This window comes from Stegodyphus dumicola, chromosome 3 (assembly GCF_044657685.1).
Source record: "Stegodyphus dumicola isolate Sdum_Otavi_A_Nest chromosome 3, ASM4465768v1".
NCBI classification, from domain to species: Eukaryota; Metazoa; Arthropoda; class Arachnida; order Araneae; family Eresidae; genus Stegodyphus; species Stegodyphus dumicola.
In genome coordinates, this window is record NC_140770.1 from 79,548,104 (window position 1) to 79,692,282 (window position 144,179).

The following is a 144,179-nucleotide window of genomic DNA, read 5'->3' on the forward strand; positions in this document are numbered from 1 at the left end:
TATACATTAAAGCTACCTTTTTCCCATTTATAAACAAGTAAGCCACATATATCTCACTCTCTTAAATTAATATTTTCCCAATGGCTACTTATGTAGAAACTGAATTTTGAATCATACTGAGCATTAGTTAATTCTTGTTAACAATAAATCTTCAAGGGGAGAAGAGGAATGCTGCTAAAATGCTTACACTGTTAAATATCAAAACTTAAATAACAATGCAAATATATTAAAATAGGTGTCAAGGATGAAAAAGTGCATTTTGTATAGTAAAAAAATTCATTATAATAATCCAACTAGCATTAAAAATTATTTTATTTACTTAAAAAGTTTCTGCAACATACATTTCCCTTCAGATTTTTATTGATTTTTTACATCATAATTTATTAGATTCTTTTCTATTAGCATTTTTAGGCAAATGTAAAAGAAAATATAAAAATTAATTTTCATATAAATCACATAACAAGGATAATCATTTTTCATAAAAATAAAGATAAAATGACTTAAATATATGTCAAACATACAATACCTCAAGCTAACACAATATGTGGTAATTTGAAACATTCCTAAATGATACCGGGGTACAACAGCCTACTTATTTTCCACTGTTAACTCCCAACATCAAAGCAAAAAATGTATCTATATCGAACAATATATATGACAACCCTTTTAAAATAAAATCTAATTATGTACACTCCGGTATCAACATGCTATAAGCTTTCTGAATGATCAACAAAACTTTTGAGATAAATATACATGCCAGTTCCATCATCAGTTAGTTAAAGATTGAATCCTTTGAATTGTATTTATTCAATCACCATAGCTAACAGCAGTGATGCTATGACATTGATCTAGACTTGTTGCCAAGAGTAGAAATATTAGATTCAAAATGGTACAGGTGCAATCAAAATGAGAACTGTCCTTCAGCACAGAAAGCCTATTAGGCAGGAATTAATACATACAAGTCTGCATTTCATTGATACATTCAGTCTGCATGCCTCATTTTGAACTCCAAAGAGCTTCCTTCTCTGGCAAATATCACTAAAGCAAATTATCAAGATTAGTAAATGCACATGACCCCAGTCCTGCTTTAGACATTAATTTTACAAGTTCCTGAGTATGTGCCATTGCCACTTCTAGAGGAGGCTGTCTTGGTAGATTTTGAGATTCTGAAAAGAAAAAAAAAAAAAAAAAAATTTTTTTTTTTTTTTTGACATAAAATTTAGGACAGAGTCATGCCAGTTGATATTAACAGTCAAAGTTAAATATATTTATAGTTTTATTTATTTCATCTGTTCATGCAGAATAATGAATAATATATGTTATATATTTGTTACATTACAACTGTGCAAAAATGAGCCCAAATTATCAGAAATATACAGCACATATTCCTGAAGGAAATGCATCATCAGATGAATCACTAATGAAATTTTGTGGTTATTTGCCTTAAAAACAATTAAATCTAAAAGAGAGAGAGATTCAGTATCAAGATTTATAAAATTATGCAAGATCAGCAATGGTTAGAAACGTGCCTTCAAAATTTATATCAGAAAGATAAATAATTAAAAATTCAATCAGCTTCACATCTGAAAATGTTTTAGAATTGGAAAAACCTATTTTCAACAAAGTATACATAACATATTTAGGCGATTGGTACACATCCCTATTATTTTCCAAATTAGTTTAACTGAAAATACACGCTGTTGGAAGCGTGAAAATACACGCTGACACAAACAAGGAAACATGCCAAAAGAATTAGTTACAAGATGAAAAAGGGAAACTTGACAAGTTCCTGTAACCAAATACTAGCCTTAAAGTGGACATATATATATATATGTCATCTACAAAACATGTTAATGCAAACATAACTGCTACTGAATAAGAACAAGTGATTTAAAAAAAAAAAAAAAAAAAAAAAAAAAAAAACCCCTCTGATATATAAGAAAGGAAACAAAATGTGTCTGATTATAATGAATACATACAGGAAGTCAAATGTGAAGACCAGATGCTTGTGTGCTTTCCAGTAATCAGATTATGCTCATCGGATTAGAGTAAAACACTTTTTTTATTTACACAATACAACATTCTTCAATAACTGCATATTGTATTGCAAAATATCCAAAAAGTCTATTCCTATAAATTTTTACTAGATAAAACAAAACAAACAAACTTTACTAACAGCTCCACATATTAAATAGCATATCTGAAGAAGACAATCTATAGCAAAAAGATGGAGAATGATGAATGGGATATGTCAAAGGAAGAATGCAAACAACATTCACATGCTTCTGCACCCACCCTACATGAAAAAAAATTCCACTAAAGTTTATAAAGTTTGTTGAAAATACAAAAACTACAGAACATTTACATATTACAGAACAGTTTAGAAATATTATATTAATATAAACTATGAAGTAAAAACTCTTACAATAAGAGAAAATCACATTCATAAATTATTTTTTATTTACTAAAGATTTTGTTTGTGAAATTAAAAATTAATAACTATAAATGTGTCACATTTAAAATTTTTCTCTGTAATATCATATCACCTTGGTAATGAAAAATAAATAGTTACTTCTTTTCACCTGACTGAAAAAGTATTCCAAAATAATGAACTTAAGAATATGTATGACATAAGTAAATTTCACAAAAATTTATGCCAAGTAAATCTATTTTATGATAGCAAAGTACACATTTGCTTACATCAGCGGTTCTCAACCTTTTGACTAATGTGTAACACCTAAACAAAAATTGAAAACCTTTAGTACCACTACTAGAAAGTACTACTACCACCACCAGAACAAAGCGCACATCGAGTAAATTTACAAGTGTTAGAGAAAAAAACTCAATCAGGATGTTGGGGTTTTAATTTTTGAGTTTAATAGTTAAAAATACTTTGCTTCTGCAAGTATTTTTTGAATTTAATAGGTAAAAATACTTGCAAAGAAAAACCACCTATTTTTCTTTTGTGTACCACCGGTTGAGAACCTCTGGCTTACATAATTATAGAACAATAAATATCTGACACTTTATATTGGACAAAATTTTAACAATTCAGCAAAAAAAAAAAAAAAAAAAAAAAAAAAAAAGAGAGACATATGCTTAGATTAGATCACTTAATACTATTCATCAATGTTAAATAATGTAGTTATTTTATCCGGGGGGGATTAAAAAATGCAACACAGTCAAAAGTCGTTAATTCGGACACCCATAATCCGGAATGATCTATAATCCGGACCTCAAAGCTAAAATCTTTCTGCGCATGCGCATAGGCGTTTTACTCGTGCGCATAAGACATTTACGACTGCGCAAGTGCAGAATACGTTTTCGCGTGCGCGTTTAATGTATAACAGACGCTATAAGCTAAAATTATCTAATTATCTATTTCAGTTAATGTTGATGATTGCGTTGTTCCTTAATCTTCGAATTGGATCCGGCTTATTATTTTTTGCAGACTGTAAGAGGAATTTTCTAAAAGTAAGCTTGAAGTTTTGATTATGTCAAATAGAATTTCCGATGCTGGAGCTTCCAAAGGATCTAGAAAACGAAAGTATGTTTCGATGTCCATCACACAAAAAACGAATTGCTACAAAAAATGGATAAAGGCATATTCTTTGTTTATCTAACCGTTCCGAAATCTGTTTATCAATTTCACGAAATCTGTTTATCAATTTCACACTGCTCTGCGCGGGGGGGGGGGGGGGGGGGGGACGTCGCCGCGTGCAGTGAACTGGAAGTTGATTTGTCAACACTATCGTTATCTTCAGAGCAGATGTTTTTATTTTATTCGGCTTATATTTCTTTACTAAATGTAGTATTTAATTTCGATGTACTCCGTCTTTGATATGATTTAAATCAAATTCCTCGTCATTATAAATACCACGAATACAAATCAAATAGTTTTCTGGTTGCAATTTTCTAATTTCGGCTATGCATAAGGTATGCTTTACGCATCCGCGCGTTGAAAGAAATGTTCAATAAAGTAAACAAATAAATATTAGGCTTCTTTTTTGGTAAATTTTGATACCCTTTAAATCATAATTGCTCATTATTTTATAAATTACGGTTTCATATTTTTAATTTTATAATTTCTGCATGCCATCTTACCAGATTTAAACTGATGATCTATAATCCGGAAAAATCGATAATCCAGAATCGCCGAAGTCCCGACGAGTCCGGATTAAAGACTTTTGACTGTACTTGCAAAAATTGCTTGCTTCTTTTTAGAGCTCAGGACTATGACTGGAAATGAATAAATCTCAGCTGACGCTTCTAAAATTTTAAAACTGATGAGGATTAAACATTATATGTACTTAAAATTAAAAATCAATGGTTTAAAAAAAACAAATTGCCCAAACAATTTTGTCAAAATTTTGCAGCCAAGGATTTACACTGACATTTCCAAAAGTGTACATCAAATACAAATCAGTATATGTTATACACTTTCTAAATTCAAAGACTCGCCAAATTATAACCAGGTTATCACTGTTGTAATCTTAAATCCTAATTCCCTTATACAAAATTCCTTCTTTAATGTTGTATCTGTTGTCCTGCAATACAATTTTTAGTTAATGGAAAAGAATAATTCAGCAATGATACTGCTTGTAAGTATAAATAAATTTAAAGAAAAGTAGGGTGATCTCTTAAAAGTCTAACCAATGTTTCCTGATGAAAAACTGTTAAATTCACTTCGCGAAAAACACATTTTAGTTCTTAAGTACGGGACTATGACTAGAAATGAATAACTTCAGCTGGCCACTTAAAATTTTAATGCACTGGAATTTATGAGGAATTATAATGAAGGATTAAAATGCATTGAAAGAATCTGAAGTTAACTGCAAAATCAATGTTTCAATAAATAATTAAATAAAGAAAATAAGGGAACCCACAGCAAGTGATATACATCATATGCTTGATTTTGATTAAATTGCTAAAAGCATTCAAAATTCCATTATAAAGTAAAAAATATATGTACAAGAAATGGTTTCAGATTTTTTAAATTTCTATCATAAGAATGAATGTCCACTGATTAAAGTCCACTCATATAACATGTACCATCTATAAACAAGGAATTGCCCCCTTCATTATGTATGGCTCTAGAGTCTGGGGTATATTGCTCAAGAAGAAGATAAATTATAGATATTTACGACGTGTTCAAAGGCGGATACTTCCGCGGGTCATATGTGGATATCGTACCGTAAGCTATGAGTCTGTTTATGCAATTTCTGGCTTTCCTCCAATTGACATTGCCATTCTTCATTCTATTGCTTATAAGGAAAATATTTCTGCTTCTATTGTCTCTCAGTATGATTGTATATTACCTCCATCTGATCTCCCTCATCCTTCAGAAAGAAATGCTGTTAATTTTATTCAGTTTAGCAATAAAGTCGTAGATGATTCGCCTGTAACTTGCTATACTGATGGCAGCAAAATTGATGGCAAGGTTGGTCTCACATTTGTTGTCTTCAAAAATGGTCTTGAATTTGAGCACTTTCAATTTAGAATCAGAGATGAATGTACCGTTTTCATAGCTGAACTTTTGTGCTTAAACTTCGCCGTCAAATGGGTCTCTAAACAAAACAGTGCTGTTTCAAACTATCTCATTTGTACTGATTCCCTTTCATCCTTGGAGATCTTAAAATGTATTTCTTCTTCTAATAATATCATTATCGAGATTCAAAAAGAACTGAAAAATCTAAAGGATAAAAATATTTCGGTTTCATTTTCATTTATTCGTGGTCATACAGGTGTTGTTGGGAACGAAAGAGCCGATTTCCTTGCTAAGACTGCGACTAAGCGGGAAATTGACACTTTTGTCAATATCCCTAATTCCTTCTATAAGAAGGTCATGTATGAAAGCATTGTGGAGTCGTGGAATCACGAATTCATTAATTCAAATAAAGGGAGTTTAACTAGAAGATTTTTCCCTTCTATTAAAATGAGATTGTCGTGTCATCATTTCTTCACAAATTATAAATTAACCCAGTTTCTTACTGGATATGGGAATTTTAAAAGTTATTTGAACAGATTTAAGTTGAGTCCTGAGTCTGTCTGTGACTGTGTCCTTGGCGGCGAGGAGAATGTAGAACATGTGCTTCTTCTATGTCCTAAATATGAGAACGAAAGAAAAGTCTTAAAACTGGGACTAAAAAATTTTAATATTAACTGGCCTCCAGAATTTTACCAATTTATTTCCGAGAGAAGTGCTTTTAGCACTTTTTGTCAATTCATTGTAAAACTGTGTAATCATCCTTAATTTTATTTCAATTTTCTCTTCTGTTTCTTACTTACTTCTGTAAGCCCCATGTGATACTATGTGGTACATGGGGAACTTGTGTGTTTCTAAAAAAAAAAAAAAAAAAAAAAACATGTACCACTATCTCTTTCAAAACTCTCTTGTGCAATTTGCCAATGCCCAGAGTGAAAATAAATATCCGCCGAATCTACACAAATGTAATAAAATTAAATAATAGGGAGGAAATTTAAAACTTTTTAAATTTAATTTATATTCTCAGAAAATACATAGAACATTCATTAACAGTGAGAAAAACCTATAAAATTAAATTGACAGACTTGCTACCCTAATAATAAACAATTTCTCTCTTTTAATACAGCATTTACTATTAACTGTAAATTAAAATAATAGCAAACAATAATTTACAAAAGAAGTTTTTACCCAGAATTGCACTATTAAGAGCAGCACAAACTGGCTCTCTTTGAACAGGATCTAATTGATAACCTACTGGACTAGCCCAAGGATCTGCATATGCCAAAAGACTAAAGGCATCCTACAATGGAATAAACATACATATACACATAAATAATGAAAAATGTCATCAATATAAATAAGAACACAGAATTAGATGCTTTTAAAACTGCACTATATTTTCTTTCCAAAAAAGGTGCAGAACAATAATTATTTTGATTGCTTTACTAAAAATAATTTTAAAAGTTTATAATTTAGTTATCATTGATACCATTTACAGTCGAATCCAATTAATTGGACCACAGGATAATCGGATCAGCTGCTTTTTTGGACCAAATCCTATGTACATAAGCCTAATATTATTCGCTTATTTGGACCAAAATTCTATTTAATCGAACCAAAAAATGTGACAGCAAATAAGAAACAGAAGCCACAAGTCGACCGCGTACAGCGGATGTACAGGTGGTCTGCGACACATGGGAGTATCTGTAGTTGCGGCTCCCCAGGAAAATGCTTTATCAAAGGTCAGGAATTCCTTAAAATGCATGAAAAAAGCAAAACTGATGGGAGGTGTGAACACGCACACCATTTTCTTTGACCTGCACCTCCGAGTTTCGAGGAAATGAACAACAGTGTCCTGCTCCACCTGAAAGGAATTCCCGCCTGTCAATCATGATTAAAGTTTACAAGAGAAAGCTATCATTTTATCACCTTTTTCGGGATGATTTTAGTGCCAAAGCTTGAATGCGAAACACCAAGGTTTCTTCAGATCACTTTAGTCAGTAAACTGTGTGCGTGTCTTGTCTTCCTTTCCAAAATGCCACAATGGGACTTGACGTTAGCTGAAAAAATTGGTTTTTTGGATAAAATCAAGCAACAACCATGAAACACAAGTCAGCATCGGAACCGGATTGGCAAAGACTATAATTTCACGCTTGATAAAACAAGAGAATGAGCTGTGAGAAGAATGGGCACATGTGAAGGACAAGGAGGAACTTCCAAAAAACGGAAGCGTGAAGGCAAGGACCCAGATATCGATGAGGTCCTTAATGAATGGTTTGCCATTGTTACATTTACATCGTTATTGATCTGTGCGAGTAAGCGGCCCAATGTTAAAATGCAAAGCAGAAGAATTCACTAAAAAGTTGGGCCATGATGACTTTAAAGCTACGGACGGTTGGTTGTCTCGATGGAAATCTAGACATGATAAAAAATTCAAGAATGCACATGGCGAGAAAGAAAGTGCTGATAGTGCAAATGCTGAAGAATGGAAATCAATAACACTGCCCGGGCTTCTTGAAAATTTTTCAACAGACGACATCTACAATGTTGATGAGACTGGGCTGTATTATCGTGCAACACCGGACGGCTCGTTAAGTTACAAACATGTTGCACTCTCTGGCTCCAAAAAAGCGATGGATCATGTAACTGTCTTGTGCTGCTCAAACATGTCAGGAACGGAAAAGAAAAAGCTGTTGGTTATGGGAAAAAGCACTAAGCCTCGCTGCTTTAAAGGACTTACGATGGAGAGTTTACCAGTTGCATATCGTGGGAACAAAAATACATGGATGACCTCTGAACTTTCTAAAGAATGGTGAAGGATTGGGACAGAGAGCTACAACGCCAGTTGAGAAAAGTACTGCTTCTTCTTAACAATTGTGCAGCACATCCTCATTTAGATTGCTTGATAAACGTCCAATTAGAATTTCTACCTCCCAGGACCACAGCTTTGGTCCAGCCAATGGACATGGGCATTATCAAAAATCTGAAGACCCTTTATCGTGCAAGGTTGGTTAATTACATCCTTGAAACAATTGAAGAAAGTTTGCTGACCTCATCGCCATAAGCCAGCGAAGTCAGTGCAGAGGTCAACATCTTACAAGCAGTTACATCTGTGGCCGACAGCTGGTGAAAAGTGAGCAGTGAGACAATTCAGAACTGTTTTTCTCACTGTGCCTTTAAGCACTTGGTTTTGGAGATGGATGTGGACATGCTCATTGGAAGTGAAAATGATGATTTACATGTAGAACTTCAACAGGTACAAAATTCCAAAGAATTTTTATCCAGTGACGAGCTTCAATGCTACGATGAAAATGAAGATTACGATGCTACAACCGTTGCTCAAGCTGCAGCAAAACACACGACAGCATCGAAAGATCGAGAAAGTGATGATGATGATGCCGCTAATAAGTTGGTGCAAGTGACAACATAGGATGCGAGGAAATGCATTGAAACTTTGCATTGGTATTTCATGCAGGAGGGAAATGAAGGCAGTCGCATTGCTGTGTTAGATATTTGTGGCGATTTCGTTCACATGCAATCAATCCGTCAAGAGAATGCGTCAGATCACATTATATAAGTTCTTCAAATGTTGGCTGGAACTTGGTAAGAAATTGTTTTTATTGCGCTTCGCTGGTTGAGTATCATGGAGATTGTTTCTTAGAATTTATTTCTAAATTAATTTCCTCAATGAAAAAAAGTTCGATTGTATTTCTTGTTTGTACACTGACTACCAATAAGTATTTGGACACCTATGCAAATGACGATATCTGTGGTCCTAGGGTACGTCATGGACTCCGCTGGTATATATCGTGTAGGAAACAGCATCGGCTTGAAGTCGCATGAAAGATGCCTCGCAGTTCGGAGCTCTCTGATTTCGAGAAAGGTATAATTATTGGGTATCACAAATGTGGCCGATTCTTAAGGGACATATCTAGCGATCTGAAGTACCCAAAATCGACAGTGGCCTATGTGATTAAGAAGTGGAAGATGAGGGGTGATTGTCGGAATGCCCTGAGTCGGCAGACCAACGAAACTGGGAGATAGAGACCGACGACTAATGTCCAGAGAAATTCGGAAGAACTGCACCCAACCGATGGCCCTCATCCGCGAGGAGTTTCAACAGGCATCCAGGAGTATTGTTTCAATGAATACCATCCGTAAGGAAGCACATCTGCTTGGTTTTCATGGTCGTGCTGCTGCCCATAAGCCTTTGATCACAAAGTCCAATGCTGCTCGGTTAATGTGGTGCAAAGCACATCGAAATGGGACCGTAGATCAGTGGAAACGGGTTCTTTGGAGTGACGAATCAAGGTTCACCCTTTACCGTTCGGATGGCAGGGTCTGGCGTCTACCTGGAGAACGTCTCCTGCCAGAATGCATTGTGCCAACAGTCAAGTTCGGCGGAGGTGGAATTATGGTCTGGGGGTGTTTCTCCTGGTATGGGCTGGGATCCTTGGTCCCCATTTATGGTAAGCTCAACTCTGATGCCTACTGCACTATTTTGGATGACAATATGCTTCCTACATTGTGGCAGTTTTACAGGTTGGACTCCTGTTACCTGAACCCTACTGAGAACCTCTGGGACGAGTTGCATCACCGAATTCAGGGGTGCACTACCCGTGCAAAATCAGTGAAGGAACTTCTATGTCTTCTTCACGCTGAGTGGAAGAAAATACCACTAGCTGTCATACAAACACTTGTGGATAGTATGCCCCGGAGGGTCCACGCTGCAATTACCTCTCGTGGAGGCTCTATCAACTATTGATTTTGCATAAAGTTAGTTTTTCTTTTCTATCACAGGTGTCCAAATACTTATTGGTAGTCAGTGTATATGTATGTTCACCATACGTGTGTACCGTACCATAAAGTTCATAATTACATTTTAGTACATGATTACATGTACATTTACTGTTTGCTACATACAGCACATCCCGCCTTACAACATAGGGCATGTTCGTGCAATCAGACCAGCCGGTTATTAGGACCAAAACGATCGCTTCCCGATGCGGTCTGATTAACTGAAATCGACTGTATTTTAAAGTAACCAGATATTCTACCTATTAAATTTCAACAGAGTAGAAACTTCTGTGCCTTTTTAAATTACTATTATACTATGACTTCACTTGAGTTAATTCAACATATGAAAAGAACAAAATGTCATCCCCCACCAAAAAAGGGGGTAATTCAATCTTTAAGTTTAGATATTTATTTTTCCAAATTGGCCATTCAAAGAGAAAAACAGCAAGAAATTATGTAACTACATCCAATAAATAAAAATACACAGAAAATAAGTAAACACCATACATGGGAATATGAAGGCATCAAAGATTACATTCTAACAATATTAACCTTTTACATGCCACACTACGATCCAGGAATAAAAGACATAACTAATTCATAAAACTCACATTAGAATACACAAAACAATAAAACAATAAAATTGCTGTAAAAAATTTCTAAGATTTGCTGGATGTTCCATTTTTGGAACATTGGCGCATAACACTCTTTTTTTTTTTTTTTTTTCACTTCATGAAAACAAAACAATGTATGATTAATCTTAGAATGTTATACAGTAATAATGTATCATTGAACAATTTGACGAGAAATCGCTAAAATTTAAGTACAACTCCATAAAAAATTTACATAATTTTTAATTATTATAATATTTTATAAGAAATGCAATGCAAAAAGTATAAAGAAACAATAAAAACAATTTTACACTTACACAAGCTTGAACAATATACATTACATGAATAAATGCGATAGTAGGCTTAAATGGGTTAAAAAATTACCAGTAAAAAGTATAAAATTTTATCCTTTAGAAGGCAAGTGGGATTTTAATCAGTAGCAGAAAAAATATAGAACATTCTAAAACACTTATTTTTGGTATCCTTTTTAACAGTTTCTCAAGTGTCCATGATACTGTTTGAAGCAGTGTACATAGAGCCTTTTTTTTTTTTTTTGCATTCAAAACACATGTTTGTAGTCAAAATCGTAAAAACAACCTTGTATTTAGCGTAGGTATAACGAAACACTCAATCGATTTCGAGGGCAGCTAAAGGTCCCTCCTCATCAGGAGAAAGAAATACCTAGAAAGAAGAAAATAAAGGAGAAGGAGTCACAGAAACACGTGGTCCTTATCAGCACTGCACGTGGTTACAACTAGATTTTTAATTAATAATGAATTCAAATAATGATAATGATTATTTGAAGTTCAGATTTTGAGCGTAAGGTGCATTTGCCCATCGCTCCCTATTTTAACTTCGCTAATTTTTTCATGCTTGATCAGATAGCCTGGCTCAGTAAAAGTAGGCGGCCAGTGCAACTCTGATTAAAAATCTAGTTATAACCACGTGCAGTGCTGATAAGGACCACGTGTTTCTGCGACTCCTTCTCCTTTATTTTCTTCTTTCTAGGTATTTCTTTCTCCTGATGAGGAGGGACCTTTAGCTGCCCTTGAAATCGATTGAGTGTTTCATTATACCTACACTAAATACAAGGTTGTTTTTATGATTTTGATTGTCACATTAGCGTGTTTCTCTTCTAGTCTACATGTTTGCAGTGTTTTATGGCACACTACATAACGCCCTTCTGATGATATAACCGTATAATGTGCACTTGATTTTCTTGCAGACATCAATTGATGGACACAGGGTCCAAGTATAATGCAAATTTTAGGTTTCGTATGAAGCAAATTGAAAATAATTTCTCTTCTAAAATCCACATAAGTCATTTCTAGTGTGGTGTTTTTGTGTAAATCAGTGTGTAAGATTGATGCAGCAACCACAACCACATTCAGTGCATTGATAAATAAGTGCCAGTACCATATTTTTGCTGCAAAATTTTTCCCGATAACTTCCAAGAAAGAAGTCAGCTCAACAGGTCTGCTCAACCATTCCTTCATTACATAATTTTATAATGTAAGGCTGGGGAACATTAACTTTTTTTGAGCTTGGACATATTGTTTTGCTCTACCTAATGGTTCATGAGTAATTAATAAAATAAAATAGGGGGAAAAAAAACTTCAGAAGCACACGTGGTCATTTTTACTAAAAGAAAAAAGCAGCTATCAAAGCTCAAAACAGGAAAATACAGCTGAAATCAATTACCCCCTTGGTGAGACAGATGAGACCCCCTCCAGTCTTCTCCCCTTCCTTCTCCAGAAATAAAAGACACATCATTAATGCCTCTCAAAAAGGGCACATTTATGACAAATGAGCACTGAATGTATTTAAATCTAATAAAGAAAAATATACGTGTGACATCACTGATTTTGTATATCGTTACATGCCAATGTTCTTTTTTCGGAACATTGCATTTGAATTTCTTTTATTAACTAATTATTGTCCTTTGGAAGTACAATGGGTAAATTTTTTGGGTGGATTTAAATTTTTAGAAATTTTATACAATTTTTTTAAGTACTGTAAAAATTGTTAAAAAGACAATGTTTTGAAATTTTTCTACGCTGAAATATTCACATTTGAAAAATAAATTTTATATCAAAAAATCAATCATACCTTCTACAGTAAACAATATTTTTTTTCAAACTCACAGATATGATAGTTTATTTTTTAAAATATATTAAACATGATGTTCCAAAAAAGGTACATTGGCATGCATAAAGTTAAACTGCTGCAATTAAATTTCTAAGTTTTGAGATGTAGAAAGCAAAAATTAAAATAAAGTATTCATGCATTGAATTACAACAGCGACAGCAGCGAAAATACATTAAAATAATAATAATAAATCTGAAAGGTTTCAGATTTTAAATTACGTCCAAAGGGACTTTTTTGACATTTTGTCTGTTACCTTTATATATATATCCCGTTCCCGATTCAAAATTCGACGGCTCATGTACCGTTGTTTTATCACAATGTGAGAAATATACATATATTTATGCATATTTTTCATTATTTAATTTCTTAAAATATAATGCAGGACTCTTAACATTTTGTGGCAACAGTTTGAAAAGTGAAATTGGCATTTATAGTGAACCGACGCAAAATGAAAACAATAGTCCTTCATTCGACTAAAAAAATATCTGAAGGGCTTCAGATTTTAAATTCCATCCAAAGGAGTATTTTTTTTTTAACGTTTTGTGTGTTACCTTTATTTATTAAATATCACGTTCTTTGTACTTAAATCATAAAATTCAGTTCAACAGCAATGTCGCAAAATACTTTTAAAATAAGTAGAATTTCTGATACACAGTTCCAGTTCCGCATGCTGGAAATAAATAGGTTCAACTGGATGGCATCATCAAAGTGCCTAAAAACATAAATTTTATTTCTAAAAGTTTTACATTTCTATAGAAATTTAGAACTTTTTGATTAAAAAAATAACTACATTCAGCTACCCATTTCTGTATATACACATCAAATGTAGCATAAAAGGTAGCTACGTGGGGAAAAATTGTCTTATAGAGGCAGTGGTATAAAATACACAATGGCCCTCAAAATTCAGTATTCCATTCTAAATTTTCTTAAGCCTCAAATTTGTGTTTTTCGGGTAAAGTTACAATTTATACAAAATTTTACCGCAGTTTAAATTCCTTTATATACCACCCCTAAAAGGGTTAAGACAACTTTCAGACTGATAGATGTTAAGTGCTTTTCATTATGCAAAGACAGTGTAATCACAAATATCCTTAACAAGCCTTATCGAGAACCAAACAAGGTTTCCACAACATGTGCAGTCAACCTTGCTAACTATATTACCCGTAGTAGCATATAAATGGAAAAGATAAAGAATTAATGACTTTCAAAAAGTAAATTCAGCGAAGTATTGCAAAACTGAGTGTTCTAGCCCAGAAAACATATCCTATATCATTTCATTATCTTCAGTTAGACCATATTGCAGCTAGTAATATGCGCAATTAAAAAAATCCAAAAATTACTTCTGTTTAAAGTGCTGATTTTTTTTATTAATCATGAAGTTAAAAAATAATTTAATGTTTATATTTACTACAAAATACTGAACATACCTGGAGCATTTTTTTATTTGCTGTATTAGTACCATAATCCCTCTTGAGTTGAACACTCATAGAATGCAATTCCCTACCAAAATTAAGCATCCTTTCTATTGCAGCTTGACTACCACCACAAACTTGTTTCCTATTTAGAGGTGCGTCAACATCTAGAAAATTATAAAATTAGTCAGCAAAATTTAAATTATCATGAATTATCTTAAACATATACAGACACTTTTTCATTAAAACACCTCAGCTACATCATTTCATCCATAAAGAGTTTAACATAGTTTTTAATGCTCGCATGAAAATTAAGCGTTTCATTTAATTAATAAAAAAGTCATTAGAGTTTATATAAAACTGATGGCCTGAGAGCTGAAATAGGATGACAAAAATTATAACAATTTTGAAGTTTAACATTCAAATATGAACTACTTGAATCAAAATTTTACTTGTAAAGCAAAATAAAGTTCATATAAAATTTTATATGAAAAGGGCTTCCTTTTAGGAAGCAGGCTTCCTTCTTATTTCTTGGCTGAATATTAGTTTGTTTTACATTAAATTTTTTTTTTATAACCATTTACTTTTATAATTGTTCTGCATGCTATGTAACTATTAGAAAAAGGTCTGCTTTCCAAAATATTCTTATAGCCTAAATTAAGCTTTTACAAGTATTTTCATACTTTGTATTGTTGATATTTTTAATTTGTATCACAAATTTTTTTGGCTTAGTGAAATGCAATTTTCTAACAAATGTTACCCTTTTCATGCTGGTTTGTTTTTCTTATAATTAAATTTTTTTTGATCAACTTCTAATGAGATTCAAACAACTGCATATGTGCTTTATTAAAAATAATTATTTTTTAGTTTCCATATTATTTGACAATTTCTGGTTATTATTCCGTTTTTGCTTATTCTAGAATAGAGTTTCTTAAACTGTGAGACGTGGGACCTGCAGCAAGGGTTGCTAAAAATTTTAGCAATTTTGATATTTCTTTTAACTTATTATAATAATTTTACAATTACCGAATATTTTCACATAATTAATCTTAAAATATATAAAGATAAGACAATACAAAGAAAAAGCGAAAATGTTTTGATACAATTTTTTTTATAACAGAAACATTTATTTTAACTTTAAAGTTAATGACCTAAAACTGTAATAGTATGATATATTACAAGTGAAGAAACAGAGTTTCACTCATGCGTGTCAGATTTGCGCAATGCTTATGGGGTCCCCACACCAAAAAGTTTAAGAAACCCTGTTCTAGAATATGTAATTGATAGTGCTTGTTTTAACTTCTTTCAGCAGCTTTTGCCAATCATGAAGTATAAAAAATTCTTATAATTTACTTTCTCTCTTTCTTTAATTTTAGTCCGAGATTTTCCTATCTCCTCCTGGAAATTGAAGACTCTGTTATCCTTTACTTTCTTGCATTATTGCTATTGGCTTCATGGGAGATCTAGGTTTCAAGCAGCAATCTAAAGCAGTTTACCTCTTTTTCAAGACAGTTCTTAAATAGTATACGTCATCATCACTGATTAGATTATCCACTCTGTTCATTTCAGCTTACTGAGATGTTGCTGCTTAGCTGCAATCATGTCTACTCTTTCATCAGTCTAATTTTCACTTTTTCAGAAGCTCCTAGGTAGGTGCAATTAGACATGGATCCTTTTTCCTTTATTATATAACTACAAGAATTCTTTTGCCATCTGGACTTACTTATGTTTCTGATTAATGAGGGCTAGCAGATCTTCGGTTGTAATATATAACATATGCTCAAATGAAAATGGGACAGCTAAATTTCTGTAATGACTTATTAGACTGAATACCTATATAATTGCAAATTGAAGAGTGGTACACAGTTAACATTATAGCTATTGACTTTGTTGGTCAAAAATACACAAGAATGCACTAGATGAAACATGCACTTGTAAATAAAGATCATCCTGTTCATGGTTGTGCAAACTATGAACTGTCTATACATCATAACTTAACTTATTGCAAATTTTTATGTTGAATAGTGTTAACACTTCCCTTGCTCAAAGACAACCTGTCCGCAATATCCCAAATAATTATTCAACAATTCTCCTTCACAAAGAAGTCCATTATAGCAAGACTCTTCAATGTTTGATCTAGCTGTGACGTGTCAACTGTACTCACATACACATTTACGAATATCACTCCTCTATTGGAAAACTGTACTACCTGCATAAATGCAACCTCATACACATGCTTCATAAATGCAATCCCATTCACATTCTTCATTCAACTGCTAATAATGGCTCCATTAACAACTTCAGCTGTAAAATTAGATTAGTGCAATGCTAAAGCTGTTTACAGGAATCTACTGCATGGCATTACTTACGACAGTTCAGTTTCACTGAATGATACACTGCCACTAACCACTTTAAACAAGATTTCTCCTGACACACACAGCTATTTACTGAAGAAACTGAAGTTCTACCATAAGCTATAATGCTATTATAAAGTCCAACTTTCATTTCAAGATCTTTAATAATCTTAATAAATATGTTTATTTGCTCATCTGCTCAGTCTTTATTTAAGCATAGATCATTTTTAAAAAAAAATTAAATTGTTAAAACAGCAAGTAAAATTAAATTAGCTCTATATGCGATGAAATTCATGTGTGTATGGCATGAGAGTGTTTGTTATATAAGGAATTCATTAGAATTATTTTTACATATGTACAAAAATTCGTAATAGTGTCCCATTCCCATCTTGGGCAGGAAGCCATACTTATAACTAAGAAAAATTAATAACTGAATAATACACGTAAAACTAAACAATTTTAATAAATAATATACAGCTGATAAGACACTAAATAAATATATACAATATGGGAACTATGTACTATGGTGATAGTAAGGGGCTAGCATGTTGTAATGAATGACTTTAGGCTTAGAATTACATGATTTATGGATTCGAACTATGATGTCATTCAACCTGTTTAAGGACTTGTAAAACTGCCCCTGGTGAGTTTAGAAGAAAGTCCTTTCTGTCTAATCAGATTCCATAGCCATATTTTATCACCTATGTTGAATCTATGCCCTATAGCTCTCTAGTCACATATGGTCTTCACCTTCTCTGTTGACAAGTTTACTTGGTCTCATCCAAAATTATGCAACACTTCAAAACCGTGCCTGGAGATTCTGAACGTACTCCTCATGCATATCCAGAAGGTGACCAAACAATAGATCACAAAGCAGACACAGATCAAAACCATCTAGGATGGGGAGTAGCCAGAAATCAGTGAGAGATTATATAAAAACCTCAGTGGCGCAACAGCCCTAGTGGGTAATGGCCTGCAGCACCCCATCTGCTTTCTTGACATTAGGCCCCAGGGGGCATCAGCATATGCACTGGGCAAGTGGTCAGCTTGTCGCAGGGCCCTTGGTATTTAGTTCCCAACCGAACTTAATACTCATTTTACCGAAAGGCTTTTCAAATAAAGTACTCAGGTATTTTTTAAAACATAACTTAAAAATTCTTTGATTCTCTTATTTCTGTCATGGTGACAGAGAGAGATGATATTCCATATAACCCTGAGTTTTGACAATGAAAAATATGGTTTTTGATAAAATGTGTGATAAAGAAATCACTAATATGCAGTAATAAAACAGAATAAACAAGAAAGCAACAGTAAATGTGAAGAAATAAAGACTATGACACTGCCAATCATACAAAACATTAATATATATATCCGTATAAATCAATAAGTTGCAGATTACAATGAGCACAAGAAACAGCCATGAATAGTTTCAAAAGGAATATTTTGCACTGGATCAGTAAATAATGTCATTGATCACTGAAGGTGTGTCAAGGCAGTGTAAATAGCTATTGTGCTGAATACACAGAGAAGCAGTGAGTTATGATGTATGTTTCATGCTGCTCGTTCAAAACCAGAGATAAGTTACTGTTGGATCGTACTACAGTCAAAAGTCGTTAATTCGGACACCCATAATCCGGACCTCAAAGCTAAAATCTTTCTGTGCATGCGCCGCGTTGACGCATGCGCATAGGCATTTTACGACTGCGCATATGCGTCTGCGCAAGCGTAGAATACGTTTTCGCGTGCGCGTTTAATTTATAACGGACGGTATAAACTAAAATTATCTAATTATCTATTTCAGTTAATGTTGATGATTACATTGTTCCTTAATCTTCTAAATGGATCCGGCTTATTATTTTTTGCAGACCGTAAGAGCAATTTTATAAAAGTAAGCTTGAACTTTCGATTATGTCAAACAGAATTTCCGATTCTGGAGCTCTCAAAGGATCTAGAAAACGAAAGTATGTTTCGATGTCCATCAAACAAAAAGCGAATTGCTACAAAAAATGGATATCCTTTGTTTATCTAACCGTTCCAAAATCTGTTTATCAATTTCACGCTGCTCTGCGTGGGGGGGGGGGTCGTCACCGCGCACAATGAACTGGAAGTTGTTCTGTCAGCACTATCGTTATCTTCAGGGCAGATGTTTTTATTTTATTCGGCTTATAATTCCTTACTAAATGTAGTATTTAATCTCATTTACTCCGTCTTTGATATGATTTAAATCAAATTCCTCGTCATTATAAACATCACGAATACAAATCAAATAGTTTTCTGGTTGCGATTTTCTAATTTCGGCTATGCGTAAGGTACGCTTTACGCAATCGCGCGTTGAAAGAAATGTTTAATAAAGTAAACAAATAAATATTAAGCTTCTTTTTTTGTAAATTTTGATACCCTTTAGATCATAATTGCTCATTATTTTATAAATTACGGTTTCATATTTTTAATTTTATAATTTCTGCATGCTATCTAACCAGATTTAAACTGATGATCTATAATCCGGAAAAATCGATAATCCGGAATCGCCGAAGTCCCAACGAGTCCGAATTAAAGACTTTTGACTGTACTACATAATATTGCAACTTTTTGTTGCAATTCATGAGAAATATCTAAGTCTACTGAGTTGCAGTATATCACTGCATCATAACATACAAAGCCTCATTAGGTACAACTTCTTTAACCACCATCATTTAGTCCCAACTTGAGCCTCCAAAAGATTTTCATTTGTTGGTCACCTAAAAGCTAACCTTGGCAGAGCATGTTTCAGAGATGTTGCAGACATTCAATAAGGCTGCACATAGTTGAAGCAGCAACCCAAAGACTTGGATGCAGCAAGTACTGGGATCCTCAAATACAGAGAGTCTCAATGTAAGTGGGAGTTATGCAGAAAAATATAATAAAAATATAAATAATGATAGCCCCACAAAGTATTTCATACATTTTAAACTTACTTATTTAATTGACCTATGTACACTGCGGGAAAAAAAGGGGGGACAATTCTATAGTTCCTGTTCTACTGGGCCGATTGAAGAAATTCAACTTGCATTTTCATGTGTCGGAAGCGCAACTTAGGATATGTATTAGATTTAACATTGTTCTACTATAGGTGTGCATGTGTGATTATGACAAAGCCTTGAGGGGTATCTGCCTAAGGGAAGGGACGCCTTCGTGGAGGACTTTCTAAGGGACACTGGCGCGCATACATGTTACACATGGGGAACGCCACGAAAATGCCCATGCAGCCAGCCCGTTCGCGGGATTCGAACCTCGAACCGAACTACCACTGTTCAGCGACTTTACCGCTTGGCTGCTGGTGGGCCGTTCTACTATAGGTATTTTGACACAATATTAGACTTTTTTTGAAATGACGTGCCCCTTTTTTTCCATATTTCTATTCTATGCCTGAAATTATGCCAAACTGCCAAGTTTTGTAAAAATCGCACGAGTCTTTTTTTAAAAAAAATACCTTTCAAAATTTTAGCTCCTCAATATTAATTGAATTTGATACATATTTATCAATCTCTCCTTTTTTATTAAACTTACTCGAGTCTTCCTTTCATATTTCGAAATTTAGTTTCATTCCAAATAAAATTCACCCATTTTTTATGATTTATTTTTAAAACTTGCATTTTAAAAATATTTTTCAAAATTTACCGAAAAATATTTTGAATTATAACCTATAAAAATTCTGCCATCATCTTAGAATGTATGGTTCCCATTAACAAACTATTTGCAATTCAATTCTGATGTAAAATACACTCATGTCTATAAATTAAGGATAATTCAGAATCACATGGAAATCAAACCTTCACCTGTAGAACTATCACACACATCTTCAAGAATAATATGCAAATTATAGGAAGCCATCAGATGGCACCGATCATACCTCACATTGATGACAGTGTAAGATAAGTCTATATAATAGTAGCAAAGAAATAAAATTGTTCACAAGCATTCTGTAAGCTGCTCAGTGCTACAACTGAGTATATAAGACACAGAGGATGCATGTGGATGATTTTTTACATGGTAGAATTATTATCCACCCGGAATGTGGGTGTTCTCAGATGGAAGTATTAGAGGAACTTGGAATAGTCCAAAATATCATCTCAAGGCTCTGACAATAATTCCAAAACGATGGAAATGTCAGTAGATGTTCCAGTACGAGTCACCTCCCCCCTCCAAGTTAGAATGCCAGTATATGGCAGCAACTGCCAAAAAAAGCAGACGGAGCACAGCATCAGACCCGTCTCATCAGCTATGTTTAGCCAAGGGTATGACAGTTTCAAGGCAAACAGAGAAAAGTCGTTTGGGACAGACTGGTCTATATGCTTGCAGGCCTTTCAGATGTGTTCTACTCACGGCAACTCACTGTCTCCAGCGGTCAGTAGGAAACATGCAATGTGGACGTCATCACAGTGGGTTTTTGTGATGTTTTCTGACAAGTTTAGGTTTAGCTTGCAGTGTGATCAGTCGGGACTTTCATATAGAGAACTCAAGGTACCCGCTACTACCAAAATAAAATACTAGAATGACACCATTTCGGTGATGCAGGATTGCTTGTCTGGGGTGGAATTATAACTGGGCTCCAGAACAGGTCTGCATGTTCAGATAAGTACCATGATAAGCCAAAGTTATTCAGACATCCTTCTAGAACAAGTACATTTGTTTAAGGCTGCTATGGGTACAGAATATGTGTTTATGGATGACAACATCTGGCTTTATCGTGCAAGCATTGTAAAGAAATGCCTTCAATCTCAAGATATCACCTGTATCGAAAGCCCAGCATTCTCACCTGACTTGAATCCGATAGAGCAAGGGTGGCCAACAAGTTGATCGCAAGGCTAATTCTGATCGATCGTCAATCGCTCGCACTTTCAATGACTGGAGTGGAATTCTGTGTACAAAAGATGTGTGAAGCGATTGTAGAAGATAAAACCTTTTAGCAATGTAATGCAGTCCGAGACTTTGCCGAGGTTATGAATTCCTAGAATTTTGACAGCTGGACACTGCGATCTCCGCCCATCCAGTACAATACATTTCAATTTATATTTTAAACTTGTCACCAGACGCAATACGTGAACGCAACTGTTAGGGCTTGACTCATCGAAGAACACAGTCAGTTAGCTCAAATATTTGGTAGTGCCATAAGGTAGCTTCTTTTGTATTAATAGTACAGTCAAAAGTCTTTAATCTGGACATCCATAATCCGGACCTCAAAGCTACAAACTTTCTGCGCATGCGTAAACACATAATGCATTTACACATGCTCATAATACCTTTACGCATGCACGTTTAACGTATAACGGACAGTATAAGCTAAGCTAAAATTATCTAATTCAGTTAATGTTGCAGATTGCATTGTTCCTTAATCTTCGAATTGGATCCGGCTTATTATTTTTTGCAGACAATTTTATAAAAGTAAGCTTGAACTTTCAATTATGTCAAATACAATTTCCGATTTTGGAGCTGCCAAAGGATCTACAAAGTGAAAGCATGTTTCGATGTCCATTAAACAAAAAGTGGAATTGCTGCAAAAAATGGATAAAGTGACAGAGAGGTGATTTGTTTCTCTAACCATTCCGATATCTGTTTATCAATTTCACGCTGCTATGCTGGGGGGGGGGAAGTCACGGCACGCATTGAACTGGAAGTTGATCTGTCAGCACTATCCTTATCTTTAGGGCAGACTTTTTTTTTTATTCAGCTTATAATTCATTACTAAATGCAGTATTTCATCTCGATGTACTCCGTCTTTGATATGATTTAAATCAAATTCCTCATCATTATAAATATCACGAATACACATCAAATAGTTTTCTAGTTGCAATTTTCTAATTTCGACTATGCGTAATGTATGGTTTACGCATGCGCGCATTAAAAGAAATGTTTAATAAAGTAAACAAATAATTATTAAGCCTTTTTTTGTAAATTTTGATACCCTTTAGATCACAATTGCTCTTTATTTCATAAATTATGATTTCAGATTTTTAATTGCATAATTTCGGCATGCCTTTTTACCAGATTTAAACTGATGATCTATAATCCGGGAAAACCAATAATCCAGAATCGCCAAAGTCCCGACGAGTCTGAATTAAAGACTTTTGACTGTATTATTATTAATCAACATTATTTATCCTCACTGACCACTTTAGGTTTCAATTTTTCTTCTGTTTAAAATGTAAGTACCTTTTCTTTGTTTTAAATCAAACTGCTTTTCTTACATATCTATTTACTTGATAAGTGAGCATTCTTGGGCAACAAATCTCTAAACTGCGGGTATTACACTGAGAGAAAAATAAGGGGCAGTATTACAAATATATTAGAAATAACAATAATTCTGCTTAAATTAAGATTTCAGTATTTAAACCGTAATAAATATATTGCAAATTTAACATACTTCTTGCAAATTTGAATATATCTTTATTAGATTTTAATACACTTTTATTGCTGTGTCCGATCACAGTATGCGGTATTGTTATCATTTCTCTCAACATAGCGGAGATAATAGCCGCAGTTCACGAGTTTTCAATTTTCTAGAAAAATATTTAATTCAATATTTATTCTTTAAATTGTCATATTTCTTTGCATTCTAGTACACCCATGATGAACATGAGTAGTAAACCGAAGAAATTGAAAACTTATCACTTCAATGAAGAATGGGAACTCGATTACTTTTTTAAAATGTTGAATGATAAATGTTGTTGTTTAATATGCCTTATCTCAGTAGCCATTGTTAAAAAGGGTAATCTGGAGAGACATTTTTTTAGCTTAACATAACAAGTATCAAACAGATTATTCACCAAATTCTGATCTGAGAAAACAAAGTTAGAGATAAATAAGACACACTAACATGCCGAACAAATACTAATTCAGAAGTCAAACAACAAAAACCAGCGTTATATTTTCAAAATTTTCACAGGACTAGTTTTGATAGTTTTACTGAACCACCATCCTCAGCTTCAAAACTGCAAATGAACAAGATAGGAAATAATGATTAGATTAGATAAGAAAGCCTGGACAAGAATAAGCGACACCATATGTTGATGAAACCAGAACTAAAACATAGATTTTTTTGAATGTGAAATGCCTCTTTGAATGATTTTGGCAGCAGAAAAATTGAAAGTGTGATTTTCGGACCAACAGTGTTGAGCAACAGAAGACTTCTGTGTTTCCTTTTTTCTAACATATGCCTCATGTTCCTTGATGCGAAATTTTAAGGCTCTCTTAGTCTGGCCAATATAAATTAAACCACACTCGTAAGGAACCCTATAAATACCGCAGGTATTCATATCCGGAATGGGGTCCTTGAGTAGGGAACTCGGAATTTTATTGATGGGAGAATAAACAACCCGAAAGTTAAATTTCTGCAAAATACGTGCAACTTTATAGCTAATTGATGGAAAGAAGGGAATGACAACAGAATTTTTATAATCTCCTAAAATAAGTGGAGGGTGCATTAAGATGTCTAGAAACCAGACTTCGCGAATTTCATTTGTCTTGCATTGAAATTGATGAGCTAATCTCTCTCACTCAACTCTGTTTGAAACAACACATTTTGTTTTCCACAATAAGTATTACAAGCGAACTGATTGATTAGCCTTGGGAAGCCCCCTCAGTCTCATACTGGCTGATATCTACATGCATTATTATGAATCAAAATTGTTTAAAACTTTAAACTTCCCGGCATGGTTCCGTTACGTAGACGATACTTTTACTCTATTTGAAGGTAATAAAGATGATTTAAATAAAGTTCTTTCAACAATGAATTCTATTGATCCTGCTATTCAGTTCACTTTTAAACTTGAGACTTGCAATTCTCTTCCGTTTCTCGACATTGTGGTCACACGTAACACATCCAACTTCAGTACTACGGTTTACCGTAAACCTTCATCTGTTTGCCTTCCACCACACTTTAAATCATGTCACCCAACTAAACAAAAGTTAGCTTCATTTTATTCCTATGTTTTCCGTGCTCTTCAAGTTTGCTCCTCCAAACTATCCCTTGATGAAGAACTACATTATTTAAAAGCAATAGCTATTGACAGGGGCTTTTCACCCAACATTATTAATCAAGCAGTTAAAAAATTCTCATCTCAACACACTAAAAGGCACACTCTTGTTTTAGGAGATTATAAAAATTCTGTTGTCATTCCCTTCTTTCCATCAATTAGTTATAAAGTTGCACATATTTTGCAGAAATTTAACTTTCGGGTTGTTTATTCTCCCATCAAAATAAAATTCCGAGTTCCATACTCAAGGACCCCATTCTGGATAAGAATTCCTGGGGTATTTATAGGATTCCTTGAAAGTGTGGTTTAATTTACATTGGCCAAATTAAGAGAGCCTTAAAATTTCCTGTCAAGGAACATGAGGCATATGTTAGAAAAACGAAACACAGAAGTCTTCTGTTGCTCAACATTGTTGGTCCGAAAATCACACTTTCAATTTTTCTGCTGCCAAAATTATTCAAAAAACATCTTCCATTGGAGAACTGAATTTTCTAGAGGCATTTCACATTAAAAAAAATCTTTCTGTTTTAGTTAACGATCCTAATTCCAATCCATCTTTGCCTTCGGTCTTTAAAGAAATTATGTTTAAGTTCTGGTTTTATCAACAGATGGCACCACTTGCTTATTCTTGTCCAGGCTTTCGTATTTAATCATTATTTCCTATCTTGTTAATTTGCGGTTTTGCAGCTGAGGATGGTGGTTCGGTAAAACCATCAAAACTAGTCCTGTGAAAATTTTGAAAATATAATGCTGATTTTTGTTGTTTGACTTTTGAAAGTTAGGGATCTTAAAACTCAATTAACAAATCAACAAAGTGTTTTTAAAGTCTCCTGCAATTCAAGATCTACAATTGTCTCGAACCCAGTGATGCAACGAATTGAAGGTTGAGTGGGAATGTAAAAGAGCAGTTATATAATTACATTAATAGCTGTTCTTTTTTTTTCCTTCAGTATGATGAATCGACAGATATATAAGGCGATACGACATAATTACTTGTTTTCGTTTATATGGTATGTAAAATTCTTATTTTACATCTAAAGAAGAGTTGTTGGGTATGATTTCTTTGAAGGAAAGAATTAGAGATGTAGACATATTCAAAGCCTTTAAATACTTGCTCATGATTTGAAAGTACCTTTTTTAAATTAAGTCTCAATAACAACGGATGGCACAGCTGCAATGATAGGTAGCATAAATGGATTTATAGCCCTATGTCAACAGGAAGATGAATTTCCTGTCTTTTTAAGCTATCACTGCATAATTCACCAGCAAGTGTTAGCAAGAGACTAAACACAAAAGAGGTAATGGACATAGCATTAGAATTCTTAACTCAGTTCGAGGAAGTTCCCTCAAACGGCGTCTCTTCCAACTGCAGCTCGATGAAGGCCAACCTGAATTATTACTACATACTGATGTCAGATGGCTAAGCAGAGGTAAATTTTTGCAGATTTATTGTTTGAAATTATAGATATTCTTCGCGAACAAGATGGCAGAGGTAAATTTTTGCAGTGATTTTGTGATTTATTGCCTGAAATTATAGATTTTCTTCACAAACAAGATGGAAATCGTGGAAACTTAAATAATGAAACTTGGCTTAGTGACTTAGCATTTCTTACTGATTTAACTTCAATACTAAGTCATTTAAATTTAGAATTACAATGTAAAATGAAAACAGTAATTGATATGATCAGCTCCATAGACGCATATAAAACACAATTTATTTTGCCTATAATAGAAGATCTGCAACAAAATAATATGAATCATTTTCCAAATATGGCGGATAATCTACAAAAACATAAAAATTTTAATTATAAGATCGACAAATGTGTCGCAGAAATCCAAAAAGTAACTGAAGATTCTGAGATAAGGTTCCAGGATTTTGAAAAATTACAGAAATTGTGGAATTCATATCTTTACTTTTTAAAAAAGATTCAAGTGTGAAACGCATTAACCAAAAAATTTCAGACACATTTCACATGGATCAAAAGGTATTAGAAAATGAAATTATAATTTTACAAGCCCGAAAATTTGAAGATTTTTGGAAATATGTCAACCGAGAAAAATATTCTAGTATCACCAAACGTAGTGAATGTAATATATCCATTCTTGTTTCGAATCTACATACCTATGCGAATCGAATTGGAATTTTCATACTTGAAACTAATGAAGACTAAACAATGTTTCTCACTGATTCACATACTGAAGCCTCATTATTACAGTAAAAAGTCCGAAATCCGGACGTTTATTATCCGGAATGATCTAAAATCCGGACCTCAAACCATTAACAAAGTTTTTCTTGTAAGCTTTATGCATGTGCATTTGATTCCCTTCCCCTCTGCGCGTAATAAAACATCCAAGTCCTGATTCTTAATTTCACATCGACACTAAATAAAATACCTTGTTATTTGAAGAAACAATCATTTTAGCATAAATTTGTATGATCAGTAATTAGGCTCCATTGCTGCGTATCTACTTGGCACTCATCTCAAACCGAAACATTCCACATAGATACACTGTTGATCTGACGCCAACCTGGCGACTAATTATTTATTGTACTTTCCTTTCATCACCGCATGTTTATCAAAACACGAAAAACTTGAAAAAAGACTCATGTAGTGATGCCTAAACAATTTTTTTATGTTAGTAATTGAATAATAAAGGTGTACAGTAACCTTTTATGCTGACATTACGCTTGAAGATGATTACAGATTTAAGTTAAATGCGCTAAAAATTGTTGACGAGGAAAAATTTACCAAAAATTTCTTTCTATATGCTAAAAATAGATTTTGTTGATGATACTCAGAGACTTAGATATTACATTTAGGGCTATTTGAATTAAGAATACCTGATTTATTATTCACATAAATCCAGAATCAGCACCAGGGCTCGTATGGCCACATCAAGTCGCAGAATTTAGGACCCACAGACACTACATCAGACGGTAAGTTATCTAGCATTGGCATTCAATAAGGCTTAAGTATATGTGGGAATTTATTTATTCAGAACTCTGATAAGCCTTAAACATGTACAAGAAATAAACAAAAGTATAATGAACAACTTGTCATTAGTTGGCAAGCTCATGGATGTATACCCAAATAGGTATAGTAAAGGATAGCTAAATTTGATAATGATAGCCACAAATTTCAAAGGTTTTCATATATTGCAAAACAAAGGTGAAATTTTCCAAATAACGGATTTTGTAAAGAAATGTGGAGAAGCGGTAATAAATAAAGATGACATAAAAGAAGTTTTTCATTGTGATGACAATGCTTCTCAATCATCAATCAATTAATGAATGGTGAAATCTAGATGGTTCTAGATCCACCGCTGCTGATAGTGAAGAAAGTGACAGAGAAGTTACTAAAACGAGAAAATTTTGATTGACAAGTTAGTCGGAATTCTCGAAACAGTTACAGGGCTTCAACAATGTAACTATTAATAAGATTATGTCTGTCTACAGAATTTGTGAGAAAGTATTAGCCTAAAAAATGAAGCAACTTAAACAACTTACATTGAAAGAAATGTTTAATAAAAGGTAAAAACAAATAAATATTAAGCTTTTTTTTTCTTTTTGTAAATTTTGATACCCTTTAGATCATAAATACTTCATTATTTCATAAATCACGATTTCATGTTTTTAATTTTATAATTTCTACGTGCCATCTTACTAGATTTAAATCGATGATCTAATATCCAGAAAAATCCCAAATCCGGAATCGCCAAAGTCCCGACGAGTCCAGATTTTGGACTTTGTACTGTATTATCTTTGTCAGGATCACCTAATTATGATTCATTGGTTAGGAACATGCAAACTCAGTCTTTCCATTGATGTTACAGCAACAAAGTAAATTCTAAATCTGTATTTATGTGTAGCTACTTTGAATTAGTAAATATTGTTAATAATTATCCATGTGCTTTTTTCTTCCTTTGACATGAATTTTTGGAATCTTTAATTGTCATTTTTTATGTAGAAACCTTAGATCTATATTTCAGTATGAGGTATGCTCAGAGAGCTTTTGATAGGCTAGCAAAAAGTAAGCTATGTTATTCTTTAATGATAAATTCTCCTGGTCCCCCAAAAATGCGAAAGTGAAATATTGAAATCAAATTATCAACCATATGGTGCATTTTTATAACAACTTTTTCATATTAACAAACACGGCTTATACACGGCAGTAGATAAAAAAAAGAAATTGCATTTTAAGTTAGTAAAAAATCTATCTAAAAAAGTGTAGGAAAATCAAATTTTTTAGGTACCGAATGTGTGGGATGCTGCTATTAAAAGTTGGGTATGGAAATTAATTTTCTTCATGAGCCTATACCTCGAAAACTTAATAAGCGATTTAAAAAATGGTTTTGAACGTATATTTTACTTATCTACCCATACCTCACTGGAATGCACCTTATACGGAGACACAGTGTATAAACATTGTATGTATTTTTACACCCTTCTTCCCTCTTAGATTACAAATATGACAAAAAGTCGATCGCGACATGTGTTTAAGATAAAAAGTAGACCTTATATATAAAAAAGTTGGCCACCCCTGTGATAGCGCACGTGTGGGAATGCTTGGCCGACAAATTGCAGCCCATCAAGTACCTCCTACATGTGTACCAGAACTTCGGAGAGTACTGCTTTGTGAGTGGAATAATCTTCCCCAATATCAGCTCGCTAATTTGATACTCAGTGGACATATATTAGCGGTGAATATTCTGGATTTACATTCTTTGGTTAACTTCAATTCTTAATTTGCTTACACTTTTATTTCAATCAGCAAAAATAACTTATCAAAACACAATGAAAAAAATAATTTGCACAGTATTTTTTTGTGGATAAACTTAGTATTGTTCCATATATTGATGTAAGACAAAATTAAATGCAAATATTTATAGAATTAAGCATTTCTTGTATCTTTATATAAAAATTTACAAATGTCTACAGTAGATTAACACAACTCAGATTAAACAAAATTTAATGCGATCAGTAAAAGATAATAATAAAGTAGAATTCAAATGAAATAAAATTTAGAAAGGATAATTATTCTGAAAATCATCAGAGGTGGAGGAATGGAATTTGCAATATAAGTTTCGCTAATTTCATTCATTGCTGGGAAACATTTTCCTTATTTATAGGCAAGAAATTAAGGTCTATAAAGAGAAGTGATGAAAAACTAGGAGAGAATATCCTGAATGGAAAGAAGGGGAGAAAGGGAAAAGATCACAGAAGCATTTATACTTGGAGATACATAATGATAATTGAATTCAAGACAAAAAATTTCTGGGCAAGAATTATAACTAAAGAAATTGAGTCCATGGTATCTAACTCTTCCAGAAATTATAAAATATTTATTTCTCCTCTTAAGCTAAGAAATTATACATAAAACTTTATAGCTTTCTAAAAAAATCTTAATTCAGAGCAGTAATTAGTCCACACTTATCAAACTCTAAAATGGCATATCAGATCAGACTAAAATGAAAGACCGAATAACTAAAAATTTTGATTCCCCCCCTTGAAATGATTATTCTAACCCTGTTTTCAATCTATCAGACCTGTCTAAATGAACAAAAAAAAAAAAAAAAAAAAAAAAAAAAAAGAGAGAGAGAGAGAGAGAGAGAGAGAGAGAAGGGAAAAATTAAAAAGGCAAGAGAAAATGTTGTCGTTAACAAAAATACAGAGATTAGGAGTTGTGTTTCATGCTCAGTTTTAGATGAAGGAGGATTTTCCTTGAATCACATTAACACATAAGATGCTTAAAAAGTGAGCTGAAGATCATTTGCTTTAATTTTCAGCTTGCACATGCATTTCAAACCAAAAGTTTTGAAGTGTAGAATTTTATGAAAACAATTTCAATATTTTGAGTATCACATATCCACAAAGTTTGAAATTTTATTATAGTCATGAATAAAAATTCTAATTAGCAAAACATTCATTATACTATAAAAAATTAAAAGGATCTGCAAAATTTGCAGATAGATAACATATTCACTGACTTCAGTTATTTTCAAGCCTATCACACCCATAGTTCCAAGATTACGTACTCACGGAGTCTCTGCAAAATAGAGTGAGAGAGTGAGTGAGAGATTATGGCGCAAAAACCAAAGATGATTATAGCACGCCAAACACGAGATGGGATGATTACAATTGATGATTTAAAATTCAATAAATAAACAAGTAGACAAATGTACCAAATCCAGAGGATGGAGTCATATAAAAACAAATTAAAAGCACATATTAAAATTCAAGACACAGTCTTCAAAACAAATTTGGTAATAAAAGCCAGTCTCTTTCAAATAATAAAACAAACCACAATTGACCTCTCTTCCGATTAAACGGTCGAGAGGCAAGTCACAGCTATTAAAATTTTTCTAGCGAAGCCTATTAAAACATGGACACTCAATTAAAATATGACGAACAGATAAACAAACATTACAGTTAAAACAAACAGGCTCATTTTCAGCTTTTAAAAGGTAGCTATGTGTCACTCTTGTGTGACCAATTCTGAGGCGAGTCAAAAGAACTTCCTCCTTACGATTTTTGGTTTAATTCCCAGTGCTCAATTCTAGGTTTTACATGTCTTAATTTATTTTGAAGCTGAACATCCCAAAGTTGCTGCCATTTTTTTCGGATCTTTTGTTTCACAACACAACAGATGTCTGCAAAAGGGATGAGACGACTGGACAGTTCAACAGCACATTTTGCTGTGATATCTGCCTACTCATTCCCTTTTATTCCCACATGCCCGGGAACCCAGCAGTACAGGATTTCATATCCACGATTTATTAAGTTTATATGTATTTTCAGAATATCCACTATTACTGGATTTTGAGTATTAGGAAAAGCTTCTATTGATTTAAGAGCACTATACGAATCTGTATAAATTATAAACTTTTTGTAGCAGAGCCTTGAGATGTATAAAAGACTATAATATATCGCAGTTATTTCGGATGTTAAGACAGAGAAAGCATTGTGCAAGCGTCTGCCCTCCATGTGGTCTTTAATTACAAATGCCATCCCCACATGATCTTTTGACTTGGACCCATCTGTATAAACTGGAAGATAACTGCTATATTTGTTCCTGTACTCAGCGAAGAGTTGTCTGTAAATAATCTCGTTAGTGCTTGCCTTCACATGATACTTAAAAACATCAAGAAGCTGAATCTGTGCATTTTCCCAAGGTGGGATTTCAAAATTTTGTACTGCTTAGGGGTGCATATCAGAGAGGGAAAGTTCCTCAATGACAGGGCGAACTCTTAAAAGAAATGTAGGAACACAAGATGGACGTGTTTCAAATAAAGCGTTACACACATCATCAAGTAAGCACAGCTTATTGGGATGTTCAGGTTGGGATAGAATATTAAAATATTGCAGAAGGGACAATTGTTCACGCCTCAGATAAAGTGATGGTTCATTACAGTCAACATACAGGCTCTGGACAGGAGAAGTCCTGAAAGCTCCTGAACAGATCCGTAGAGCTTGATGATGAACAGGATCCAGTTTTAACAATACTGATGACCAGGCGGATCCGTAAACAACTGAGCCATAGTCCAGTCTAGAGCGAATTAGAGCTCTGTAAATGCGAAGCATGGAGCAACGCTCTGCACCCCAGGAGGTGTTTCGCCAAGACTTTTAGAATATTTAAAACTTTGGTACACTTTTTTCTCAAGTTTAAGACATGAGGAAGGAAAGTCAATTTTCGGTCGAACATCACCCCTAAAAATTTTACTTCCGATGCAACTGGAATTACAGACCCATTGACGTATAATTCAGGCTCAGGATGCAGACCTCGCTTTTTACAAAAATGCACGCACACAGTCTTCTGTTTTGAAAACATAAATCCTTGTCTTTTTGCCCATTCCTGGATCCTGTTCAAAGCGATCTGGAGCTGCCTCTCTACATGTCTCATATCCGTACCCTGACAGCTAATTTGTAGATCATCAACATATAAAGATCCTGAAATGGTGGGAGGAAGTTCTTTTAATACAGAATTTATTTTTAGGCTGAACAGAGTTACACTAAGCACACAGCCTTGAGGCACACCCTCTTCCTGTTCAAAAATATCTGAAAAAACAGAGCCAATCCTTACTTGAAAAGTCCTAGTATTCAAGAAATTCTGAATGAAAATTGGTAGGTTGCCGCGCAAGCCACTCTCGTGAAGATCCCGAAGTATACCGTATCTCCATGCCTTATCATAAGCTTTCTCAATATCAAAGAATACCGAGACTAGGTGACTTCTTCTTACAAAAGCTTTTCGAATGGATGTCTCTAAGAGGAGCATATTATCTACTGTAATCCTCCCCTTTCGAAAACCACTTTGATAAGGCGATATAATATTATTTTTTTCCAAGAAGTAGACTAGGCGGCTGTTTACCATTTTTTCAAACAGCTTGCATAGGCAACTTGTAAGAGCAATTGGCCGATAGTTGGAGGGATTCCTTGGATCTTTCCCTGGCTTGGCAATAGGAATTACAACAGCTCTCTTCCATGCACTGGGAAAAGTATGCTCCTTCTACACTCTATTGTAAAGCGTGAGAAGGGCATTCAGTGACTTATAGGACAGATGCTTTAGCATATCGTAATTCACGCCATCGAGACCCGGAGACGACCTATGTGTCTGTAACAAAGCTCTCTTTAACTCTAGCACAGTAAAATCTCTATTATAAGGCTCAAATTTGGAAGAGTTGAAAGCGATGGGATTTTTCTCAGAGCGTCGCTTGATAGAAAGAAATGCAGGTGAGTAATTTCGGCTGGAAGAAACGGCAGCAAATGTCTCACCAATAGTATTAGCAATTTCTTCTATGGAGCTAATCACTCGGCCATCTTTTTCCAAAAAGGAAAGTGAGTGGTCTTTATATATGCCGCATGCTTTTCGAACTCTTTCCCAAACCCGCTTACTCGGCGTAGAGGATGTTATTGATGACACATATGAAATCCAGGAATCCCTCTGGCTCTGTCTTCTTACTTTTCGTGCATTTGCTTTGGCTCTTTTAAAGGCTATGAGGTTTCACAGGGTAGGATATCTACGAAAAATACCCCATGCTTTTTTCTGTTTTTTCAGTGCTTCATGACAGTTGCGATTCCACCATGGTTTCGTATATATAAGCATTTTTCCTGATGTTCTAGGAATCGAAAGCATAGCTGCCTGAATAATAGTATTAGTAACAGCTTCCACAGCGTCATCGATATGCACATCTTCTACCATTTCCTCTGTGAGCTCTGCAGAGGAAGAGAAGAGTTCCCAGTCTGCCCTGTCCAGTATAAACCGAGGGAGTCTCGACATGGGGTATGCTCCTCTTCGTGCAAGAGATACAAAAATGGGATAATGATCGCTGTTGTACAGGTCATTTCCGACACTAAAAGTGCAAAATGGCAACAGAGATGGTGAACAGATGGCAAGGTCGAGAGCGTGGAATGTCCTTGAAGGCTCATGGAAGTACGTATCCTGCCCATTATTTAGGAGACAAAGGCTATGATCTTCGATCATCTGCTCAATTTGTCTTCCTCGGCAATTTGTATCTTTACTACCTCAGAGCGGACTATGGCCGTTAAAATCACCTATTATGATGAAAGGCTCAGGCAGCTGCTCTAAAAGACCATTTAAATATTGCTGATCAATATGCTCATTTGGAGGCAAATACAGAGAAACGAGTGTAACAACAATATCAAAATTTGTTTGAATAGCGACAACTTGGAGGGATGTCGTCAAAGAAAGCACATTTGAGGGATAATCCAGTGAGTTGAGGAGACCTACACCTCCACTGGCACGCTCACCTGCAAGGTTATCTTTCCTGACGAAGGAAAACCTCCGAAGTTTTGCCTGTTGTTCTGGTTTTAGATTTGTTTCCTGTATTGCGAAGCATACAGGATGATAAGCATTAATTATGGCTTTGATGTCGAGCAAATTTCGGTGGAAACCGCGACAGTTCCATGAGACGAGGGTGGCCATTATGACTGGTTTTTGTTCTTTCTGTGCTCGTTTGGTTTTTCGTGGAAGTAGATGCCTGGGAACTTCTAGACCCTCTTCTACTTCCATACCGTCTGAATCCGCAGATTCAGAAATCATATCGTCAAGAGAGCTATTGCTAGGACTTCTATTTTTATTAATTATTTTGTGACTTTCAGTTTTAGGTTTACTTTGAATGACTGTTTCTTTTTTTTTTTGTATTAAATGAGTTGCATTTTCCGTTTTCTTGGTGGATGTGGTTGGTTGGGTTTTATTTGGTTTAGTCTGCGTGCCTATTGATGTTTGGGTGGCAATGCTACGTGTTGTTTTAACTGCACTGGCATAAGATTTGTTTGATTGGAGCTGTGCGCTTTGAACTAGTTTTCTGGCTTCAGCATACGAGATGTTCCTGGTAACTTTAAGAGTCTGTACTTCTTTTTCGGATTTCCATTTTGGGCAGAGGCGTGAAAATGCTGGGTGCTGACCCTTGCAATTTATACACGAAGGCGCAGCGGTACAATTTTCAGAATCGTGGCCAATCTGTGAGCATCGGGCGCATGTGAGGCTGCCACGACAAGACGTCTTAGAATGGCCGAAACGCTGGCATTGGAAGCATCGCATAGGGTTCGGAATATAAGGTCTGACAGGACAATTTAAATATCCGGCCTTAATATTCTTAGGCAGATCAGGCGTGTTGAAGGTAAGGATCACGTGTTTCGTATCGATCAACTTACCTTCCTTATGCATCTTGATCCGCCTAGCACCGCAGACATTTTGGTCGGATAGCTCGGAAGCGATCTCTTCTTCAGGAACGTACAAAAGGTCGAATTCCGATATTACGAAACGACAATAATTCAGTGTCTTATGTGCTGTGACAGTGACATTCGCTTGCCCAAGTTTAGTAATCTGAAGTAAAGAAGCAGACTGGGTGGCTGAGTTTGTATCAATAAGCAAGTCTCCGGAGCGGAGACGCTTTATGTTTCTCGGCTCACCAATACAAGACTGGATGTATTTATTTATTACGAAAGGAGACATCTTATGCATTTCGCCAGGACTAGAGATGACTAGGAAATGGGGACTATTGTGATGATTTTTTTTATTTGCATCTATCCGTAATTTTTTTGCAGAATTTTCAGAACTAGGTTGAGTGACTGGTTTAGTAGTAGACGTTTCAGAACTAGGTTGAATGATTCGTTTATTAGTAGACGTTTCCGAACTAGGTTGAGAGACTGGAGTGACTTGAGTAACTGGAGTGACCTCGAAATCTTTAATTAAATATATGTGTGAAGAAGCCATATTGAAGAGAAGAAAGATTCGGGTCCGACGGCCCCGCCCACCACGGAGCCCAACAAGGGAACACAGATTCCTGTGTTAGGGCTAGCCGGACCTATACGCAAACTGAAGCCCCACAGTCGGCTTTCCCGAAAGCAGGTACTCCCGAGAGCTTGACCCCAAGCCACTGACACAAGGACTAGTGATGACCAGCCGATTGACACCCGTGAGGACGACTAAGGTGCCTCCCGTTTAGCTGAAGCAGAGGCCAAAGCAGTGTGTTGGGGACAGTACCTCGCCCCTCAACTACCAGGACCCTCCTTTCCAGCGACACGGGTCTCCACGCACGGCAAACACGTGGGCAGTTTTCTTGCCACTCGAAAACTAGAAACAAGGTCTGTTCCAGCCTCTAGTGACGAGCCCCAAACTCCGTAGAGAGAAACCACAAGGGAGAAGGGAAGGGAAAAAGTTCCAATTAAGAGGAGAGGAGACGGAAAAGAGGATAGATCACTGAGGCTCCAGGATCGTGACACCCGTCTCACCAAGATGATCCCCTGAAGGGCTAGGGTACCTCGGGATTGCCACACCCGTACTCACAAAAGTGAGCCCCCTGAGGGCCTCTGCAAAATAGAAGGGTACACTTATGTGATAATAGCCTCGATAAAAAATGGAAACTGACGAGATTCAGCCTTGGTAAGAAACAGATGGTTATTGATAAACACAAACAATTCATTTAATGTCTCCACATATATGTGTGGTTTACATTTTTTATCTGCATGTAATTTATGTTTTCTCAGCTAGAGAACAGTTTTCTTTCATTTTAAAATATTTAATATGAGTACTATTTTCAATCTTGCATATAATGGGGATCAGCAAAATGGCAAAACAAAAAACACAGGGTTACAAGTGCCTATGACACACAATCCTACAAAGTAGGGTTTACGTTCAAACGTCATAGTGACCTTCAACAGTAAAGTATTATTATCAGCAATCGCTGAGGGCCTGTTCAAAATGAGTTTTGGAAATGCTTCTACATTTAAAAAAAAATTTAACTTGAATGCTCATAAAACATGATTATTACAAATTTCCTCTTCTATACAAATAAAATAATTTAAGAAACCTTTGCGAAATTTATGAATAAAAGTATAGAAACTTGATTTATAAACACGATATTTGCTGTACTTTTTAAAATCTTCTTCAAAAGTAAAAATTAATGTTATAAAATTTTCTACAACAGTTTGAGAAACTACTTTTTAGAACATATATGTCTATGATTAACATTTAAGACATTAAAGGTATTTGCCACACTTTTTAATACTTGTGCACCTATTGACAGATAATAAAAATAAGAGCAATATATACAAATCAGTCAGGTATACAAGACAACATCATTAACAAATATATATATAAAAACACTATCTCTTCAAAACATGCACAACTGTCTTGTCAAAATGACGATTTAATTCTTCTAGGCTAAAAAAAATGCAATTTGCTTTTAAATATGCCACTTCAATATGCAAAGTTTAAAAAAAAGTGTGCAATCCACAATGATTTACTTCTTTAAACTACGAATATTAAACCTCACTATTTTGAAGTGAAATTTATTATATGGATTTAACTTTTAACTAATTAATGAAGCATAATTGCTTTACACAACAGAATTGGTCAGTTTCCCATACACCGCATGTCCCAAAATGACAGTGCTATTCAAAATTTTAATTATTATACTTAATTTAGAATATCAATGATGCAAATATTAAAAAGGAATTAAACAGATGTACCTTGTATTAATAATATATGCATTTTTTTGTCGCACAAGAATATCTAAAGTTGAAATTTTGGAAAAATAGAATAACTAGGTCAGAAGTTAGATAGAAAAGGCTGGAAAAAAGGTGTTAACTTTCAGTTGCTCAAAAGAACATAACATTTACATGAAGAATTTAAAATTGTAAGCAAAGCATAATTATTCACTATAAACATGCCAGCAGAAATGAATTTGATATTCCCTCAAATACAATTAAAACTGTTTCCGCTCTTAAAATTGAAGTGATGCCTTCATGAATATTTTCTTCAAACATGATTTGATAGACTTAACTAGCCTTTCCCAGAAACTGCTCCACCAGACTGCCTTTTCCCCACTGAATTTCCACTCAATTACATTTATTACCACAATAATTTAAAACTTAACTTCTGTGTCCTTGATGGTATCCCATAGTTTTTGCAATTCCTTGTCTGCTCTTTTTAAGGTTTTTGCCTTGTCTGAATATATATCATTTGACATACTTCTCTTTTTGAAATAAATCTAAGGGACAGAAGAAAATTTTTTGCTGTTTGGGATAGACACTAGTTCCAGATGCACAGCTATTGTTACAATGCATGTAAACAGAGCAATATAAGCCTTCCCAATGAAAGAATTTACAATTGTAAGCAAAGCATAATTGTATATGAATATAAGAAGCTCATTAAACCATGGAAAAAAATATTTCACGAAAATTGAATAAGGTATTTCAAATGGATATTTGAATAAAATCTGCAAGACAGAAATTGATGCTAATGTGAAACGAGTATTCAATGTTTGTCTGAAGAAGGGGGGGGGGAACCCCTCACCTTGGAGCAAAACTTCCAATGCATTAAATATTCATGAGTGGAAGACCATCCGCATTTTCATTACACTTAAATGATGTAAGGAAGAAAATTAACAGTTGTCTAAAAAAGTATTCAAATTGGATGTATTTAAAGAGGAAAAGTTTCTATAAAATATAGAATAGTTTCAATTGCAATGAATAAGATTAGACGCCCCAGCATTAGATGGGGGACAAAATGATGAATTGTCACACTTAAATTATTGGACAATTTATGTGATTTTATTATACATCTGGTTTGTCATAACATAACACAATTTACCAAGATGAGATTTTTAAGATTCACATAGCTACAACCTTAACAGAATTATAAGGAATGTAATGATCGAATTTGATGGAATCTTCAGAAAAATTGACTAGTTAAATTGTCAGAATTATGTATGACTATTTATGTTTTTCTATATGCAAAAGTGAGCTTGGCAACAACAGCAGTGGTAACCATGGTTACAAAATTTTTTACCCGCATTAAAAAGCTTTCATAGGTTTCACAGTATCTTATTGTAAAGTTATTTTGAAATTTTTAACATTGCATTATAAAATGGAGTTCTGGTTGGTGACATATGAAATGAAATCTGCTGCATATATTACAGTTTTTCAATTTGCTGCATTTAGAAAATAAGGTCCCCTGTGTTTAAGTTTGCAATTTTCGAGTTTCAGTAGTTTTCAAGTTCAGTAAAGTCCGGCCAAGCTTTTCTCAACATGCACATTTTTATGTCATTATAGGTATCTTTAATTTGTAAATATAACTACTGTACACAGAATTGTATTAAATGTTCAAAAAGTTTTGAAATGTTAATTTCATTTTGTCACACTTGTCTACACATTCTATGTCGGAGCCTAGTGCAGTCGGGTGTGTAATAATAATATGTAGTGATAACAATATAGTTGTGAGTTTTGCTTACGACAACTGAAAACATGTCATCTTACTATACTAGTATAGTACATTGCTGAATAAGGTAAAAACCAAAATGTGAAATCTCAGGAATTGCTGCAAATCGCAAAATCCATCTAAAAATGATCAAGAACTGATCTACATTACAAACACAACATAACCAACCTCTATGAATCTTTTCCATCAAAATTAACTCATTAACAATCCTAAGGATTAATGTTGCTTGATATGTAATAACACAATCAACCCAAAAGGGCAGTCGACCACATAAGGCAGTTTCATCCTGTTGTCTGTTCTTCCCTTTCTTCCCTTTGAGCAAGATCAAAAATCATAGATCAAAGACATGTACAGTTACCATCCATCATGTACAGTTAGTTACCATCACTACTTTTCCTATCTTTTCTATGATGAATTCTATGCATTCGAATTAGAAGAAAATATTACATATCTGCAAAAGAAATAATTTTGTTCTCTTCATATTTATCATTACCTTTAATATTTTTGTTCCTTAAACTTTGCAATACACTAAATTGCAATGATTGGACATCCATTAAAAAGAAAACAGGATCACCCATACATCATATCATCTTTGGAGGGATATCATTTGCGAGTTTACTTATTCATCTAAAAGTTCCTCATTTTATTACTTCATTTGGATTTTATAACCTAGCTATTTGTTGTTTTCAAGATCTGTGGTTCAAGATAATTTATTTATGATAAAAAATCGCCAAACTGTTGTTAACGCCAATGCTGTCAAAAATAATTGTGGCAACCCTAACGCAAGAAAGAAAATATAATAGTAAATAACTATTTAAGATTGATGTTTTAATTTAGATGAAAGGTTAATTTCACATAATAATTTTTTATTATTACAATTTATATAAAAAAAAAGGCTAAAAATGATCGAATGGAAGCATCAGAGTAAATAACTATTTCAGATCATTATTATAATTTACATAAAAATTGCTAAACATAACTGAATGGATGCCTGCATCGCTATTTCGCTACCGAGTTATCGCGAAAGCATAATTTTATCTTGTTGGTTGTTCAAACATAATTTTCTATAATGAATGATGCCTTTTCTTTGAAAAAATTCTTGGTATAGTGCAGAATCGCCCACTTATTTGTTTGCTAGTTTTTACAAGGGTAAAAACAATTGGATTTTTTATCAATTTTCTTTTAAAGTGAAAATAGGTCGATGTGTACATAGATAAAGTCAAGGGTGTGCGCAGTGCCATTTTTGTGCAATTCTGGGATTTTTTTAAAGTAAAAATAGGTCAATGTGTACATGGATACCGAGTATGTGCAATTCTTAAAAACGCGTCAAGCAATGGGGGATTCTGCACTTTACCCAAAATTTGATTGCAGACATTTCGTCATGGGCAATTCCCAAATTGTTAAATCCATAGGATAACCAAAGAGGATTTAAAAATTAAATTAGTATTTCAATGGCATCTTAAGAAATACAAAACGATATAAACTTACGAAATCCAAAATCAGCCCGTACACTAGATTTGGCGCGCTGTTAAATGGCCGTGTTTGCTAGATTTGGCGCTTTTGCACATACATTTTCACTGAATTTTTTTTACGGTCCTTGAAACGGAATAGTACCCTTTGTTCTAACATAAGTATTCTGACACAGAATCAGACTTTTCCTGAAATAACATTCAAATTTTTTTCATATTTTGATTAATATCTAGGCATAATTTGAGTCGTACAAATTATGTAATTTTTGGTGAGAAATTTATGGAGAAATTAAAAAATTTATCTTGACGAATTTTTTTTCAGTGGCGCCAAGAATAATTCACTTGGCGAATTTCTTAATTGTAGCAACCTATTTTCCTTTCCTTTTTTTTCATTGCCCACAAGCAGGGAAAAAGTCATCATTCATACTACCAAATAATTTTTACAAAGTGTGTACACCACATTTTTGTTATTATTACTTATAATAAATATGCCAAATTTCAAAACGTGCTAAAATGTAAATTCATGTATACCTTAGGAAATTTTGAATACAAAAATCTAATTTTTTGCAGGTATGCTTAGAAATACAGCTACTTTAAGATGATGGCAAAATTTTATAGGTTATAATTAAAGTTTTTTTCGAAAAATTTATAAAAATTATTTAAAAACACAAATTTTAAAAATAAATCATAAAAATAGGCCAATTTCATTTGGAATGAACCTACATTTTGAAATATAAAAGGAAGAATTAAAATAAGTTTAGTAAAAAAGAGATATTAATAAATATATATCAAATTCAATTTACAATGAGGAGCTAAAATTTTGAGTTGTTTTAAAAACTATTTGAGCGATTTTTATAAAACTTGGCAATTTCACATAATTTGAGTCAGAGAATTAAAATATGGGAAAAAATTGTCATTTCAGAAAAAGTCTGATTTTGTTTCAAAATACCTACATTAGAACAATGCTACATATAAATGTAATACATATCCTAAGTCGCACTTTAGAGACATGAAAAACGCGAGTTGATTTTCATCAATCGGCCCAGTAGAACAGAAAATATAACCCCCCCTTTTTTGTGCTGTGTACATAGGAAAAGGGATGCGTTTCATAAATGAATAGTCAACATATGCACAATCAACTGCTGTTGTTCTTCAACTAGTACACCAGTATCTGTATAACTGACAAAAATTATTATATGTCTCCATATTTGGCAGATATTCTTGTTCAAAAGAAAACAGATATATATGGAACCCTTTCTTGTACTAGAAAGGACTTGCCACTAGGTTTTTTTCAAAAGGGGAAAAAAAGAAAAAAAAAAAGAAAGGGACAGTGCATTGCATATATCAGCGTGAAATTGTCATGGTGCTAAAGTGGAATAATAAGAAAATAGTAAATATGCTTAGTTCTTTTCATGATGTGTCCTTTGTATCAGTTTAATCAGGGACAGCAAAAGAAAAACTTGAAGAAGAATATAATGAAGCCAAAAGTGATTTATGATTATAACTTTACAATGAATGGTGTTGACAGCTGCGATCAGATGTCGTACTACCCTAATACCCGAAAACAACTTCGTAAATATTACAAAAATATATTCTTCTATATATTGGATCAAGCAATATGGAATTTGTATATAATATACAAAATAACAAAAAAAAAAAAAATCCCTTCTTGACTTTAAGTTAGCTGTGATCAAAGAAATCTTTGACAAATAATCTTCTGATATATACTCATCAGTACAGTCTAGTGATGATAGTATGAACTTTATTTGCTTTGTAGGGAGACATTTTGCAAGACACATACCACAAATCATATAAAAAAAAAAAGAACGCGGAAGGTTGTGTGTTGCTCCAAAAAAGACAACAATGGGAAAAAATTATGCGAAGAGACTCACATTTGGTGTGAAGATTGTAAATAAAAAGCAATATTATTAATCAATATACACTTGCTTTTTTCACCATTTATTCTAGTTCAGTATCCTCTTAATTAGCTTTGTACAATGCAACTTGCACTTTTCAGAAAAAAATGAAATATATGATTTTTGTTAGTGTAAACTCAACTTTTCTGTGATATTCTTTCCATCATATCAACAATACATTATCAGTACTGCTTACTATAATTTTGGCACTGCTAAATTAAATGCAGTTTGTAAGAGATGTCCACATACTTTTCTTAAATACAAAATACTATTTTGCTTAATTTTACAATAAAAAAGCTTGTTGTAATACAAAGGAGACAATCCTTTTGATTAATAGGTGGAATTATTCCCTATTATCATGCACATACATAATAATAATTTTTAAGGGGGGAGGAGTGAAAATCAAAGGCTAAAACTTCAATTTTAAAATTTAATCTACATTTGTTTAGCACTTTCTTTACAAAAATAAAACATATTGTAAGCATTACAATGCATAAAAGTATTTATAAATAAAAATCAAATATCTTACCCATATCACCACCAATTTTTTCATGATCGTTTTCTTCTTCACCATTACGATAAAGATTAGATGTTATAACAGTCCCATTAGTAGTGTATGGCAAAGTTCGAATAACTTCTGCATTATCATTCACTGTATCTAGATTTTCCATTTCAACATCAGCATCAGGATGAATGTAGTTCGTAGGTCCAGAAATTTCAGAGTTTCCATTCAACATTTCACCATTCATAACACGATTTGCAGTGTTCATTTCTTCTATAGATGATAATGTCACTGCTACATTATTATTTACATTATTATTTTCAACTGTCACTGGTATAGAAGGTTTGGGCGTAATGAACTGAGAAGATGCAGAATGAGGGCTATGACTCCGATTGGGAGAACTACCAGACACCACAGGAGAACTACATGTAGATAAAGTTGTTGCAGGTCTATGAAAGTACACACTAGGGTAGTTAGGACTCATACAAGGTGAACCGCTATGTGATCTTGGGCTCTTGGTGGGACGGACTTCACTGTCAGTTCCATTCACCATTTCAACAAACTGTCTACATTTCAACATAAACAATAAGTTTGGATTTTGTTCCAAAAGTCCAGGATAAAGATTTTGAGTTGTTTGAATTGCTTCGCCCATGCGTCCAGCCAGTACAAGTTTCTGAATCTCTGAAATAAACAACAGTATTAGTTTACAAATCTTTTAACTTAGTAGAAAAGATAAGATTAAGCAGTACTTTCTGATTATTCACATCCTCAATGAAAAATCACAATTCAGTGACAGCATTCTTGAACTCATTGGAGTCAATTTTTTGCAAAGTTCGCGTGAATAAGGAATCAGCTATTTTCAAAACGGTAGCATACTAAAAATTCCATACAAGAGCAGCCAATGAATAAAATTTTAAAAAACAAGAAAAACTGATAATAAAATATTTACTTTTTTCAAGAGATCCTTTGAGTTGTTGTTCTTACCACATACACAGTAAACTGTTTTAACTTAATGTTTCTTTCATTAACATATTGTTTTGCCTCATGAATACTTCATGACTTTTTGGCTGGGGTAAGGATAATCAAAAAGTACCAATTAAACTTTTGAATAATTCAAGGGACATACTCACTTAGACCACAAAGCTTTTATTACATTAACTGCATGATTTCTCATCCTTTAATTTAAATATCTGGGAATCAGGATTCCAGGTTATTAAAATATTAATAAGGAAAACAATGCACAAATAAAGAAAAAATCAAAAATGAAAATATCTTCATTTGTATCATAATATATAAACATTATTTATATAACAAAATATTGTCAGCAGTCAACAACAGGCACTGTAATAGTTAAATAAGAGATTAAAACATTATAATGTAATAATATTTCATGTGGTTACATTGCATTTTTTAATATACCATAAATATTCACTTTTATAGATGCATATAACGAAGACTGAAAAAGGAAACAATACATTAGAAACAAAAATACCAATATAATACGGTCTACCAAAAAATTCTACATATTTAAGAAAGGGGGGATATCTTTTTCATACCTTTAAGAATATTTACCATAAAATATAATTTCTGTTACTACTTATGACATTTTGCCAGTTTTATAATAATTTGCAGATATCATTTATGAAAAATGTCGTCCTCAGAGGTGAAGAACTCGAGTAGTGTTTCAGCTGACATTAGATTCAGTTTAAATTTTTTTTAATCCACAAAAAATTTTACAAGGAGAGAAACAAATGATAACTGGGGGTGTTAGGTACGGAGAGTATGGTGGATATGGCACAACTTCCCAACCTAGCTCTATAATTTTCTGACGAGTCACCAAAGCAGCATGTGATCTGGCATTATCACGATGCAGCATGATCTGCTTCCTATTGAACATCGCTAGCCTCTACTCTTTCACTGCTTTGTTTAAATCAAGTATTTGCTGATAACTCTCTGAATTGAGCTTTTTTTTAGGTTTCAAAAGCTTGCAATATATTGGTCCTTGGATGTCTCACCATATACAAAGCCTTCACTTATTAGGCTCAAACTTGATTTATAGTTACAGGGGACAGGTTGTCTGGGCTCACAGTATGCTCTTTTCCTAATGATGTTTTCATAGCTTTTCATCTCCAGTTATCATCCGGTCCAAAAAGGGTTTGTTTTTGTTCCGAGCAAGCAGAGTTGAGTACATGACAACACAATCATGACAATTTTTTTCACTTCGCTCATGAGGCACCCATCTGGATATTTATAGACCAATCCTAGTTTCCAAATATGGTCAAAAATGGTTTATTGAGCTGAATTAAGCTTTTCTGCAATCTATGATGTTGTATGAAAAGGATCTTGCTCTGTTATGGTCTTGACCACATCATCGATAAAAAAATGGCCATCCAAAGCATGGTTTTATCATTAAGCTGAAATCACCTACTTCAAATTCTTCGAACCATTTCCTGCCCTTTCTCTTTGAAACTGGATCTCCATCAAACACCATCGATAAAGTTTTAAGTGCTTCTGTAGCATTTCTTCCTTGATGGAATTCATACAAAATACAGTATCACAAATGAACTAAATCAGTAGCCATGTTTACACAATAGCATCTCACTTAATACTGACATGATATGGTTTTAAAGCAGATGTTTATAAATAAATGCAGTGATAAAGACAACCAGACATATTATGTCTCAAAATGAACACCTGCATTTCTGTTGAAACTTAAAATAACATAATCAAACAGAACATTCTAGAAAACCTTATAAATTATGCAGCAACTGTAGATCTTTGGCAAATGTTGTTAGAAATTCACAATACAGCATCATATAAAAACACACACATCACTTACTGAGAAACACTAATGCAACATCAGCATACCTTTGGCCATATGTAATATACTAAGTCTCTAGAATATACTTTTAAAGAGATTTTAGAAAATAATAACAGAAATGCTTCCATCAGGACATTAGATGTACACATTTCTGCACACGGAAATTAAGTACTTTTAAGGACGATTAATGAAAAAAAATTAAGGACCTATGAGCAAATGGGAACTCATAGGTCAATTCAATTAAAAATATTATTCTATGCTTGAATTTCACTTTTGTAATACCATCCTAAAAATAAAATAGATCCCCAAGTAGTATGCATTATTACTAAACATGAATTAATTAACAATTATTAATAAGTTCGAGAATAAATTAAACTTTAGGCAATTTATCAAGTAGCATTAAATATTTTACACTTATAATATTTGGACATATTTGTAAGAAGAAAAGTGATGACATTCACGTTTTACTAAAAGCTTTATGTCGATTTCTTTGTCTCATTTTGTCACATATTTGGTCAGTCCAGAGGTTTAGTAAATAGCAGGTATTACATTTTATGTCAAGCGGCATAGGTTAAAATAATATGTAAGATCATAATTAGCATGATTCATAACAAAAGACTGAATGTTATCACCGCTGCTGATTGTCCAGAGAGAGACATACTGATTCGAACAAACCTGAAAAGCCTGATGTAGGCACGGTTGGCAAGTGTTGAAAGTTCGTAGCTTCGTTTAGAGTTCAAGGGGTTGTAACCCAGTTAATGTACTTTAAGGTCCTAATAAACCATTAAAGCACCAGAGGTGATAAGTTGTTTTGTGTTATTTTAAATCTCAGTAGATGCAAAGAATAAGTTTTACTTCAATTTTTACATTTTTATATTTTATATTGTGACCACAGTGAGTATTAATGAAAGGCAATAACTCTCTTAATTATGTAGAAATAATTTTTAAGGGTAAGAAGTTAATTATAAATTATTAAATTAGGTAATTAGATAACCTTAGTCAATATGGATTTACATGGGCACTATTAAATTTTATTTTTTTAACAATATTTGTTAAAAAGCCCTATTTAAATCAAAATCTAATAAAATTACACAGTTTAAAGTATATGTAATTTATGACACAGATTCTTAAACAATATTAAGATAATTATGCATTAAAATCTACAGAACATTTATGCTTTGTAACAACAACAGTCAACAAAATATTTATCCGTCATTTTAATTGGAAGCCTTCAATGGGTAGTTTATATCGATTTCCTTCTCTTTAAGCATCTTTTCTAACAATTAGAGATTTGCCTCAATATGCAATTCAAAGCTCTTGCTAGTTTCTGCGTCTTTATCTTTCCAACCTCTCCACAATGTACCTATGAGCGTTTAATTGATCCGGTAAAAGTTAACTAGTCCAAAACTCCCGACAGGCGTGAAGCATACTATCGCTATGTCTGAAATTAACTACAATATCAGACAAAGGTTTAAATAAGCCTCTTATTTAAAAAGAGCTTAGAACATAGAGGCATGTTCTGAAGCTAACAAAATCAATTACAGCTCACGGTGATGTAATTAAACAAGAACAGCCAAATTCAAACTAATAATGTGGACTAATGGTCAAAGATTATACAATTTAATTTAATCTCGCTCAATAACTCTATCATATGAGGAAATAAAAATGAGTAGTTATAGTAAAGGCTGAAATCATACACAATTGGGTAATTTACATAATAATAACTGCACATATCTTTTTGAAGAATAATTTTCTTTATATATTCAGTTTCTTTCTTCAACACGTTTCCTTTTCATTTTAGAATTTTGGGATTTAATTAAGAATTTATGTTATTCTAAAAAACACTAAATACATTTAGAATATATAGAAAAAGTGGCTAATTTTATTTCTTTAGTAATATGAATATTCAGAAGAAATATGAAATATAGTCAAAAGTCTTTTAATCTGGACGTCCATAATTCGGAATGATCTATAATCCGGACCTGAAAGCTACAAACTTTCTCGCATGCACATAATACGTTTATGCATGCGCGTTTAATATATAACGGACGGTATAAGCTAAGCTAAAATTATCTATTTCAATTAATGTTGCAAATTGCATTGTTCTTTAATCTTCTAATTATTATCCGGCTTATTATTTTTTGCAGACCCTCAAGAGTAATTTTATAAAAGTAAGCTTGAACTTTCGATTATGTCAAAAAGAATTTCCAATTCTGGAGCTACCAAAGGATCTACAAAGCAAAATCATGTTTCGATGTCCATCAAACAAAAAGTGGAATTGCTGCAAAAAATGGATAAAGGCATATCCTTTCTACATCACGCAATGAACTGGAAGTTGATCAGTCAACACTATCCTTATCTTCAGAGCAGATGTTTTTATTTTATTCAGCTTATATTTCCTTACTAAATGCAGTATTTCATATCGATGTACTTTGATATGATTTAAATCAAATTCCTCGTCATTATAAATATCACGAATACACATCAAATAGTTTTCTGGTTGCAATTTTCTAATTTCGACTATGCATAATGTATGCTTTACACAAGCGTGTGTTGAAAGAAATCTTTAATAAAGTAAACAAATAAATATTAAACTTTTTTTTTTGTAAATTTTGATACCCTTTAGATCGTAATTGCTCTTTATTTCATAAATCACGGTTTCATATTTTTAATTTTATAATTTCTGCATGCCATCTTACCAGATTTAAACTGATGATCTATAATCCGGAAACGCCGAAGTCCCAACGAGTCTGGATTAAGGATTTTTGACTGTGTATATGGTAAAGGGCGGTTACAGAGCTGGTGTGGTAGAAGTTTTAGAATTTAGTGACAAATGGAACAACAAGAAAAGGCAAAACTTTTAGAATTTAGGATCCACAGAGATTGCATCAGGTGGGAAAATGCCTATGTGTATGACGCATTAAGACATATTAGATGAATCTTTTAAATTGTAAGTTTTCAATTTCTTTATTAATTAAAAATTTCCTTTCTATAATGCCCATGTGATAAGATTAGAAGCATTTTTGATATTTTCCATGCTTGTGTCTAGTGAAAAGTAAAGAAAATAAACATGTTAAGATTTTAGTATCATAAGTAAAACATTCAAATATTATGTTTTCATTGTTCTTCCAGATGTTCTCCAAAAAGTAAGAACTTCATTGCAAACTTTCTGAAAAATACATCCATTACGTGTTGATACAATGGAGACATTTTTCATTTTGTCACATATTTCTCGAATCTTCTAAAATCATGGGTATATTAAGGTTGCCTTCAAATCGTTCTAAACTTCCCATGTTGCAATGTCTAAAATACTAAAGAAAAATTATCTCTACGAATTCTGTAACTCCAAAAAGCCAGAAATATTTGGGGGGGGGGGAAAGGAGGTAAAAAGTGTAACATTAATTTTATAGAGAAAACTGATGCATTTTCTGAGATTTTTGAATATTCTGAGACAAGTACATGGGAAAAACGCTTACTATGAAAAAATTAAAAAGAAGACATTTTTAATTAATTATATGGCTAATTTTGCTTTTGCTAAGAGCTGTTTCGTAAATCACGAATTATAGCATTATACCTTGTTTATTTTTCAGATTCAAAATATTGTATAATAAATTGCCAAAATGAAACTTTATAATATGACAGCAAAAAATAAAAATGTTTTATTTTAATGTTATTTTTTAAATATAATTTCAATATGTTACCATTATTTTAATGAAATTTATCAATATTATGATGTTTTAAAAAAAAAATCGTCGAAAAATTTTCAGATCTCGGAATTCAAAATATTCTATAGAAACTGATGTTAAAATCACTAAAATGTTGATAAGTCGCCAAATTTTGAACCGTTTAATAAAAGAATTCACATCCCCAAAAGCAAAAACTTGTTTAAGAGCTCTTTATTAGAAAAAATGAATTTCAAAATGCTTATGTTTCACTTCTTGCTTAAAAACTCGAGTATCCCATCATTTATATTAGAAATAGTAACAAATTATAAGCCATGAACCATTCAAAAGGTAACTATATATGTCAATGAATCGCCAAAAATATTCCTCCAAAACGCTAATTCACACTCAAAATGGCAGTCATTAAAACAGAAATTCCGGATGATTAAAATTAAGGATTTTCTGCTGATTTTGGCCAAAATTAAGGACCGTAAGGCTGTGTTCAGACAGCGGCGTAAAGGGCATAGAGGTGTAGTCATAAGGGCATAAAATAGGGGAATTCCGTTCACACTTGCGAGAACGGGGTGTAAGCCGTGGCCAATGAGAGAAGGTAAATTTGCGCATGCGTGGATGTGTCTACAACTTTCCCGCACTGTCCTCCTGCTCGATTGGTTTCCCCGCTTTCGCTCTGCTTGTTTTGTGACAGCGAAATCTTCTGTAGAACGCCGCTTCATTTTAGCTTCGCTCTGATTGGTCGATGCTTATCCCAAACTCGGCGTAAAGTTCAGAACTTTGAACCCTATGCCACGAGCGCTAAACCAGATTTTGTGACGTTGCACAGATTGGTTGCCTTGGCAACAGAGCTCGGCTTTAACCACTTATGCCCTTTACGCCCCCATCTGAACGAAGCTTAAGAACCCTGTTCCATTCTGTTTCTAATACCAACCATCAACCTATACAGCAGCTTTAAAATCAAGAATGTGTCAGTATTTTTCAAACATTCCTAAGAAACTGATTAAGAATATTATATAAAATAGTATTCAATATGATTCTGAAAAACTATATTTAAATAAAAACAGAATTCTGTTTTAATAAATAATAACAGAATAGAAGCATTCTGTTTCTAATACCAACCATCAACTCTTGCTATACAGCAGCTTTAAAATCAAGAATGTGCCAGTATTTCTCAAACATTCCTTAGAAACTGATTAAGAATATTACATAAAACAGTATTCAATATGATTTGGAAAACTGTATTTAAATAAAAACAAATATGCATTTTTTAAATAAAAAGGACAAATTATCAATCCATAAAAACTAACATTTATGAAATCTGGTAGTAATATCATATCTCAAGTTTCATCACTAATAAATTTAACTATTCGGAAGACAGAAAGTATTTTCTGCGCTAAGTATCATCATTCAAGTTTCATCACTAATAAATTTAACTATTCGGAAGACAAAGTATTTTCTGTGCTAAGTATCATCATATCTACAAGATGAGCTAAGAAACTTCCCACATTTTAAAGGCTAATAAAACCGAATGTATTGTAGATCAAACTTGTTTACTCAAAAATATGAACAGTTTGTAATTACTTTATTCTGAAAATTATGTCAGCTAAATGCTGCCCTTTGTTATCATTACACATCTAAAAACTATTTGCATCACCCAACATGTCATGCTTGTGGAACAAATGCACAACCTCTAGATTGTTCTTTTGCGGTCATTAATAGTGTGGCCTTAATATGTGTAAATTTTAAATTTAAGGCAAATCCAAAGAATGGAATCATATCAGGTTAGTTCTGGAGAATGAGGCAGCCAAGCAACATCACTGAATAACGAGTTAAGTTTTCCAGGAAACAGATGTCTTAGCACTGCCATGATATTCCAGCGATGTGTACTGTAAAGCCATATTGTTGGAACTACACATTAAGATTATAAGTCCTAAGGTGAAGCTGAATGCTTAAGAATTTCTCAACAAGGCAAAGAAACAGTGGGTCATTAACATAACTGTTATACCCTCCTCTTAAATAAATAAAAATTTTAAAAATAAGGAGAATTAGAAACTTGCTGCATCACCCCCTTCCAAAAGGAGGTGGAATAGGAAACAGCATCTTTATGTAGAAGTGTTCCTCTGTCAAGGATGCTTTGGATGTAAACAAAACACATCTACTCTGTACCCTGGAGATCAAAGCTTGGAAGCATTGCTTCATCCGTACTACGGCGGGTTGGCACCTTTTATTCTTACCTCAATGGCTTTGAAGAAGGAAGCTGGATATTACTAAACTAAAACCAAAGAAATTAGGAATTATCTTCTTTTCCCACAATACTTAAGTTGGTTGAGGTGACATATTAAGCAAAGCATGATTTTTAATCAGCCATACTAAACATTTTCTAGTAAATAATCAGGATTTAAAATAATACAATCTTAACATATCTAAAAAGTAAATAAATAATCACAGATTGATTTAAACAGCTATAACAAGAAAAGCAATCATCAGAAAATACCATTCATTAAAAATAAATTAAATTTAAAAAATTATTTTTTGTAACTAACCCCACAGACGTTTTCAAGAGTAATATTATTTAAATTTCTCATATATTAGTTCTAAAATCCTCATATGCACAGAAATTTTGGACTTTGTCTTTTGTAGCGACTCTGGTGAGAATACAGTCAAAGTCGTTAATCCAGACTCGTCGGGACTTCGGCAATTCCAGATTATCAATTTTTCTGGATTATAGATCATCAGTTTAAATCTGGTAAGATGGCATGCAGAAATTACAAAATTAAAAATATGAAACTAATTTATGAAATAAAGAACAATTATGATCTAAAGGGTATCAAAGTTTACAAAAAGAAAAAGTTTAATATTTATTTGTTTACTTTATTAAACATTTCTTTCAATGTAAGTTGTTTAAGTTGCTTCGTTTCATGTGATATTACTTTCTCTTTAATTCTATTAAACAGACATAATTTCTTGTTTAGCTACAAAGTTCCGCTATTCAAGTCCTATAATTGCTGTATCGAGAATACCAACTAATTTGTCAATCGAAATTTTTTCGTTTTCAATAACCTCTGTTACTTTCTTCACTATCGGAAGCAAATTATAATGACGAGGAACTTGTTTTAAATCATATCAAAGACGGAGTACATCGAGATGAAATACTACATTTAGTAACGAATTATAAGCCAAATAAAATAAAAACACCTGCCCTGAAGGTAAAGATAGTGCTGACAGACCAACTTCCAATTCAGTGCGCGATGTACAAAGGATATGTCTTTATCCATTTTTTGCAGCAATTCCACTTTTTGTTTGATGGACATCGAAACATGATTTTGCTTTGTAGATCCTTTGGTAGCTCCAGAATTGGAATCTACCAAAGGATCTACAAAGACCCCGCCCCCGCAGAGCAGCGTGAAATTGATAAACAGATTTCGGATTTCGAAACATACTTTCACTTTAGATCCTTTACATATTAGCAAATATATATTGGAAATTCTATTTGATATAATCGAAAGTTCAAGCTTACTTTTATAAAATTGCTCTAACAGTCTGCAAAAAATAATAAGCCGGATCCAATTCGAAGATTAAGGAACAACACAATCTGCAACATTAACTGAATTAGATAATTTTAGCTTAGCTTATACCATCCGTTATACATTAAATGCGCATGTGTAAATGTTTTATGCGCATGCACATATTCGCAGCCGTAAAGGTCTTACGCGCACACGTAAACGCCTATGCGCATGCGTCAACGCGACACATGTGCAGAAAGTTTGTAGCTTTGAGGTATGGATTATAGATCATTCCGGATTATGGGTGTCCGAATTAACGACTTTTGACTGTATTTGTTTATTACTGCAATGGCGAGAAATAGATGGTTAATAATCCAACTTATTTTCTGTAATTGCACTTATGCTTACTAGTTCCACTCTTCCATCAATGGAAAAAGCTACAATTGTTGCTTGAGAAAAAATGAATTTTGTGGTATGTTTATATATGTAAACAAACTGATAACAAGATAATAATATATAATATATAATTTTCTGGTGTGTTTAACCATTTGACTGCTAGAAAGCAGCACCCTCGCACTGGGAGTTTCAGTGTGTCTTTGTTGCTCCGTGGGTGCGAATGTACGTAGTTTGACCTTGCGCGTACTTTGTAACACGAGTGCATTCTAAAATAACTAACTGCGTTGCGGTTTTCGAGACAAATGAATGCAGCGCTCAGTCAAATGGTTAATAAAAAGTTTTGGCATGTCTGTATATCTTACTTCAAATAAATTGTTTATTATAATGCTAATTTACATTAAATTCCTTTTACCCCTCCCCACACACATTAAATACCCCAAGTTTCAAAAATATCAAATGAATTGTCAATTCATCTTTTATCATAATCAATTTCTTACGTCCAAACTGCACTAACACTGTTTTCTCTCCCTACAGAACACAAACACCGAAAATTTCATTTATAACACAAAGGCAATATTCACGCTTTCTCAATGATGTTAACAATGTGTCAAGCTAATCTAGTGACATTTTCTTAAGCTAACAGAAGTTTTCATAAGTTGTAAGGCCAGATTTGAATAACTGAACTTTATTTGAAATGCACCAAAGAGAAATCTAAAGAGTACGTGGTAAAATATTAGGTGAAAAGTGCTAGTTTTAGTAAAAAACAGAAAACAAATGTAGTTGATTTTTTTTTAAAGAATACTAACACACAAGTACATACCTTGTGTTAATATTCCACACAGGTGACCATGGCAAGGGTGTAGGAGACTAGCACTTATATACTTGTCCCATCCACTAAAAATGCAGTTATTATTTGTTGATAGTAACCTTCATTGTCAGTAAAATGTTTTCCACCAAAAGCTCATAATCCTCCATAACACCTTGCTCTACACTGCTATATCCACACAACAGTTGCCTTAGTATTGTGTAAATGTGTTTCTTCAGTACCGTGTGTAGATTAATTACAATTAAGTTTATATATATATATTTTTTCCTTTGTGACTGTCCATTTGTACATCTATATTACATCATACATTTTTCTCGCATTAATAATTCTGACATTGTGAAAAAATGAAGTAAAGTAAGATTCAGAAGAAATATAAATTTAACTATAAAGTCTAATTAAATATTTAATGACAATGAAATAAAATACACTTTTCATATATTCTATATACTTACGTTGTCTATTTTTGATTGACTTAATGTCTTCTGTGAAGGCTTGTCCTGTACTTTGAGCAAATGCTTCAGCTGCTGCACAATAACCATGATGAACAAGGTATGTTTGAACGATCCTAAAAAAGGGAAGATTTTCATCAACTTATAACAAATACCACCTCATGTTGATGAAAAATTACAAAATTAAGAAAAATATTGATAGTTTTAGGAGAGGCAACTATATTTACTGCATGTTACTTTTAGTGACTACAATATAAATAAAAATTAAACAAAAAAATATTATATTATTAGCTAATTATATGTACTATAACGGACAAATTTAAAATTTTACCTATGAAGAGTAGTTTGCCATTCACCTTGTTTATCAACCACGGGAAATCGTTCAATAGTAAGTCTTGTGCGCCTTTTTAATTCCTACAATAAATACAATAGCAAGAGATACAAAATATATTTTTAAAAAGTAAAAATGTTATAAAGCAATAAATTTAAAATGCAATTTTCCCAAATAATGGAGCACATTCATACTAGACAGCACAGCTATTGAAAACATTACTAGTATGACTATGAACATCTGCAAGTTTCCTCATAACACGGAACAAGGTTCACAATTAGCAAGAATGAAATAAACAAAATATAATCAACAAAGAAAAATACTGAAAATCCTAAACCCCAAAAGTAGCATAATTTTACAGCAATAATTAAAAAGTTGACCTAAAAATATGCATCAATGAGGATTCACACAAGAACATCAACATGTAATACAATTATTTACAAGCTACTGATTTGAAACTTTAGAAAATTTAATTTAGGTACCAAATTGCAATGCAATGATTACACAGCTAGAACTATTAGTGTGCCTTCTCTAATCATTCACTGGCACAATGACTATACCCACTCCACATTTAGCTACAATCAATCTTATATCAGATCCAATCATAAATATTACTTCAAGCTAAATATTTCACCACCAAAAACTAAACTTATCAGCACTGAACTTTTAACATTATTTCATAAGATCCGACTATGTAAATCTAGTGCACAAATACACATAAATTTCTTCCGTAAAAAAACTGTACCTTCTGCTCCCCAAAATGCAAACTTTTAAAAATTTACAAAAATTATATGTGCTACATTATTTTAGCTATTGATATAAAAATTATGAACACCATTTTTAATCAACCAGTACATACTTTAAGTTTATTTTAAACACTTTTACACATATAAGGATTACAATTCATAAAAACAAATAATTTAATTAAACACCAAGATTTAAAAAATACCTTCATCATATCCTCGATATCAAAAACAAAAGGTGATTGACCAAAGTTTGCATCAACAACTTCACCGGGTGTCTGGAGACCAACAGTGGGATACAGGTTTGGCTGCAAACAAATGTAAATATTATAGCTAAGAACGTGACTTGGGGTAACTTATATATGCTGTAAAAATTAATCATAAACTAAACATGCAATCATGCTTTTACTACATAAAGTTATCAGAATCCAACATAAGGATATTTAACAGCACAGCTCAGTATGAAATTTATCAAAATCACTATTTATTATACTTTAAGCTGCTTGCAACATTAAAAAGTTAATAAAAACCTGTTATTTAAAATTAAAGATTAAAAACAAATACATAAATGCTTCGAAGAAATGACAACTGATCAAGATATGTGTTCAAAAATTTTTCTGTTAGAAATTATTTTTTATTACTGAACTTCAATTTCAGTGCAACAAAATTTTGAAAGAAAATTTTTCTTTCCAATTTCTTCTTTTCTTCATAAATGCATGACGACAAAAAAAAAAAAAAAAAAAAAAAAAAACTTCACATATAACATCTTTTGGTATAATCCCATTATCAGAATCATTAATGCCAAACTATTGTTGGCACCAATTATACCAAAAATAATTATTGTCACTCTATTGCAAGGAAGAGAGCATAAAGGTAAATAACTATATAAAAATATTTTAATTTACATGAAAGGTTAATTACATATACTACATTTTTTATTATAATCCATAAAAAAATAAAACTACTAAGCATAACTGAAATTAAACTGGAAGCATAAAGTTTATCTCTTCCAATACTGCAGAGAAAATTTCAGTTTTTGTGCGTAAAACCTCACCACATCAACACAAACAAATAAGAATTGAGGTGTTGACAAGCAGTTCCCTAATGGCGTCTTAGCTCGTCGGCTCGACCAATAGGTTAGCGGCCTCTTGGATCGCCTCTAGGCGTTGGGGCATTTAACTGTGTTAAGGCAGCCTCGAGCTTTCCATGTTTGAGTGCTCCTTCCTCCTAGCACACTGTCTTATTTGATCAAAAGTTATAACCAGGGCAGGAGCTCGTCTCTTCTGTCTTATTTGAACGTGAAAATACTTGATGCCCATGCGTATGTAAGGATACACACATTCCACAAATTGCTTAATCCTTATTTTGTGTCTACTGTAGCCATTGTAGTAATTTGTGCAACATTTACCTTTTTTGTGACTGCTTGTTGTTATTGTTTTTCTGTATAAAAAAAGATAAGTTCAGATACACAATATGTTAAACTTTTTGAACCATAGTCGTATTTCTTGGCTGCTTAAATTACTAATATCCATTTTCATCTTAAAGTCTTTAACAAGAATGTTGTTCATCCTCCAGTGTTCGCATGTGTTGTAATACAAATTACTAAAAACCTTTCAATACTCATGTCTGTATTTTCTAAATTAAAATACCTCATACAAATTAATATCTGCTCTTGATGGCTGGCATAAGGGGTACAATCAAGTAAAATAGAAAAATGCTTTCTCTGTTTGACCTTATTTAAAATAATTTGCTTTATATTATCCCCTAATAAGCTAATTATTTTATTTTCAATTTTATCTCCAAGGTAATGCAGCATATTATTTTATTAATATATACAGACATGAATAGGGTCAAATTTTGTAATCATTTCTATACACTTTAAAAAATTGATTTCTTTCGAATAATTTGTTACTGGAATGACGGAAGGCTAAGTTTTGTTTGGCTAAACACTGAATGAAAGAGATAATTCTTTCAATAATATCGCACCAATGCTTAGTGTCTCTTTTTTAAATAAAATTTGAAATTCCGAATTAACAGGTTTATTTTCTTTCATAATTGTTAGATTAACTCTTTCCTTGTTTGGCAAGATTCGACAAAAGTACATCTGAAACAAATTATGTCTATTTTTGTCTTTTGAGAAACTGAAACTTGACACCACGTTTTGGTAATATCCAGGACCATTTTCTATTAAGGCTTGAAATTGGGATGGCAATAAAGGACTTAGGCATAATCCGGAATCATCAGTCAGGGGCAAATGTGTATCCATTGCAGAAATTGTAGATTTCAGTAATATTTCTTTTGTTTTCTCTGACGGGCAGCATTGAAGTTAAAAGTAATTCCCGGGTGAAAACACTTTCTAACTCTTTCTGATTATTAGGTTCTTTTGGTAATTTCAGTGGTAGCTGAGACGTTGATGGACAACTAGTGCTATAGTAGCATCAGTTTGGGTACTCTTTGGGTTTTGGAAAAACTGAGTAATTTTAAAGTTCTGGTTTATTAAGTCTTCCTCTCGCTTTCCCCCCCCCATTACATTCTGATGCTCAGACAGTTTTTTCTGTTTTTCTTCAGACATCTGGGGAAAAATGAAAACAGAGAAAAAGTGGAAGTAAAAATAATAACTATTGTGTAAAGCACTTCTTAAAAACACACGTAATACCACTGTTTGAAATATTTTACCTTACTTCTGTAAAAGTGAGTATATCTTAAACCATAGCTTAGAAAATATATGAACTGTTAGATCAACACCAAATAATTTAAGGAGGTGGTGGTACTCTTTTGTTTATTAACTAATAAATCCAATTTAAAGTATGCATTTAAGACGTAATAAAATAACGAAACATTTTCCTTCAGTTTTCCGTATAGCTCAAAATCGGGAAATGGCAAATTTTATTTCACAATACATTGCACATTTTTACTTCACTTCAAATCTCAAATAGGTATATTTTAAATTCAATGGTACTCCGTAAATATGTCAATCCTTTCTTCTTAAAAGATTATCATTTTTAGTGTAATAAACAAACGGTTCATGGAAAAAAACATTGAGTAATTATGCCCACATCAGCACTTTTCTGAATTAAAAAGCTAACCTAATTTAACATAGTACATAACTGCACTGACCTTTTTTATGTAAAATGACGATAACAAGCAATCATCCTTTAAAAATAAAAAAGCTAAATGTTCCACAAATTACTACGATTGAAACAGTAGGCACAAAATAAGGACTAAGCAATTTGCCGAACGCATCTATGGCACCCTCTGTTCCCTTACATACGCAAGGGCATCACGTATTTTCTTTCACATACATTTACAAGATCAGCTCAACTTATATCAAAAACTGCAAAAAGCATTAACTAATAAAAATCAAAGCAATATTAAATAGTACAGATCTTATGGATGAACTGCAGTTTTTGCAAACTTTTGGAGGAAATATAGCATTGCCGGTTGAAACTCCGTGCTACATCATTGTCAACAACATAGCGGTGTGCAGAAAAGAATTTTGGAATATCCCTAGATATCAGACCTAGAGCATTTTTTGTGTCCTGTTGAAATCAGTTTAATTTGTTTTTAATTTTAAGATAATAAATAGTGTTTAGCAATATATTTGGTATCCAATGCATTTAGTGTATTATTTCACTTCGCTTGCTTGTTTTTGACTAATGTTGACCTACAATCAGATCAAACCCATGAAATTCCTCGTGGCAAGGAGCGCAAGATACGCCTGTCTTTGGCAACAACCTTGAGCACCTTACAGGCGACAGAGGGACTTAGCTCAGTTTCACCCCAATTTTGATGGAGAGCAGCCTGGGGGTACGGGTCGGAGCATCTCCTACCCCTCTTTCCCTGCCATCAACCTTTTGAGAGAACTTTCGTCTTGCATATTTAGAGTGTCCCCCATGCCGGACGGACCCTATACATTTACAAACATCCATGTCTTCTCCAGGATTCGAATCCGGGTGCTTCGGCATGGCAGTCAGCAACACTAACCACTATACAAGTTGGGCGGCTTTTTGTAACATAAATGATATATAATTCTTCAATAAATATGTTCGAGTGTGGGTTTAAACAAAGCACAAAATATTTGCATATTTGGACAAAAGATTAAATGTAATTTAGTTTTTCATATTATGTTAATAATGTTTCATTTCAAATTTTAACCATAAGCAACGTCCCTTTAATATCGTCACTACATAAAGGCACTTGTTAGACATTTGCACGACGGCGCCGATTAGGCTTGGCGAGGGCCTGTCAGTGCTCTCTCTACGAAGAAATGTATGAAATGACATCATTTAACACAGCATAACTACGTTGCAGTATAAGTCAAATTAATCATCTTAAACCCTTTGATATCATGTTGTATTTTAAGCAAAGATGCTTGAGATTTTTTAAATCAGAAATACATTTCCGTTATCCAATAACCACCTAATTTGCCACATTTCTCAATGTTTGACTGTGCTGCTTTCTTTATCAAAAGAGTTCTACGGGTGATTTTAGATATGGTGGCCAATGTGAGACACCAAAAAAGGCATTCTACCAAAACTTACCCAGCACATTAAGATGAATTTTCTGTTGTACAAGAACGTTCTGAGTACAAGAGTACTTTAAATAAAATACTTTGCTGATTAACAAAATACATGCTGGTAATACCGAGTTTGTCTGGCTTCATTTCAGAGACAAAAGATAATGGCAATTTTGAAAAATGTTCTAATTTTTCCAACAGCAGGCCAGTATAAAAGCAAAAATATGCCACACAAAAAATATAACATGGTACATAAAGGTGTACAGTAAACCATTTAAAAGTTATACATTTTTGTGTACTGATTCCTACAGTCCTCTGAACCCACATAACTTTACAAAAATCAGCATGCAGCCAATGTGTGTAGGAGCTTAAAGGGGAAAATTGATACTGAATTAAGGTTGTCCATGTTTTCTATGTATGATATACAAAGCATACTCATCTAGTAGTGTTATCAAATAGTTATTTACAGATGCTTTAAAGCAACATATTTTTTCATTCAATTTACCACACATTACAAAAGTCACAATGCTTCGTTAATGTACAACTGTCACATAGCTTATGAAAAACTTTTAAATCATTTTAAAAGGATTAGATATTGCACTCTAATACTATATAGTCGGTTACTTTAACCCTTTGCGACACGCATATTTAAAATATATTTTAATCTTTAAAAAAATGCCTTAGAATAAGTCAGATGGACTTACTTAAGTGCCTTTAAAGCTTGAAAAAAATTCTGCACTTTTATTTTTTACGGGGTAAGGTGGGATACCGTTTGTCCCACCATGCAACTAGCACGTCTTATAGCATATTGGTGTATAGCAGGACAAAAAATCATATGTGGAATGAATAAACAAAATAAAGCGTGCACTCTAAAATATTCATAATAAACACACTAAAATGCATTTTGTACTCATTGCATATATGCGTGACTTGTAAAATTTTGCATATGCACATTTTGCATATATATATATTTAATATTTTTAAATTTTAGGAACAAAGGAAAATATTTTCTTGAATATTATTTTAAGATTAAAGTTTGATACTCGTACATATGATACTAAATAAAATATTAAAATTGGCACTTGATTCAAAAACATTTATATATGATTAAAATTGAAAAAAAGTCATTTTTCATGAAAATTTGAAAAACATGTTGTTTCATTCTTTTGTAAGCATAGAGGCACTTCCCATGTTTCACACATCCAAAATGTTCGTCGTTCTTCTTTCGATGTGCTGCAATATGCACATCTTCTTCTGCTCGTTCTCTTTGGCGTGTGACTTACATGTTTTAGTCTCTTTTCTGGTTGTACGAACAGGTTTTTAGTTTTTATTTGAACTGGGGATTTCAGTTTTCTTTTCAGCTCTTTCTTGCCTGCAAGTGCCATTAGACTTTCTATAACTGAGAGAATAAAATTTTTCATTGTTTTTACGTCATGATCGGGTTCGCGAACAAATTTAAATAGAATAAATGCGTTTACTATACTTGCATCTAAAAAGTAAAAAAAAAAAAAAAAAAAAATCATGTGCCACCATTTCTTGCTTTTGCGGTCTATTTCATATAGTTCTTTCAGTTGATCAATCAGTCGACATATCCCATATTCTTATTGTATGAAATAATGCTGTTTGGGCACAATACTTTTTTTGTCTTTCCATCTTGTTCTTTTCTATTAATTTCTTTCATTTCAGTTGCCTTTTCCAAGCAAGACAGGATAGAAACAGATCTTTTATTTTATGCAATAAATTGAATCATCGCTAACTGAAAAGTCTATAAATTCTCTTGACATAAATTTGTCTTTTAAATTTTTGCGCAGATACTTCCCATTCATATTTACAGTGCCACATGCATAGATGGCAGCCACATGCATAGATGGGTCTGTGTCTTTAAAAAGCAAAACAAATTATAACTACTTCCCTTTCTTCAGCAACTTCAACCTCAGTTATTCTCTCCTGGATTTCAGTTTCACCTGAATCAGAACTGACATCTGAAGCAATCGCATCTGAAGAAGTTGCATCGGATGGCAATTCAGCAAAAAGATCCAAAGCTTCCTGAGTTGTTAACTTTTTTCTAGACATTTTAGCACATCAGAGCATACAACGGATGTAAAAGCATGCGCAATCACGTAAAAAGTAGATGCAAAAAAGAAAAGAAAAAATAATCATGAATGCTGTCATCTATTGAGTGGAAATTCAAGTGTGTGGTGGGACAATTTTTAACCCACTTATTTCACCTGCAAAATTAATGTTATAAAATATTGAATCCAATTAAGATTTTTGAAAATAAAATACCTTTGAATATTAAAAAGAATCATACATATCATAAATTGTATACCAAAATTTTTAAAATATTGAAAAATGCGAGATACATGGATATCACTCTTGTGATAGTATTTTGAATATTTTTTGCTTATAAACTTAACCCTGGTATAGTAGTAACATCTACTGAGAAAAATAATAACTAAAATAGATTATTTTTAAAAGATTAGAAAATTTCTAACGGAAATTGCTAACTGAGAAAATAAATATAAATTAGGTGGGACATATATTGACCCACCATGCCGCAAAGGGTTAAAATAGGCCTTTAACAACCCCCCCCCCATTTGCGATCAAAGCTTGTGTCATTGTTTATTTTCCAAAAGTCAACCGAGACTGTAGTTTAAGTTAGCCTTCATTGGCATAGGCTTTGAGTTATACTGGGCAGTGGAAAATAACCTTGAAAGTAGATTATTTTACAGTAACAGACTAAAGAGGAAAGTTAATTCCAGTGTCACAATACGTATGTAGTGACTCGATTACAGAATGAGTAATAATTATTTTTAATTTCAAGTATTTTATATTTTGGATGTGCTTAATAATTTTGTAAAATTAATTTTAATTTTTTTAAATATTCATATTTCTTTTATGGTAACAAGTAGTTGTTCACGATTTTATTTTTGAATTTTGATTCTATTCTTTATGCCATTCTAAGTCACAGCTCATTTTCACAGTTAAAAAAATAAAAGCCCTAAACTTAGGTATTCGGTAGTGATTCTTACCATTTCTAAAGTGTAATTCTGTTTGAATACCAGTAGTCAAATCTATATACTGGTGACCCATTTTGCTTCTGAAATGACAACAACTGAGTCTTTGGAACTATTGTGAAAGAATCAATGCAGTCCTCGAAATTTCATAAAGTAACCTTTGGTGATTCATAAGTCGGAAATATGGTTATTTCAAGGTGAAATCCAGTTCAAAATCCGTAATATTGCTTCAGAATGAATGAAATTTAATTATTTAGTTTCACATCTTGAACTTAAGTCTGTCGAAAATGTTTGGGGTATTGCAATGAACGAAATGCCACAAAATATTCAGCTGCTAAAACTATTACATTAATTTAAGGAAGTGAAAACATGTTAAACATTTGACTGATAGTATTGAGCTTGGAGACATGAAATTAAGCCAACTTTTGCAGAAATTACAACAGTTGCAATTACAGATAGGTCTGAAAATTTAAAAGATTCTGGCTTGAAAAGCTGTCCGACTCAACAAAAAGTATAAATGATGAAGACATAACCAAGTTTGCTACTGGTGGCAGATAAAATTTGTGATATGAATAAAAAACAAGAAGCATTTTGCACTAATGCAATGATCCAAATGGCAAATTCTGTTTCAATCTCTTTCAATTTGGAACAAAATGTACTCCAGAGAAATGCCATACCCCATATGTTTGCATAAACCATTCCCAAGGCAAGGAAAACTCGAATCTGCAGAAGGTTCAGCAGCAAACTCTTCTGCAGAAAATATGAAGGACTGTAGCAAACTTTGTTTACTTGTTTTTGACCGAAGATCAAATTTGCACTTTCTTGTCCACAGCAGTGCTGACGTAAGGATAATTAAAACTACTCAGAATAAACAAAAACTGAATATAAACTGCGATCTAATGGCACAGACATCTCCACATACGGTATAAAAATGCTACACCTTGATATGGAATTACATTGTGATTTTCAGTTTCCATTCATAACTGCCAATGTAACAAAAAGTATTTTAAAAGCTGACTTTCATTACAAATATAACTTACTGACACAAGTAAGAAAAAATTAATTGATGGGTAACACAACTTAGTGTCAGAGTGTTACCACAGCTATTTCAAGCAATAACTACATAACCACATTAAATAAATACGTAAGTTTCAATTTATTTTTTAAGTATCTCAAAATTTCCAAGCCCTTTTCCTACATAAATTAAACACTGTTACATATTTTATTATGACCGATGATCAACTCATTTATTTAAAGGCACAACAGTCCAATCCAAAACGATTAGTGATAGCTAAATAAAGATCTAAATTTATGCTTGAGAATGGAGTAATTTGTGCATCAAACTTCCAATGGTTAAGTCTCTTTTATTCTATAACAAAGCTGGTTTATATTGGCCTTGAGGAGGACTACTGTTACTAACATGGAGATGATACCCGATCTTTACATAATCCCTCCGATTGAAGATTTTCACCATATAGGCACAAATATTTTCTTTAAAATTTACACTTTCAAGTTTCAATTGTAGAAGACAAACAGTTATCATCACTCCTTTTGGTTTGTATAAATTTTATGTAATGAGTTTTAGTTTAAAAAAATGCTCCTCCAATGTAACAATGATTCATTCACGATGTCTTCAGAGGATTAGAATTTGTTCTTCCTGATTTAGACAGTACATTTATTGCATCCAGTACTAATGAAGAACATGAAAATCACCTTAAAGTAGTTTTCAAAAGATTAAATGCCTTTCGTTTAAAAATAAATATTTCAAAATCTGAGTTCGCAGTTCAAGAAGTTGAGTTTTGCTTCTTCTTCTTGAGCTTTACAGCCTACTACAGGCCAAGGCTGCCTCTCCAAGTTTTCTCCATCTGATCCTATCCTAAAATTTGACCTAACCCTAAAATTCATGTCAGCAAATATTCACACAAAAAGACTTTAAAAAAAAAACTGTTCTCGTGTTACAGCAAATACATCAGATAAAAAAAAAAAAAAAAAAACCCTTTGGAACTTGCTTATGAAGGACCTTTCCCTGTCATTGATCACAAAGAAAAATACTTTACTATAAGCATAAAAGGAAACATGTCAATGGATCCCTAGATTACTTAAAACCAGTTCATATTTTCATTTAGAAGAATTCTCAGCTGACAAAACCTGACCACAACAAAGTGCAGAAAGCAGACTCAAATCTAGATGTGGACCAAAAACATTCTTGCACAGGTAGAAACGTTTACCTGTCAGATTTCAGGATTGTACTTAAAATCTTCTGGTAATGGTTAGCACTGTAATGCTTATCATTACCTATTTCTCAACCTTCGTAACGTAGGAAGAGTGGTGGGCTCAGTTATCGCATTAATAATAATTATTTTTAATTTCAAGTACTTTATATTTTTGCACATGTTTAATTATTTTGTAAATTTAACCTTAACAATTTGTTAATATCCATACTTCTTTAATGATGAATGGCAACAAGTAGTTGTTTGTGACGATTTTCTTTTTGAATTTAGATTTTATTCGTAATGTCATTCTACATAGCAGCTCATTTTGATAGCTAAAAGATAAAAGCCGTAAACTTAGTTACTCATATAGATTCTTACTGTTTCTAAATTACAGTTCAGTTTCAATACTGATAAAGTACTTACTGGGAGATCTGTAAATGCTATTCCTAAGTGATGACCATTTTTGGTATAAAAACAGGTATTGTCTATGAGATTCACACCACAGCCAATTACATCTCCTGTAGTGAATGTTGGACCATATGGTTGTCCAGTGCCACTGGAGCAAAAACTATGACCATCGTCGCCGTGGTAGCCATATGATTGTTTGTCCCAGCCTAAATGGAACAACGAAAAACTTATTAGAACTAAACTAAAATAATAATTTATAATTTCAATAAAATTCATTAGAACTTTTGCGCATAAAAACTCATTAAATATTTGAGGGGGAACTATGAATAAACTACAACAATACTAAACTCAAGTTTTGTCAGGAAAGAAAAGCAAGTTTCCTTCCTTTTGAATATTTTATCAAAATTATTCTAGCTTTACTGAAACATTTATATCAAGATACTTTACAGAGACGAAAGGTAATAAATATGTATAAACCTTTAGTCTTGGCAGAGATCAACAAATGCTGAGTACATCTGACTACGTAATGTGGTCTTTGGCACAGCTTAAAATAAAGCTTTCCAATTAGCAGTTGCAAATATTTTATCTTAGATAAATTATCAGGTAAATATTAAATGTACATGTAATATTATATAATGCAACACACATCTTATCACACTACAAGGCACACAAAGTATAGTCATGAACCTACATGAAGTGTGTGTTCAATTTCCACCTGTATTCATAAATAGACCTATTTAAAACGTAACCTATGAAATGAAGAAACTGACCATTAGATATATTATACTGATATCGATAGAGATTAATGGTATAAGATGGCATTTATAGAGATTTTATACAGTCCTAAAGTATGGCTTAGTAAAAGCTTATTCTAATTTATAATTCTTTTTAAGGTTAAAAAACAAAAAGAATAGCTCCCACACAATGTATGATAACAATTTTAATAATCTCTTTATTTGAGCTTTGCAACAGTTTTATTTAAAAAGTAACCTATGAAATGAAGAAACTGACCATTAGATATATTGATATTGATAGAGATTAATGGTATAAGATGGCATTATAGAGATTTTATACAGTCCTAAAGTATGGCTTAATAAAAGCTTTGAATTTCTAATTCTTTTTCAGGTTAAAAAAACAGAAAGAATAGCTCCCACACAATGTATGATAACGATTTTAATAATCTCTTTATTTGAGCTTTGCAACAGTTTTATTTTAAATTGAATGTAATCAGGATGGTAAAATTCCAGTAAAATAATTCTCACAGGATATCAGGAGGGAACCATTATTTGCGTTAATAAAAATTTAAAAAATGTCACACTTATTTACGAACTAAATGAGGTTGTTTTAGGTATGAGAGGGGGAACCTTGTGACATGTTTATTTACATATTTATATAATACACAGATCTCTTCATATGTTAAATAACTTTAAAGGTAAATTTACACAAGTTTTCAAACTCAGTTTATCTAAACTATAAAATTGGCAAAATAACTTTTCTCCATTCAAATATTAAACCAGGGTTCAAAACCTTATTGAGGTTATGAAAATAAAATTCTATACCTTACAACAATAAATATGCCAATAACAAATGCATGAAAATAATTAAAATCTACTTGGTTTAGAAATTAAATTTTTGATCGGCTACAATTTTTAAAAAATAAGACTGAAGATACATCTTTTAAGTGTAAGAAATTAGAGAATCTATGACCATGGCCACACTTGGGTTCAGCAATGATTTATTTGCCAGCATAGTAATTATACTAATGATTAGTTACCAATCACTGAAGAAATTACTACATCCACATGCATATTTGTCAGCCTTGAAATATAAAAAAATTGAAGGTTCTAGTGCCGAGAACTAGAAATTTCTAGGATATTTTTGAGCCACACAGTGGCAATTAAAAAGAACTGCAAACTGACTTAAACAGCTATGCAAATGATTTAAAGAGTTCTGAACATAGGATAAATTTATATCATCTAAAGCAAAATTTATTTTAAATTGATGCTTCCGATAAATAGACTTACATTCTTCCTTTATACTAAATGTTAGTTTGTCAAATAGTTTTTCATTTGTTATAAACTTATTTACTTTCTGCATTTCTGACATACACAGTCTCACGTGCTGGAGATAAAAATTCCCCCCCCCTTGTACAGTGTTGCCATTGTTTGCTATGAAATTGTCGAATTTCTTAATCAAAAACTCATAAATGCTTTGCAAAATATGAAATAGATAACAAAACAAATTCCAAATTTGGGCTTCCAGATGCCCATACTCAGGTGGAGACGTATGTTATTCAAAATTTGATGGCTCTAGGTACTGCTGTTTCATCACAATGCGAGAAACATATATTTATGCAAATTCTTCATTATTTAATTTCTTTAAATACAATATAGGGCTCTAATATTTAGTGGCAACAATTAAAAAAGTGATTCGGCGTTTATCGTGAATCAACGCAAAATGGCAAAACAAAATTAATAGCCCTTCTGGGAAACCTGCCCCTTTGGATTAAAATAATAATAATAATAAAAAAAAATAAAAAAAAAAAAAACTAATGCAACTTAAAACTTTAATTCTAGGTAATCAATGCAGCAAAATTTTAAAAAACATCCTTTACCTAATACGTTTACACTACACTTATCAATCTAAAACAATTAATATACTAACAACAGGATTGCCACTGAAACAGGAGAATGAAATTCCCTGACTTTTCCAGGTGTGTTTCAAGAAAATTCCAGTCTATCCGCGTAATGTACGTTGGCTGTGATAAGATGTAAATTAATTATGGTATTACTTGTATTGTGTAGCAAATTCACTTAATTATTCAATAACTCCCAGAGGACATTTATTCTTAATTATTCTTGGTATACTTTGTTTGATAATTTTGTTTAGTTTTCCACTTAAGAAATTTAATAAAATTTAAGATATATATATTGGATAACAAATGTATGTTTTATTTAATTATTACTCATGATCATCACCAGTTCAACACGAGGCTAATCTGGTTCTTATAAATCACAACGCAATGCTAAATAGTTAGGTTAGATTTTAGGTAAATTTAATTTGCGTGAGGTATGTTCTTAAAAGGCACCTTAACACTTGAAAACACAAATATAATTATAATAGTTGTTATTTTCTCCACTGAAGATTGAAATTAGAATCTTCCCAATCTGGAATAAAATAAGGCTTTTTTTTGCAGACATTCTGCAGCTAAACGAAAGAAAGAAATCTATTTTAATAAATTGAGCTATTTTATATTTATTTTGCAGCATACATAAGGAAAAAATATGTGCATTAAATTTCGTGATGGTATGTCATCATACTGCTATAATTAATTTCAGGATTATGCCAGAGAAAATTTCCTGAAATTTGGAAACATTATTTACTAATAATAAATAAATTTAGAGGGAAGAAGCAACATTAAATTATATGAATAACAAAAATAATTATTTAAAAATTGAATTAGAATAATCAACGATATTTTAGCGAATATAGTTATATTACATGGCTAGCCTAGATGACTGATACTATTTTTTTTATTTTACTGCAAAATGGCAAGGTGTTTATTAAAAAGAAAAAAAAAAAAAAAGGTTTAAAAAGATTTTGCAGTAAAATTCTAGTATACGGTAAGGCTTTGGCACGATTTTGAAAATTGTCGCCAAGACCAAAATGACCCGTTTACTGCGCATCAAGATGTCGCCAAATCCCATTATTATTCTAACCAAAGAACGTCTATGTAAAGAAGAAAAGGTTCCATACAAGTAAAATGCTATTACGCCGCTAGAATGCGGAGGGAAAATTTGCCAAGGGATTTGGCGACGGAACCTGGCGGCCAGAATTTCCCTCTCCGCGATGTGTACAGGAAATTGAGAAACACGTGTTAAGAAGAAACGCTCTTTGACAAAAAGAAAACTACGAAAATACGTTTTTAAATTATTGCGAAAAATCCAAGAAGAAACGTTTTATCAAAGGACGTTTCTTCTTGGATTTTTTGCATTAATTTTAAAAACGGATTTTCATAGTTTTTTTTTTTTTTCCCCTGAAAATAACTAATCCATGAATTAATTTACTTGTGCCAAAAAATATTTTCTTTTCCTTTAGAGTTTAACCACTTGCGCTAAGACTAAACTTCACGGTTGCGGTGCCGTGCGCTACAATATAACAAGCCGTAAAGTGTCTCATTTACGCCGCTCCGCATCTGCGAGTGCAATCCAGAGCTGTAACTCGAGAAATAAACAATCTCGTTGTTAGGCGACGTGCGCACCACGTTATTTTCATTTTTGCGATAAATGCTTATCGACGTGGTGTTCACGTCACTCGCGGTTTGAGACAAAAGCATCTTGACGTGCGTGGCACGTCTTTTTAGCGCAAGTGGTTAAAGAAATTTTAAACGATATTCATTTTATGAACTCTTGATAACATGACCTTCGAACTTCGACACCAGTTTCGAGCTTTGGCGACAGACATATCAGACATGCACAGCTGTTTTCCCTCTATGATGGAACGGAGCCACAGCCACGTCTGTTGCAGAGAGGTTTTCCTTCTTTACAATACAGATTCTTTGATTCTAACCTCCATAGTATCGTATACTAGGATTAAACCCATTTTGTTTTATACGAGAACAGGTACTTTCTTTAGTTCATGCACTGCACATGCGATTCTCGAAAATATTGGAAACCAAAAGTTGCTTTGCCTTTCTAAAAGACAATATTGGAACTGCGAAAATTGGCTCTATGCCAGCTACCCGAATGACACTCACGTGATACATAATTCTCCAAAAAAGTTACCTCTTCTGACGTCGGCGCAAAAATCGCTTTTTTTGGCGGGATCGTTGTATGAACTTCCCAAGGCGATATTTTCCGGAGTACCTTTGCAACTTAATGCAATTACCTCCACAACTTCGTTAAGAAAACTGAAGTAATTAAGAAAAAGCAATGGCTAAAGGGGAATGGAGGAACCGTTAAGGGTTTACGAGGAAGGAAGTGAATAAGGAGTCCACACTAGGGACGAAAAATTCTTTCTGCTTTCAACTTGCTTTACAAGATTGAAAGAGAGAGAGGTGATGATTAAAGGCGAATTCCTGAATGCATTGCATTAATGGAATCGGAAAGGTTGAAAGACAATAAGCCGGGAAACAATTTTCCAGGGCTTGGGAAAGGTATATTAGGTAATACGGAAAACCGCAGTGATTGCTAATGCCTTGGGGATGGGCTGGGGGGCAGAGAGTCTTACGACTAAAGCTCGAAGCAAGGGATGGAGGAGCGAAGAGAAGGGGGGAAGTGGATTCAAGAGGCGAAAAAGTTCTCCGACCGCCCGTGGCGAAGGAAGAATAGGATCCAGATTTTGACAAAAATACTTAAATTCCCTGAATATTTTGGTCAATTTTCGAATTCCCTGACTTTTCCCGGTAGCATGGCAACCCTGTAACAATATTAAAGGCAGTGCTTTACAAATTATGAAATAGATAAAACAAATTCCAAATTTGGGCTTCCAGATGCCCATATTCAAAATTTGATGGCTCTAGGTACTGCTATTTTATCACAATTCGAGAAACGTATATATATATTTATGCAGGTTCTTCATTATTTAATTTCTTTAAATATAATAGAGGGTTCTAATATTTAGTGGAAACAATTTAAAAAGTCATTTGCCATTTATAGTGAATCAACGCAAAATGTCAAAACGAAATTAATAGTCTTTCTGGGAAACCTGCCCCTTTGGGTTAAAATGATAATAATAAAAAAAAAATAATGCGACTTAATACTTTAATTCTAGGTAATGAGCAATGCAGCAAAACTTTTTTTACAAAAAAAAAAAAAAACTTTACCTAATAAGTTTACATTACACTTATCAATCTATTAAAACAATTAATATACTAACAATATTAAAGGCATTTACCTGGTAACCTATTCATGTTCACACCTTGGGCAGAAAGACCAACCCCCATATATCTAAAAAAAATTATGGTGGTTTTAAAAATAATATGAATTAAATTGTTATTTATATCAACACTGAATCTATGTCATTTCATTCATTACATTTTTATAACACAACAAAGAATATTACGAGCTTGCATTTAACATTCAAAGGATTTATGTTAAATGAGTATTTTAAAAAATTCATTATAATTAAAATTGCTTCATTTTTCTAACATATAAAGGCAAAATATTCTTATTATTAAAAATATAACATCCCCCTTTTATATTATTATTATTAGCTGTAATAAACTCTACATAAAATAATGAATATCAACAAAGCATCCAAATCTATTACAAGCTAAAAAGATCTCAATTTTTTAATATTTCCGTAGTGATAGCTACATAATTTTGAAAAATTATTTTAACAAACAAACATAATTTGTCATATTCCTAATTTGTATCAATTAGCAAAAAATTTCACCATTTTATCAGCAACAAATAGTTGTCGTTAATGATATTTTTTGGATGCTGTTAAGGAATTTTGTGTGCCACAGACTAAAGACGAAGAAACTTCTAAATAGGATAAGTGTATATTTGCTTTTTGTAGTGCTTAAATGTATAACATGTTTTTCCTTTATGTTATTTTACTGTTTTGTTTAAAATGCAGTTTATTGAGATTATTTAGTTTTTGTTTGCCTGTATTGTAGAAATGGGTGTTCCTTTGATGTTTTAAGTGAAAATATATCGATGAATGTACATGGACAAAGTGAAGGGAGTGTGCAATGCACGTTTGTACCATTCTTGGGGATTTTTTTTTTTAAGTGAAAACAGGTCGACATGTACATGGATAAAGTCAAGGGAGTGAGCAATGCCATTTTTGTGTAATTCGAGGATTTTTTTTAAGTGAAAATAGGTCGATGTGTACATGGATACCGAGTTTGTGCAATTCTTTGCCTAGTTATTTTGGGTTTGTCTAGCGGCAATTTTTGGCGCAAAAATCGCCATTATGCAAGCAAAAATAATAAGCCAAAGAATTGCACAAATTTGGTATCCATGTACCACCAAAAATCACCAAATACACTAAAATATACTTTTAACAAAAACGTATCTTTTCCCCCCAAAAAAATGTTAGATCAGAGCAAAAATTTGCCTTAATTAGCAAAATATGCATTTTTTTTTAAGCTTTCATTTTGCACACATTATTAGATGACTACAAATCTATATTACACAGCCTCTGATGTAAACAATAAAAATACAGAATTGATTAAATCATAAAACCACAATTCCACAATTGTCAACTTTGCTAAAAACGGAGCACAATTTTTGAAATGTACTTTTTACTGAAATAAAAGTGGCACAGCAGGAATATTTTAAAATTTTTTAAGTCACAAATGCTGAAATACTTCTTTTGAAAAAGAAATTAAAAAAAAAAAAAAAATATTAACAAGCATTTAAAGATGGCAAGACTGCAGTTTTGATGGTAAGTTTGAATGATCATACAGCAATAGAAGCTAGCAGCTTCTGAAGCTATAATGACTCATGATAAAAATGAACATTAAGAGTTTAATTTACATTTTGAAGCTTTAAAATACACTTATAGTTACTCCAGATCATATGCTGAAATGAAAGGGTGTAACCAATCCTTTAACATAAACTGTTGGACTAACTGTGACAAGGCTGCCCTCTGGTGAGTAGCCAGAGAAGTACTTCAGTAAAAGCCAAGCGTCCCACTTGGTAGGTTGTATCAGACTCTTGCTCTGTAAATATTCTTAAAGTTAAATGTAATGTCCGTGTGTAACTTTAACCTGTTAATAAATACTTGTTACACTATACAGGACTCTTCTATGACCCTATCTAAAACGACCCCTTCACAAGAGGAAATATTTTGATAATCTTGAATTTTTTTGGGGGGGGGGGAGTACATCAAATGGACATGTCTAGGGATAACCATTGGCAGTTTTTATTACTGAATTTTAAGTACATCATTTCTGCCCACTACTTTTTCCCCTCATCTCAACAACTCATTTTGAAACTTTATGATTTCTACTAGGGTGGTTGCAATAATACGTTAAGTACCATATAATACTGTCACAATCACAATTCATGCTTTATTCTAATACATGCTGAAAATATCCAATTCTTTTTATTAGAAGTTATATTTGCTATTTTTCAATTGCTCCATGTTTTAAAGCTTGCTTTTCCTCCTTTTTGTTTTTCAATGATAATGAACTAATTTATAAAGAATACACGCCCTTCCATTACAGATAGCATGCAAGTGTTTAAATACTTCTTTTGCCATAGAAAAGATACCATACTTCTGCAACTCTTTTTCATACTTTTATCAATAAAAAATCAGGGTGAAATCTACACATTTTTTTTAATCAAAAAATTATTTTTAAGTCATTTTGATTAACAAAAAGAGACATGATTTTATACTATAGATTCAGCATTTTACAATTTAATTTAGTTCAAAAAATGTTGAAATTTCTCTTCTTGTTAGATGGTCTGTTCTATTGTAATGAATAACCCAGAATTTTCTTTTTAAAAATCAACATTAGATTACTGCTATTTACGAATCAAATAACTCTGCTAATCACTTTTTAAATCAAAATATTATTTATGAATTCTCAATTTTCTTTATTTGATTCTTTAATCTCCCTGCCTAACAATGTAGTTTCATACATTAATATGAGCATTATGCTATTAATTAACAATTATTCAACTACAATTACCTCCAGCCATCTATTCTGTATTAGAACTTTTGAATTCAGTCTCTGAAGAAGTTATTAAGGCATTAGGTGATTGTAAAATGAAAATTATGCATATGGAAATTGCAGTCCATTCATCCTTTAGCCACCATGCTTTCCAATGCTTGTTTTTCCAATTAGATGACCTCATCTAGTCTCATAATTCCCATATAAAAATATGTGAGCATTATTTTATTGATAAAAAGGATGTAAAAATTATGCAAGGAAATATGGGATTACTAAACTAATACCATATTTCTTGACAAAATTTTGAATGAGATTTTTATTTGCGATATCAGATTCAGCATTTTAATAAAAAAAAAACTTATTTTCCAATCTGTTAAATTCTCCCAAATAAATTATCTCCCAAATTTATCTCCAACTTTATCTCCCAAATAATCTAAAACCATATATAATTTTCCCCCTATTACCTCAACGTTTACAGATTTTATAGTACCTTATACCCCCCTCCCCCCCCACACAAAAAAGTCTTTGCTATATCAGCTGTCTAAACATAATAAGAACATAATAATTATGCTCTTAAGTGTGAAGTTATACAACTAAGCCATTTGTTAGGAAAAAGAGTTTAAAAAATGCTGCTTTGATTTAATAGTTATTTTAACAATTTAATACACTGAATAAACTCATAATATTCCACGGACCAATTTCATAGAAAACATTATACATAACATGAACATTTTATTAAAATATAAGAAATTGATTATACATGTAAAACAAAATTTTCATATCTTACACTAACTGAACAATGTCATTTATAACTACCGAAAAAATTAATTACTCTTCTAAAATGTCCCTGAAATTTTTGAAAAATTAAAAATATTGTAATTTACAAGTTTAACTTCAGCTAGATTAAATGATATGCTGATTCGGCATTTCAGTTTCGCAACATAATAATACAAAAATATCATTCACAAAGCAATTACATTACTTTAGTATATATATATATATTTAGGTAGGTGAAAAGAAAATATATAAAACATTACAAAAAGTAATATTTATCAATTTATGTTGGAACTGATTGAAATATAATATGCATTAAATTATACGGAGTTTCAGAAAAATACTTTGAAAAACAATGTGATACAGTACTCTCGTACAAGTTATTGCATATTACTTTGAACAAATTATTTTTTTAATTAAATTTTATAAAGTAAATAATGTACGTTCTACAAAGACACACTGCACATTGCATTAACAATTACAAAATTTAAATCATGCATGAATTGTAAAAATATCACAATGACCTTGAAACCATAAAAATATACACTAACCCATCACGGCCTTTGCTCACTATTTTCACTTCAAAGTAATATAATCCACAAGCAGCAGGTATTGGGTGAGTAGCACGAACACTGGCGGCATCTTTGTGATTTTTACCAGACCCTATTTAGACAATAAAATAAACACTTAACAAACATTTAGAAGTCATTTTATAAAACTAAAAATACTTTAAGAAATTCTTAAAATAGCAGATACATTAAAAGCAGATTAAAAATTCATCACATTTACTTGAACCACTGTGCTAAATAAATTTCAGAAGGAAGATTTTATATTATCCACTCAGCAATATAGATTACACATATTTATAGTTTAGCAATTTCTCCAAGGCTATCATCTTGGTTAGATTCAGAATAAATATTACAGAGTCTGTTTACACATTTTTTAGACGATTTTGGTAAGTGGTAATAAAAAATAGTTTGCTGCAAAAGAAGTAATTGCAATTGTACTACGTTTTTAAAAGTCAAAATGATCGTCTGTGGCTTGAAAGTTTTGTTTTTATTTAAAATGGCGAATTTAACAAAGCAGTGGTTCGAAGGCTACATTTACGGTTTTTCCGAAGAGAAATATGCATACTCTGTTAATCCAAAAACGATGTGAGAGTCATGGTTCTGTGATATCTAAAGTGTCGATAGGCAATATCATCAACAAGAAAGGAAACAAATGTCAAATTGGAGCCTCAAGTGGGACAAAAATTCCAAACAAATATCAAAGGAAAAAATGGACATCTTCGACTGTTGCAAAGGTACGTTGTTTAATGTTAAAAGAAAATCCTTCTAGTCAAAGGACAGTTGCAAAATCATTACAATGCTCGTTGTCCACTGTAAACAAAATTATAAACATTGATTTAAATCTTAAGAAAGCGAAAAAACGCAATGTGCATCGTCTTGTTCCAAAGCATATCGCTCAACGCAGGACATGCTGCAGAATTCTAAATGAGAAACACTTATCCAAAGAAAAATGGAAAACAATTGTCACAATAGATGAAGCATGGGCGTATTTAAATGATTGTAACAAAAAAAGAGCCATTTATTATCATAAAAGGGGAGAAAAAAATTTAAGTACACGGTTCAAAGAATCGAAAGAGTTTTTCTAAGGGATTCATGATTGTTGCTGGTTTTTCTTATAATGGCAAGTTAAAAATAAAGAGAGTGCAAAAAAAGTCAAGATTAACTCCAAATACTATCAGGAACATATTTTATGGCCAATTTTTCTGTATGAAATACCATTGCTTTACCCACAGTGCCATCAATCTGTGAGACTCCATCACAACAAAGCTAGCAGTCAAACATCAAAATCCACTGTAAATTTCCTACAAGAAATGGAACAAAAAACTGATATCAAGGCCATACCCTTCACTGATATCTCTACTAATGTGTCACTTATAGATTTTTGTGCTTTCAGACTTTTAAAAACTGCATTATCCAAAGTTGGCCCAAAACGCTAACAGGACTCTGGAAAGATATTCGGGAGGAATGGGATAGAATACCTCTTCTGCCACTTCAAAAGGCATTATTATCTTGGAAATTGCAGTGTCGAAAGATAGTACAGAATAAGAGATGTCAAATACAACATTTAAAACACAAGATTTTTATGTAATTTAGTTTTGTGAATACAATATGTATCGACTAAAAAATGTGTGAACAGCCTCTGTATTACATAATCGCATCCACAAATTTATTAAAACTTTATCAAAAGAAATTTTACATTTTTAGAATGTAATACACTTATTTTTATAATACAAGTAAACAATCTGTAGCAACCTATACAAATTAACAAAAAGGAATACTTTCTGATTAACTGCATATACATGAAAAGTTCCCAACATATTGGCAACAGCATGATCCTTCAAAAATGTCAATAATGTAAAATCATTTGCTCGAAAATAAATAGAGAGAAAAGCTGTTGTAAAGGAGATACAACGTTCTTCAAATAAATTTTTATTACTGTGAACTCTTTACTTGGAATTTTTGCATTGCCTTTTAACAAACTTTGCTCCTTTATGACAAGGAACTTCATGCAAATTTTTGTAATTTCTATTGTGTACAACACATTTTGAAAGAAATCCATCACTCATTAGCTGGAATACTCCACAGTAACATTACAATTTTTTGTGGTGCCCTGGGAAAATAAAAGCACTTAAGCAGATGATCAATGAAATAAAAGCATTAAATCCTTGTACATAAACATGTGTGCGATACTGGCATGCATGTGTTGGCTATTGTCAAAAATATGGTAGTTCTATCTAATGTCAAAACCAGAGATAATCAGAAAGTATATTAGTATCTAGTTTTAAATTTTACAAAAAATATACAAAAGAAACAGAAATCAAAAAGATATTTTAAAGACTATAGAATGTTTAAAAAAAAAAAATCTGAACACATAGGTTTACATTATTACATATTATTAACATGTGGCTTCATTCCTTTTTTTAAAAAAAAGGTTTTCAAATAATGACTAAGTGTACACTAAGGTTGATCTTTACATTATGGTAACTTGGCATTTTTTTGGCGAAAATTTGGCGACCAACTCTCCTACAGCAACCCTCTATTTTTTTTCCTGCCGCCATTTTGTCTTCACGAAGTAAAGACATGTTTCTTTTCTTTTTATCTACTGAACACTTCTTCCAACAATCTACTAGCCGAATTACACTTATGCTAGAAATTTTATCTAACAAAACTGCTTAATCATGACAAATATTCACTGCAAAATTGGGAAAAAGTGCACAATACCATACTCCTTACGCGTTTTTCAAAATAACACATACACATAAACCATGTACATACCGACTTATTTTTACTTAAAAAATCATCCCAGAATTGCACAAAAATGGCATTGTGCACACTCTTCACTATATCCATGTACACTGCTTTTTTCTCATAAATTAGAAAAATTTCACGAAAATACATGACAATTTTCTCAATCTTTAAACCCGGTAAAAAGAACATATATGAAATTACCTGATCGCGAAAAAGTATTTACCCTTTCCAAATATGAACATTTCCACATATAAAATAAATAAAATATCCAAAAACTTTTACCTCTAAATCATCTATTACAATATATACACGTCACCAACGAATTCATACCGCAAGCATTACAAATACTTAGTATCAAAAATTTAAATTATTTCCATGCACGTTTACTTCAACTTAAACGTGTACCAAATTCCTACAAACATAAAATTCACAAAATAACTATCATTTAATTAAAATATCACTAAACCATGTACACGTCGACTTATTTTTACTTAAAAAAACATCCCAGAATTGCACAAAAATGGCATTGCGCACACTCTTCACTATATCCATGTACACTGCTTTTTTCTCATAAATTAGAAAAATTTCACGAAAATACATGACAATTTTCTCAATCTTTAAACCCGGTAAAAAGAACATATATGAAATTACCTGATCGCGAAAAAGTATTTACCCTTTTCCAAATATGAACATTTCCACATATAAAATAAATAAAATATCCAAAAACTTTTACCTCTAAATCATCTATTACATTATACACGTCACCAACGAATTCATACCGCAAGCATTACAAATACTTAGTATCAAATATTTGAATTATTTCCATGCACGTTTACTTCAACTTAAACGTATACCAAATTCCTACAAACATAAAATTCACAAAATAACTATCATTTAATTAAAATATAATTAAATTCAAAAACACTACTTAAAATATAAATGAGCACATACATTAAATTAATACATACATAAATACCCATTTCGAATTCACTTTAGTTATGGCCATGGGATCCAAAAATTCATGAACACTGTTTCACACAACACAGAATAAAGCCAAATACAAAATTTCCAGATTTTTTCCCGATTTCCCCCCCTTTTCCGATTAAAGAACCGTAATTCGTCCATTAATATCACATGACATATCCCATGATCTCTCATTTCCCTCACACAAAATAATGCGTAATCGGAACTGAGTACTGCTCACATTATTACCAAAGTCCCAGGTCTCGCCTTTATCGCCTCCAAAATGTCGCCAAACTACCAGTTACCATATTGTAAAGATCAACCTACACTAACTTTCAGAAAAATACTTTGAAAGAAATATGAGCTTACTATTTTGCTTAGATATCTTTATGCTTTAACAAAAAAAATCAGAACAATTCTACTCTTATCCAACAATTAAAAAATTAAATAATTTACTCACTCACATCTACATAAAATAAATATCCTGATACAAATAAGCTGTAACGCATCATTTTTCTAAACTACACAATTTGATTTCATTAATATTTGATTTATTTTTATATTATTTACATAAATTAGCCCAAAACATTTTACTATTTATATTACTTTACATTCTTAATACAAGGAATTCAATTACAACAAAACTCACTGGACTTATTTCCTTAGAGGGAAAGGGCTAATCTTTGGAATATGGTAACAGGTAGTTTGGCGACATTTTGGTAAGGCGATAAAGGTTACTAGCTAGGACTTTAGCAGTGTACATGGATAAAGTCAAGAGTGTGTGCAATGCCATTTTTGTGCAAGTCTGGGATGTTTTTTAAAGTGAAAATAGGTTGACGTGTACATGGATGATACCGTGTATGTGCAATCCTTAAAAACGCAAAAAGCAGTAGGCAATTCTGCACTTTCTCCCAATTTTGTACCTAATCTTCGACATGATTAAGCACTTTTGTTCCATAAAAGTTCTAGCATAAGCGTAATTCGGCTAGCAGATTGCTGGAAAAAAATGTTGAGTAAAAAAAAAAAAAAATGCCTTTACTTCGTGAAAACAAAATGGCGTCCAAACAAAAACTAGCAGGTTTGATCGCCAAATTTTCGGGAAAAAATAGCCAAGTTACCATAATCCAAAGATTAACCAAGGGAAAGATATTGTTTCGAAATGTAAGCAGGTTTGATCGCCAAATTTTCGGCAAAAAATGGCCAAGTTACCATAATCCAAAGATTAACCAAGGGAAAGATATTGTTTCGAAATGTAAAGGCGTGGTGAGATGGCTTCCCTGCAAAGCAGTTTTATGGTTGCCATAAAATTGCAAGGAGGGCAGGGTTGCCACATTTGGCGAGAAACTGCCCATTTGGCGACAAAATTGGCAATATACCATGACCGGTTGGAGAACCTTCTGGAACGAATCCTTACCAGTCCAGAATGTTCCCAAACACAAGCCGGAAGCTATATAAACCCAGCTGGTCCACAGTCAGTCAGTGTGCTTCATCGAAAAGAGAGTGTGTGTGCCTCGTCTAGCGAATCAATCCCTGCATAGTCGATCGACTTGACAGCCGGGCAGAGAGTGCCGAGTGAGTCGTCGAGTCCACTGAAGGAGTCTGTTCGTGTATCGCAGTTAGTGCATCGTCGAGAGAGCGTGTTCAGCTCCGTTGAAAGACTGAACTGAAGAGTCAGGAGCTGTGCTCATGTGTCGTCGAGTGCATCACGAGTTGTAGCGTCGAGAGTCTCGAGACTACGTGGAGTTCCGAGAACGACCAAGTAGAGTCGGGAGCTGTACTCCGGAAAGCAGAGTCGGCTGCTTTGCAGGAAGCTGTCTCCACCGTGATAGCCTGATAACCTGCATGGTGTGTCGCTGATCGTGTCAGTGTGTTTATAGTAGATATTCGACGACTGTAAAACGTGTTTTGGAGCTGTCCTGACAATACTGGCAAATAAAGTGTGTTTCGATACTTCATAAAGTGTCGTCGTTATTCACTCCAAATCCACACGAACCCTGTACGAACGTTAACGAAGAAAATAACGCAACAACTGGTGTCAGAAAAGAAAAAACGCAACAATATTGTTGGGAAGAAGTCTGCAGTGAGCATCACCCTGTATTAATTTCACACACACATAAAAAAAAAAAAAAGTTGTGAAAACATCATGCAGCCAACCAATTCAAATACAGAATAAAAACCTGATATGAACTAACACTGTTCTGAAGCTTTATTTATTTAGTTACTACTCAGACAATTTTATTCTTTGAATAAATTAGTAACATACTTCATAGTGATGTTAAACTTGTATATAAATGGAAAATGTAACTTCTATAATTATCCATAGACATAATTTAATCACTTGCGCTAAAAAGATGTGCCACGCACGTCAAGACGCTTTTGTCTCAAACCATGTGCAAAAATGAAAATAATGTGGTGCACACATCGCCTAACAATGAGATTGTTTATTTCTCGAGTTAAAGCTCTGGATTGCACTCGCAGACATGAAGTGGTGTAAATGAGACACTTTACCGCTTGTTATATTGTAGCGCACGGCACCACAAACGTGAAGTTTAGTCATAGCACAAGTGGTTAACATTATTGTTTAAAGATAGCTTGAGATCTAGAAATACCTCTACTTCACAATTCCAAAATCTGCATTGCTTTACAATTTAGTTTAACATGTATTTTTCTCATATATTCATATTTTTTTAAACATTTTGCCATACTTAATTAAAGAAAATTAAGCTTTAAACATAAAAGAAGGCTAGCTTCTAATATTGGTAGCTACGAGTTAACATGAACAAAAAGTAACTTCTGGAATTTTCTCTTAAAACAGATTTTCATTTAATAGCCATACACCTCTTGTTATTCTAAAACAAATAATGAATTTTCAATAGCAGTTTTCAATTTTTTACAACAGTTTTCAATGCTGGCAATTCTAAGCATCATTAATCAATCAAATTTTGAATGCCTTTAATTTTACATACAGGACACATTTTCTGTACCTGAAAAAATCTCATTACCAACTTATATAACGATTACAATATTATCAAATAGATACCAAATGTTTGTCATAATTCAGAAACAACATATTTACGTTAAAAGTCTTCAGAGTACAGTTTTCTATGATGCATAACTAAAGGAAATTACTAATTTACTATGTTACATCAATCAAAAATAGAAATGAAACATGCAATCAGTTCTTCAAATCATATAAAGAATGTGCATACTGGAACAAAAACACACTTTAATATTTAATAACCATTAAAATATACATCAGATTGTATACTGATTAAATTAAAAAAATTCTTAACAATTTGGGATAAAATTGTAAACAAAAGATAAAAAAAATTAATTTCTTACATATCAGAGAAAGAACGAACAGACTTAAATTAAAATTCAGAGAAATATTTTAAATTTCAAATCATATAACATCTACGAGATATCCTGCTTTACACTTACAATGAACTTGGATAATTATACATACTGTTAACTGATGTTTTATATGTATGTGTATGTTCATAATTTAATAATTATATTAAATATTTCATCTGTAATATTTTACTTTAAACACTATGATCACAGTAATTATACATGAAAAATTTTAGAACTTTAACTGATAGAATTTTAGTTTATTCAACATTCTTAAAATAATTCTGATTATTTCAAGATAGTTTAAAACTATATATTATTTCCTCTGAAGCTTCAGTAATAACAGCAGATTCAATGCATAAAAATCAATATCTATAAATTGAGAAAAAAAATGTTTATTACCTAAAAATGTTTTAGTAAAACTTTTTTTGGGGAGGGAAGCACTTGTTATGTACTTATTGTAAATACTGAAACATCATCAATAGCATGTAATTTTTTTTACAGACGTTAAAAAATATACTACATAACTTATTAAAACAATAACAAGAAGAGAGATTAATTTTCTAAAATTATTACACTGCAACTTTAATTGAATGTTCTTATTTATATACTTTTAATTAACCTCAATTCCGTGGATATAACGTTCTTTTAGAACCTGACTGATACGAAGAGGAAATATTTCAAGAATGTATAAATATTTGTAATTCTCTATTTATTCCGATTCCATTCAATTAAAGAACAGAATTCAACATTTTAACTAGATACAATAAATATTCCCTTAAACATGGTCACTTTAACGCATTTTATTTCAGCCTTCTGAAAATAATATTTCCACAAAGTTCAGGATCCAATTTTAAAGGTTCAGCAACTGCAAAAGAAAAACGATTTTTACGCATTTCTTACCCAGAATGACGAAACTTGTGTTTAGATAATAAATGTTTTCTAAAAGAAAAAAAAAAAAAAAAAAAAGCACTTATTAACGCGAGATAATCTTGGTACGATGTTAAGTGTTTTTGTTCAATAACTCTTAAAATAATATTTTTTTTTAATTTTATGAACTATTTAAATAGTTATACACTACCAGCTGTCATAACAGAACTAATTATAAATATCCATTGGCAATCCCTAATAAATTAAAAAAACCCGTTGGTTGAAAGACAAAGAACAAATCCAATACGTAATACATGATTACACAAACAAGAGAGTTACCAAGTTGAATAAACTTTCTCTACCTTTGTAATGCACTCTAAGGTTATTTTGAGAAAGACCAATATATGTAAATTTATCCTTTGGACTCCATGATCGTGGAAGAGGTGTTTCGCTTTCATTAACCATTGGATATAATAATTTAAGGCGATCCACTTGCTGATTTAGAGAAGTAATTTGAGACTCATTCCATCCTATGTGTTCAGTCATAGTCGCCATTTGCCCTCACTCAGGGTCCAGGATGATCTGAAACAAGTTGCGTTGAGCAAGCAATTCAAAATAGCTTAATCATTTCATCAGATATGCGATTTCTGCGCCACCAAGCATGAATTTTAATAGGTGGCGAAATTTATTTATATATTCACTTTTTAAAACTTTTTATGTGGCTTTATATGTAATAAAAATCTGACAATCAACGTGTTTCAAAAGAAATATAGTACCTTTTCATGATAGTCAAGCCTTTTTTACTATCGGTTATTATTCTCCTTCTGAAAATATTTCCTTTGTACGCAATTGCTACTCAGTTATTTACAAAAATTAAAGATAGAAGAGAAAAATTAAATCCATCGAATTACTGAGGGTCCTTTCGACGGAAATGCATCGTAAATACTATGCTTTAATACTTGCTATTTTTATTAAATCAATTTTGATTTAAATATTTGATTGAAATTTTGAGCACAAATATATTTGCAATGGCATATTTTTTAAAGCTGAAGAGACATTTTTTTTCGGTTTTACGCTCCTCCCTAAAACCCAAAGAAGCTCCTGGTGCTCATGGTATTTTTATCAAAGCGTTGAAACATCTTCCTATCAATGCCATCACTTGTCTTACTAAGACAATCAACTCTATCATCAAATTCTCTTACTTTCCCAATATATGGAAACATGCCATCATCGTCGTTTTCCCAAAACCGCATCAAAATTCAACGTTTCCTCAGAACTACCGCCCAATCAGCCTTCTCAGTCAACTTTCTAAAATAGCTGAAAAAGTTATTCTTTACCATCTTAATTAAATTATTCCACAGAGCTCCTACATTCCAGCACAGTTTGGCTTCCGTCATCTTCACAGTACTAATCACCAGCTGCTTCGTGTCATCAACTATATTACTGACGGTTTCAATTGTAAGTTCCGTACCGGAGCCATTTTCCTTGATATTCCGAAAGCTTTTGATAGGATATGGCACCGAGGACTTATATACAAACTTATCAAGTTAAACTTCCCCGATCATTGTATTAGACTATCTCCAAGACAGAATCTTTACAGTGAAAAGTGGCAATTCTGTTTCTTCCAGGAGAAAAATTTTCGCTGGAGTGCCACAAGGATCTATATTTACTCGATATTTGTATAACATTTACATTTACGATATTCCTAAGGATCCACAAATTACCATTGCTCTTTTCGCTGATGATAGTGCAATTATGACGCAAGCTTCTACTGTTACTGATGTCCAGCTACTTCTTCAACATTACCTCAATCATCTAGAAAATTAGCTCACTGTTTGGAGGATTGCAGTTAATACCGAAAAATCAAAAGCAATAATTTTTCGCAAAGGCCAAGCAAATTTCACTGCAACTAGACCTCTTCTGTTTGATGAAGAAATTGACTGGGTTGACGAAGTTAAATATATAGAAGTCATTCTTGATAAAAAATTGACTTTTCAGAAACATCTCAGGGAAACTGTGAAAAAAAATCAATATCACGCTTGCAACTATGCGCCCACTTCTTGGCAGAAGAAGTCATATATCCGCTTCTAATAAACTCCTCTTATATAAATCTATACTTCGACCAGCATTACTCTATGCTAGTCCTGTCTGGGGCCACGCTGCCAAAACTCACCTTCAACACATCCAAGTTCTTCAAAACAAAGCACTCAGAGAGATTACAACGCGCCATGGTTCATTCCAAATTCGTATATCCACCTTGATCTCAAAGTTCATACAATTCAAGATTATATTCAAAACTTGCTAGAAATTTTTTTCTATTCAGTTCTCACTCATCCTAACAACTGCATCAACTCTTTTAGATGTTTTCAATTTCCCAGAGAAAAGCACAAATATCCATCTAACATTCTCCATCCTTAACATTTTTTACTTATACTAGATTCTTCAGTTCACTGATTTGGACCTTCGACCAGACACTCACCTTTTTCGTCGACTGATGGCGGCCACCTGACTTTTACTTTCATCTTTTTGTTTTACTGATGTTCTTCACTTGATACAGGGTAAAAGGAGGCGCTGCTTTCTGAAACTCAAAGTCACTATATATTCTTGGCAGATATCCTTGCTTCACAACCTAATTAATTGTCGCCGAAATTCTATTTCTACATCATTGTTTATAGAAAATAATGTTCCAAATAAAGTTTATTCAGAATCTTTCACATAATTTTTCATAATTCTTAGATGGACTGCTAACAATAATTTTAAATTGCAAACCATTGGCGAATTTTTAAAATCAAACTTATCTAAGAAAAAAACTAACCCTCGATAACTTGATGCATGCAAGTGCTTAATCTTCATTGTAGTAATTACTTGCTCATGTAAAAGTGACTTCGGAAGATGGCTCATGAATTCCGTCATGTAAAGCGGGGGTCCACAAACTATGGCCTATGGACATTGAACCAAATCGGCCTTTAATCATAGATAAAAATAGATCTCTCATTGTTCAATAAAAGCCTGATTCCGGCCAGTTTGTTGCCAACGGCCATGAGAGAGGCAGAAAACCATAATGCCAGTTATCACAGTTGTTATTTTTGTATTCAGAATATACATATTGTTATAAATCTGAACAGGAGTGATAGCATAAACGTAGGTGAAACATTCAGCAATATTAACATTTACATAATTAAAATTATTGAAACTTGAAAAAGATGTTCGATATTAATAATTTAATAAATTCTGAATAAGAAATTGTAAGTTTTCTTTCTCATATCAGTCATCTTATTTCAATCAGTGTACATGAATGTTAAAACATAAAACAATTTCGAACAAAATGCCAGCTTTAAAAAAGTTCAGCTAACCGTGATATTTTTGTTGGCACTTTCTGATTATTTGCTCCTCCGCGTAAAGATTCCAACCACTTGGAGACTCAAAAAGTGGGCAAGAATTCAGTGAAATGGCAAGAAAGATTTGTTTAGCTAACTTTATGTCATAAATTTTATTTTGTTCATAAATAGTAAAAAAGAAGTATTTTATAAGCGAAAAGAAATTTTATGCGAAAAAAATGTTGTATGGCCAACATTTATATTTTTACAATGGGTACATGCTATTAAATATAAAGCGTTCAGATCCACGAGTACTAAAACACATGTATAGTACGAGCAATGCAGGGTTGCTTGTTTGTAAAGAGCTACTGCGAACAAAATGTTACGGATGCCTTTTAAATCATTCAAATGAGCGACTAGTTCTCCAGATGAATGAATGCAATAATTTTAAAAATTAACATTCATTCAGTTAAAATGTAGCCTTATTAGCACTGCTAACATAAGCAACATCAAAAGAAGGGTGAGAACGGTGCGTTCTAAACATTATGTAAAAAACGAAAGAATATTTTTCATAATAACAATAATAATCTTTATCATTCAACAACAAGAAAAGTAATAACAAAAACGTAAGTTGAAAAATCATTAGTTAAGTTTAAATAATGATATTAATTGTTGTACAGCCTTTAACACTATTGTTGCGCTTATACTATGGACGTGAAAGGGACTAATCCTATTATTTCTCAATTCTATGGTGTATATACTCGAAAAGACACCAAAACAGAGCAGTTCTACAGAATATTGAAATCGGGGAGCAGATAATCAGAAAGTACTTATTTATTTCAATTTACTAATTTTATATAATTTTACATGCTTACATATTTTTCAAATTTTCAGTTATCAAACATAATGCTTACAGTATTTAATATTTGAATGGGAATGGAGAGGGAGTTGCAAAATATAATTAATAATTATCATAAAGTTTCAAACTATCACTAATGAAATCCTTGCTTATGATAAATTCTGATGATGAGATGATTGAGATGTTGTTACTGTTTTGTGTGAAGTGTAAAAAAAAAGTGATTCGTGCAAAAGAGTGTTAATTTTAGATGAGTTTGAAATATAATCTCCCAAAGCTGCGGACCAGAATCGAAGAACGAAGATCATCGAAGAAGGTAAACATCTTCGCTTCATTTGCTTATCTAGAATTTTGAATGATCTGTTTTCCTGAAATAAAAAATTGGCGCCCGAACAGGGACCGCCGAAGTAGACTAGATTGAAGTGAAAGATTTTAGGAATATTTGAAAAATATCTCCTTTTGATTTGAAATTTAAATAAAAGAATATTTATGATTTAAGAATACCGATTTGTAATTTGAAACATTTTTTTTTTCTAAGAACAAAAAGTTTTCAAAATTATTCTCTATTTTCTATTGAAATATTTTCTGTCTGAAATATTTAAACATGTCTATTAAAATAGAAGAATAAAAGAAATGGCGAACTGTAGTTAGGAGTATGACAACGAAGTTGATAAATAATTGTAAATAATTAGATAAAAAAAATACAAGAATTAATTGAGGCTACCGAATATGAATTGGAATTTGATACTTGTGAAGTTTATTGCGAGAAAGTAATTTCCATGAATTCAAAACTAACATTTATATTAAAAGAGAAAGGGAAACCTGAAATTCCTGTTTCGAATACAATTGGTAATATTGTGAATTATATGTCAAATATTTCTGTTTCTCATTCAAAATTAAATTGCCGAAATTATCGATCAATAAATTTAATGGCCATTCTGTTACTTGGTTATCATTTTGGAACCAGTTTGACAATGCGATACATCAAAATGGTGATTTAACAGATCCAGACAAATTTAATTATTTCACTTCATTTTTATCAGGTGCTGCTTGTAATGCTGTTAGTGGTTTTGCATTATCGAGTGAAAATTATTTTGCCGCAATCGAGTTACTTAAAACACGTTTAGTCGAACAAATTTAATTATAAATGCACATATCGTTAAATTTAGAACCTTCTAGGAATTCTAACAACATATTTACAACACGTAAATTACATGATGATATCAAAATTCAAATAAGAAGCTTGAAATCACTTAATGTAACTTCTGGCACTCATGGCACTTTATTGACACCAGTTTTATTAAAATTACTGAATCTCGATTTTTCAAAGAAAAAGAAAATCTAAAGATAATTTCTAAGTAAACGAATTATTAGAGTTCTTAAAAACGGAAATTGAATGCAGCGAATTTATACTACAATTTCAAGATAAAATAAAAAATCAGAATTCGAGCCACTTTCCTAAAGAAAAAAAAGAATAAATAAAATTTCTATTCCAACAGGCAGCTGTATTGAAGGTTTTAAGCAACAGCTGCATATTTTTCGAGGATTCAGAAAAAGAAAAACATTCTTCCGATGCTCACCCGAAGTGACAGAAAGGCGTCACTTCGAAAACTTGGAATCTGTTATTTATGCCTTAAAAGAGGTAACCATTTGGCGAAAAATTGCTTTTCGAAGATAAAGTGTGATTCATGTTGTTGGAAACACTATAGTTTAATCTGTGACAGAAATAGTTTAGATGCGAAAAAAATCAAATAAGAAGGGTTTCAATTTAACGAACAAAACATGTTTAGAGAAAGTTTTATTGCAAACTTTAGTAGTAAAAGTGCGTGGGGAAATGGTCCAGAAAAATACTGCTGGTGTTTAATTGATTCTGGGAGTCAACGAAGTTATGTATCTGAATTTTTAGTTAATGCTATGCAGTACGAATGTATTAACGAAAGCGTACGAATGATTCATAGTCTGTTCGGAGGAACCGAAGTGGTTGAAATTCATAAACACTTCAATGTACGCTTAAGTAGTAAATAAGAACGATTATCAGTGTAACTTTAAAGCTTTTGATCAAGCGAAAATTTGTTCTGATATTCCACAATTGAACAACAAGCCTTATTTAAATGAGTTAAAAACCGATAGTATATTTTTGAATGATGTTGAAGTTAAACATAAAAAATGTTGTTCGAACATCCCTTTCTGAAATTCATATCCTCATAGTCGCGAACATAGCGGTAAAATTGCTTACAGGGAAAATAAAGACGTTAGAATTTGTATTAGTTTGCATTGAAACTTATTTATTATGTTAGTATCAGATAGTAAAATTTCCTATTTATGGAAACTTGATACTCTTGGGATATTAGATCCTTCAGAAAGTCAGACTAAAAGGGAATAAGAAAAACAAACAGTGACACATTTTCTTTTTAATGTGAACAGAGATGATCAGGGAAGGTTTCAAGTTTGTTTAACTTAAATTGAAAATCCTTCCCCACTTCCAAACTATCGGGAAATAGCAGAAAAGACATTAAAGAGCACAGTGAAGAATTTAAAAGGATGGGGGATTTTTAGATTACAAGGCAATTTTTAAATCTTGAGAAGATGAGAAAATAATAGAGATTGTTTCTGAGGAAGAAGTTAATAAGCCCTGCCAATGATTTGCAAATTTCGGAGTGCCTATGGTTCAAAACCATTTACCTCCACATCAGAATTAATAAAAGTGAGCAGAAATTGGAAAAATTTGGCATAAGTGATTTACTTGATGCTCAATAGAGGGAGCCACAGGCTCGAGAAAGTTTAGGGATAGAGATGAGAATATAAAAACTTAAGTATCATAATTTTTTTATAAGTTTTTAGGTTTTTATAATTTTTTGTATTTTATATTTTATACTTTTTTTGGTTTTTATAATTTTTTATACACAGTACAAACACTAAAGCAAAAAGCGGATAGGAAAGAGTTTACAATTAATAGGCTCATTGGCATGTGGCTTGTGTTGGAGAGTGCAAATAATTAATGGGATCGCGAGGAAAATATTCTTAGGCAGATTTAAAATCTGCGGGAGATGTGATTCTTAAGTAAACAGATTGATAACTTTGCTTAAAGATCTTGATTGCAGTTGTAAGAGATGAAATAAGCAATTATATGGCAGCTCGCTGAAGAGACGTCCTTCCTTCATGGCGCGGGGGCTGGAACTGAAGTTGAGATTTTTCCATTTTCCGCTGTTATACTGGACTTAGCCTGGGTGGATTGCAGGCTTTTTGCCAGTTGTCGTTTAATAAGGGTTCCTGGAAGTACTAAAAACAGAACAAAGGTGTCGCAGAGACAAGATGTGAAAATAAGGGAAAGTGTAGCACTTTGCCACTAAAGAGTGTAACATCGTGGGGTGGTGTAAAATACAAATCAGATACAAATATGCAAAAAAGTTGAAATGATGAAAGTCAAAAATAAAATAAATTTATTCAGAATGAAGTTCCATAATTGAATCTTGGTTAAATATGAGTATTTACAAATATACAATGTTAGCGTAGAAAGTCAAAAGTGGAGCCATGTCATGTGATGGCTAAGAAAACTTGTTTTTTTTTTCTTCTTTTTTTTTTTTTTTTTTTTTATATATATAAATATTTGTCATTCAAATAATGAAAACATATTTTTCTCTGAAGGGCAAGAGTTCCAGTCAATGGATTTCACAAGAGTTTTTCACTAACAGTTCGTGAAATTGCTGCAAAGTCCAGAATTTATGAGCACTGGGCGTGGCATAGCACAGAGTTCATCAGTCTCAGTAGTGCTCAGTTGACAGAAAATATGCAGTTGTAAATAGCTTATTGAGGAATATATACACATTGGATAGAATAAAAATAAGGTTATAAAGTAAAAGAATCAGTAAAATATGTACAGATATGTGCAGTCATTTCAGTAGCACTGAGTGATCCAAAGGAGAGATAGAAATTTTCTAAGTCCTAGGTTACGTGAGGGGCCACCCTCCCGAACTGTGGCTTCGAAGGATGCTGCTTGGTTTTGGGAGATTAAGTAGGATGATTATCGTCGGCATTTAATGAAAATGCAGCAAACGGACGTAGAAATCGGTCTTCTGCAAGGATTTCATAGTTTAAGGTTTGGAAAAAGTTTAACTGACTGCAGTTAAATGCTTTTTGAAAAACGTTTTCGTTGCTCTTGTGCAGGAAATCTTTTAAGGTGTCAATACGTAGATCACTATGCAACAAAGAGTTCCTCACATAGTAAGGGGCGTTTGTAGCGATTCTCAAGAATTTATTTTGCACAATTTGCAGTTTATTAATGTCGGCAGGTTTTGCCGCAGTCCATGCATATGTGAGGATGGGTCTCACAGCAGTCAAGTAGATAAGTCGTTTCTTGCGTAGATCAAGATTGGAGTATTTTTCTAAGATGGGTAGGAGACAATTAATGACTTTCAGGGCTTGATTCCTGACATTGTTAATGTGCGGTGTCCAGGTAAGCTTATCATTAATAGTGACCCCGAGGTATTTGGCCTGGTGAACTATGGGAACAATTTCATTAAACAGGAAAAGGTTGTTATTTACAGGGCGGTTTCGTTTTCTTCTTCTGATGAGCAATAGTTGTGATTTACTTGCATTAATTTTGATCTTGCATTTGCTACACCAGTTTTCGATGGATGGGGTGAAGTTCTGTAGGACTTTGATGGCGTGGTTGAGGTTAGCTGATTTCACGGCAATAGCCGTGTCGTCGGCATAGCAGGCGAGGATGGAGTTGGTAGAGCTAATTTTGGGAAAATCAGCAGCGTAGAAAATATACATTACAGGTCTCAAAACACTGCCTTGAGGGATGCCGCTTTTAATTTTCCTTTCAGTGGAGAGATCATCGTTGACACAGACTTTAAAGTTCCTCTCAGTGATGAACGAGTGAAGGATGCGAAGTAGTTCGGGTTCAAAGTTGTAGCTCATTAGTTTGATAATTAATCCCTCATGCCAGACGCGGTCGAAGGCTTTCGCCACGTCCAACATGAGGATAGCCACATTTTGTCTGTTATGCAGAGCCGAGCCTGCGAATTCGATAATGCGTACCAGTTGTTTAGTAGTAGAGAGATTTCTTCTAAATCCGAATTGCTCCGGAGGAAGTGCATCCAGGTGGTGTTGGATTCTGGAGAGTATGATGCGCTCGAAAATTTTACTGAGGACCGGCAGGAGGCTAATTGGCCTGTAACCATCGGTCTGGGTGTGATTTTTTCCCGGCTTTGGGATCATGACAATTTTTGCAGTTTTCCATAGGAAAATAACAGTTAGTCAGTGCTGCATTAAAGATACTGGTGATTTTGCAGATGAAGTTAAGAGGCAGTAATTTAATAGATTGATTAGTAATTCCATCAATTCCTGGAGCTTTTCTGGGCTTGAGTTTCTTCATTATTGTAGATACTTCTGCCGGAGTAGTGAGCGGGATTAGGTTATTAACAGTAGGGGAGTTAAGCCATTCTTGAATTTTAATGAGAGTATCATGTTCAAATTTTGCATCACAAGGGGTTAAGTTAGGCGAGAATTGTTCTTCCAAATGTGTAGCGAAGGAGTTCGCTTTTTCTTCATTCGTAATGGCTGGGTTTCCATTGTGCATAATGGGTCTGTTCGTTGCGTAAGTATTTTTAAAATTTTTGACAATTTTCCAAAGAGAGCCATCCTGAGTATTGAGATTAGAGATTTTTTCTGCCCAGATTTCATTTTTGAAGTTATTAATTTCGTATTTAATTTCTTTGCCAAGTCGATTAATCGCGCTTTTGATTTGCGGGTCCCATGTCAGGTGATACTCTTTGCGGAGCCTATTGCGTTGCCGCATCTTTTCACGTGTGCTCCGGGGGAGGCGAAAAGCATTTTCCTTAGCGCTCAGATGTTCAGTAGCCTCCGTGATCGCCACCTGGATGGACTGCGTTACGTCACTGATTGCTTTATCGATGCCATTTGTGTCATTAAGATTACCTAGAGCCAAATTGCTTGTCACTAAAACGTTTTGGAAAAGAGTCCAATCAACTTTGGTGCGATACTTTCCATTAATTGTCTTTGTGATTCCTAAATATGCCAGTACAGGAAGATGGTCAGAGGAAAGTTCATTTTTCACGTCTAAGACCATAGGAAGTGTCGTTGTGGAAAGTGCAATATCCAGTATGTCTGAAAATTCGATGCGTTCCGGACGATAGGTGAAGTCATCCGGCACATAAATGGAAACTGGATTATTGATAATAAAGTTATGTAAAACTTTGCCATTTAAGTTGGATCTTCGACAGTTCCAAGCAACATTTTTAGCGTTCAAATCTCCAGCTAGAATTGTAGGTAAGTTGGAAGGTAAGAGGTTATTTAAAATTAAATCTGTAAGTTTATTATTAGGAGGATTGTAGCACGCAGTAAAATACAATTTGTTGAAAGTAGGTAGTACTACACATACGGTGACAACTTCCATATTAAAGTTTCTTGATACACTAATTAAACATGAAGAAAAGATATTTTTAACATATATACATACACCACCACCACGATGACTAGTCCTATCACATCTGTAGTCTCTAAAGTTTGCAATTTTGAGCCGGTGACACATTTGTGCATGAGTTTCTGTAACTAATGCAATGTCCACATCATGCTCTTGAATGAAATGTTAAAATTCTAAAAATTTGATATTAAGTCCATTTACATTCCAGATGCAGAGTTTAATTGGGGTAACACTTGTGGGCCGATTTTCCATTATTTGGCTGCCTCTTCGGTGCTATCTTCAGTTGTGTTTTTATCATGTGCTAGTTGTTTAAAAAGTAGGGGTAACCCCGAGTCCTTAATAAGTGCAATGAAAGTTTTCAGTTCATGAAGCACTTGCTTAGCTTCCGTGACACTTTCGGGAGCCAGTCCTGCAGTGAGTGCACTTGAGTATGATTTGTTGGTAACAAATCTATCCGCGTAAGATTTTTGCACAGCAGCTTTAGGTTTGGGAAACTTAACGCACCCTCTGTAGTTCGCAGTGTGCCCGACTTCATTACAATTGGCACACTTAGGAGGAGTATCCTTGGATTTTGTGCACATAGAGGATTGATGTTTTTCGCCGCATTTAACACAGCGAGCGTTGTGATTACAGTGACTTTGAGCATGGTGGAAGCCCTGACAGCGGAAGCACTGCAGGGGGCCTGCTCTTCCTTTATATCTCTCCACTTCAACCTTCATGCCGAGCATGAATTTTTCGTGATAAATTTCTTTGCTTTTCTCTTTCTTTTCCAGCGTGACTAGAAATAACGGCAAATTAATTATTTCTCCGTCTCGTCGTCTCTTTAGCTGGTCGACTCGTTCAATTTTGTATCCACGATCTGTTAGTTGTTCCGCTATTTCGGCGCAGGTCACATATGATGGCAAATGTCGGATTACTACTTTCACTAACTTTGACTCCGGGAGTTCAAAGCAGTGTAAGGATATTTTTTCATCTTTCAAAACTTTCACTAGTTGTTTATAAATTGTCGGGTTGTACGCCTGAATTTTAAATCCTCCCTTTATTTGTTGCCCATGATAGTCCTTACATGGGGATAGATTATAACCAGCCAAAATGCCTTGCAACTTAATAAAGTGAAAGGATAAGTCCTTCACAATGATCGGAGGGGTACGTTTCGATGCTGGAATATCCTGATTGGCCGCCGGTTGATCCTCGGCTACTTCCATGGTTTCCGTAGCTGGTTGCTCCGGTGTCTCTACTACTGACGAATCAGCGGGATCAAGGAAGTGCAATTTACGGAGTTCATAGGCAATTGCGCCTTTACCTCCACATCTTCAAAGGAAATTTAATCATCCGAAAGAGGGTATTGTCAAATAGGGTAAAAATTTTGATAAGCCGAATGACTTGGAGTAAGTGCCTTCACACTGAGTCAAAAAAAGGCAAAAAACTCAGAAGGTCTTAATTTTGCGCCGAAAAAGGGCCAGAATAATTTAGATAGGGGCAGCCATAAAAATTTTGACTAGAAATATAAAAGGTGAAGTTTCCTTGAACCTTGATAATCATTTTCTTGGCATACGTCAGATGAAGGGCACGCAGGGGAATTCCGATGCGCGCTTTTCGAGGTGGGGGGAGGGGGGAACCTGTTTACAGGTCGAAAAAGTGGTTCTGTCAGTGATCAGCTGGGAGGGAGAAGTTTCATTTTATTTTTGACCGCTAGTCATTGCGGTTTTTAAAGGCCAAAAAGGACGCTGTTAAGCGCCTAAGAAAGTTCCTTCTTAAAAAAAGAGAGAAGTTAAAATTTAAAGAATATTTTTCAGTTTTAGAGGGAACTTTTTCAGTTTTATTTTAGTTGGAAGATGATAGTAAGTTAAAGCAGTCCTATTTGACTGTGATGTTTCTTGTTAAAGAAACGTTAAAGAGGTTCCTCGAGTTAATGCCGTTTGCATTAAAGAACTTTAGAGGCGGGGGGGGTTAAGGAACGAGAGGTAATTATTCACGTGGTTATCGGTGTGCTCATATCTAGCCCGTTTAAAAGGCAGAGCCGAATATTCCCTATTGAGTACCGCTCTGGGTCTCTTTCGGGAAGAAGCAACTGCAGGATCGTATACGGGTAGCATATGAAGCACAGGATTAGCGACACGTTGAATATTTTTGAAAAATTTTTCCGAAAGTCGCTGTATATAGCGGTTAATGGGCATAATTTTGAGGTCGTTATGAATCTCTTCGTTCCGTACATACCACGGAGCTTTTAGAATTTGCCGAAGCATTTTAGATTGAAAACTTTGGACATGTTTTCTGTTAGTCAGTGCGCATGGGCCCCATACGGGACACGCATACGTAAGAACCGGCCTAATCATTGATTTGTAGAGCAAGATTTTGTTATCAGTTGACAGGTCGCTATGACTAGCTAAGAGGGGGCGTAGGGCGGTCTTGACAGCTGTCGCACCCGCTAGGATTTTGCGGATGTGAGGCTGCCAAGTTAATTTTGAGTCTAGTAAAACACCTAGATATTTGTAAGAAGAGACCCAGGGAATAGGTTCACCGAAGAGCATTAAATTGGGTAAATTTGGGATATTTCTTCGGATGAACATGGTGGCAGCACATTTTGCGACATTAATTTTGATTTTATACAGACCGAGCCAGAGTTCTAAGGTCGAAAGGTAACTCTGCAATTGTGAGATTACCTGGAGGGTGTTGGAGTGTTGAGAAATGATGGCTGTATCGTCTGCGTATAATGCAAGATCGATGTTTGGGGCCTTAGGAATATCATTTACATAAAGGTTAAAGATTGCGGGGGCGAGGAGACTTCCTTGAGCCACCCCAGCATAGATTGGGCGGGGAGAGGAGAATTCGTGGTTAACTCGCACGCGGAAACTGCGTCCGGTCAAGTACGAGTTAATAATTTTAATGAGATGAGCCGAAAAACCAAGCCGCATGAGCTTGTAAATAATCCCGTCATGCCAAGTCCTGTCAAAGGCTTTGGCAACGTCTAGATAGACAATTCCAGTTCTCTCTCGCTTACGAAAGCCTTCATGAATGAATTCCACTACACGGAGTAACTGGTGTACCGTGGAGTGTTTAGGTCGGAAGCCGAATTGTTCCGGGATTAGTAAATTTTGATCCCGACAGAATTCATTCAGGGGATTAAGTAAGACAAATTCATAGATCTTAGAGAGAGAAGATAATAGACTGATGGGTCTGTAATTGACGGGCAGGTTTAAATTTTGTCCCGGTTTTGGAATGGGAACGACTGCTGCAATTTTCCAACAGTCGGGGAAATAGCTTCTCCTGAGCATTAAATTTATGAGGACCGTGATCCATACGATAAACATAGGGGAAGTTTTTGATCATGCGATTCGAAATAGAATCTATGCCAGGTGCCTTGTCAGGTTTCAGTTTGTCAATGAAGACCATGACTTCAGAAGGGTCCGTCGGCCTGAGTTCTGGTGTGGTAGGTTGTGATAGAAAATCTTTAACCCGTGCTTGTATGCGCCCCTGTGTAACCGGACGGTTACAGTAGGAGTCGTGGTTTGTTGTGAATTGAGTTGCAAGGCTGTCAGCTATGACATTTGCCTTTTCTGAGTCAGTGTAGGCCATCTGCGCGCCATCGGCCGTTTGAAGGGGCGGAATGTGCGTTTTATGTTTGCGTAATCGGGCGGCTGCGCGCCAAATCGATTTGTCTTCAGTCGTTAGGGACTCAATGAATGTTTTCCACTCCGCTTGTTTTAATAAGCGGGTTTCGGTCCTTATCTCGTTCTGTATCTTGCGAAATTGGGCACGGATATTGGGATCTCGTGACCTTTGCCAAATTCTTCGCAAGTAATTTCGCTGCTTAATTTTGAATTTAGTCTCAGGTGGGAGCCTAGCACCTGGATGTTTACGTGGCTTTGAAGCCGCAGCTCTCGCTTCTTTCAGTAAAGACTCCAAACTTTTGATATGCCTGTCAAAGTCCGAATTGCTGGAAATTTTGATGGGAGGGAGTGAAGTTTTTTCCAAAATAAATCTAAAGTCGTCCCAATTTGTTGAGACTTGCTCCTCTAATTTTGAGTATCGATTTTGAATATCTAGGGATATCAAAACGGGGTAGTGATCAGAGTCCAATTCCTGAATCACTTTTATCTCATGCCGAAAGAATATGTTATAAAAGGCAGCCAGATCAAGAACTGCAGGGGACCCTCTATGAGAGTAAAAGGTCGGGAGGGTAGGAGCAATGATCTGTACGTGGTTACTCTGGCACCATGAATTTAGACTAATACCATACCTGTTCCTGTTAGAACAAAACCATGCGGTAAGGCGTGAATTTAGATCACCAGCAATTATTAGGTGATTTGAAATATTCAAAATTTTGTCAAAATCACTGACAGGAAAAGCTGGCCTTCCACGTGCTGTAGACAGTGGAGGTAAATAAGCTGAGACTATTGTCAGCGGGGAGGAATTTTGAAGGAAAATTTTGATGGTTGTCGCTTCCAAAAAATTTAAATCAGGGGTCGGTATCATGTGCTGCTTTAACGAACGCTTCACATAGATACAAGTGCCGCCACAGGGATTTCTGCCCTGTGACACCCTGTCAGTACAATAAATGTCATAATTCCCAATTTTGGGAGTATTCCCTGGGGTAAGGTGAGTCTCTTGGACTAAAAACACGTCAATATCGTGCTCTACAACAAAATCACGAACTTCGTGAATTTTTGAAGTTAAACCATTGGCATTCCATGTGCAAATGGTCAGTTCTCTGATGGTGTTTGAACTGTTATTTATACAATTGAATTTTATGCCGTTGTTAAAGGTTCATCACTGAAAAAACAGAAGACATGGGTCTAAAAAAGCCTAATTAGGTTGAAAGCTCAACATAGCTTTCATAAATATAAAATGCCCTCATTAAAGCATCTGCTTGCCTGAGTTTAGGCATTGCTTTTTTGAAGGCAAGGAGCAGAATATGCTTGTCTACCGCTGGGTCGCGGGAGATTTCAATTAAGCATTTTAGTGTAGATGAGAAGACGTCGTCTGAATCATTGCTACACTCTGCTGTGGCTGACACTGCTGGGGCTGCAGGGGCTTCTGCAACCGGCAGTCTTGGATTCGTGGATTTGAATCCGTGCTCGGTGGTGTTCTTCACCATCTGTGCATAAGATGGTGAACTGACGTTGCTCGGGGGAGCAGGCATGGGACGTCTTGTCTCAGCGTTTGCTGGGGGTTTAGAAGAACCCTGAGGGGGGGCTGTTTGAGCAGCTGCCCTAGTCCTAGGCGCGGAATTTTTACCGCGAGCCCGTTTGTTGCCTGGGTATCGGGGACAAGATTTGTACGATGCTGGGTGATCTCCACCGCAGTTGCAGCAAGTGGCTGGTACATCTAATCCTTTGGTACACTCACGTGCCCAATGGGGTCCAGAGCATCTGACACAACGGATTGGAAGAGTGCAGAGTTCCGAAGAATGGAAAAAGCCCTGGCACCGAAAGCATTGAGTAGGGCCTTTGCGGCCGCGGTAACGCTCAATGCTGATCTCTGTGCCCCACATGTCAGTGACGGCAAACAGATGATCGAGGAAGGGGTGTGGGATAACTTGTAAATATACAAGTGGCATTGGGTGTCTGGAGCCAGGCTGAGTAAGCCGAACGATGCGATGCACTTTAAATCCCATCGCCTCAACTTCCTCTTTGATATCCCCGATTTCAGTTTCAACAGGGAGGCCTCTGATTACAATTTTAACTGGCCGGTCCTGCTTTAAGTCGAAAGTTTTGAACTGGATGCCGGCTTGCTTCATCCAGCGGGTAACCTCCCTGAACTCCAGCTCTGTCTGAACAAAAATTTTGAGATAGGGTCCAGTCAGGATGCTCCGTAAGTTTGGGGCAATTTCTCTCATGAAAGACACTTGCGTCTTCCAGTTTTTGCTGCTTTTGAGATGTATTGCCGGAATCTCAGACTGCGGTGGGGGGGAACGTTCCGTGCCTGCTCGGAATTAACTCCCTCACTTTTACTTGCAGTAACATTTTCTGCTTCGTTAGACTGCTCATTGATTAAAGAATTTTTAATCTTTTCATATTTATTGGTATTCCTCTCCTTTTTAGGAGTAGCATTTTTTCCAGCGGCTGTCAATTTAGAATTTGGAATAGAGCTATTTTTATCTTTAGCGTTTAAAGCCAAATCATCTATTGTAAGATCCACAATAGGCGCCTTCCCTTGCTTTCGAGCCGCGGGGGTGATAAACCTGTCTGAGTCTATTGTCTGCGTCTTTCGCTTCCGCGATGACGTAGACTGGACTGGTTTCCCCCGCACCTCGTGCGTGGGATTAGATGCCTCGTGCTTGCAAGGATCTTCTGCGGATTGAGCGGCGGCCATCTTGGCTAAGCGCTCGCTCTCCAAAATATTTAAGAATTCCTCTCTAGTTGAGGGAAGATGAAAAATTGGAACATCTAGAGCATTAGCAATGTCATTAATCTTGTGGAAAAGTGACTTACCCGCCCGGTCGAGTTGATCGTATCCATTAGTGTCCAGCGGAGAAGGAGTTCGCTTCATGAAGCTCTTCTGCCTCTGGATAGCTTCAAACTGTTGCTTCAGATCGTAGAACTGGATGACAAGATTCATGCGTTCATCATCTGGCGACCCCGATTGCACAGGGGGAGCCTGATCCCTTACTTCGTTCATATCCTCATCAATAACCACATTGTTTTCACAAAAATTCAGAGAATTACCCTGCGTTGGCGGGAGCTCGTTACACGAGCGACCGTCACCCTCGCTGTCCATCCTTCCATCATCCATCAGCGGGCTTCTTCTGCTGTTTTGGTCGTTTCGTAATGTCTCCTCTTGGTCCAGAATCTGAATCCGAGGTGTCTTCATCTAGAGCTTTATACTTTTTTGAAGCTTCCTCATCAGATCTAGCCGGGCTTGAAGCTCGTCTGACGTTCTGCTTAAACCCTTTCACAGGTTTACCTTGTGGTATAACAGGAAGGATGTTGGGTTTGGGTAACGCTGATGTTCTTTCGTTGTGGATCTCTCTTTCAACGAAGATTTTAAGTCGCCGGAAAAACTTCAGATCACTTGCATCCTTTTCAGAAAGCAAGCCATCAGCTTTTTCGATACATTCTAGGTTGGTGATTTCTGCAGCAATAAATTCTATGATGCGGTCCATGTTAAGACTTTCAAAACAGAAAATGAGGCAGCGTAGATCAGAGCAACGTTATACCGGCCTACTTTTACTGCGGTATATACTCTGACATGATACAGCAGTAACACGATCAACATAGAGTCGATGCGTCAGAAGACCGTAGTTAAGATATCAAGTATCGAATGCAATCACTGACCGCCTAAGGTACTGGGTCAGCACTTCGATCAGGAGAAAAACTGCAGTGCGTGCTACTCGCTCGCTGTCTCAGCTCCGAATGAGATGAAAGAGTGAAAGAGATGAAGTTGAGAGGGCGTGTCTCGCCCTTTTAGATGGTGGATAGATGCCGAACTCTCGGCCAATCACGGCTCTCGGTCTCTTCTGTGAGCTGCGAATAGCAGGATCGTATGCTGGCATCTGTTGAAGTGCTCGGTTATCAATCTGTTCAATTTTAAGGAATAAATTTTGACTATGTTTTTTGATAAGATAATCAACAGGTTTAATGTTAAGGTCCGAATGAATCACATCTGTACGGACGTACCAGGCTGCGTTTAGGGCCATACGTAAGGTTTTACTTTGAAAAGATTGAAGTTTTTTCACATGAGTTTTTGTAGCAGTACCCCAGATTGTACATGCATACATAAAGACAGGTCTTATAATTGATGTATAGAGAAGAATTTTGTTTTTAATTGACAGATGGCTCTTTCGAGCTAAAAAGGGGTAAAGTTGGGCTCTAGCACCTTTCGCTTTGTTGAGAACATTTTCAATGTGAAGGCGCCAGAGTAATTTTGAAACAAGTACAACTCCTAGGTACTTGTAAGAGTTTGACCAGGGAACATAGTCATCAAAGAATTTAATGTTAATGGAAGGGTACGGGAGGGGGCTACGTTTGAAGATCATAGCAGCACATTTAGCAACATTAATTTTTATTTTCCAAGTGATGAACCAGTGCTCAAGGCTAGAGAGGTATCTCTGAATTGTTTGGACCAAGTTTTCAAGGCGTTTGTGTTGGGCTAGGATGGCCGTATCATCTGCATAAAGTGCAAGAGTGATACTAGGTGATTTTGGTATGTCATTTATGAAAATGTTGAACAAAATTGGGCCTAAAAGTGACCCTTTGGGGACGCCGCTTAGTATAGGACGGGGTGTCGAAATGGAAGAATTAACTCGTACAGAAAAAGATCTATTAGTGAGGTACGAATTAATTATATGAATTAAATGGGCCGAAACGTCAAGTCGTATGAGCTTGATAATAATTCCTATATGCCAAGTCCTATCAAATGCTTTGGCTATGTCAAGAAATAAAGCGCCAGTAAGCATTTTGTTACGAAACCCTTCGTGAATGAACTCCACTGTCCTCAGCAGCTGGTGCGTAGTGCAGTGTTTTGCTCGAAATCCAAATTGTTCATCAATCAGAACGTTGTGATTTCGGAGAAAATCATTCAGGCGTTTAAGTAACACAAATTCGTATATCTTTGATAACGAAGATAGGAGGCTGATAGGTCTATAATTTTGAGGATTAGAAAGGCTTTGGCCTGGTTTTGGAATAGGCACAATAAGTGCTTGTTTCCAGCTTTGAGGAAAATAGCAATGCTGTATCATAAAATTTATAAGCATTACTAGGAAAAATAGATAATTGGTGGGTAAATTTTTAATCATACGATTAGAAATAGAGTCCATACCAGGGGCTTTTTTGGGTTTGAACTTGGTAATGTAATCACTTACCTCGCTCATGGATGTATATTGTATTTCTCTCTCGAAAGGCGAGGAGAGGAAGCGTTCAACATCTTGTGGGAAAGAATTTGCGCTGTTCGCAAAAATTCCTTCATTATGTGGTGTAAATTGAGTTTGAAGAGAATCCGCAAGTAATTCGGATTTCTCAGCGTCTGTGTGAGCCACCACTGCGTCCGTAGCTAAGGACGGAATGTTAGATTTGTGTTTGCGTAGGCGGGCTGATGCGCGCCAAAGACTGTTATCATTGGTCGTTAGGGACTGTATGTAATTCGTGTATTGTGATTGGAAGAACTGGTCACATGATGCCTTGATCTCATTTTGGAGAGTACGGAGTTGAATTTTTAGTCCAGGATTCCTATTTCTTTGCCAAATTCTCCGTACTTTATTCTTTTCTATAATTTTGAGTTTAATTTCTTGTGGTAATTTACGAAAATTGGGTCTAAGGGTGGGTTTTGATACTTCCTTATAAGTATCTGTTAGAATGGTCGTTAAGTGATCAACTGCCGAGTCAATATCATGGCTGGATTTAATTTCGAGGGAGGGCAAATTTTTACTTTTAAGTTTAAAACAAAAATTGTCCCAGTTTGTAGAGACGAGTGCCGGAGAATTTTGATTAAAGATAGTACAGTTAAGGTCTATGATCACGGGGTTGTGATCTGAAGATAAACAGTTTTCAACAGTCACGTGATATCCAAAAGGGATGTTTCGAAAGAGTGCTAAATCAATGAATGAAGGGGCACCCCGTGAACCATATCTGGTGGGGGAATCCGGCGCAATAATTTTAATTTGGGCGCACTGAGCCCATTTTAGAAGGCCACGACCAGCAGGGTTTGATCTATAACAACGCCAATGCTGATGGTGACAATTTAAATCACCAGCTATGATAAGATTATTTGAAAAATTGAGCAAATTATTAAAATCTACCACAGGAAAATTACCACCTGGTGGGAGATAGGCAGAGATCATAACTAGGGATGGCGAATTTTGAATAAAAATTTCGATAATCGTTGCTTCAAGTTTGCTCATATTTGGTGTGTCGATTCTGCGATGTGGGATTGAATTTTTTTATGTAAATACAAGTGCCACCATGATAAACATCACGTGTATTTGAAGCTTGTCTGTCATTTTTATATAGTGCATAATTTGCAAGCTTGAGAGCTCTCCCTAGCTGGAGTTTGGTCTCTTGGACAAAAATAATATCAAAATCTTTCTCTTCTACATAGTCTCTAAACTCATGGAATTTGGATAGGATGCCATTAGCATTCCAGGTGCATAGTTTTAGGTTTTTCAATCCCTTCAAAGTATTGAATTTTACTGATTGGGGATATCAGAGAATTGGAGAGTAATATAACTCTCAAAGATGTAGTATGCCGCGTCAGCACCAGATGGAGCCACTCTGAGCTGCGGTAAGGCGTTTTTGAATGCCAGAAGTAATTTGCTCTGGTCAATGCCAGGCTGATTTGAAATTTGGATTATAGCCAAAAGGATTTCGGTACAATTTAGTGTCGAATTAGCTCCTAAGGGGACCGATAAATTTGGAAGAATTTGTGGTGCAGCCTGTTGCATACCCGTAAGGGCAGCAGAGTATGAGACTCCAGGGCGAATATTATTTGCACTGGGAGTGTGTGTAGCCGGCAGAATTGGAAATGTATTATGTTGTAAGTTAAATTTGTTAGTGTTGTCAACGGTCTGACTGGGTCTGGTACTTGGCTTTGGAGGTTGTCTGTTTTTGGAGCCGGGAAACTTCGGGCAGGAACGCCAGTTTGCAGCATGGTTTCCTGAACAATTTGCACATTTGTTCGGCTCTTCGTAGGGTTTGGTGCAGTCCTTGGCTTGATGCGGCCCAGCACATCTGACGCATCGTCTTGGTAAGGTGCATACTTCAGACGAGTGAAAAAATCCCTGGCAACGCCAGCATTGGGAGGGACCCTTCTGTCCTTTGAAGTGCTCCATGGAGACTTCAGTTCCAAGGAGTTCAGTTATGGAATAGATTTCTTCGGCTTTAAGGCTATTGTAGATTTGCAAATAAAAGAGGGGCATTGGCATCTTGGTTTTCCACTTCTTTAGTTGAGAAATTTTATGAATTTTGAAGCCAAGCACTTCAACCGCAGTCTGTACAACGTTGAGAGGTGTATTTGAGGGTAATCCCCTAATGACAACTTTAAGTGGTCTATCTGCCTTGAGTGTATGGGACTTGAATTCAATATTATTGTCTGTGAGGAATCTAACAACTGTTATATAATCATTTTCATTAGTGGTAGTGAGTTTAAGAAAGTCTATGTTTTGTTTGAAAAGAACAGTTGGTGCGTGTCGGCGTAACTGATTGAGGAGAAAGAACCAATCAGCACGCGGTTTTATGAAAATTGGAGGTGGTGCTTGAATTTTTGGTGCTTGAGTGACAGCCGGCAGCTGAGTCGAGTGTTCAGTGTTATCAGAGTTTTGTATGTTTGTGAAAGAATTAGATGTTGTAATGTTTTCATTATTATTAGTGTTGGGTAATGGTTTTTTGGCTATTAGATGTTTAGGAGGAGCTGCAAATCCTTCATTGTCTGTGGGTCTAGTGCGTTTTTTAGTTTCAATTTTGGAATTTTCTTTTGGAGGATTTTGATTGGCTGAGGATGAGGGTGGATTTGAATTTTGAGTTTTAGTATCAGAATTTTGAATTTTGGGATCCGAATCGGGGGTTTTAGAAGATTTTTTACATTCTTTGAAGAATTCCTCTTCAGTGGCAGGGAGGGTAAATAAATTTATGCCTAATTTAGTGCAGAGGGTATGCAAGGAAAATAAAACTTTCTCACCCTCATCCTGCAACTGCTTGATCATCAGCTCCTTGTTCGGTGTCTCTGTTCTTTGAAGGCGCTGGATATCGAAAAGGAGGTCTGTGTGCCGATTTTTTAGAGAGTAGATTTGAATAGCGCTCTTTGACAGCTCTAGTGCAGAAGGAGAGGCAGGTGGAGTAGACGCTGTGACTTCCATTTCAGTTTGGATCTGTAGAGGCGGAGGAGAAGTAGAAGGGTTGCCTGCTGGCGGCGCCGTATTTTGGATTCCGTTCGTATTGACATTACGGAGCTCAGAGCTCGTACGTCCATCACTGTTAGCAGCCATCGCTGTAATCCTGTAATGAGTTAATAAGCCCTCGCATTATTCACCCCACCGTGCTGTTATTCGAATGAATTCCACAACGACAAAAATAAGACCGGTTTTCGATGGATCTGTAAGAACTAAAGGATCACCTTCCATAAATGACTGTTTGGAAAAAAGGGCCCAAATTTGATTGACACTGTTCCAGCTATAATAAATAGATTTCGACTGGGAAAAATTGACATGACCGCTGATATAAGAAGTCTTTTCTGCAGATAGGACTTAGTCCTAAAGACAGATATTTTTTAAGATTTTAATGGTTGGAACAAGGAAATTCTGAGCGTTTGAAAATATACAGGCATAGAAGAGTGGTCTTTGGAATAACCAGCAGTCCGTTTCTCTTAAATGCAACACTAACGGTATTAATAAATTAAGTACAAGAAAATTATCATGCGAGTGCTAATAAATTAGTAGAATCCTGCTACGTTGATAATTTAGTTACAAGTGGTGAATGATGAATCAGAATTAAAGAAATTAAAAAATGATGCCACTGAAATTTTGGCAAGTGCTAAATTTGAGTTACAAGAGTGGGCATATAACTATCCACGAAATGAAAGGGATGCCTTTGTAGTCGAACACATTTTAGAGCAGTCGGAGCTTGATAAATTAAATGAGGATGAGTTTTTAGATGACTCTTGCGAAGCTAAAACGGTCAACGTTTTTGAACTTCTTTGGAATTTGCATGATGACGCACAGGATTTTAGATCCGTGATGAAAACCGGTATTTAAACAGCATCTATTAATTGAGTTTGTATAATTGCTTATTTTAGTCCGTATTTTCATAAATTTACCTTCTTTAATAAATACATTATTAAAGAAAGTAAAAAAGGAAAAATATCTTAAATTACAAGCTAATGTATGTGAAGTAGCAAAACTTCTGATGACCGGATAAAGCCGCCCATGCAAAGAGTGCTAGAGCAAGAGCAACATGAAAAGTTTACTCTCATTTTTTCTTACTGATTAGAAATTTTAATTTTCAGTTTTAATTGGTAGACATATTCCCCTTTTTATTGTTCTTAATGTTAAAAGATAATCTGAAGAAGGAATTTATTTTACGCATTTCATTGCAGTAATTTCATCGTGCTTTGCTATTTTTCGAAATTACTTACTTCCATGCGTGGTACTTAGCGTCACATTACAAATGATGCCATACTTCCACAATTACTGTGATATCTGAACACCCGTGTTGGATGAAAAGAATTGAGCAGTTGTCTTTTAAATTTTTATTATAAAAACTTAATAAGAATTTCTTGAATACTAATAAGTAAAATAATCAGAACATTACAGCCATAAGACAAACAATGGCCGCTAGATGCGGCAACGACGCTGGTTGCGTCTCTTTCAAATCTTTTCATTGCATAAAAAAACTCACACAAAAAGCCCTCTCTTTCGTTTTGTTAAACGTCTTGTCGTAAATTCCTTGGAATGGGGTAAATTACGACGTCCCTTGTGTCCGGAAATCGCACCAGGGATTTCTGCAACACCTTTCCTCAAAGTTCTAACTGACACTCTGGACAAAACAGGAAGTTCCTTTCATTAACCAAATGTTCGAGAGAGGTGTGCATATCGTTACAACCCTTCTCCTTCCCGAGGGGGGGGGTCAGACCTTCCAATTAAACATACCTTTTACCACAGCAAGTTTTCAAAAAAGTAAACATTAATTAATAAATATTAACATTAATATTTTTTTCACAACGCTGGGTTAAGTACCAAGGATAACACAATAAGAACTTATATTGAGGCGAGTATATAAACATATAAACAACATAATACTAAGATATAATCTTAATCATTCGCATACAATATAGAACTTACATTTTTCTTAAATATGTAATATGCAATATACATTCCGAAGTCTAATATTAATTATATATCTAGCCATGCTAAAAAGGGAATCCTTACAGATATTTAATTATAGATAAATGACGAATTGGGGATTCTTCTACTTTCCCTGGTAAATTTACCCTACTCGGTGTCTTGGGCAATTCTGTTATGGAATTTTTAGGCATTTGCGAACCTACCTAGTCTGGTTGGTACGAAGCATCATTTGGCATATCTACAGTTTCTTGTTCGTGCCGAACCGAAAAGGAAATCCCTAATTTGTAAACATTTCTCGATACTGCGGGGAGAATTTTCGCTCGTCACGTTCAGACTCTAGCTGATAACTTCCTCCGATTTCGTTCTTCGATTGCTGGAGCTCGAGTACCCACTGTGTTTACCTGAAAAGAGTCTATCGAGTTGATTTGCTTCTAATTTTTCTGCGGTTCGATTTCCTATGACATGCATAGAGCTGTAATGTACTAGAGAGAGAAACGGCAACCCTGAAGGGGAACAGGAATGCGAACCACGTGACATTTGGTACATTTCCCAGATCGTATTTCTCGCGAATCTTCCTTACCATTACAGTTCTATGGAGAATTTGTGAGAAGCAAGTGTTTTGCGTGTAAGCGCATTGTTTCGGACTTCAAAAATGATACTTTCGTGCTCCGCATATGGATGTAATTCCAGATATGTGAAAGATGGAGGAGTAACATTTCACAACTGAGCTTTTTCTAATGTTTTAAAACCTAATTTTATAAAATGAAGAGGTTTTTTTATCCATTCTACTTGCCTTTTTCTAATAAAAAATAGATTTTCTAATTTTATATAATATATGCATACTTGAAATAACATTTAAATAAAAGTATCTTAATATATATGTATGTTTCTAATAACTGTTTTCTGAAAAAAATGTTAAAATTTTAGTAATACAATATAATTTTAATTAGTCTAGTATTCTGCTTTGGCGACATTTTTTATACGCCAACAGACTGCTTTGAATGCGTTTGTTTATATATTCTTTGTATGCGTTTGCTCATGCGGACATGTGCGAAGTAGTAATGTATGTATTTAATACTTGGTAATGTTGATGTAACACTGTGTAAGAACTGCTTAATATTATGTTTTTTTTTGGGGGGGACATGAATGACTTTTCTTGCATCCAAATATAACAAATTTGTTTACCTTCAATCACGTATTTTCTTTCTTATATCATGTTTCTGGAATTTATTCAAATATTAAGAATTTGTTAAGCATTAAGAAAATAGTAATTATTTCAAAACTTTAATAGTTTTAAGTTTCTTTTTAAAAATAATGAACATTATTTAAATTTTACCTTCTAAAATTATTTAAAATAAGTGCGACTACATTGTGCAACGTGCATAATATATATATATATATGTATATATATATATATATATATATATATATATATATATATATATATATATATATATAGATATAGATATAGATATATATTTGCTAATAAAAGGAAGTCTTAATTTACCACCTTTTTGTTTCATAATTTAATTATTTACCACTCTCTCTCTTCCTTTTAACTTATATCTGCTATATTGACATTCATTTTTAGTTCATTTAATTTAATATCTTTCTCACTTTGATTTGCCTACTCTGTAGTTCTCTGTAATACACCGTATTAACATTAAATTTCCTTTTCGTATTAACATTAAATTTCCTTTTCGTATTAATATTAAATTTCCTTTTTGTACTATTTTTCTGTTTTCACTCATTCTTCTTATGTTATCTATTTTTTTATTTTTTATTCTGTCCTAAGTACTAAAAAGCCTTCTTTTTTATTTATTTATTTTACTTATTTATTTTTTAGTTTGCTATTAGTTTATTATTTATTATTTAGTTTATTATTTAGTTATTAGTTTATTATTTAGTTTGTTCTCTCCAGTTTTTTTTATTTTATTTTAAATTTTGTAGACGCCGATGGACATATTGCAAAATATTATTCTACAGCAAGAAAATTATTTAAATTTTAAAAATTAAAATTTAAAATAAAGTGTCCAATTTTAGGGAAATTATTAATTTTGGCTGGTGTTTATCGATCTAACCTCTTCTGCAAATTCAACGGCAGCTTCTGCGAAATGACGTCTTTCCAAGTTCGCATTTCGAACTGAGAGAAAAGAGAGGAAAAAATCGCCAGCCATGGCGATAGTACGCCAAAGTCTGGATTCAGACATTCATGCCCAAACTCCTGCAGCTCATTCCTGTGCCACTTTTTCACCCGGTTTTGAATGGCGATGCTCCGTCTAGTATATAACAGGTCTATGATGACATGTCGCTTAAACTCCTGCACGATGATTTACAAGTTGAATATATTGACAAATATCTGCAAAAACTTAACAGCAAGTTCTTTGACAAAGGCTTGAATTGCAGTAAAGGAAACTTTAATACTGTACTGAACTATGTCTGCATTCCTGAGGACTACAATATCAGGCCTTTTACGGCTCACAGAATGAGGGATCACAATTTTGTCACTTAGCCCACTCGTTTTCAAATATGTAAATAACACATTTTTATGCATACATTACTTCACTTTCATTTGTTTACTACATGTTCAACACTGTATCCTATGTACATTTCATGTATTTTCATTTCTTTTGCATCTTCATAGCTCCATAGACGTGATTATTACTCTTGTCTCAGGGGTAAGAGTTAAGTTACTTTGAAGATTGGACTTTGTCACTATGGCCGATGGGCCCTCTTTTCCTTACCCGCTCCGATTTCCTGGCTGGGAACTAGCTGATAGTTGACATTCTGATTGTCCTTAGGGGATTAGATCAATATAGCTTATTAAAGCCCAACTGGGCTAATATAAGCATAAGCAATTAGCATTTAAGCATTTAAGCATGTCGCCCTTCGTCCAACTCGTTACGAATGACCGCTGCCTTTGTTATTATTCGTCCAAACTTCCCTTCTATTTTGACGTGTGCTAAAGGTAAGCTAATTGAAGCGGCATCAAACGGTTGTTTTACGCAGATAGTTTCGCCCGTCAACATTAAAGGAGTGATGTAAAATAATCAAAACATTACAGCCATAATATAAACAATGGCCGCTGGATGCGTCTTCTTTCAAGTCTTTCACTGCATAAAAAACTCACACAAAAGACCCTCTCTTTCGTTTTGTTAAACGTCTTGTCGGAAATACCTTGGAATGGGGTAAATTAAGACGTCTCTTGTGTCCGGAAATCGCACCAGGGGATTTCCACAACACCTTTCCTCAAAGTTCTAACCGACAGTTAGTGTCTGGACAAAACAGGAAGTTCATCTCATTAAGCAAATGTTCGACAGAGGTGTGCAATCGTTACACAACCTTCTAGTTATATATAAAATAATTTTTCAAATGGCGTGTTACCTTACAACACTTTTCTACATGTTTCATTTATGTAAATTTCTGAGATTATTTTTTAAATTTATTGTATTAGATCTTTTCTTTCCGCAAATTATGTCACACTTTTACTTCTAATTCATTTCAGTTGTGTTGTTAATGTAACTCAATTTCCTTACTAAGAGATTTAGTTAGAAAAAAAATATTTCCTAGTTTTTACGTTATTTGAATATGACAAAATACATGAGCGCTGCCTACCTAAAAGAAAGGATACCTTTGTGGAGAGCTTTCTAAGGGAAACTACCTCATATTCACTTTACATATCAAGAAAAACATGAAAACCAACTATGCAAAAGTATTTCTTACTTGAGAGATTAAGAAAATAAATATAATTATGGTATTAATTTTTTCAGTAGACAGATAAATTATTTAAACGATAACAGTATAAAAATAAGGAAACTACATTTCATCGTTACTTATTCATGAAGGAAGTTAAAATCCCACTTTTGACAAAAGAGTGTAAATTAATATTAATTTGTCACCAAAAGTTCAAGTTACATCCTTTTATGAAGAAACCGAATTTCCGAAACCGTTTAATAAAATTTAACCTATTGCTAAAAATTTTATAAATATAATGAAAATTACTATAAATCTAAATGTATATTTAAGCCTCAAAAGAAATCGAAATGTATATTTAAGCCTCAAAGAAATCGAAAGATTTCATTGTGATAACTTAAAATTTGTGTGTTATAAAACATTGATTCATTAAAGTGAAGTTGTTGCCACCATACAGGAAAAGAAAAACTGATTTTGAGGTAAAATATAACTTCATGGAATTCCTTTTATTAGAACAGACCTCTGTTCTTTGCCGCATTTAAATAAGCAAATAAATTTCTTCGGAAATTTGTTTATATCAGAAAGTCAGTTCCTGGAGAGTCATTCGAAGTATCTGAAAACACCGTATAATTGCGCTGCCTTAGTTTAGGAAAAACAAATATTTCTTTTAATATAAGAGCAGGAGTTTTATATTTTCGTTATTTTTTAGTTTTAACAAAAGTTGTAAATTTATTCCTACAAAATTAAGTAGTGGAATTACCTTTATTTTCATAAATACAACCAATTTCAATTTGAATTTTAAGTAAATAACTGAAATTCAGTTTTAATTGCGTAGATTCTAAATTGAGAGGCATAAAAGTATTTTCATACTTATTGTGCTAAAAGTAAATTTGAAAAAAATATTTTTTATATTAAAGAAATCATATAATCTATTTCTGTTAAGTGCATACTAAGGAAAATGATTCTTTAATTCCAGTATAGTTAAAAAAAATAATAAAATCAATACTAAAATATATAATGATGCCTTTTTGACATTTTATAGTTTGAAATAATTCCTGATTTTAATAAAGAAAATCAATGTAAACTTTAAAGAAAGTTTAAAAAGAAAAAGAAAGTATGGCATGAAAGCCTTGTCATCAGATTTTAATATCCGAAACTAATCTCATAAGTGCTTCTCCTAAACATTTTTATTACCTTCCAAATCCTTATTTAAGTAGTATTTGGCCCCCATTAATGGCAAGTGCCCGATTCACCCAAAAGAGATATAGCCTTGTATTGTACAGACTCTTTTATATTGAATTACAAATTTTCGAAAGTATGCCTTGTAAAACATAATATCTTCATATTATTTAAATCAAATATAAAAAGCTGAATCATGTTTATATTAAATGAGAAAAATAGCAAGAATGCGTATATCTCATGTACCTGATCTTTACCCTAAAACATATTTTCTAAATCCTCATCTTTGCTCTGTAAACTCATATTAAAATATTAAAAGTAAAAAACGTAAAAAGTAAAGGTAACATATTAAAGTTAAGAAATGGTTCTGATTTCGTTTTACGTTTGCAGAAATTTGTGAATAGCACAGAATCTTCATTGATTTTTCTTTCGCTTCTGTAAAGTTCATGCATCTCTTGTATTTTTCTTGTCGATAATTGCTTCATTCTTAATATTAATTTTAAAATTCCGCTTCAATTATTATATATTAATAATTACTGCTATCATTCAAAGTCAGTATACAATAAGTGTTTACTCTCCATATGTGTTGATTAAATAAAGGAACTTGTGAAGTTTGACACATAAACAGCTGAGTTTCATTCAGTTTACCGTATGAGCTACTAACAGTATTTAAGTATTGCTATGAAGGTTATAATACAGTGTATATTCTAAGAAGTGAGTAATACAGATTTTCCGTAATTCAGCTTTGGTGACAATAATTGTTTCATGAATTGGAATTATTAATTCATGCAAATTTGTTATGCTTTTGCATAATAAACTGCGCAAAGCTATATTAAATTTAATCTCTAATTGTTAAGAGAACAGAAAAATGCGTTGAGGAAATGCAGAAATATTTAAAACAGATGATTCACATAAATCATCAAATGAAAGAAAGCAAGAGACTTAAAGCTACGCCGAAAATGTTAAAATACAGGAGCATGTGCAATTAACATTTAATAAATAGATATCTCGTAATTCTACTCTTTTACTTTCCAGAAATCTCGAGAAAACGAAAATTGCCAGAAGCTTCTAGCGACTCATTAAAACTTTAAAAAGCCGGAGAAAACACCTCAGTCCAGGTTGGTTACTGAATGTGTAAGGTTCAAAAACTTATATAAACGTCAAGAAGGCGAATTTCACCAAATGTAGACTTTGGCGCAAAAAAAGAAACTTGCCAAAACGGGCAGTTGGGGGAAAGAGGCAAAAGGTTACGTTAGGTTATTTAATTACGGCAAAGCCTCGAGGGCTATCTGCCAGGGGAGGGATGCGTTCGTGGAGGATTTTCTAAGGGAAACTGGCTCGTATACACGTTATACATGGGGAAAACCACGAAAACACCCATGCAGCCAGCCCGTTCGCGGGATTCGAACCTCGGACCTAACTACCAGTATACAGCGACTTTACCGCTCGGCCGCTCGTGGGCCGCAGGCAAAAGGAATTGGTGTGGTGTGCTCAAACCGGCATATTCCGCCGAATGTTCTCTTCTGTAAAATTTGGTTATTATATTTTTATGTGTGTGTGCAAAATAAATTCACGTATCTTGAAGCTGTTGTGTTCATTATTGATCGGACATTTATTATGAACTAGCAAGATCATCTATGCCGTTGCAACCATTCCTCTTACGTTCATTTAGTTGAATTATCATTATTGTTGTTCGCATTTAAAGAGCTATATTCTTCTTCTATTATTTATCATTATTTTTCTGATTTTCCACTTTATCTCTCTCTCTCTCTCTTTTTTTTTTTTTTTTTTAACAACGAATGAATAGAAAAATTTTCGTTATAATTAAAGAAGATTTCGTCGTTAGATGCCGGTTCACGGCTCCTGTTTTTATGGCGTAAAATTTTTACAAGATACTATATCGTTAATGCTTTTCTTAAAAGTACCTTTCCGAGGATGACAGGTATGACATAAATAGCTGATTAAATTGAAAAAAAAAAAAAAAAAAATATATTTTGGTACTTTTCCGTTTCGCCGGCGCAAATCTCGCCAAGCAGAATTTATTGGCGACAACATACAGTATACACATAAAAAATATTAAAAAAATGTTAGTTCTAAGAATTCTTTTTTTTTTTTTTTTTTTTTTTTGAAGGCATAAACATTTTAATATCGCTTAAAATTTTATAAAAAGCCAATAAATAAAGACAATAAATTTGTAAAAAGACATCAATTTAAGAATTTACTATGTTTTCATGGTTCAACATTCTGATTCGCCGGTTCATATCACGTTACCAAGTTCATACCACGTTACAAGCGATCTCATCTCACGTAAACTACTCTACAAAAATCTAATGCTCTCAGTAATTATCTACATTAATTTCAAGTTAAATCTTAATTTGGAACACAAGTTTAAATGCAAGAAATATTTCAATTCGTACGAATAGCTTACTCAGAAATTATGTAAAACTGCAGTACTTTACTTCGCTAATACATTCTCATTAGAATTGATGAATTTAACCCTTGACTTTACCTTTTCTATATTTTCAGCTTCGGGTAAGCCCTGTGATTGCATCCTAATTGACTTAATTACCGAAAATGGCCTTAGACATAAAACTGAACTGTCTGATAAAAATTCCATGTAATTATATGCGAGTATTGAAAGAAACAATCAATCTGATAAGAAAAGCTGCGACTTGTTTTCAAAATGAGGCGTAAAAGGTTACCAGCGAGAATATTCCATTTGGCATTGGTTGTACCATTATTGGCGACTTTATCGCTTGCGCCGGCAAAACGGAAAAGTACCAATATTTTTTATCCAAGATGACAGAGTAGTTTGATGCATCCCCATGGTCTTAAAATAAACACACCACTGCTGGTATAAGGCATACAGTTCAAATTAGTCTTGAAAAATAATAAATTGTATAAAGTTCTAATACTGTTTACAATCCTACTGAAGAAAATTAGTTTACTGTTGAAGGTTATTAACTGTGTAATACATTATGTAAAACACAGCTTTACTTTCGTATATCACATTTAACTGGTTAGGTCTACATCTACTTGCTTTTATCTGGAAATTTTACTACCATATGCCTAAATTTTTATTTTTTCGCTTGCAAATTTGAATTTACATGCACTAATCATTTGATTGTTACTATCATGATTATGCTCTCAAATATTAATTTTATGTGGCATACTTGTGAGAACCACGTTATTTATGTACATAGATTTTACAAATTTCTTTATACAGAACACTTTTTGGGGCGTTACCTTACTCCTATTTAAACACAACCAGTTTCCTCCATATTTTCCTCATCTTACTCAGAAATATTTATGTTCTGATTTCTTCGCCCTTCACACTTTAGAAATCCTCCGATAATTTTAACATATTATGATCATTCTATCGAATACATAAATGTCCTACCCTAAATCCAAATACTACTTACTCTATACGTTCCTAAATATCCCCTCAGATCCTAACATATATTTACCTTACGAGTTCCAATATATCATGCATTTATGTGCATCATTCTGTTAATTACCCTTCAACATTAAGACTTTTACATTGCACGCGCACTTATGCGTCTTATTCAAAATCTACACACTCTCACTAAAATGAAGATACAAATTACCTTCGGGAAAAAAAAATAATAATAATAATAAAAATGCGCCAAATTCAACAACAAACGCTACTAGGAGATTTAATTTATTCCTACTTACTACGTCTGTGTCTTTCATTATCTCTTCACATTTACTTCGCATCACTTTGAGCTATCAAATACAGCTTTTTGAAACATATGTCCTACATCTCCGTATATAAAAACACCAAATCTCCCTTCTCCTTCTGCGGATGCGTGGGTGTTGCTCGCTCCGCCCACTGGGCTGGCCTGCCACCCTTGAGGTCCATATTTCTCATCCTCCACTCGTACGGACACTACACCCTTCACGTAGCTTCTCTAAAATAAAATTCTCAAGGCACATTTTCAGTAAAGCTGGTTTCGTCACACATTGTGCGATAAATTATCACTTACTATCTTTTCGTTTCGATCCTCTAGACACCTCACTGTCCATTCCGCCCTTGATAAACTCTTCTCATGTCTTAAATTGCTAAAAATCTACATGCCACTCTCACACCCCCTTAAATCCTCTTTCAGCTCCACCCACCGTACCTCCTACATATTCTTCGACACATGGACTGACTTTGCGTATACCTTCCACCAGTAGAAGTTTTCTTTTTTTTTTTTTATTATCACCAGATATGGAAGTGATGTCGAAATGCTCTCATTGAATTTGGCCTTTACACATACATTTACTTATCTAGCATGCTACGGATATCTATACTTCTATCCTCTCTATATGCTTACGAGCTTTTATCCCATTTTTCAAGCTTTTACTACCTCCGAAGTTCCACCCTATCTCGGCCCACCCACTGGATCCTGATCTCTCACCTCCCTCTCCGTAATTTTCCCCTCCTATTTCTTTCTTTCTTTCTTTTTTTTTCTTTCCTTCTTATTTACTTGTGTATGTACAAGTGTGTGTATGTGCGTGTAAATGCGTGATTGTGCTCCCAAAATGTACACTACTCATTAATCTTGTATACTACACTTATTAACAAATTTTTTATATACCTCCTCTTACAAAATTCACTTATATAAAATATCCGTTATTATCCTTTACCAATCCACCTTGCCTAACACTCCCATCCTTAACGTATCTCGTCTCCTTGACTACCTGACTCTTCCTCTCCCCTCTCCCACCCTATTCTTCCTTCACTTTCTCATCATCTATACTTCCCTCTCTCCAAGTCCTTCCTCTCACCCAAATTTGAGACCTTTCTCACGTAAATTCTGTCTTTCAGCCACCTCCATTCTACAATACCTGATGAGCATCTCTTAAAGCTCTGTCCCAGCAAGCTTCCCTGCCACAATGTTCGTGCACTTTAACTGCAATGGACTCAACGGTCGCCTTACTGCCATTCGAAATAGCAACCTTTTCACAAATGCGCATGCTATCTTCCTAAGCGAAACAAGACTGGGAAAGAAAAAATCTCCAAAACTAAATAAATTCATCTTCTATCGCAGAGACAGAGATACTTGCGCAGGCGGAGTCGCCATCCTTGTTCACCGAGATCTCCCTCAATGCGAAGTCTCCCTAGACCACCTTCTGCATGACTCCCGCACGGAAGCGATCGCTGTTAAAATCACCTTAAAAAAAACCCTTCTCCTGATTGAAGTTTACAATCCCCCTCAGCATGTGCTCTCTGAAAACTTCCTTTGGTCTCTCAGCACCTTTTCCTCCATCCCTACTATTATTCAAGGTGATTTCAACGCTCACTCACCCTTATGGGGTTCCTCTAGCACAAACGCTAGTGGGGCCTCACTCGAAAAATTTCTTCTCCAGTCCCAATTCACCCTGATGAACTATCCTGCTCCTACTTACTTTCACCACTCAGGCACTACCAGCACTCTAGACCTTTCTCTAATCTCATCACACTTCGCACACCGTCTTGCATGGCATGCACACCCCCACTCCTACGGCAGCGACCATGTTCCTATCTATCTTCACTTTCCCTCTTCCTCTCCTCCTCAGACGGTCAAGAGAAAGATTCTTGACCACTCTGAGGTTGTCTCTAAATTTGCTAAACTATCTCACCACACCTCCTTCTATTCCCTATCTGACTGTGAGTCTTTTTTCTCTCACATTCAGAACGTCACCCGCGAGAGCTCCCATAAAATTACAGTACCTGTTTGGAAGAAAAACCTTACCTCTTTTAACAAATTATGCGCAATCAGAACACGATACAAAAGGATTGCGTATCGTACTAAAAATCCTAAAGATCTTTTATCTTATCGTAGGATAAATGCTAAAATTAACCGACAAACCAAATATCTCGCAAAAAAAAATGGAAACATGCAAGTCTCTCCTTCGATCCCAAAATTCCAAAATCTAAAATTTGGAAAATCATTAAATCTCTCTCCTCCTCGCCTATCCCAAATCCTGCTTGGCATACCATCCTCGCTCTTGAAAACCGAGACCTAAATTCTGTCTGCACCCTCTTCTCTTCAGAATTTAACCCCCCTATAAATCCTATCCCATCCTTTCCTTTCCAACTCATTGAGGCCTATATTTTCTTTCATAAACCTCCTCTCAATGATGCCCTTGACTCTCCCTTTCTCCCCTGCGAACTGCGTACCGCAATTCGTACCCTCCGCACAAACTCCTCAGAAGGGCCAGACGGCATTTCCAATAAAACACTGAAACTCTTTCCTCACAAAAAACTCAGCCTACTTCTCTCAACCTTCAATTTCATGTGGACTAACTCGAAATTCCCCTCCTCCTGGAAACAATCTTTCATCATCCCAATCCCTAAACCGGGGAAAGACCTTTCATCCCCATCTTCCTATCGTCCCATCTGTCTCAGCTCCTGTCTCGGAAAGCTCTTTGAAAAACTTGTTAAGAATAGACTCTCTTGGGCCTTCGAAAACTTCAATATTTATAATCCTCATCTGTATGGATTCAGATCAAATAGATCTGCTATCGACATCGTCCTACTACTTACCCTCGACATCCAAGAGGCTTTTCATCACAAAAAAGAGACTTCTGTTGTCTTCTTCGACCTCAAAAGTGCATTCGACTCTATAAATCCAAAAGCACTCCTCTGCAAATTTCTTAAACTAGGATTTGGTAAAATTATTAACGAATATATCCAATTCTTTCTTTCTCCCCGTGATTCCAGTATTAAACTCGGCTCCCATCTTTCCAGCCCTTTCTCCATGGATCACGGCACCCCACAAGGAGGAGTACTTTCTCCCCTTCTCTTTAATCTTATGCTCAATGACCTTCCCTCCCTCATCAATAGCAACATCCACATCGCCATTTTTGCCGATGATATTGCGATTTGGTCCATCTTGGACAAGGATATTAACTTACAATACGCAATAGACCAAGTCTGTGACTATTGCACAGAATGGGGTTTCTCCCTAGCCCCAGAGAAATGCTGCCATCTATTCTTTTCCAAAAAACGACATCCATGCCCCCCACTCTCTTAATCTATGACCTCCCCATTCCTCTCACCTCTTCTCACAAATTCTTAGGAGTCACTCTTGACAACTCACTATCCTTTATTCCACATATCAAACAACTAACCTCTAAAACAAAGTCTACATCTAACATTCTCAAATCCTGTACTGGCACTTCTATCGGCCCTAACCCACACTCGCAGCTCCTCCTTTATATCTCTACTGTCCGCTCTATCTCCATTTACAGCCTCCCCGTGCTATGTAATCTATCCACAAATAAGCTCAAACCCCTGGAGATTGCCCACAAAATGGCTATTAAGAGAGCTCTCGGACTTCTCCGATTTACCCCCTCCTCTGAGGTGTACATCGAATCCCAACTAAAACCCATATTCCTTGAAGCCCAACACCAACTCCTCCATCTTCTTCACAGAGTGTGCATCTCAGCAAATAATCATCCCTTAGCTCCTCTGCTACTTTCACCTATGCGTTCAGGCAACATAATGGATTTCCTCAAAATTAAAATTCCAAATCTTTCCTTTCTTACAACCCCCTGCCTCTCCTATCAACTCCCCAGCCCCCTGGGACTTCTCTCCAGCACCCACTCGATGCTATATACCTTCCCTTCCCTCAAAATCCTCCCTTCCTTCATCAGCTATTCAGTCTCTCTGCCTGGACACTCTTACTAATCTTCCTCCTAATTCCATTTTCATTTTTACTGATGGCTCCCTTACCCCAACCCACAATAGTGCAGCATATGTTATCCCAAAACTGGGCATTCAACAAAACTTCACCCTTCAAGACAAATGTACCATTATGGAGCTGGAACTCCTTGCCATACGTGAGGCACTCTCATGGTTCTCTTCTTCTAATCATCCCCATAGCTTTATTCTCACCGATAGCAAATCTGGCCTACTGGCCCTTCAAAAGCTCCCTTCTTCTACTTCCCTTCACACGCTTCTTTCAGAAATTTACTCCCTTTATAAGACTTGCATCTCGCTCAATAAATCAGTTAAATTTCAATGGATCCCCTCCCACATTGGCCTTGCTAGAAATGAAGAGGCGGATCGACTCGCTAAACTTCCCACAGGTACTCCAATTTCTCTTCCACCTTCCACCCTCCAAACCAAAAAATCTCTTATACTCTCTCTCAATACTGACTTCACCTCCTATCTACAAAATCATTCTGCCAACCCTTGGCGCCCCCTCTCTTCAATCACTCTCTCCAATAAGCTACTTTCTCATCCCCCAAAAAAAGTTGACATTTGCCTGCGCCGTCTGAGAACAGGCGCTATCCTCACCCGCGAATTACTATTTAAATTTAATAAAATTGACTCCTCCCTTTGCCTATTCTGTAAGGTCCCTGACACCCTCGAACACCTCCTACTTTATTGCTCTCTCTACTCCGCGCCCAGGAACACCCTACAGACGCATCTTCTTGCACTTTCTGAATCCCCCTCTATCCTTGCTGCACTCTACTCCACTTCCTCTACCATTCTCAAACTCCTAGGAGACTTCGTCAAAGACTGCAATTTCATAAATATGCTTTAAATCACCTCTTTGTCCCTTCTACCTCCAGCCCTCTGTCTCCCTCAATCCACTACTTCTTCACCAACCTCTTTTAGAGCTCTACATGCCTGCTGGCTTTCCTCCTTCATTAACATCTGTCCACTATACTCAACTTTCTTCTTCCTCTTCTCTCCCTACTATGCATTACTACAAGACCGAGAGTCCAAAGCACTTACTTCTGTAAGAGACAAAAATACTACTCGACAAACGTTCCTCATCCGAGAAACTCTTCTCCTAGCCACCTCCAACACCCTACAAACAGCACCGACAAACCTCCGAAATAAGTAAGTATCCAAATTTATGCCTCTGTTCCTATTCTAATTTATATCTTTACTTCACCACGCCAGCTAATCACCTGCTCTACCTTCCTATTCTGAAATAGGTCATGCACATATTCATCTCCGGCTCTTCTGCTCCCTCATTCTACTTCCATATTACCTCCATCTCCAAATCCTGCTCTCAAAATATTCCTCCTCAAGACGCACTTATCTATACATTTTTTCACATATATCTGTCCTTACTCTTAGAAATCTTATCAATCACCTTACATGGGAAAGTTTGCACGAATATATGAATTAATGCTACGTTATCTGAATTTTCCTGACCTTCCATCCTTCGCTTTCCCTTTACCCTATGGATATCTCAAGCTTTCCCGGTCTCTCTCCCCTCTATTATAATTATTTACCTTATATATTCCTCTTCTCTCTAATAACCCGAAAGGGGCCACTCTATCTCCCCCTTTCCCTACTAAATAAAATCCTCCGTCCATTCCTTTTAACCATTTGGATTTAGACTCTGTCCCAAAGATTTCTAAAAATCCATGCATTAACCATTCTAGACTGATATCTAGATTCCAGTGTACTGAAAGTCATAGTTCTTTGGCATCGTCAAGTTCTCGGGAGCCGATCAGGACATCGAAATCGAGACGCCAAGCGACACAAGAAGAACCAAAACAAGGAAATTGGTTTGAGACACTCCTCCAAAACTGTAAGAACTTTCCTTTTTACCTTATCCCCCCAAATTTTTTTTTCTCAAAAATTACCCTTTCATCTTATATTTATAAATAAAATTAGTCTAAATTTTTCTTCTCTTTTTATTAATTTTTTCCCCCTTTTTTGCATTTCTATCAAACGTGTAATTCCTCAATCCTACTGAAGTTATTATATGATACTATAATTTCTATGCGCAACTAGATATAACTATTCTATGTCGTTAAGTTCTCCTTACCATGATTATATGCTGTATTTACTTGTTCATATACTTAAAAATATATTTATTTATTTATTTATATATTTATTTATTTATAAATTGTTTTTCTTCCTCTACGTACAACCTGATGGAATCTACTGTATATTCTATTGTACAGTATATATGAAAGAATACAATGTGAAAATTAAACTATATAAAACTTCACAAGTCGACATGCTCTATTACTGCATAATGTACTTATGTTTTCACCGGGTTTTTTTTCCCTTCCCTCTCCCTGTTTATCGTGTAAATTTTTAAATATGTTAAATACTTAGTGCCTCCTCGATGCAAATATTCACTGACTGTGGACACAACTATCTTAAAATAATATTATTTACCAAATTTTCTTACCTACACTCATCGCATAGTTCCAGCGTCATCATACTCATACGTATTAGCAAATTAGGTTTTTCTTCTCTTCCTTTTCCTCTATTGGCCCTTTTATATATATATATCTTTATAAATCTCTGTCCTCTCGATTTCACTATGGGCCATTTATTTTTTAATTTATTTTGTCCCAACTTTTCTTTCGGGCCTTTTGAACTCGTATAAAACAATACGAAGTTCCTTTTTACTATCCTCTAAATCTCGAAATTGCGCTCTTTCTATATACCTTTCCTTCGCACCTATGCTTGATTTTTCGCCCATCGGTGCAGAAAGACTTAGCGGGTGCAAAACAAGACATCTGTCTACTTTGTCTGTCTGTCTGTCTGTCTGCTACCCCAGGCGCTGAAAAATGAATACCACAGCTACCGTGGATAACGCACAGACGCTTCCCACAGCCAATCAGGAAGCACCTAGTAGTAGAACATCACTCATTATGAAAAGGATCCTCGTAATACTTTCCTGCAAATAAAAGCTCTGCTTGCCGGATACAATTTAAACACCGATAGAGACTATTATGGCCAACAGATCCAAGGAGGCTTTAAAATTCAAGCCAAAAATCCTTCCCTCTGTCATCAAATCATTAAATTCTTGACGGTTGCAAACATCTATCACTGTTTTGCTCTGTCCGAGTCGAAGCACATTAAGGCAGTTATTAGAAATCTCTCAAGTTACTTCAATCCAAAGGACACCGCTGAAGAACTCTGTTCCAAAGGATACAGTGTAATTCGTCTGAATAATTTTAAAAGACGAGGGGACGGTGTATTTTTTAATCTCCCTTTTTTTCCTGTGATACTAAAATGAAAAGAATCAAGTAAGGACATCTTCCAGGAAAACAGGATGAAAATAACCATGGAAAGATACAAAGTTCGAGCGACACCATTGTAGTGTTACTGTTGCCAAGCGTTCCATCTCGCCCAGCGTGCAAATTGTCTGCAAATAGGTCACACCGCGAACTATCGTGGGTGTGAAAAATTCCCTAAAGCTAAGACAGCAACTACTGGCAAAAAATACGCAGATAGATTTGTAAAAGCAATGCCCAAGCACTAACGTCAGGACTTGCTCCAGAATCCCTCCAGGATGCAAAACAAGTGCTTAGTGATCTCAAAGCTTTCTTCTTGGTAATCAAGGAATCTAGACTTCCTTCAATTTTTAAGCAACTATCTGACATTCAAAATGTTACTAATCCGAAAAGTGTAAACAAACCGAACTTTAATAGATAGAGGCTCTTATTCTGCGAACCTCATATTGCTTACCGTGTTGAATGCAAAAGGGATGTAACATCTTTAATATCTTTAAATTTCTCGTGCATTTGAAATAGATGAATAATAAATAATGCACAGATTACTGGCAATACTGAAATGCAGGCTCGAGAGCTGCATGCATTTTGTCGCACGAAGCATGTAATAATTTTTTTAAAAAATAAGTATATATAATTTTTCTTCTCTTGTTTGTATGTCGCCATTTTTTTAGTGCAAAATAAAAGTTATTGCTGTGTTCCATCATTGGAGTTTACTTCCAATTGCTAAAGAAGTATCACAGTCATATTATTTTGGAGGCACCGGCGAGATCGAATAATCGTGCGTATTTTTATTTTATTAGTTCATCACTGAACATAATATTATTGATACCAGATTATTACTTCCTGTTAATATTGAATTGCTTTATTTTATTAGTTCATCACTGAACGCAATATTAGCGATACCAGATTATTACTTCCTGTTAATATTGAATTGCTTTATTTTATTAGTTCATTACTGAACGCAATATCAGCGATACCAGATTATTACTTCCTGTTAATACTGAACTGTCTTATTTTATTACCGTATTGGATATTATTTTTAATATTCATTTTAGTTGTCCAGACGGTAGATATATATATTACTCTATGTTGTTATTCTTATTTTATTCACAATTAATGTGGTAGAGAGAATGAACTTCATATAATTTAAATACTTCACTTTTTGAGGTATGCGTATTTAACAGAGTGCATTTAATTCCGTGATTCTTGACTGCATTAATTAATTCTTTAAAGTAATTGAATTGAGCTATTTTGAGGAAGTAAAGAACACAGTATTCGTTAATTTTAAACATAGAAACAATGTCTTACTTAGGAAGAGCTCGTAAGGAAGATTGCAAAATCTCGCGGCTGAACTGGGAGTTCATGTGACTGCAGATTTGAAAATAGTCGATTTAAAACAGAAAATTGTTGAAAGTAGAGATTATGATGAAGTATTCGTTAAAGGAGTCTTAGACACAATAATAGAAGAACGGAAAGAGAGGGAGAAAAGGGAAAGCGAAGAACGGAAAGAGAAGAAGGAAAGAGAAGAACGTAGAAGACAGGAAGAAGTGGAGAAGGAAAGAACAGTATGAATTAGAGAGATTAAGATTTGAAGCAGAGACAAAGTCTCAAAATACCGGACAGATCCGGCCGAAAACGGAGCTGCGTCACCTTATGCAGAAATTCGATGACAAGAAAGGAGATATCAGTCTATATTTGCTATTGTTTGAAAGGCAAGCAGAATGGTCTCAAATTGATAAAGAAGAATTTGTATCTCATTTACTAGGACTACCTTATGAAGTAACCCAGTTGATAGCTAGAAAACCCTCCGATAAAGCTAAGGACTATGAGCACGTGAAGAATTTATTGTTAAGACGGTTTAAACTAAGCCCGGAAAAGTTTAGGCAGAAATTTATGAAACATCAAAAGAGTACCGAATCCACATGGGTGGATTTCAATTATGAAATAGAAAATTATTGCAAAGAATGGGTGACTGGTCTAGGAGTTAAGACTTTTGATCAGTTGCTAGATTTGATGGTGATTGACCAACTTAAGCGTCAAGTTCCTCCTGAAATTCGAGATCATTTTCTTGATGAGTGGGTAGAGATGATTTCATCTAAAAAATTAGCTGAAAAACTTGATGCCTATGAAAACGTTTGCGGAAACTTTCAAAAAAGGCCTGTAGTGGATCGGCAGAAAGAAAGATAGAATGCACTAAGTCAAGGTAAATTGAGTTCAAATAATAAAAATAAAATTGAAAAAAAATTGTCATCAGGATTTAATTCGCAAAGCTGGTTTCATAGACCTAGAGGTCCACGTCCAGATGATAAATATGAAAAACGAAAGACGCCACAATGCTATCAGTGTGGGTCCTATCAACATTTAAGACCCCAATGTCCAAAACTTAAGAATAGTACTGAATCTCCTGCTAATCTTAACAGAATTAGTGCAAAACCAGAGGATAAATTTCTATTATTTTATGCTAGTATGGGTTACGTAAATGGTTATAAAATTCCTATATTAAGGGTTTCAGGTGCTAGTATTGATATAGTTTCTCGCAAATACATCGCGCCGGAAATGCTGACAGGTGAAAATGTGTGGGTGCAAAAGCCGTTAGATTTGAATCCAACCTGTTTACCCAGAAGCGTAGCTAGGGTTTTCAGCGCCCGGGTACAACTGAAGATTTTGCGCCCCTTTCTGTGTGCCAAGAGTGGAAAACATTTCACTCTAAAATTTCATAACATCAATTTGGCGCCCCCTGGATGCTGCGCCCGGGGACAGCTGTCCCTCCTTGCCCCACCCTAGCTACGCCACTGTGTTTACATTGGCTGAGATCGAACAAAATTGCGATCTTGGGTGAGTAATAACTAAGGCTGCCATTATTAGAAATGAACTCGACAAAGGAAAATATTTATTAGGCAATCGAACTTTTGCACTGTTGAATAAACAAAGAAAGGAACCTGATAATCATCCTCACCAGGTTAATGCCGTCTCTACTAGAGTTCAAAGGAAAAGAAAAATAGCTGAAGAGAAGATCTTGGAACCGATGAAAGAAGAAAATAAAGCATCCAGAGATATCTTTGAAGAAGTTAAATCACCGGAATCAAACGTGGAAGATTTTCACGAAAATTTGAAAAACGATAAAGAAATTAATATTGAGAATCATTTTGCAATGCAACGTTATCATCATCTTTCGGCTTTCGATTTAATATCAAAGGCGCTACTAATAGACGAAGAAAACAATTCTCGAAAGCAAATGAAAATTGAATATTATCCGAAAGGCACAAATGAACTGAGGAAAGGCTTTGTAGTGAATTATACCCGAGGAACTGATCCAACATGGAAAAGATCTAGGCACCGTCAAAAAAAAAAAAAAAAAAAAAAAAAAAAAAGAAGATTAATTTGAACACTGCCCATTTTTCCTATTTAAATGTGGTGTAAAAGTATTTGTTGAAAACTTAAAATTTTGGTTTAAAGTTTGGAACTTATGGGAGAAATTACCTCTTCTTAAAATAGTTCAGAATGCCAAGCTCATAAACTTTCGAATTTTACAGAACTTTTCCCTTCGGAAAAAGTCTCTCCGTTGGGGAAGAGGTTGTAACAGCTTTAATATCGTTATAAATTTCTCGTGCATTTGAAATAGATGAATAATAAATAATGTACAGATTACTGGCAATACTGAAATGCAGGCTCGAGAGCTGCATACATTTTCTCGCACGACACATATAATTTTTTAAAAAAAAAAATAAGTATATATAATTTTTCTTCTCTTGTTTGTATGTCGCCATTTTTTTAGTGCAAAATAAAAGTTATTGCTGTGTTCCATCATTGGAGTTTACTTCCAATTGCTAAAAAAGTATCACATGGATTCTTTACAGGAAAAATTAACTCCAGGAATTTTTCTAAAACTGCATTTATGCATGTAAGCGTCCGATTTGCAGTAGGCGGAATGATGGTCTGGACGAGTATTTCTATTAATGGTTGCATCGACCTGCACAATTATCAGGAATGGACCATTAATGGCTGAGCGATATAGGCATGAGTCCATCAGACCTATTGTGTTCTTTTACGCTACAGTAATCGGGGATGAATTTATTCTCATGAATGAAGAAGCCAGGTCATACCGTGCTCAGTTAGTGGACAGTTTCCTTTTCGACCTAGGAATCCTTCAAATGAATCGGCCAGCATGTTCCTCCGATATGAATGCAACAGAACATATTTGAGACTTTCTAAGAAGAAGGGTTCTTAGACCCTTATCACCCCCAGAAACAATTCAGTAGTTCAAAAACTCTCTTTTACAGGAATGGAAGAGAATATCCCACTCCTTTATTGATTCCATGTATCGTAGGCCGATGCTATTCGCACCACCGGTGCGATTAGCCGCTTAAGCTATTCGCACCAACATTAACCACGCATGCGCATTGAGTTGTCAAAGGCGGTTTTCTACCTTGGCGTAGTTTATCATTTTTTAAGCATTGGCGACTTTCAAGAGTTTAGAAAGGAAAATGGGTTCCTTTTCTTATAAAAAGAAGAAACACATTTCCTTTTATTAAAGTACATATAAAAAATCTGTAGTTTAAACCACATGACTTCCTTGTACGGAATATTAAATTATACGCATTTTTTCTTGAATTTTATTTAAACTTATTAGATTCAATTAAACCTACTTCCCCGACAGCGCATAAACCACAATAGAATAAATGCATTCTTTAAAATTCACTTTGTTTACCATAGCGACACTCTGGCGCTAGGTTCACTTAACAGTATTATATTTCGTTCATATTATAACTCAGAATGCACAAAATTTATATCATTTGATGAATTATCTAATCGTTGCCACATGTTCTACTATTAAAATACTATAATAAAGCTAGAACTATGTATAAAAGAAATTAAGCAAACAAAACAAAAAAGAACAGTTTTCCACAGACGAATGAGTATTTCTCATTCAATTAATTCAGTTTTCCCTTAGCGACAAGGCAAAAATACATAAAAACTCAAAATATCTGTATTAAAAATTACGAAGTAAATCTTAAACACTTATTTCCTCGAAAAAATTCCAGAAAGGATTAAGCATGATTTAAATAATAAATGAAGGCGTTATCTTTGTTGTTGCGAAGTTAAGTTTCTCTAGATTGGCAACAAATCCGCTACTCAGCTGTTTCAAATGTAAACAAGAGCAATGGCCGCCATCAAATTAGGCTTAGCGGCACTTAAACAATTTTAAAATTGTTGATAATTCTAAAAATATTGCATACAGATTTACTAAAGGCATAAAACCCTTAACCGGAAGATAAAAACCACATAATTCAATCATTTTTAAAGCAAAAAATGTACAATTTACAAACATATAAGAGTAAAGAAACTGAGATCACTGAGCCTGGTAACAGAGTGGATATATTTATAAATATATTTATATACGTTTGGCGCGGCCGATGGAAACCAAAATACGAGGTGCACATCTACATGTTATAGTAGTCTTATATACAAAATTTCAAAGTTCTGAGGCTACTCGTTTTTGAGTTATACGAGATACATACGTACGCACGTACGTACATACGTTCGTACAGACGCCACGAAAATTCTCTTCAGAATTAATTTTAAGCAGTTTTTTAGTTTTTTTGGAGGAAAAGAGTGTTTTATTCTGTCCTTACGTGCAGATATCACGCAAAAACATCGTTAAATTGCATTCGAAAGCGGTCAAAGTGGATATTTTCGTTGAAATATGCTGCCTGAAGCTTTTCTCGATTACAATACTTCCTTTTTACTTCGTACAAGGAAGTAAAAAGGGCAGATTTTTACGTTCGCAATGTTTATCCTTTTCCTGAACGGTTTGAATAGTTTAAATGACTGATTTGATGGGGGGAGGGGTGCAAATCGTGTTGACATTTTTGTACTTCTTAAAATACATTTAGATTTAAAGATGTGTTTTGCTCAATCAAGCCTTTAATTCATTCCTCTTTGAAAAATTCCGTCCGATAAAAGATACTAAAAATTAGACAGCGGATTTCTGTGTAAAAAATTTAGACATGAAATAAGTTAAAAACGATTATATGAACTATTAAATGAATTATTCTGTATGCCTGCTTATTTTTTTTTACGGAAATACTTGGCATTTTCAGGACACAAAAAGTGCTTCAAAGAACTTTGAAATATTAGTATAAACACATTAATCAATTAAATTGAAATAAATAATGGGATGTAATTTAAAAGACAGAAATAATTTAATGTAAGAGATTTAGATTTAAAAATTTGCACACACAAATGATTTATCAGATTTTATAAGGTTTTTATTTCATAAATAACTTTGATATTGAATATAGCATTTTAACCTGTAAACATGAGTGGATACTGAAAAAGTGATGAATATATAAGAATATTATAATTTTCACTAAGTTTTCTTATTGAATAATAAATTCTAACAGTCCAATGCTATAAGACTAGGGTCTAAGTTTGCATAAAAATTCCTCTGTTAAATAAAAGAATTTAAGTAATTTCTGTAGCTTTTTTGTCAATACACTAAAGATTTTTTAACTAATTACTCGTTCTCGCTTGCAATTAGAACCATCAATTAAATCTAATCATTTCTTGAACATTATCATGTATATAGATTGACTTCGTCTTTGTAACTGATAATTATTACTAGCAAATTATTCTCTTGCTGGTGAACTATTAACAACTCTTTCTATTGCTGAGTTAGGGTTAACAACCTTCGCTCTCACTACCGCCTGACTTGTACCTGGGCTGCTTGTGCGCATGCGCGAACATGGGTGGTGTGAATAGCCTGTTTTAGCTATTCGCACCGTCGGTGCGATTAGCCACTGCGTGTATCGTAGGTGTGCGACGTTGCTTTCGATCAGGAGAAACCATACTTCTCATTGGAACTCATTTGTATCATAAAAATCACATTTTTTGTTTGTTTGTATAATATGCACATATTGTGTGCACTTTTTGTTTAACGAGAAATATCATCAATTAAAATTTAATGATTCCATTTTCGTTGTTTCATTTTCTTTTCTCATATCTTACAACACCTATACATCAGTAACGAAAAAATTTCCTCATCCGAAGTTTATATTCAAAATCATAATTTCCCGTAACTCTTTTAAACAGTGTGTAATTGCTCTTCTTATATTTGTGTCAATGCTTTCAAAGGCAGACAAGTTTGTTTAAATTTTTCGTAATTTTAAGTAATTTATTTTGGTTTATCAAGAAGTATCATAGAACCATATACATTTAATGTACACCATATACACCAATAACATTTAAATGATGTCATTTAAATGTTATTGGTGTTAAGTAATAACATTTAAATAACATTTAAATGATGTCATTTAAATGTTATTGGTGTTAAGTAATAACATTTAACACCTATAACATTTAAAATTTTTTTGGCATAATTCCCCATCCTTTCTTAGATATACGAAATAAAGACATTAAAAAATTCCTTTTTATGTTCATTATACCGCTCATGAGCTGCAATACTAACATAAGTCGGAAAATGAAGTTTTGAGATAAACGTGCTTAAAGTTTCTGTTGATTTTGAAATGCCAGCAATCACATGCTTAATCGGTGGGTTAAAGAATAACCATTACTAAAAGGCTTCCCAAGAGCTCTATTAATAATAATAATTATAAAATGTTACAAAATTAACATTAATTAATTATGAATTTTGTCAACAGAATTACTGTTGCCGTTTTTTTACATCATATTGAACTATGATGAGCCCCTGTTGTTTCTTCAGACAAGTCAGTATTATTTTCCATAATTTCTGCGTTCTGATTATTATTTGCAAAGTTTCTTCAGTCGGTTTTATTATTCAGTTCACATAAGTTCAGTTTCGGGACTAGTGCCATCATTATTAGCAATATCTTAAAGACACGAAAATAATAATTCGGCACATGACTTTCGAATTTTTTCTTATTTTCCTATGCAATTTACTTTCAGGTACGCAGAGAAAAAATTTCTTGGATTGAGATTACGGATACTAAAAATGCTCAAATTTAAATCAATTTCATCTTATTAAAAATATGCTTACCTAATTTACAGCACTCCTTATTTTGCTACTTGTAAATCACAAAATGTGTAGATTACACAGGTTAAAGACAATCGCAAATTGCCAGGCAATCAGGCTTTTTGTTGATTTGTTAAGAAAGAAAATACGCGAGATTTGCCCCGTTAGTGAGCGAGTGGTTAAGACAGCTGAATCTTGAGAGTTCAACTTGGGTTCGATCCTAGGCAAACGGGCAGGCTGACTACTTGGTTTTCTCCATGTAACGTATACGAATCAGTTTCTGATAGAAACTCCTTCACAAGGCATCTCTCCTTTAGGCAGATAGCCGTTGTGTGCTTTTTCGTATTTTAATAACCAAATCAAAACCATGTAAGAACGATTTACCTATGGAATGAATGCCTTCGTAGAAAACTTCCTAAGGGTAAAGTGCTCGTATTCGCATTACATATGAGTGTTAAAAAAGAAAAGAAAAGAAAAAGGAGGAAAAAAAAACAACATTCCAATAATCTTGTTCACCGATTTTTCAAACTGCTTAAAAGGAGTAGATAAGATCACTCAACTATCAATACTCGCCGGTCTTAACCACGCCGTTAAAATTTCTGATTGTATGAAATGCACTCACAGTGTAAACATTTTGAGCGTTAACACGATTCTGAGACATGTTACATCTTGAATTCTCATATCTTCTTCAGAGACGGCAGCATGACAAAAGCTATTAATTTAGCTTCTCGTCAGTATGTAATACCTTATTGTACAGTTAATTCGTATTTTCTTCTGTCTTTTGGGAAAAAAAGATTAAGTTTTATTTCTTCTACTGAAGTAGAATTTTGCCTCTTCATCGGGTAACTCAGCAGACTGACCATTATCATAGCATGTAGATTAATAAATAGTCCATGTAAATAAAGACGTTATATAAAATCATTAGGTTATTTTGAAGCAGGAGTCATTAAAAATGAGCAATGCCTTCGCCGGGATTCGAACCTCCGACCTCTCGAATACGCGCCGAATGTGCTGACCATTACATCACGAAGGAATGCTAAGAAGGCGGGAGAAATAAACGTCTAATACTTTATATTAGAAGTTTAAGAGTAACCACTCAACATTTTAATACTTTCAAAAATACTGAATTGTTTCCTACATAACAAATGTGATAACCTTTCAAATCTTCTTTTATATGCTGAATAATGCTTTATTACATCAGAAACTATTATGTTCTTAACCTTACCATATGAATAAATTATAATAGAGCCCTGACTACGCAAATTAACAGGATTTGGAAATAAGTGGGGAGAAATCCTCAAAGAGTTTTTTTTAACGCCATTAGAAGGCGCTGTTCTGTATTAAAAGGAATCTGCTAGTTGACGCCGTGGCGCTGACATGGCATGAAATACGAACCACCCTGGAGTTTTAGGCATTCACTAATAGCATTTGATTATATTGAAATGTTGTCTCTCTTAATATAAGATAAGTAATTGCTAGTAAGAAGAGAACGGTTCATCGAAGAGTTTTTGTAAGCTGCTGAACTATTCAACAAAGTATCTCTAAAATCTTTACAATAGGGACCTCAAAAGGATTTCTGATCGAAAAATTTCGAATGTATTTTGTTTAATGAGAATAAATAACATTCCACAACCTTCACGATATATAGGCTGAGATGCTCTATATTTTGTCATATCACAACATAAATAATGCACTTTTAACAAAGGTCGATGGAAGCAAGTTCAATTAAATTAAAGTAGTTTTATCAATACTAGGCATTTATGTTTTCTATATTCTGTTGTGGTTAACCTGAGTATTTCAGGTAAAATGTTTAAGATATCACTTTGCTTGCTTAAGAAAAATATTTCTTATAGTCTGTTTTCTTGGTTTAACAGAAATGTTTTCATCTTCTGATAGGTAATCTTCTAATATTCTAAACCGTATTAGCCCTGAAATGAGAAACTATATATCATATTTCTTTTTCAAGAGTTAAAAAATTGGTGTGAAAAATGGTTGCCTGAATTAATGAATGCAGGTTTCAAACTGCATTCAAGATCCAAACAGGAAAAATTATTATTAAAAAAAACTATATTATAATCCTTTTCACATTGTGTACAGTAGTTTGCCATTTCGATAAAAAATAAAGTGTAATTTATTGAAATACCCAAGTCCTCTTCCGACAAGCGCAACTTGAAAAAATGTTCTGATTGACTAAAACCTCGGCACACTTATGCTAATCCGGCCTTTTTCATAAAACTGCGGACAGATTTATAGCAATTCAGTGTTTTCATAAGAGTGTGGGCACCATTATCCGAAGTTCTCATTTATCATAAAAATGCCTAAGATCTATTCCATCCCCTGCTTAATCAATTAATCAACAATTGATACGAAAATCGGACTTGCATAAGAATCGGGCATCTTTATGAAAAAGGCCGAGTTGACATGACGGTGCTGATGATCAGTTTGAAGCGAGAAACTCATCTTCAGTTTATGCACGTTCCCTTATGTCGCAGCATTGTTATGAAGATTTCTGTCTTTCCGAATAGCAGCCGACTTGCATAAGAATGTGACACGTTATGCCGGAGCACCCTTATGAAGAGGTCTCGCTCACATCAGGAATCAGGATAGGAAATAGGTACATTCTTAGGATGAAAATGGTTTTTTTTAAAGATGTGAAACAATACAAGACATTTACTTACTGCACTTAAAAATTAGAAACAATATTATGCTTTCAGCCGCCCTGGTGGAGAGCGCTGCTGACTGTCATATGATTGAAACTGGATTTGATTCCGCGATAAAGCTTAACCTTTGCAAATGTATAGTGTCTGTGCGGCTAGGCAGCACTTTAACCGTTTCGGCTCCGTAGGGACATATAGATCCCAACGCATACCAAAACTGTGTCCGAAAGTTTTCTAGCGTCTGAAGTTTTCTTATTTCTAGAAAATGTTCAATGGACGGGAGTAGACGCGGCAAAGTCACTTCAATTAATTCGCTATTCGGCCTTTTTTCATATAATAAATTAAATATTTGAATCTTCCTCAAGATGAAGTTCGTCAACTCTTCGAAATTCGTCTGATATTTACTAAACAATTCGCGGTTTTAAAGTTTTCCCATGTATAGATCGCTGTTCCTCGGTCCTCCAACAGGATTTTCCCTATTCCCTTGAATCAACCCAGGTCCTGCCCTTTTAGGTTCGCTGTAGCGATTGTAATTTTCTGCAGCTGTTCACTGAATATAACGTGAAATGCAGTTCCAGCTGCTCCAAGAAAGTCATCATGGAACCTTTGCTGTCAAATGTTGCAGCTAACTTTATAGCTGCTCTCACTGTTTCTACGATGAAACCGAATCTCTCCATAGGGATTACTGGTGGCTGAAGAACTTGAAAGGTGGGAAGGGTCAACGTAAAATTTTCGTTTTCTAACGGCATAGTTCGGCAAACTGCATCGGATGCCAAATGGGATGTTCCTTCCTTCTATCTACAACTTAAAAGTGTGTGTGTGGCAGGGGGAACCTTGTGAACAACTAAGCGAATAATTGCGTAAGTTCAGTAACAGAAACGTAAAGCTCAAGAAGGGTTAATTACCTTTATCAGGAATGTTGTTTCTTTTAATCATTTTGGCAAACATGTTGGAGTCTTGAAAAAGAACAGGGAGTTTACTAAAAACTATGTCCTAAAAGTGTAGAAGATACAACACAAGTGGGAAGGCTTTTAACTATCCTTTATTCTTCATGGTTTACAGCTGCTCCCGCACTTCGGGATACAAAGACCAGTACTTGTGGTCTGAACGTAAAAAAATAAGAACTACAAGTTAACTAAATTATGAAAGAAGTAAACTCAAATGCTTTAGAAAAACTATTAACGTGAGAATTGGCCTTTTAATCTTTAGTATGTAGTACGTAGATATGTGGAAAAACTACAATACGTCTTCAATATCAAGATGACTAAATTTCTGGCCTTAAAGGCGGACAGCAACTGACTGAAAAATGCGCGAGAAATAAGGTGGCGAGAAGTCTCTCTCTCTAACTCCCTCTTGGCTAAAAGTCACAACTTAAATACTTATCAGTTTGCAAGCTCAATTTGCATACTAAAACTAACCGCGTTTATTCTGGCCGGAAGTGGAAAATAAGAGGGGAATGTAAAGTTGTAGAGACATTAGGTTATTAATTTGGAAGCAGGCAAGATGAAAAATGAGCAACCGCCTTCGCCGAGAATCGAACCACGGAAATACCGGCCCAGAGTGCAGAACCACTACATCACGAAGGCACGCTAGGAAAGAAAGAGAAATACCTTATAAAGTTTTAAAATAAAATAAACGTAAGTAAAACTTACAATCCTTATATCTTTTATTGCTCAAAATAAAGTTAAGCTTTATTGCTCAAAATAAAGGATAACAGTCGTCTCCTTTCTCAGGGCGTACAGCAAAGCCTCCCCTTGGGCTTAAACTCAAAAGTGAAAGAAATAAGAACTTAACTAACGCTTAACTAAAGAGACGTAGCCGAATATAACATAAATCTAACTAGTTGGCCCCTAAATAACGAATTAGCTAGTGAAGCTATCAAGGGTCCGTAATACGGCTGAGCATAGTAACAGCTAAAAAAGATGCGGCCAAAAGACAAATGCGCGCTAGTCAGAAATTGTAATGCTCTCTCTCGAAGTCAGTGACTCGAAGTCTCGACTTAAATTCTACTCCTACTCATTTGCATTAAACGCGATTCTAAAAACACATTTTGGTAGGAAATTGTAAGCTGAAATTAGGAGAGATAGGAAAGGAACTTTAACATAAAAATAACTGTTAGAAACTTAGGATAAACCTTAAGAGATGGAGGATGTTCCAAGGCCATGTCGAATCGATCTTATAACTAGCAAAAAATTGCAGTGAGAAATGAAATCGTGAATAAAAACCATCTTGTTTCGCTGCTGAAAAGCTGCTGCTCAAATGAAAGTTTGTACAAGTAATATCGGAAGAAGGTTCCGCGGAAACTTATGGACAATTGAATGTGGCTTATCCAACGATGCCTGTGGTTATCCAAAAACTTCAAACTTTAAGACCAGTAGTATTGGCCTTACAAAAAAATTTGAAACTGTCGTCCATTTGAACCGAAACATCTTCGTCTACCTCTTTAAAAACGGATTTTCTTCCTCTTTCATGTGACGAACAGGCAATAATTGTGTTGCTTCAAATTCCATTATCATTTTAAGGATAATAATTCTGTTACTTTTGGAGGGATTAAACCTGCTCGAAGATCCTTAGCGTAAAATTGAGATTTCGATAAAAGAATTAACTAATAAAAGGCTAGCTTGCATACTCAAGGTTATTGTGAAAGGCGACCATGTTGAAAATTAGCTCTCCAAGAATTTTGAGCATTTTTATACTAGTGGCTGCTTTGCGTTAAAAACATGTGCATGTTTACTACGGATGTTTCATAGTAATGTGCCCTTTAATGAAATTCCCTTATTAAGTCTTCCGCATTCCCTTATTAAGTCATATACAAAATTTCACACTTTTCTGATTTCTGGTGACTTATTATTGCTAAAGGCAGCTCTGAGCCGGGGAACTTTAATTATGGATACCATGACTGTGCACTGCAGGAGACTTGTTTTAATTTTTAACAAAATAATTTTAACATCGTACATGAAGCATAACATATTGTTGCTTTCAAAATAATTGTATGCAATTAACTCTTTCGTGGTGAATGACCAATACTTTCTATTATTTAGCTGTCGTCTCATACTGGCAATATTCCCTTATTAAGTCATATACAAAATTTCACACTTTTCTGATTTCTGGTGACTTATTATTGCTAAAGGCAGCTCTGAGCCGTGGAACTTTAATTATGGATACTATGACTGTGCACCGCAGGAGACTTGTTTTAATTTTTAACAAAACAATTTTAACATCGTACATGAAGCATAACATATTATTGCCTAAGGGGACGGCCACAGGTGACGGCCGATTTTACGCTCGCAAAGGAAGTTCCGTCGCAATTTTGAGGGAGAACACCCAGAGAGATAGGCCGAATTCACGACTCTTTTTCAATTGTCAAGAGACCGGAAAGAACTTTTGGCTCAGCAGTGCTTAACCCTTTCGAACCCATAGGGACATATAGATCTCAACGCGTACCAAAATTGGGTTAACAAGTGTATTTTTTAAGCATTCAGTTAGAGTTCGAGCACAGAAATCTCTTTCAGTTGCTCTTTTTCTTCTCGAGATAAAATTTCAGGTACATTTGAACAAAATGGATTTCTAATCCAATTTTCTTTTTATTAATCCTCGGGAAAATACATGTTGAAATTATTTATCAATGAAAAACAAAGATTTTTAAGGTCGGATGTTAATTCTTTAATTTTCAAATTACTTTTGATTAGAAAACTTTCTAAAAGTGGTATAAAGCTTAAAATATTATTATCCAATGCTTTGATAATAGCTCGAGTTTTTTTATCATTGCATTTATTTTATTTCTAATGGTAAATAAATTAACACTTTGTCCTTGTAATGCTAAATTTAATTCATTTAGCATTCCAAATATATCAGCTAAATATGCTAAATGTGACAGCCTTAATTTACAAAATAACAATTATGCAATTCAAATTTTGAATCGCTGAGAAAATTTGAATTTCTGATTGAAGCTCAGAAAGACAATTTAAATCTTTGCCTCTGGACAATCATCTTACTTCGGAAGGTAACAAAAGGGTTGATGTTCACAGTCCATCTCTTGGCATAAAATCGTAAACATTCTTGAATCTAAAGCTCAGCTTTTAATAAGATTAACAATTTTCACAGCTTGATTCAAAACGATTTCCATGTTTTCGAAGATTATTTTGGCTACTACAGCTTCACGATGAATAGAGCAGTGAGTAAATTTATAGTTTCAGGTGCGACTTTACGTACTTGAGAAATAATATCAGTATTATAATATATTTATCTATTTGAGAAATAATATCAATTATTATTAAAGCCCAAGCTCCGCCTTCACTGCATGCGGCAATCAACGTATTCCAAGGAATATCATTCTCAGACATAAAATTGCCAATAACTTTGAAAATTTCATTTGCATATGTTCTATCATGAAGAGATTCACAAAATAAATACCCTTCGCCCATTCATTTATTATCTTCGAAACGTATTTAAACTAATAACTGAACAAAGTTCGTTATATCAATACTTTCATATAACTGCAATGCTAAATACTCACCGTGCTTTATTTTTTAATAAGTGGCTCTTTTGTAGAATTTTCCATTTCACTAATTCGTCGACTTTATCCTATGATAACGAAATATTAAGTTTATTAGCCGTTTTTGCGTTGAATAATGTTAAAAAGGTACAGGGGTTGGACAAAAATATGGAAACACCTTTAAAAAACATGTTTCTTTTCTTAATATGGTGTAGGAAACCCGTTGGCATCCAAAACAGCTTGCAGTCTTCTCGGAATGGATAAATACAGTTCCTGTATGTTTGCCAAGGGAATATTATACCATTCTTCCTGCAAAACGGTGGCAAGTTCAGGTAACGATGTTGGCGGTGGATAACAAGAACGCACTTTCCGTTCCAATGTAGACCACAAAGTTTCGATAATATTCAGGTCTGGTGACTGTTGTGGCCAGGGAAGATGGGACAACTCATCCTCGTGCTCAGAAAACCAGTCCTGGACAATGTGAGCTGTGTGAACAGGGGCTTTGTCGTCTTAGAAGACACCATCACCATCGGGGAACAAAGTTTGTACCATGGGATGAACTTGATCGGCCAAAATGTTCACATAAGTCTTGGCAGTCATGTGCCCTGACACAGTTATCATGGGGCTAGCAAAGAACCACGATATGGCTGCCCAAACCATAAGAGAACCCCCGCCATGTTTCACTCTTGGCAACAAGCAGTCTGTATTGTAGGCTTGAGATGGCGTTCTCCAGACGTAAACTCGGCCAGAAGTGGGAAACTGTGTGAAAGAAGACTCGTCAGACCATATTACTCGCTTCCACTGCTCTATAGTACAGGCTTTATGACTTAAACACCACCTTTTCCTGTTACGGGTATTAGCATCACTGATGAGTGGCTTCTCAATTGCAGCACGGCCAGCAATTCCCTGTTTATGAAGCTCCCTTCTAATTGTTTTGGTACTCACAGGGTTCGGTAACACAACATTCATTTCAGCAGTAACTTTTGCAGCTGTGGTCTTCTTATTTTTCGTCACAATTGCCCTTAATGATCGTCTGTCACGATCACTCAGGACACACTTTCGTCCGCCCTGTGATTTAGCGGATGATGTTTTTCCGCTTTTCAAATATGCGGAATAAATCTTCGATACAGTACCTCTTAAAACACTAAACACCTCGGCTACCTTGCTTACGGAAGCACCTACCATACGTTTTCCAACAATTTGCCCACGTTCGAAGTCTGTTAACTCTGACATAATGCAATGACAACCTCACATAACAGTACTCCGACAACAACTGAACTGTTTAGCACATTTACGAAGTTGTATAGGTGGCGTCAGTAGTCAAAAACGCCAGCGCCACCTACATATTTCATTAAAATCAATCTTTCTTTTCAAACATGCATTTCACAAGGTGTTTCCATATTTTTGTCCGTCCACTGTATCTTTAGCTGCTGGCAATATAAGGTTTTCTCCAATAATGTGAGCCTTCCCAGTCCTGGCACTTTTTAGGTTTGCAAGGTAACTAGCTTCCGAAGCTTTATCACTTGAAGCAACAAATCCTTTCACTACTTCTTTACTGTTTTTGAAATCCGATAATTTTTCTATTAAATATTCTTCAGCTTGATCCTTTAAAGTGGCATGCTTAGATTCAGGTTTCATACATTGATTGGATAATAGTTCACTGCAAGCAACACATTGAGGTTGAGGATCCATTTCATCTCCATTCCAAGTAAACACGAATGATTAGTAATTTCATCATATTTTTTATAAATATATTTTTTTCTTTTCTTTTCAGTATTCTTAGTGCTAGCAGATTGTCCTGAATCCATCGCCCGTGAATCATCCCTTTTTTGCATAGTCAATCATTTTCCCATTTTGAAAACATAGGTTTGGTTTATTATTTTTTCACAAATATTTAAATACAGAGTATATTACGAGTTCTTCAAAAACAACTGACGATATTCTCGCGTAGAAAAGTAAGGAATACAAAGCAACAAGAAGACAAAAGACCTGCTGTTAGAAACAACAAATTGACGTAAAAATAGGATTTTAATTGAAAATAGAGCAATATGAGCCCGAAAATGGTGGCGAATAAAGTGCAACATGCTAATAAATCGATCAACTCTAAAAAGGAGATTATAGAGATACTATTACGTTTTTATGAGAATTTACTTTTATTTCATTTTAAATGCAACATCCATTTCTGTTTCTTCTTTTAAAAACCTCATTTAAGACAAATCTTGCTATGTCCATGGCTAAAAGAATATGTCTGAAAATAAAAACGGATTACTTTGCTAAAGTCTATGAGCAGCTATTATCCTTGAACAAAGGTCAGATTGCATAAATTTATGTGTATTAGAGGAAAAAAAAACCTTAAAGAGGATGATGCGGGGGTATTTAATTTTTGAATTTAATAGTTAAAAATAAATACTTTGTTTCTTTGCGTACCACCGGTTGAGAATCTGCGCTCTGGGTACTTTTTGTGTATTTTATTATTGTGTATAATTTTATATTTGCTTTTGTATCTTTTTTTATCGGAAATTTAGGTAACTGTGATTTTATTTTGAAATTGCTATCATGCCCTTTAATGTTTTCGCTCTGCCCTTATCTGTTTGATTTTTGAATGCTTTCGCATCTTTACTCACCAGAGATTTACCTTCATTATCTCAGTTGGGAATGTTTTTCTTGAGTGACACTTACTTCAGCCTTTCGGACTTGTTCTTTTTCTTAGTGACTTTTATATAGTTTAGTATACCTATTTTTACTTCGTTGAGATATATTCGCAAGGGATTATTTCTCGATGGAGGTAGGTCTTAGGACCAAGTACCTCGGTGTTTGACACCACAGGCGTTTAGCACATAACAATTCAGATACAAAATCTTCCTGTGTAGACGATATGTCGGTCGCGTATTGCTACAGATGCAGAAATTTTGTCTGACTATACATGTCTTTGTCAGAGTGTATATATTATTCTTTGTCTGAGTAAAGGTGTCTTTTCTCCTCAATGTAAATACATATTTTGTATTCATTCGAGGTCATCCTCGACAAAATGTTATTGTGTCGCAGGCTCTTTTATTAAATTAACACTGAATAAATTAAGAACTGAATCCAAATTTCGCAATTTCAAAAAATGGTTTTGGCCTTTTCGAAAGAATTTTAAGTAATAATGCAGATTTTATCAAGTTTATCTTCGAAACTTCTAGATGAAATTATCGCGAAAGCTTTTGACAGTGTATGGCATAGAAGCCTTATTTACAAACTAATCACTCTCAATTTTCCAGATCATTTTATATTAACCCATTAACGGTTTCACCCGGATTTTCTCGTTCTTTTATGCAGGTCTCTTAACGGTTCGTTACGGATTATTGTTAGTTTAAATGTACCCTCAAAAACGGACAGTCCCGTGTTTTTGTATTATCGAAAAAACACGCCAAAAAGGACTAGCCCGTATTTTTGTATGTCTTCCAACCCCCAATGCCTAAGGGGACAAGGGTCCATGCAATCCTGACGACAATGGGTAATGGCTGTCATTAGCGTGGGGAGAAATCTCCTTGATGTTTTGGGATAAAGGCCTTACACTGACTCTAAAGAAACAAATTTATTACCAGTTACAAAGTGGATGCATATATAAAGGGATTTAAGAATTTCCGTTTTAGAGCAGTTATTGAATAAAAAATAGAATTTTTTACAAAATGAACGTTTACCTATAAGAGCATTAATGAATTAAAACGAGAAAAATAAAAGTAATAAATGCAAACATAAAAATCTGAGAATGCAAATCTTTCAGATTTTACATTACGCCCAAAGGGCGTTTTTTAACGGTTTGTGGGTTACCTTTATTTTTAAATATCATGTTCTTCGCACTTAAACCATAAAACTTCAGTTAAACATCAATACCGCAAAATAAATTTTAAATGAGCATATCTTTAGAATTTCCGATACACAGTCTCGCCCGTTGAAGATAATTTTTTATATTATTATTTTCATACAGTGTTGTCTTTACTCGCTTTAAAATCGTTGAGTTTCTTAATAAAAAATTCATTGAAGTTTTACGAAATAGGAAACATATAATAAAACAAATTCCAAATCTCGGCTTCGAGATGCCCATATTCGGGTGGAAATGTACATTATTCAAAATTGTATGGGTCTAGGTGCCGTTGTTTTATCACAATGCGAGAAACATACATATATTTATGCAGATTATTCATTATTTAATTTCAAGGCAGACAGCCCTCGAGTGCTCTGCCGTAATCTAATAAACCAAAACCATTATTTAATTTCTTTAAATATAATACAAGGCTGTAATATGTGGTAGCAACAGTTTGAAAAGTGAACTGACATAGTTTTCAACGGAAAATGAAAAAATGAAGTTAATAGACCTTCTCGGCTAACGCCCTTTGTTTTAAAAATAATGTATCGTGTAATTTAATGGGAATACGAGATTAAATAATTCTCTTTAAAAAATTCTTCTACAAATTTATATCACGAATAATAAAAACGTGAGGTTGTCTTGATAAATTTATAAATATTATACATCTGACAATG

General features: G+C 34.2%; 1 protein-coding gene across 3 annotated transcripts; it reads right to left on the reverse strand.

Moving 5' to 3' along the window:
- Window positions 1-294: 294 nt before the first annotated feature.
- LOC118192033 (ran-binding protein 9-like) lies at window positions 295-84,837 on the reverse strand. 3 transcript variants are annotated; one of them, XM_035362909.2, is made up of 12 exons: window positions 84,614-84,837; window positions 76,302-76,413; window positions 72,243-72,295; window positions 66,363-66,553; window positions 56,400-56,501; window positions 55,451-55,533; window positions 55,123-55,235; window positions 43,475-44,128; window positions 14,469-14,620; window positions 12,595-12,639; window positions 6,674-6,785; window positions 295-1,166 (listed from the first exon to the last, which is right to left on the reverse strand). In XM_035362909.2, exons 1-12 carry the CDS (start codon window positions 84,804-84,806, stop codon window positions 1,039-1,041), a joined length of 1,938 nt encoding a protein of 645 aa, XP_035218800.1. In that variant the 5' UTR covers window positions 84,807-84,837; the 3' UTR covers window positions 295-1,038. The 3 variants fall into 3 exon arrangements, with proteins under 3 accessions (XP_035218800.1, XP_035218801.1, XP_085669147.1); XM_035362910.1 differs by lacking the exon at window positions 12,595-12,639 and having other exon boundaries at window positions 84,614-84,836; XM_085813021.1 differs by lacking the exons at window positions 72,243-72,295; window positions 84,614-84,837 and having other exon boundaries at window positions 76,302-76,401.
- Window positions 84,838-144,179: the final 59,342 nt, after the last annotated feature.

What these genes read in the sequence shown, in the direction of transcription:
- LOC118192033 (XM_035362909.2), bottom strand. Translation starts at nt 84,806, where the DNA reads ATGGCGACTATGACTGAACACATAGGATGGAATGAGTCTCAAATTACT. An exon ending in GTGAGCAAAGGCCGTGATGG is followed by an intron (nt 72,296 to 76,301) that starts GTTAGTGTATAT and finishes AATTTTTTTTAG; the next exon opens with ATATATGGGGGTTGGTCTTT. An exon ending in CAAATAAAAAAATGCTCCAG is followed by an intron (nt 12,640 to 14,468) that starts GTATGTTCAGTA and finishes TTTCTGGAGAAG; the next exon opens with GAAGGGGAGAAGACTGGAGG.